We start from the raw sequence: 124,766 nt of genomic DNA on the forward strand, positions 1-124,766 counted from the left end.
GGTGAGATAAGCTTTAGTCACCCCGTCAATAAACTCGACTTCCACACGGCCCCCGGCATCCGACCGCAGCGGCGACTGAGTCACGCTCAGCGACGGGCACGCGCACTCGGGTTGCCAAGTCCGCCGGTTTCGGTGTTTTATGTGCCGGCCCGGTTCGCGGGCCTCCTCCGTCGACAGTTAGGCACTCGAATTTTGGCAGACAAACATAAAGCTGAAAAGCATGTACACAATTGCCTCTATACTGTATACTGCCCGTATTCATTTAGCTGAATTTTTATTATGAGAATTTTGGTAGTTTTTAAGTGTGTGTCTGGCAACAGTGCCACCGAAAAGTTTTAATTGCCTCTGCAAACAGTATTTGTATAATAAGCGTAGCATGTGGTTTACTTTTTTAATTTAAGACGATAATGCAATGTACAGTACAGGCCAAAAGTTTTGACACACATTCTCTTTCAATTAGTTTTCTTTATTTTCATGACCATTTAGATTGGTAGATTCTCTCTGAAGGCATCAAAACTATGAATGAACACATGTGGAGTTATGTACTTAACAAAAAGTGGAGACCTGGCCTCCACAGTCACCGGACCTGAACCCAGTCGAGATGGTTTGGGGTGAGCTGGACCGCAGACTGAAGGCAAAGGGGCCAACAAGTGCTCAACACCTCTGGGAACTCCTTCAAGACTGTTGGAGAACTATTTCAGGTGACGACCTCTTGAAGCTCATTGAGAGAATTCCAAGAGTGTGCAAAGCAGTAATCAGAGCAAAGAAACTAGAATATAAAACATGTTTTCAGTTATTTCACCTTTTTTGTTAAGTACATAACTCCACATGTGTTCATTCATAGTTTTGATGCCTTCAGTGAGAATCTACCAATGTAAATGGTCATGGAAATAAAGAAAACACATTGAATGAGAAGGTGGGTCCTAAATTAAATCCTACATTCAAGTAAATAAACAACCAAACATTTAACTCCATGATTAAAGTCTGGATTAACAGACAATTCCTTGTGCATGTGTAAACCCACCACATACGTGCCCACCACTTCCTAAAATTCTGGCTTTTCCTTTTCTGTGGTTTAATGGCATGACTTTAATAAAATAGAAAAACACACATGCCCCGTTTTTTTTTTTTCTTTAAATTATTTCATCCGTTTTCATCAACATGCGTTAGTGAGTCACGGGAAACAGCGAAAGCGAAAAAGAAATCCTGCAACAACAAAACAGACGCCGGATGAATGGCGCATGACTAACGCGGCGAAGATGACTCGACGCGCGGCGTGACTCGAGTCCCGCTTCGCTCCAAGCTGTCGAACGTGGCGCCGCCCAGCGGTCACCGAGAGCACAGACGCGTTCTTGAGCTCGACCTGGCGGCTGAGACGATCCACTTTCCTGCATCCTCCAGCTACACGTTGCACTCTGACGTTATCGTGACAGGTATCAGAATGAACGGAGTTCTTTTTTATTTTTATTTCTATGGTTGCAGAACGTGGCACGAAAATGCACCCAAGAAAGCACAGGAAAAGAGTAACATAAACGTGCTGTATGGTATAGTCTCAAGAATCAATGTTGGAAGTGACTGTGCATTGTCAGCAAAAACCTTACCTGCTTACGTTAGTAGAGATTGCAATTTCACACTCAGTTTCATATTTTTTTACTAGTTACCTTTAAGGAATCAGGCGGCCTTATCCAGTGACTTACAATCAGTAGTTCACCCACTGAGCTACCACCAAAACACCTTTCCTATAATAAGGTGTAACGCACCACGGCATTACAGTATACACATTTGACATCAAATCAGGGGTCCTGGTCCTTGCAGCTTTTTGAAGGAATAAAAAAAAAAAACGAAACTCTCCATCATTGTTTCAGCTGCAGCGACCTGTTTGCTTCTTGTCCAGTGGCCTAGTGTTTTGACTGAAGCAGGTTGTTACTCACAGGCTCGTTTTGTAATTTAATAATAATAATTTTTTGGTCTGGGCCAATGGTTAATGAAGCGGACTCGTAACCAAAAAGTTGTGAGTTAAAATCCCGAACCATCAAGGCGCCACTGAGCAGGGTACCGTCCCCACATGCTGCTTTCATGGCTGCCCACTGCTCACTCAGGGTGATGGTTAAAAGCACCGTGATATGATAAAAACAATCACTTTTACTTTTGCGTGTATCCGAGGTCTTACCTGATCTTCTTGGTTTGCTCCAGACTGATGAAAAGGTGTCAGTTGATCACAGTCCATTTTATACTTTCAAATGTCAAATGCACTCTGAAAGGTTGCTCCTTTACCAGAATGTTTAGGGTGGGCCGTGCTTGGCCAACAGGACCATTGTGAATGCATGCAAAAAGGGGAAGCATCTCCATGACAACAGGAGTTATCTGCATCCTCCATGTACTTCCTGTTCAGTCGAGTGGGGTGTTCGGGGCTGGTGAGCTTTGGTCAAGACACGGAGCAACCATGACAGCACCCAGACCAGTGTTTGGGCAGCTGAGAGGCTTCCACATGTGGGTGCTGATTGCCCTTCACCACAGGAGATGCCAGGATGACACGGAGCAGTCGTAAAGCACGGGTGCTGAGGACAGCACCAGGGCTGTATGTCTGGGTGCTCAGCTGGGCACTTGTAGAGGTGGCGGCGTCAGCGGATCTAAAGCCGGCACCGGCTTCTCAGGAGAAAGCACAGAGTTTCGGGAGACGATTCGTGGGTCTGGACAAATGCAACGTGTGTGTGGGGACCTCCATGTGCCAGAAGCTTTACAAGGGGGACATTCGGTAAGTGATGCCAGTCTCAGAGAGTCTAAATGATGTGAAGAGGATGCTGGAGTATAATTAGGGAAACGATATCAAAAATAAAATTACAAGACACTGTTCCCAAAACCAACAAGTAGAAACTTGGTAAAATTTACCATTTAAAAATATATTACATTACAAGACACTATTCCTAAAACCAACAAGTAGAAACTTGGTAAAATTTACCATTTAAAAAAATATATTACATTACAAGACACTGTTCCCAAAACCAACAAGTAGAAACTTGGTAAAATTTACCATTTAAAAAAATATATTACATTACAAAACGCTATTCCAAAAACCAACCAGATTCTGTTACACACATAAAGGGTTCCGGCTCCAAAGGGCAGGATGTTTGATGAGCCGGAGTTTATCGTCGGCAGAGTGATATCGAGGCACCTGCTACAGTCTAGCAACACGCCCGTGTAGAGACGTCACATGGAGCATCCGGGCCAGGAGTTGCCTTGACAGATGACAGAAGCCCCCACTGTTGAGTTGGAAGCATGTATTCATACTGCAGAGGTCTTGGGTAAAAGGTGCAAACTTCACTGCAGAGCACCAGCAGGAGAAGGGCAAGTTTTAGCGCCTTAAAAGAAAATGAATCTTATCGGTTACATTTCCGTGCCGACAAGTATTATAATTCAAATAAAAGTTGCAATAATCCTCACTCCGCCTTTGCCCCAGTTTTAGCCCAAGGTTGTCTTCGCATGCGGAGCTGCCGCCAGCCAATCAGAGGTCTTACCTGGGAAACCTGACGGACGATTCGGGGACCTGGAGGCCTGTGGTCCTATCACGGCTACTCTCACCCATGGCGCAGCGTCTCTACGACCGCCACATCTGTACCTCGGCGGGCCATGAGCCCTCTTGCAGCGTTGAGAATGTACTGAGGGCCACGCCCCGCTTCCAGGTCTGGACAAAGTCACACCTGTTGCTCCCTCCCATGGTGAAGGTGAGGTGGTACATTTACCAACACTTGATTGACAGTTTAAAGTTTTTACGAAAACAACATTCTGGATGGCAGACTGGCTACGATGTGACCTCCACCTGTCTCCCTCACTCAGTGTCTGTCTGCCCCGCTGCTGCGCTGCCCATCCCAGAGGCTGTTGGACAGGGTGGTGCAACGCTACACAGAGGTGAGGGACGTGGGCACCGTTCAGATGAAGCACTTCAGCGAAAAGGACAAGCTCCGCCTCCTCTATACTCTGGCTGCCAACCAACATTCCCTAGTGTTGCAGGTGTGATGGGACCCCAGTGCTTAAAAAAAAAGTCTGAATGGTTCAGACGTCCAGAGAAGAACCCTAAATGCACACCGAGATTTCACAAAGAACACTTTGCAGAATATATTAAACTAAAAATTGATGTAACCATGCCTTTATTACACTTCCAAATTTGACAGACCCTTTGAAGTGATCCAAGGCTGACCAGCAGCTAAACTCCGCCCAGCCACTTCCTGTTTTTCACCTCCCCATTTTTGGCTTTGGTCACAGATGTTTCCGGGACCCGAAGGCTGGCCATTTCCGCGGTACCATGGCTCCTGCGGCAGGGTGGTGGTGTGGGCTGGCACCCGACCCCTGAGCAGCCTGTATTCTTCTCCCCTGGAGCGAAGGGCAGATGCCGCCTACCAGCTCCTCCACATTGCCCAAAGCCTGGCCTCCAACAGCCTACAGTTCCAGCTGTACTACACCAGCGTTTCTGCAGAGATGTTTGGATATGCAGAGGACTGTCGGGTCTTCGTGGTGGACACCAGCACCATCGGGGTCATCGACCTCCTGGGTGAGCTGGGAGCATTTGAAATGCCCCGATGCAATGGGTGCAACCATGTGAAAGATCAGGTGGACCATCTGGACCAGTGGACCTGTGTGTCCCAACCCTGTTCTTGCCATATACCTGGTGTTCCTTGGTAGAATTTTTATTGCTTGCCCATTAATAATAGAATATTTTGTGAAATTTTGAATATGAGGGCACTGCAAACACGTTAGGACTTTTGATATCGTGCTGTGCAGGCAGATTTAAAAAACAGTGGTAATGGGTAAGTGGCTTAAAAAAAATTACATTTGACTAGGAAACTATGAGGCCATATATCAAGAAAAGCTTGCACATACACCACTTTTTCCTCACGCATCTACATAAAAAGCTCGCACATACACCACTCCATCAGCTTTTGACGTAGATAGGGGAGGAAAAAGTTGTGTATGTGCAAGCTTTTCTTAATACATGGCCTTGGGGGGCCTCATAGGAAACGCTGAGCTTAATAAGCAAAGCCAAATCCTTTAAATACAAATGTAATTAAAGTATTTCCTTAAAGAAGGGCAATGACTACAGACATTTGAACCGACTAAGGAAAATAAAAATAAAAAATGTAAAAAAAAAACAGTAGAACCTCAGTACAAATACAGGCCAGTTGTTTTTCCTCAATGTTTCTTTACTAGTCAATTTGACATTTCACATGTCATTTTCTCTACAACTAATGCAGTGACTGGGCCCCTTTTAAGCTTTCTGCGACTGGCAACAGTGCACTTCTCTAGCACTGCACCCTAATGGGTGTAAACTTTCATTCCTACTTCTCTTTTTGCTGCAGCATAACAACACAGACTGTCACACGCTGCTGCCATTAGAGGCAATGAGCTCTGCGGACAGTAATAATACTGCCACACACTCCAAGCGGAGGAGGTTCTTATCAAGGCAGACACCCATAAACACAGACGTCGGCTCTCAGCTGGGCTCTTGACATTTAGCCCTAATAACTACCTGCTCCATCCATCCAACATGGCTTCTGTCGCATTCAGAAAACTGCATATCAAATGGGCTTGGGGGGTTTGAGAGGCAGGCTAAAACGTGCACTCGCAATCCCAGAACAACTTGAAAAATGTTTCAGCAGAAAATTGCATCTGACTACAAACATGCTTGGAAATTGTATGCACCTTTGATGAGGCCAAGATACCAATAATACAGGGAATAAATACACCAATGAACTATGACATTATGATCACTCATACCTGGAAGTTGGTGGAAGTGAACATTTTGGTAGAACAAAATGGGCGTCTGAAAGGATTTTAGTGACTTTGTGACGGGGCGAATTGTGATTGCTCGACAGTAGGTGGAAAACGGGCTAAATGATCTGTGTTGTCCGATCCATCAGAAGAGCTTCTGTAGCTCAAATAGCTGATTACAAGGGCTCAGCTTCCAAAAGCACCAAACATAAATGGAATGTATAGCACCTTACACCAGGTGAGGGTGTAAATGGGACACAAATGCTAGCACCAGACAGCACACCTGCTTTTCAATGTGTTAAACTAAACTTAAAATTAAGAGTGTGTATGCATGTTGGGGGGTTTTCTTTTCCACAGGGTACCCCTCTGACCACATCACTCATTGCAATCACACTGATGTCTTCTCCTGCCTCAGCGGCTCATGCACGAGACCTCCTCCCTGCAACGCGGTCCGTTCATCCCAGAGCTTCACCCTCCTGTGTCAAAATGTCCTCCCTCAGCTGCTCCCCTCCGGTGACCTGCGACCTCCTCACCTGCCCAGCAATGTGGCCAGGCACCTGTCTGTCTGCGCAGACGCTGGCCAGTCTGACAGCACCATTCTCCATGCAGCACGTGCTCTGATGGACATCCTCAGACCAATAAGGCCTTGCAGCCTTCCCTATGGATACAGATACCCAGAGTGCCGCTACAGTGACACATTCTGAGATCGGGTCCCCAGCAAAATGGGATAAATGACGGCAGCCCCGAGGGATCAGACCTGTCAAAAACAAAGAGTCGGGCTGCCAAGCAAGAGAACTGACTGTCTAGACCACATTCAAAGGGAACAACTTCAGTCTAAACAGTTCACAGGTATTTATATATGTCGTAACTGCGGTAACAAAATGACTAAATTGTTCATTTTCAGTGCATACCATGATTCCAAAGGAAAGAGCTGCATGCAGGCTTTCTTACATGCTCTCATTACCAAAAAAGGATCAAAATGTTTATGTAGTCCACAACCGTGTTGAGAATAAAACACTGTAAATCCATTTTTCATTCAAAAACATACACTAACAGTCAACAAAACATTTTTCTGACTATTTTTTACATTATAAAACAAAACTTGTGAGGTTATGTAATAAACCAAAAAATAGCAATCTAATTTGAGCATCAGTTTCAGTTTCTCCAAATCAGGGAGATTTTGCTGTGATGGCAGAATTTCACACTCTTGGCTTCAGCACAATAGACCACCCCTCACAAATGTAATGCTTCATTGTTGAAAAAGAAAAAATTAACAGAACTGCAGTTGTAGTCAACATTTGTTTAATAATGCATAAAACATCCTTCAAACAATAAAACAATCTTACTGAGGGTTTTCTGTACAATGCTTGCTAAGCATTTCATTTATATATATATATATATATATATATATATATATAATTACATTTTTCCATAAAATTTAATGGCAGGTACTCTGGGGAAAAATAACAGCATTCCATCAACAAATATTTTCAAGCAATAAATATGCATTTATAAATAGTGTAAATTTACAACAAGATTAGAAAAAAAAAAAAAAAAAAAAAAAGTTAATTCCTTAGTCTATGTGCAATCCATTTGACTTTGCGACGTGGTCGTTTTTTTTTTTTTGTTTTTACTTTCTCCACTTTTTTTCCTAACAAAAAAGCTGTAAAAACTATACCACCTCACTCACATTACAAACATTTTTAATCCTTTTTAAAGTTTTTGTTGCCAAAAGTCTTTATCTACCATACAAAAGACCTGCTAAACTAGTCCTCATTTTGCAGAGAAAATGAGAATTGTTAAGAAAAGATCATGTATCAGCCCATACATGGAACTAATAACACACACACAAAAAAAAATATATACGGGTAGGGAAAAAAAAAAATCAGTAGTCTTTGAGTAGTTTTGTCAGATATGACAATATATACAAAAATTTATTTTCAGTATTTGTACATTTTTATTCTAAGTGAACCAGCTAGGAACAGAAGATAAGGAGAGAAAGAGGGAGAGTGGGAGGGGTGGAGGGCGGGACTCGCCCTCATGCCTCGTGGTGGTGCTGCGCTCTCGCCGTGTTGCATAGACGTGTATCTCTTAGCCAGCAGCCGTAAGGAAGAGGGGAGCTTCGCTACAGAATCCAGTCGTGTGGAACTGGGTCACTTTTCCTGAATATCAGAAATGGCTTTTCACGTTCCTGGTCTTTTTATCGTCCACAGAACTGAAAATGTTAACGTCAAGATGAAGATGAGGGCAGAGGAGGAGCCTGCAGGGGAAAAAAATAAATAAATAAGTAAATAAATGTATTATTATGCAGCAAGCATTTTATAGCAATTGTACTCTTAAGTAATCGATTGAAAATTAGACCTAAACTTTTCATAAATTTCATTTTTACAATTAAACTGTATTGTGTCTTAGGGATCTTTGGATGACTGAAATCAATCTCAAACTCAATACTCAAGTTTGCCAGGTGAGAAAAAAACTAAGGACCACTGCTGCCAAAAGGGGTGAAATATTTGAATGCCTCGCACAAGTTGTGAGAACCTTAAATATTTCACAAAAACTTGCGTGATCATCAAACTGTTGAGATAAGAGATTTGTGGCTGATTCAGAGCACACAAGGGTTCGTGCAGATAGTCACAATGAAGATGGTGTCTCCCAGACAAATACATTGGATTAAGTGACAAATTAATGATAAAATTCCATTACAAAAGCAACAAACTGCCAAGGTGCCACTGAGCAAAGTAACATAACCACACACTGCTCCCTGGGCACCTTCCATGGCTGCCCACTGCTCACCAAGGGTGGTTGTTAAATGCAGAGGATTTTGAATCTTTACAGATATTTGCATAGACTATTTAGAAAAACCAGGAAAAAATCTATAATTTGCATAATAATTTGGAACACGTTGTCTTCACCACCGGCTGTTTTAACAAAAGCTTCCTGTTCAGAAATACAGAACATTTGCAGAAATCTTGCATCATTTTACATCACTTAACTTGTGTCATATGAAAGCAAAACAAGCCTTTTTTGAACCTGTTTTAAAATACAATCTCCCTCTTCAAATGTATTAAAAGGTCCCCTATCATGACATTTTCACTTTGTGAGATTATATGGTCCCGAGAGAGTGAGAGTCTATGGTCCTGCAGTGGCTAGAAATTGGGATAGATGTGTCAAGCATATGTAAGATGGGTCCATGGCATTTTGTGCTTTTGTCTTTTGTGAAGGACCTCCGCTAGTATCGTTATCAGACTGTGACCTCCCCGAAGCAAGGGGTGCCAAAAGCCAGCAAATGGCTTGAGGTACCATGACGAGAAAGTATTGCCAGGGGTGGATGACCACTGTCTCCCTGTATCAGTTTGCACAAGGCAGAGACATCAAAGGACAGTTTGATTGGTCTCTGGCAACCTTTTTAGGAGTCAAATGCAGAGCATTTCACTCTTCCCCCTGTTTTACATGTGCTTTGTCCATTCTGTTTTGCCATTCCGAGAGCGACAGATCAGACCATTTGAGGTTAAAGGTTTCCTCCTTGTGGTGGGTAACATGTGTGGATGATCTGCCAAAGCAGAGAGATCGTATCATCGTCTATATAGACTACACTATCTACAATATCTGGTTTGATTTCACAGAAGTGTGAATGACTTGGTGTTACACTGTGTTGTTTAAGTTTTCCCTTTATTTTTTGAGCAGTGTAGTAAGATGGATCCTCTCAAATGGTTGTGACACGAGGTCAACTTTCCAAGGGTTAGCCAGCAAGCTCAAAAGTATCTCTGCATTCCAGGAACAGTAGTCCAACAGTATTGCATTTTATTTTTGGTCACAGAGATCCATGATTTACATTACGTTTGCATGTATACCCTTTATTTCACCCCTTTAAGAACCTATTCATCATTAAGAAGCTATTTATCATCAACATTTAAATGACTTGAATAATTCTGTAATAGTTTATTGTATTTGTAAAATTGCACAAAGTGAAAGTGAAGTGATTGTCATTGCAAAACACTGCAGCACAGCACACGGCGACACAATAAAATGTGTCCTGTGCTTCTGACCATCACCGTTGGTGAGCAGTGGGCAGCTATGAAAGGTGCCTGGGGAGCAGTGTGTGGGGATGTTATTTGGCCTAAATGCTGTTTTGTTCTTTAGGGCTATATTTTTTACAAAGGAAAAAGAGATCGGCTGTACTGTTCAGTAACTTGTAAATTATTAAAAAAAATTATCTATAGTTCCACATCAATGTAAAAAAATGGGATAAAATCTAAATAGTGATGTCGCCCACCCCTATTACCTCCCCTTTCTCATGCTTTGTCTGCCCAGAGAATTTACCACCCATCTCCTAAAACATTATCTCCACAAACCATCATGGCTTCCAAACGTGCAAAGCACTGCAGTGATTGGATGTAAAAATGAGCACAAATTTATTTCTTTAGCTCAGACATGGAAGAAACAGTGGGTTAATTTTTTTTTGTGGTTGGTGAATGGTGTTGACTTCTGTTCCGCGAATGCCCCCTCAACTTCTACAGGCCAGTCTTCTCCTTATCCCGCCTCAGGAAATATTTGGCTCTCTAAATACTGCCAATAAAATAAAGTAGTATAGTAGTATAGTAATTGACTAGTTTCTTTGTTCTTAACATGAATAGTATTTTTTATTGTCTGTCATCCACTGTCAAACACACATAGCAAGTGAGAATATTTACTGTACTACATTAAGACTAATAACTACACAGAATTTAAACACAGAGCTGCTGTATAAATGAGACCATTAGATGAAGCCGAATCAACCAGTAAACAAAACACATTGCTGTTGCTTCTTAATGGGCCTCATTAATTATGGAGCAACGTAAGGGGCACAATGTTAGCAGTAGGATATGTGAGTGCGGGGTTCACACTTTGTAGGTCACACGCTGTGTTACATGACGCTGCGTTTCTATGTAACCATCTGTTCCCCCACCACCGTGTCAGTCCGCAGACACACACAATCTTGGACAATCTTACTTACTAATGTAAATTGGTCGTAGACTTGCATCAGGTCCTCCATCCTGTACTGCTCTAGCACCACAAAGTTGTCCAGATTTGCGCAGGCCTTGCGGGCGCAGTCTTGGCAGTGCACCACATATGTCTTTCTGGAATTGCTCTCGCTGGTGACAAACAGCAAATCAAATACTTCCACCTATAACATGAAGACAGGAATTGAGAAAAACAAAACAAACTAATAAAATATGTATTCAATACTACAGTGCTTTGTCCTGTAATATAATACTCTACAACATTATGCCAGATATGCAGCATTTAAAATGGAAGATTCTTTCTAATAGCAGGATGCTATTGCTAGAGAGCTGGTGGTGATGTTACCCAAATATTTTATTGGCACAGAAGACTAACAACATTTCTAAAAGGGCCCCAAAATCCAGAAAATCAACAAACCAACCAATCAATAAATATCACGTAACAAATAATGCATATTTGCATAGGGTGGTACAAGACAGCAAGGGTCTGTGAAAGGCAGAGACGCTACCTCGCAGATGCTGCAGTAGTGCACTGGCTCGTCCCTGGTCCTCCCGTGCCAAACCAGTTCTTTGCCAGCAGCTAGAAGAGCCTCCTTCATCAGCTGACACTGCCTCAGTGTCCGAAACAAGCAGTACCTGAAGACAGGCAGACACACACAGACAAAATGTCCAAAGAAGGTAGCGGGGAAAAATTGTGAGATGGGGACTCCATTATTACATGAAAATTATAATAAGGATTTTGGCTTTTGCCAAAAGCAGAAAAAAAAGAAAAGAAAATATTTAAATAAACATTCTCTCTTTGTTTGCATAATGGAGCTAGAGTCGAGTATCCCTCCTGAAGAAAGATCCAATTAAATTCAAAGATTGCTGAGAGGCACAGCTACAATTCCAACTCCCAGCTGCGCAGCACATAACTTCAATAACGGCAAAATAATGCTCAAAAGCATCTTCGAATCAAAGTTTAGCTTCTGAATTCACTGAAAGAGGAAGGAGAAAGCCTGCCGTGCCGAGCAACAGCCTGGAGGACTCACTTGATCATCTCAAAGAGCTTGTGGTCGGACACTTTGATGTTCCTGGCCATGTTCCAAGACAGGTGGATCATGGGTACAATGGATTTTACACTTTGGAGTTTGTTCCATTCGTATCGCTCCACAGCCAACTTATACATGTAAGCTGAGGGAAGAGGTCAAATAAATAAATAAATAAATAAACAAACAAACCAGAAACATATTTATGTTTACTGCCTGTTTTTATAGGAACATAAAGAAGTATGAGGTACCTACCAGTTAGTGGCCCTACATTCCAGGCGATGTTGTTGCACCAGCCAATAGCCTGAACCCAGTGCACGGTACCGGTGTTGAGCCACACAAGGTCACCCGGCCGCTGGATGAATCGGTACACAGGAACATTGGCATCATAGAGGTCCTCCAGGTTAGGCCACCACGAACCCATAAGGAAGTTTATATTGTTCCTGGAGGAAAACAAGAGTGTAAGAAACAGGAGTCCAAGTAGTGTAAGAGACAACTGTATGCAATTATCTGCCTGTAAGAAATGGATGTACAACAATGCTTCGAAGTCTGTCACATAGGGGACATAGTGGCTTACTTTTCACAGAAGTCATTCATGACTCCCCAATAAGGCTCAGGCACAGCAAACCACTCACAGTCCCCCGGACCAATGTTGATGTTCACAGAACAAAAATTGTTGTTTTCTTGGTGACCTATTAAAAAGAAAAAAATTATCAGTGATCATAATAATAATATCCTGAACAGAATTCATGTTCTATTATATTCAAATATGCACAATGTGCATATTAGTGTGAGGATTAGCGGGACTTCTGTAAAACATGTTAAGATGCCATTAAAGAAATTACTTACACTGTATTTCTTGAATATTACTACATTAAAACCAATACCAAACAACTAATAATTGTTTTCTAAAAGGTACTAATTACATTTAATTCAACACAATCCGCCTGAAACCTTAAAAAAGCAACTGTGTATTTATTATTGTGCTGTTGCATGTTGTTCGTCACATCTGTGTCATGACAAATCGGCTGCCAGTACGCAGCAGTGCACCAACCTGGAGTTCTGCTGCCCGGAACCTTCATGTACAGCTGTACGGTGTTCATGCCGAGGATGGTGTGGCCCACGTGACTGAGCAGGTTCCCTGCAGACACCACCCTGGCGAACGCCGGCAGCTTGCTCAGCTCAGCCAGCTGCAGCTTCCACCTACGGGGACAGCATGCAGGGCAAAGGTCAAACTCAGCAATGTCAGTTCCTCACAGCGTGGTGTGAAGGACCCCCCTAAACCAGCTGCATCCGGGCAACCCAAAGCCCCAAAATGGACGGACAGACAGACATGAGTACTTACTTCTTCTCATCGGACAAGTCAATATTGGTGCCAAACTTGATGTGCTTGAACAGACCCCTCCTTCGCCTCACCACACTGTACAGAGGAACATGTACTGGTGAGACATCACTACATATTTGGATAGTATAATATTAGAACTCAACTGTCATCAGTATGGCGATAGTGGCACCCGATTTGTGGAAGAAATTATGCTCATTGGTCAAATTTGCAGGAAGGATGCAGTGATTACACAGCATTGGTTGAAACTGCATTGCAGGGCCACAGTGTCGCCAGGAGGCATAAATGTCACAACCCTGTTTAGGATTAAGTGGTTATTGACACTGAGTGAGTGTTTTGATTGCAACATCACAAAAAAAAGTCCCTGGAGGGACTGTGGAGAACTACAGGATCTTGTGTCAGCGGAGGTGAACTCACTTGTCAGCTGAGGATGACTCTGTGTCTGAATGGTCCTTCTGTCCTCTCTTCTCATTCTCCTCCTGAACAAAAGTATAATCAACACAAATGGCACAATATTTAATATTCTATAAAATAATGAATCTCTCAAAACTGGACTGACAAACATATACACACACACACACACACACACACACACACACACACATCTTCTAAAAGTGACACTGACCCGGAGTGACTCCTGGAAGGACGAGGCCTGGTACTGGGCATACTTGGCAATGGTGGTGTGGGACCTGCTGCTCTCGCAGCGCCACATTTTCCTGGTGCCCATTGGGTCCCAGTTCTCATCCGTTGGCTGGGCCAGCTGTGTGCGCACCTCCACCAGGTGATCTGGGTTGGCTTCCACAAGAGTCTTAGTGGAGAAGAGACCCAGGTCTGAGGAAGCAACCCGCCAAAAAAAAAAAAAAAAAAAAATTAAGCACCACAGAACACATAATAATAATTAAATGTAAACAATTAACAATTAAAACAAGACCACAACAAAAATATACTGTAATTTCCCACTTGTGGGACTAATAAAGGACTTTATTATTTAATGGCTAAGAGAGAAAGGCAGCTAAGTGCAGACACTATATCTAAATTCAAAAAATGAAAACCTGTTTTAAGGAATGAATAAAATATGCGTGTTTGTGTATTCTAGCATTAATGATGAACTGTTAAAACAGTCTGGGTGGCTCTCCTGATGTGCAGCTCACAACAGAGGCTGTAATGACTGCTGCTGCTTGCAGGTGGCGCTGTTGTCACACATCTGAACTTCCTCTCACTAAAACGAGCCAGACTTATAGGTTCTTGCTGCAAGAGGCTTAAATTTTTTGCAAAAGCACTCTGAAGCACCCCGAAGCATCCTCAACCACTGGAACATTCTGAAGCGCTCAGATATAAAGGGAAGCCGGCAGGGCCATTTTCTGCAGCATTTGCAGACACAGAGAACCCTCACCGAGTTTGAGGGCTCCTGCCAAACCCCTGATGACTGATACAGGGTTGCCTGGGTTGGTGCAGAACTGGTGAAGTGGCGGAAAGAAGGCATCCCTCTTGTTCTCCAACTGGGAAAAGGTCATGTTGAGAGAAGACAAAGATTAAACCAAATCACAATCAACTAACAATTTGACATTTCACAAGAAAAGGTGAGTGTGTGACACTAACATAAATACTGGGCGTGGGAGGGTTCAGCTTGTCCTTTGGCAGTGGTGGGTATGGGGCCATGGGGAGGCGAGGAGGAGGACACTTTTCCAGCAAGATGCGGTTGCCTAAAAGGCCGTTCTTGCCCAGGTTTCTGTAGGTGAGAAGGAGAGAGAGCTCCACATGACTATTAATTTTTACTGATACGCACAAAAGTTGATTCTGTATGCTAAATTATGTAGTGCAAGCAATATTGTCCACATCCCAAGACGCATTCAATCAATGAGAACACATAAGACCAAATACCTCACTGTTGACAGTCAGACTTGCTCAGAACACCAGATAAAAAACAAACTAATGTTTTAATGCAGCAATTTACACCTAAAATGTCTTTGCAAAGGTAACTAACAAAGTCACGATAATCTGATCTTTCATTAAATATAATACCATTCGTTTTAATATTAAAAAAAAAAAAAAAAATCACATAAAAAGAGTCATGTCAGTTCATACTTTGCGGAGCTCACAAATCCCCAGAGAGGCAAGTGGAATGTCCTGACAGTGCTCAATACTATAAAAAATATAAAATCATTCAACAACTAGGCAGATGGATCAGATGCACGATTTGGAAGAAAAACAAGGTAACTTCTCAGATCTTTGTGTGTGTTGGCAGGTGAACCCACAGATAGGGGGTATTTTTATTTTCCACACACTGGTTCTATCTCTCCCCATCAACATCAGCTCCTCCACCAGTCAAGACCACTGATGTCTAAACCACTCAGCGTGGCAGAACCAGTCTGGCTAGTGGGTTCACCTGCAGAGCTGACAGGCCAACAAACCCCCAAGCTATTCAATGGCAGATGGATATATGTTTTTTATTCTTAAAAATTAAAACGCGAGTGGCCTATGATACACTATGACAATACTCCTCTACAGTATATTGAGTAGTCAACAATACAGTCATGTTTGTGTACCTACCAAAGACCCTTAACTAAGAGTGCTTATTGCTAATGAACTTCAACAAACTAAAATTGAATGCATAAAATAACCAAAATACAGAGGTTTGATTAACAAACAATCTGTATCCTATTAAATACAATCAGACACTGGAAACCATCCGTAACGTCAGGGATCTTGATTTAAGAACAAGTAAAACTCAACACTGGTCAGAATGCCATGAACATGATACAAAATGTACCACTACAGCAGGACAGACACGTGGCACTGCTGAAACACACCAGTTCATTAGTGACTCATTACTACAGACACACCTACATATTAAATACTGGTCAGGTGATGTCACAGCTCTACCAAACATGCTGAAGGGATTTGTTACACAGTCATGGTGAATTAACGCTGGATTATCAAGATCAGTCAGACTGAAATATGGGCAAAAATAAATAAATGTAGGCTAATTACAGTATAAAGAACCAATAATGCTTTCATAATGATGCACACACAAGGCTGAATTCATCTACAAATCTAGGAGCCTCTGCACTGAAACAAGGAAGAAAAATGAGACCCAGTAAAAGAAATGTCCAGACAGACTGGAATGAAAATGCAGCAAAGTGATGTCCAGACCATGTCCAGTCTTCAGACTTCATTCATTTCGTAAAAAAAGAAAAGAAAAGCTGAAGCTTTTGTAACACTGACTGGTAAACTTGCTACAGTACATATTAAATACCAAACTGTAAGTGAGTGTGAGTATTTATTTAGCTTTGTGCTGGTTAAAAGATAAAACACTACAGATACAACCATACTATGTTAATGCAACAAACATTTAGTCAAATTTAGACCAAGAATGAACATTCAAGCTACAGAGTAAATAAAAAGGCATAAAAGTGCAACTCAATTATAAGAGCTTAAACATTAAGTTAATATTTTGCTCAATCATGTCTTTCAAATTATTACTTAATTAAACTTGACTTGTATACAAGATAAAGTTAAAATAAGCTCTGTTTTTATCCAAAATATGCCGCTCATTTAAGATCCATAGAAGTAAACTCTGTTGTATTTAGTGGGGAAACTATATTAATAATAACAACATGTACTGCATGCACAGACTGAAATAAAAGGCATGTGCTCATAAATATAAAGTACAGTGCTTACCTGCAGGCTTTGAGTACTTCATTTGAACTGGGGTAGATGGACACAGATGACCAGGGGACCAGGGCGGGCCGGTTGACCGGCTTGTGTCTGACCAGTGGCGGCTCAACCTCAATGGGGCTGAGCGAGTCGTCGGGGCTCTTGCCATTGACCTGGGGGCCATTTAGGTTGTTAACACAGTGTTTGGGCGATGACGATGCGCCGGAGCAGGGCGAGGAGTCCAGCGAGTTCTGGTGCTGCGCCGGGTGCACGTTGTTTATTTTGGCCGTCTTGCCGTTGGTGCTGCTATTACTAGTATTGGCTTTTCCCGTTAACAAGGCAGAAAGCTGAGGATTGTCTGGGCTAAGTTCACCTGGTGAGCCGGGCATGGCCGGCGGCCGCTGTTGGACATGATTAGGTAGTCCATCAGCGGTGGCCGTGGAGTTGGGCGTCCCAGCCACGTGCCCGTTTCCTGAAGGAACGCTTTCTTTGGTCTTTGGGCTGGGCCCTGGCTGTCCTCCTGAGGTAGCAGAGTGGGGACGGGGAGGGGACGGTGATGAGGGAAGGTGATTGTGGGTGGCGTCAGGGTCCTGCGTTGATGAATTGCCAGTCACTGCGGCAGAATGTCCGACCTGATTTGGAACACCACTGGCTGCTATCTGAGAAGAATGGGAAGCTCCAGAGGAGGAGAAAGTCTGTTCGCCATTGTGACCAGCCGAATGAGAACCTGGACCCTTATGAAGCCCCTAGAAAACAACCAACACAATAAATATTAAAAATAACAATAATTTTGTAATTACGAAACCATTCTTTCTGATTGGATTTACACTAGTGTTTAATTTAGATTTTTTTGTTAAAATGAAAGGCATATGGATGTCAGCCAAACCAAAATACCCATCTACTATGAATATTTATGCATTAGCATACATTCAAAACAAAGAAATGTTTTTCTCTCACATTGAATACACTTGTCATGAAGTAATGCATTAGAAGAAGACTGTCTGCTCAGTGCACATACTGAGCAGTGGGCAGCCATGACAGGCGTCCGATGAGCAGTGTATGGGGACGGTGCTTTGCTAAGTGGCACCTTGGCGCCCGCTTCCTTACCCACTAGACCACCACTGCCCCCCACTTTTAAGTATAGGACATGTACGCATGTAGAGCATGCTGTGGGGGTTTCAGATGGCATTTCAAATAAACCCGAATGAATCAAATGTTATGTAGACCAATTGACTTCTGCAGCAGTACCTGAGTGGAGTTAACATGCTGCTGTTTCCACGGTTCCTCTGCAGTGCTGGTGGGGGTTGTGCGGTTGTGAGGTAGAGCGTTTTGCTGCAGGTAAGGCACGTTTCCATTGCTGCCTGGTCCCGGTGTGTGATTATTGCCCACAGAGTTACCCAGAGATCCAGCTGTGCTGCAAGGGGTGGGGCTCGCCAGGAAAGGTCCATTGGTCATTGGGTGTGGAGTACAGGGGGGTGGGGGTAGTTGTGTTGTGGACGTGGTCCGGGAGAGGGTGGGGTGTGAAGGATTGGAGGATGAAGATTCTGATGTAGGTCCATTAGTAAACATAGGACAAATCTGTTTTGCCTGAGAAACAACATAGAAGTATATGGAAGAACAAAATGAGGATGTAGTATGGTTGAAAATGATAGAATTTTGTATCATGTTGTTTGTAACAGTTGTCACACTAAGAAATATATATATATATATAAAAAAAAAAAAAAAATCACATACATGTAACTTTTGATATAATATTTATACACTTATGTCCTTAAAAAAAAAAAAAAAAAAAAAAAAAGTCCTAAATTGGGTGGTAGTGGACTAGTGGGTAACACACTTCCATATGAACCAGAAGACCCAGGTTCAAATCCCACTTACTACCATTGTGTCCCTGAGCAAGACACTTAACCCTAAGTTGCTCCAGGGGGGGACTGTCCCTGTAAGTACTGATTGTAAGTCGCTCTGGATCAGGGCGTCTGATAAATGCTGTAAATGTAAATTCATTGTATAATTTACTTTACCAGGTGGGAAACATTCCGGTCCTGGTAGGAACCAGAAAGGGTGCAGTGCCTACCCACCTGTTGGTGCTGCTGCTGCAGAGCAAACTGGCCCTCCAGTTGCTCCAACATCTGCACCTCTGGCAGCTTCAGGCTACCCCGGTTCGCCCGCAACTGTTCCAGGAGCTGCGTCACAAACACACATGGGGAGAGAGACATTAGCCTACAAAGGCCATTTAAGGTCACCAGAGGCTGGACGTGATTCCAACCAAACACAAGGCTGATCTGTTTGACCAAACATATTTATGCAGACTTGGAAAAAATTAAATGAAGTGCTTTCAGGAAAAATATATATTTTTCAATACTGAGAAATTATAGTAGATGTACCTGCATCTTCTGTGGAGTTAAGTACCAGTTGTGGGCTTGTTGTTGTACTGGACTGTTTGCCCAGGAATCTGGAGAATTCTGTGTATATAGAGACAAGGAGAAAACAGATGAGAGAATACGAGTTCAGTCTACACAAGCAAACAGGACAAAACACAAGGCTAAAAGGCAAGAAATTCGTGACTAAACTTCCTTCAGAACTTCCAAACGTTTATCTGAGTACTAAAAAAAACTGATTAAAGCAGAAAGATTTACACTGAACTGGAGAAAATTGGTTGTATTTTAGGCCACGTTCTTAATTTTTTCTACAAAAAAAGATCCCTCACTGTATGTACGCAATATCACAATATTTCATGGATTTGTTTTACTCAAGCGTAGCAAATCAAGTGTTGAATATCCTAAGAGACATTGCTTCAGCAACCCATACCTTGACTGGGCTGGCTGTCCTCTTTCTCTTGGCTGGGCTGTTCAGATCATCTGCCTGGCCAGAGACAGTGGGGTGAGAGTGAGTGGGGCTCCGGGCCTCACTGTTCTGATGGGGTTTACAGGCCTGCTGAGGGCAATAGAACAGTGTGAACAGCTGGGACATCTGTTCATCCACCATAACCCTTTTACTATGCCATGTAGCTCAGATTGAAATGTCTGAATTATAAATCATGTGTTATTTTATTTACAAATTTTCCAACACAACTATACAGCACAGGCTACAAAAGACAACTGGGCCTTCATAAAAAGTAAGCCTAATAAAAACTTATAATAATTTACTTTAAAAAAAGAGCAATAATATTTATATTTGTCCCCCCCCCCCCCCCCATTGCAGGAGTGAAAAAATATTTTGCATTAAAAAAAAATAATTTTGCATAAAAAAAAAAAAAGTTTCAGTGTCAAACCACTGAAACATGACCAAGTTCTGGTAATAAGTACATATAGTGAATTTTAGAGAGCTGTTATAACCAAACTCTCTCAAACCCACAGGAGACCAAGCATTTCCGTTGTCGTTATCTGTGCTTGAATGGTAAACAGCATGCAGAGGGAATGTGTACTGGTGATCATGCTATAATGGGGTGTGATGCTGAAGAAATGCGTCTCACTTGCTTTAAGAAAGCTGATGTCAAAAACACAACAACATGTAGCATAGCTAAGGGGGTTGAAATTATAATAAAAAAAAATTCTACACAAAGTAATGCCACCGCCTAAGTAGGGCTGCACGATTATAGATGAAAGTGTGCCTGAAGTGTGTTTTTTGCACCAATTAAATTTTTTTTCCTATTTACCTACAACTGGAGGGGTGTGTTTTTAGCTTAGCAATGACTTAAAAAGAAGCCCCCTTTTCAAAGATGCTTCACAAAAGGTTTTTATTAACGTAGCAGCATATTTATCTTGCATGAGGTAGTTTGAACGTTGTGGTTCACTTAACTGTGTCCACTAACAGATTAATAGATATCATGTAAACGCATTCCTTTGAAGAACTGGCATATTATGGCACACATCTGAGCAAACGCTGCAGAAGCGTCACACGTTTTATCGCGCAGCCCTGCCTCCTACGTAGTGTGAGCGGTCGTTAGGGAGAGCGGTGGCCATTAACAGTGATACTGTGCTGTCGTGTCAGCCTTCCATTGGTCAGAGCGACGCAGCGGCATGCACAGAGCAGTAAGAGTTTCAAGGTGTGGGTGTGTGTGTGTGTGGTTAGCTGGGGGTCTCTACAGGTGCGGCTAGTCTAGCTCGTCTCACCTGCTGTGCAGTGCTCAGGGTGCCCTGTCTGGAGGTAAGCTCAGCAGGGATTGGCAGGCTCCACGCCTCCTCAATACTAGGAAGCATTTTATTTTTACTCAGGAGACTACCCTGCTGAAGGTTACACAACTGAGCCTAGGAGAAATTGTGTAGAAAACACATTCAGTAATGGTCCGACCGTCTTGAAACCCAGATGCTGTTCAATGTATCAGGCACATTATTATAAATAAAAAAAATAAATGACACAAGATGTGGAGGAAAAAAAAAAAAAAAAAAAAAAAGTATAATAAAACCCAAAGGTTATGATGAATATGCTTTAACTGGTGAAGATGCAGTGCATCCCATCCACATTAATATATTTTCACAATACACAAAAATGTATAAGAAACTCAAAATCGAATTTTTATATATATATATATATAAAAAAAAAAAAAAAACACATGAAACATTCACAACATCCCGGTAACATACAAGGCCACAACATTAGCACAGAAAACAACAAAAGCCACAATTACAACCAGCCAAGCCCACAGGGCCAAGAGACAAAATAAGGGCCCTTACCTGCAGGCATTTGATGCGAGACGCCAGGGCGTTGATGTTGCTGCAAGCTTTGCTGCGAGTGGCATTGATGTAGCACTTGATGGCGTCCTGCAGCTGGTCACATGACTCGTACAGGGTTCCCAGGTCCATCCAGGCGGCAGCATGGCTGTGGTCCAGCTGCACTGCACATATGTAGGCCTGCAGGGCATCCATTGGCTGGTTCTGCTGCTGGTACAACACTCTGACCCCAAAATGAGGACAAACCAATGTCAGCCCAAACCATGTACTGAAATTAATTTACAATTTCAATACAGTTTATCAGTTCAACTAGACAGGAAATTGCTGTGTGTAGCCACACCTCTCACGTACGGGGTGATAAAAGGGGTCAATTGACCTCAAGGGCTTAAGACTACAGTCACCAAGCTCAGATGTTTTAGTCGAACACGCCCCTCAGCTCAGCCTGCAGTGGCAGTCATCACACTGACTCAACCAGGCCAGAACACATGGTCCCTTTACTATTAACCAGTTTATTGCTGCCCCCCAAAAAATAAAGTGAATTTAAAGTGAAGTGATTGTCACATGTGATACACAGCAGCACAGCACACAGTGCACACAGTGAAACTTGTCCTCTGCATTTAACCCATCACCCTGAGTGAGCAGTGGGCAGCCATGACAGGCGCCCGGGGAGCAGTGTGTGGGGACGGTGCTTTGCTCAGTGGCACCTCAGTGGTACCTTGGCAGATCGGGATTCGAACCAGCAACCTTCTGATTATGGGGCCGCTTCCTTAACCACTAGGCCACAGAGTACACATATTATTGGAGGAAAAATCCGCAGCTCACCCTATGGAGCACCACGTGTCCGCACTGGCCTCAGATTTGTCAATGGATTGACGGTAGGAGATGAATGCATCCTGAACCTTCCCAATACTGGAGTAGCACCTGTTCACAAACCAAATCACAAACACGTGTCATCAAAACGGCACATTTTCGTTGTGTGAAGCTGGAACAAATGGTTTGAGGAAAAAATGATTACAACTCAATACATTGTTTCATGGTGTCACATGTCCAGTTGAGGAACAGCAAGATCATAGATGATACATGCTTTTTTTTTATGTAGCAAGGACATCCGTGTTCTGTAGACACATGGCTAGGCAGATGTTGGGCCAGAGCTCCACAAACACTTGACTGTGTCCTGTCTGTTATTTGTAGACCTGTCAAGCTTGGCAATCAGAAGACCAGAAGTGGAATAAACTGGGAGCTTAAGAATAAGAATACAAATGCGCAGACAAAAGCGTACAATTTAAACTACTTTGCTATCTTAAATTAATGGGTCACAGGGCATAATTGATTTCGGCAGAAATTGGCGCCATGAAAACATTGCATACAGCGTTTATTTGATGCCATCCACTCACAGCAGACCGAATGCTGGTGCTGAATGCCTTGATTTACTATGATGAGCAGAAAAACGTCAGGTTCAGACAACCATGTGAACGAGGTCTTAATCCTCATCCCACTGACTATTTGAAAACGCAATGTGAATGTAGAAAAAGTTGATGGGATGCATCGATAATCATAATCAAATAAAATCGTGGGAACAGTGAAGGTTCACACCTCTAGTATTAAGCATGTAGTAACATACAGAGGTGAGCTACACTTACCTGCCAAGAAAGTACCAGGACTGGCCGGAGTTGGGGTCTGCTTCCAGGGACTTCTGCAGACACTGAATGGCATAGCTGCCCTTGTTGGCTCTGTCCCCGAGCTGCTCCACCGTGTGATGCATCCAGCCTACGTTTGGGCCAGGCAGCATATTGAAAATCCAGCAGAGCAGAGCAAAACAGTACCACCCTGCCAGCCCCGTTAGACTTTGTTCACACTAGTGCTTCTGCTGCCCACGAGGCATCAGGCACCGCACTCCACACCACACTCATTAACTTGCCAAGTGGTCTGTCTGATTTCAGAACAGGAAGGAAAGTAGAGGTGTGTGTGTGTGGGGGTGTGTGTGTGTGTGTATCCAGGCCCAAAGCTACCTCCCACCCAAAAGCCAGAGCCAGGGGAAGTGAGACGACCCCAGACATTAATCAACCCTGCAAACAGCCCCAAATAACCCGTGGCAAGTCTGGTGCTCTAGGGACTGTTGTCATGGAGACCTGAATGGCCAGCAATTGTAGGCAAAACGGGGATGGTTTTATGACTAACATTCTAGAGACTTTAAAGGAAGCCTGCGGTGTTTAAAGAGCAGTGTGCATTTGTCTGTGCATAAAGGACAAAGAGGAGAAACCTACACAACGAGGTGTTGCATCAGAAGCCCTCTGTGGTCTCCAGACAACACCACCTCAGGAGAACTGACACTCATGGAGCCAAGTTATTTTGGAATATCACCCTCATAGCATAATGCAAAAAATAAAAATCTCCTTGGAGACTCCCATCATCTACTACACAATATGTCGCAATTTATTATATTCATAGTATATTTACTACATGCATATACAGTGTGTGTGTGTGTACACACACACACATTTTGTGTACAATTAATATTATGCACCACAAGCACATTTTGCACTATAACTTCAATTTAGACTTTAATGACATATTATATATGGTGAACTGTATTGTCCCCAATTAATTTGCGTGATAAGCAGGGTCGCATATTTTTACATATACATGTGTTTTTGTTATTTCCCTTATAATTCCTTAGCCCTCCCCAAACCACCACTGTTTTTCTTTTTCAGTGCTTATGGTTTTGGGGTTTTTGTAATGTGTAAGAGAATATGAAAGGTGCTTAGGATTGTAAATACAAGATGTTTTAGATCTTTTCTTCAAATAAAACAAAATCCTAGAAATAAACTTACTAAGAAAGTGCTTATGTAGCCCACCCTGAACACCACCCATATATATTTTTTCTTTCTCATTGAACCCCTTCTGTGTGTAATTAATGTGATTAAGCAAACACTTCCACTTTCATTCCACCCAGCATTTGAGCAGCTTGCTTAGTCATCATGGCCAAAATAAATTACAGCAAGAGCAGCTTTAATAGCTAAAATTCAGGACTCACCCAGCTGCTGGAGGGTAATCGCCTTCACCTGTGCTGGGAGGTTCTCTGTCTGCAGCAGAGCCTCGTATGCTTCTTTTGCGGCGCTGTACTTCTTCTGCAGAGAGATGAGAGGCATTAGAATTGACAGGCCACTGGTTTTACGGCGTCTTGGTCTGGACATAAAGGAGACCGACCAGCACAATGTGGGACCAAAGTGTGTGTGTGTGTGTGTGTGTGTGGGTGGGTGTGTGTGTTGAGAGAGACAGACAGACAAGGGTCAGTCTGGGCCAAGGCAAACTAGTCTAGACTCAACAGGTTATACAGCTCTTAGTGTGTGTGTGTGTGTGTGTGTGTGTGTGTGTGTGTGTGTGTGTGTGTGTGTGCACATGTGCGGGCGCATTTCACCTGCCTTCCGGCAATGCATTACAGAAACATGAGAAGCGCAGTCAGAATAAGCGGTTGTTTTTCTAAGTGTCTCAGAGACAGGTCCACTCCCCAGAGAGCTGAAGGCCAAGGCTTATCAGAATCCCTCACTCGCGGCCACACACACACACACACACACACACACACACCCCTCTTCCATAAAAATCACTGACATGCCCCCTTCTAAGAGCTATAAACTGATTCCTCACCAATCAAGAACAAAGACAGAAATTAAAACATAGTAATATTTCAACCAGCTGCTCTTTTTCTACTCATTTCATTAGAGAACACTGCAAAATCAGGTTACATTTCCAAAAGATGTATTTATTTATGCATTACTGGATTGCAGCCATGGTCAGCCAGCCTGCAGTGGTGTGTTTAACGGTGCCCCATTAAACCCCAGGCTGTTGTGACAGCAGCTGATTGGTTGGCTGGTTGTGTGTGAACACAGGGTCCATATAGCACTCACAGAAGCGCTTGTTCTTCCGAAATCTTTTAGTAATAACCTCTGTACCATATTTAAATGTGTAACTATCAGCGATTTAACAAAACTAAATAAGGGTTAGAACAGGCCAATATCGCACGAAAAACAATGTACTTTCTCAAATCGATCAATTCGATCTTTCTTGATGGATTGTTAAATCACTATTTTTTCTGATATTGGCAGACTGCAATCAAAGATAATACACCGGAGATTATAAACATTATATTAACGTAACATTTGTTGCCCTCCTCAGCTCAGTTTTCAGCCATTTCACTCTTGGCAAGCTTTACACGGTGAACCGCATGTCATGTGGTACTGTGTTTGTTGCTTTCGTATTTCAGCACTGCAGCAGCCGTGTGTTTCCATGTAAAAGTAATGTAAACCCACACACAAAACACACATTTCTGCCATTTCTAATGCAATCATCAATTGAGATTGTATGATCGCCCAGCCCTAATAATAATAATAATTAAGAGGTTAGGTTTAGGAAGCACAAGAAATAAAACATTTCTGCAAACTTATTCAATAACGCCATAATGCTTTCTGCTCACATATATATTTATTCTCACTATTTCAATCAGAAGCCAATCAACAGCTCAGCATGAACTCAGAACGCTTCAGCAGGGATAGTAGTACAGATAGCATTCACACACACACAAACCTCTGTGACCTCTGAGCTGATAACGATCTAAGTGTTAAATATGTGCCGCTTCCTCTCTGTCTGCCGGGCCACACGTCTCAACAATTCCACTACGGCCACACACACACACACAACTGGTGCAAAAGCAGGAAACTTACCTGAATTTCATACAAGTGAGCGATGTGGAACTGGACTGTGAAAAGAAACAAAAAATAAAAGAAAGTTGCCATCAGCCCACGTCTTCACATAGATTACTGTAATTATAATTCTGGTAGGACCAGATAAATGAATATGATGGGCAGAGATGAAAATGGATGAAGGAGAATACAGAGGACGAATAGAAAGAGCTGAGCATCCCTGTATATTACTGCCAGTGAATAAATGTACCACTCTGGTGGATGCACTAATGCTGTTACCAAGGCAACAAGCATTGTCCGGTGGCAGGGAAATATAGGGGGGGGGGGGGGAGAAGCCAAACGGAAAAAGCAAAAGAGAACAGCGCCTGTGGCACACATGCACACTGTCTAACGGACACTGCGGTCTCGATATTGGTACTTACTTTCAGCTTTGGACAAAGTGCAGGGGTTCGAGTCAATCAAAGCCAGCTGAAAATGCTGCAACACGAGAGGAGAAAAAGAAGAGTAAAAGGTTAATGGTGACCTTCCCTGAGAAACCTGCAGAGATACAAAAAAATAAATAGAGATTGTTTTTTTTGTTTTATTCATCCTACTGAAAGAAGCGTAACAGATCCTGGATTGGAGTCATTTCAGGCTATAGGACAGACCCACACATACAACATCCTAAACTCACACACCAGCTACAGCACAAAAATTGTTAGAAAGCATGAGAAGGAAAGAATTTTGTAAATGGCTAAATAGATTAGATGGCTATAAATTCTTACATAACGCATGAAATATAAAACACACACATTACCATTCCTTCAAAATACAGTACAGGGCACCAATATATACATGTGTGCATATATTTACCAGTGAAAGCAGTTGTAAAAAAGCAAGTAATACACAAACCCTGCCGAATTCTGCAATCCACTCCATTGGTTTCAATCTTCAGCTGATCACGTTTAATAATAAGTATATTTTTATTATTATTTTGCATTTCAGTATTACCAACACTGCCAAAACCCACACAGTAGTGTAGGTTCCATCTTCACAGCCCAGTTTTAGGAACGCTTTAAATTCTCGAATCAATTTTATATAAATGTCAAAAGTCTAGGTATAAATATCACTGCTGTAGGGGCTGTTTTCTTGTTGACAGTCCTCGGAGAAAATCTATAGCGACTAATCCAATAAATCTATTTCTGATTCTACTTCAGCAGACAGATCGTAAAACATCCAGAACACGGAGTTCCTCCTCGCTGGTCTCAGCGTCGTTTCCATTCATCTCCCTCTGACAGCACCGCCCATGTCCTTCAGCACCAGCAAAGACAGCAAGAGACACATTCGGTCCTTTCAGCCACCACGTCCAGGCCGACTCGGAGCAAGACTACTCTGAGGCCGACGGAGACCCACCCCCTGACCCCACAGGCAGGAGCAAAACCACCTGCTGCAGGACAACCCGGGCCTGAACTCAATTTCAGAAGGCCCAGTCACACGGCCGAACATCAACAATGCAGCAGGAACGAAGAGGACTGGCCATCCATAACATGGCAACAACGGTCAGCGACGCAATTCCCAGATGAAGCGCCTCGCCTTGAAACGGCAGTCAATGTCAGCCAGATAAAAATAAAAATAAAGAAATAAACCGAAGCCTCTCACGGATCAGTGTGCGCACACACACACACACACACACAGTCCAAAAATAGCCTGGCCTGCCAGCCAGCGTTCAGACCGAAGCAGCGTACGTTACCGGCCGTAGCTGAGCCTCTCCTCCGCCTCCGTCCGGCGCTGCTGCCCCGCCTGACAAAAGACTGGCGACCAGATAATGCAGCAGGATCACCGGCTTCTGCCTGCCTCGCTCCTGTACTGATTACTATTCAACAGAGCGCTGCAACCAGGACACACACACACACACCTCCAGGCAGAAAGGATATTCTCTCTCTCGCTCGCTCTCTCTTCTCACCCCTCCTCTCAATCACTCCATAATCTTGGGGCTGTAGACCAAAGCACCCACCCCTGCAGGAAATAAGCATAAAGCGCGAAGAGAAGCGGCGAGAGGGAGGGAGGAACCCCGGGGAGAAGCAGCAGCGACTGTAGTAAAGATCTGCAGCTATGAAAACGAGAGGAGCGGGAAAATATAACCCGGCATGTTGATTTCAATTGCACAGCCACTCGGACGGACGGAGCGTGGATCCGGTCACGTGACCATGCAAGACATTGAAACGGGTCACAAATTGGCCTGTGACTGAGCGTCAAACAGCTCAAAAAATAAAAAAATCACATATTTCCTGCCTAGAGTTGACAGACAGACAGAGTGGAGGCAGAGTGCTCTAGTGCCAACAGTGCACAAACAGCAGCATGCTGGCCTCAGCCTGCCTGTTAAAGCCCAGTCACTGGGATGAACACACACACACACACACACACACACACACACACACACACACACACACAGGGTTGGGCATGCAGCCAAGGCTGATTTCACTGAGTTCATACAGAGGAGAGGAAGACAAGCTGCCCACGCCTCCGTGGCAGCAATTCTCTTTCTCTCCTTGGCGCTCTCTCTCTCTCTCTCTCTCACACACACACACACACACACACACACACACACAAACACATTCTCTGAAGTGGTAAAAGCGCGCGCGCGCGCACACACACACACACACACACACACACAGCACATTCACTTGCTGGAGAGGGGAAAAGAAAAAAAAAAAAACCAGTCCTTTCGACACACACGCTGCAGCCTCGGCCGAGTCAGGGCCATCACGGGCACCGCCGGCCCAGAAAGGCTATTTACAGTCGGGCCGGTGTTTACACTGCGCTGCGACCCTGCGGCTAACCCTTCCCCAAACGGGCCACGGCTGCGCCACACCAACACAATATCGGATTGTGTCATCGGCAGGACAAGGAAGCATCAGCTCAAAATACGAGGTCGTAGCAGAGGCGGCCGTACTTGATTACAGAAGGCATGAGATTACAAACCAGAAGAAACTAATGTAACAGGGGACGTGTTTCCTGGCGCTACATACGACGTCGAAGATGTCGCTGCATTGCGCTGCAGGCATCGTGGAGAGTGCAGAAGTACCTTCAGACTTGACTCATAGTCGGTGTTGACTTTAAACATGAGGCCGAGCCGCAGGTGGATCTCCTTGGCTCTGGAGAAGCTGGGGTCGATGTAGAGCACCTCCTGAAATGCCTTTATCGCCCTGAAGGGAGAGAGCACAGAACACACATGGAGGATGAGAGGGGACAGACACAAACACACAAAGACAGCTTGGGGTTCAGGCCTTAACAGTTGCTGTCAGCAGTACTGATCAATTCAAGTGACAGTAATGAACAGATCGTCATGGCAACACTTTCCCACTACAGACAGCATCTACACACTAAGGATAGGGTGATAACATTTGTACTACTGCAGCAGAAACCAGTCAAATGCACTAGAGCAGATTAAAAGAACAGAATTATTTCACAATAATGTTTCATATGCAAAATGTACATACACTCCTATACTCAATTGCATTTTGATTACACTTTTCCATTTACAACATACATGTTGAGTATGTAGGTGGTTACATCAGTAATAGAATCTTTAAAGACAGCGTCTTCCAGGAATAGTCTGATTAGACTATGATTATAACAAACTTGGAAAAGAGCACACTGTACGACATTACGTACGACATTTCCACCCAACAAAGGTCAAAGTATGCTGTTTGACCTCCAGGATTGGGGTCACAATGTACTGCAATGTGCTGAAGGCAGGGTAGCTTACAACACAATATAGTGCATAATGTGGCATCTGTAGGGACACAACCACCATTGAAATGCAAGGCTACAAAAAAAAAAAAAAAAAAAGCCACACTTGTTAAAATAGCAAACTCCTCATACCCTACATCCTCAATATTTTGTGCACAGTGCAGCTAATGTCACACTCACTGGAATATAATGGCCATTAGCAATAACAGAAAAAAGAAGAGGAAAATCGGCGTGCAGAGCGTGCATGGAGTGCTAAATTAAATCCAGAATAAAGAAAAAAAAACATTTAAGTTGCACTTAAACACCATAAAAAAAAGGGCCAAGATACAAATAACTAGCATGCAGTCTGGTCTTAAGATGGGCTTACAACATGCGGTTTTTGAGCCAATTTTTCACGCGCGCGATAATCCCTGGAGTGCAGCCGAATCACTCGAACGTGCGTCGTGTGTAGTACAGTGTACATCAATCACACCTCCCGACCAGGCCATCGGCTGGTTTGAAAATTGTTTTCCCGTCGTGAGGTCTGTCCACACTGCACATGTGCAAACACAGAGCCGAAACGCAATCGGCAGCAAATGGAGGCTCGGTTCAAAACACCGCCCGCCAAATTATCATAAGCAGAACAGGGAGAAAAGTTGACCAAAAACCGCAGTGTCTGCCCAATTTTAATTGTATTTATTTCAGTAAATCTAGAAGGCATGTTTCATGTTACATTAGCAAACACTTCCCATGCACTATGTCGATTACAGTGCTGTGAAAATCAGGCCCCTAGTCTGTATTTGTGCAGTGGGTTGTGTTCGCCAGCTCCCGTTTCTCTGACGCACAGCAGACTGAACCCAATGGCCTCCCCTCCCTCCCGCCGTTCGGTTCCTCCGTTCTCCCCATCAGCTCTGCGAGTTGCGGGTCTCCTCTACCTCCCAGCACCTCGCCGAGCAAGACAGGACAGCTGCCTTTCACCACAGTGAACATTTCAAAAGGAGGATCATGGGAGATTACCCAGTGGTCCTAAACTGCTCATTAACCCAAAGCCATTCTTACAGCGAGAATGGCTGCCAGCCAGACTCATCTGCTGATCACATTGACCTCCATAACCACGATGTCGGGGGGGAAGACACGGTTTCCACGGTTTTGTGTGTGACTGTGTGTGTGTGGATAACCAGTTAACCAGCTAGCAGCAGCCCACCTTGGCTTACATAACTAGTGTGTACCTATTAGAGGTGTAAGAAAATATCAATACAGCAATATATTGTGAGATTTTACATGGTGATATTATATCGACAGGCACATAAAAAAAAAAAAATTATATTTTTTGTATACAAATTTAGTCCAGTTCTGAGTTATGTTGTTTTGGCTGAATATTTAAAAGATTTTTTATTTAGCTTTTATATTAGTCTTGTTGGTCCCGTAATACTGCATCTGAAGTCTCGTTCTGAAATTCAGCCGTGGTGCAGAATTATAGCCACTTTGATCCAGTCACACAATGAGATTTCCCCAGGACGCGCCGTTTCGGTGTCTGTAGCTTTAAATGGGGAAAGGTTACCTCATAAGGGGACAAATTCCAGATCTGAGCTGCTGCTCTCTGAACTGCGAAGCACGCTTTACACTTATCGCCATTTCTAGCCAGGACCATATACAGGCTGGGGGAACTACAATTAATGTTAAATAATCTCACAAAATGAAATTTCATTTATGTAAATTAGAATACAGCTATATATCAGCTTTGTTTGTACATTTTCAGTGAACTGTAGAATTTTGCATTATGTACTGTATCACAATACATCATGATATAAACTTCTATCTTAACGTGACCCCCTAGGAGCAATAGAGGAGCATTTTCTTGTTTAACAAGAGAAGTAGACAACCTTCTGGTTAAATACTGCCACCCCTTTTGATGGAGTTTCCAGGTGGGATCATCTTGCACATTGCGCCTTTAATGGCAAGGATGAGAAAAACTCCACTATCTGCTACTCAGTTCAGACTGATTAATAAAACAATGTTTGTTCTAGGAAGGATATGGGAATATATGAAGATTCTATACACTGCACATACATTCAAAAGAGCAAGTCAAAAATTAAACTATGCTGGAACTAGATTATAACACAAGACACTGCGTTTCAATACAGAGTAGCTAACTAAGAAAATACAAACATTGTAGATAATCCACACTTTAATCTTAAATTTACTTATCCTGTTCCATACCTGGCTACTGGTACAATGTTCAACATTTTTGTAATCCTAATAGGAATAACAACACCGTAATATCCCCCCTCCCCCCATCCAAAATAAAACCAATCCATCCAACTAAATCTACTTATCCAGGTCAGGGCTCAAATCACAGAGGCAAAGTCCAAAGCGATGCATATTTAATAAAGACTAGAGCCACCCTAGACTGTGCAAATATAAAACAGCAGAGCAATACAGTACCTGGCCCAATGTTTTAATCAACAGCCCAGACCACAGATAATCCAGACAAGTCAACAGCTCGCCGACACTGACTAGTACCCAACACTACACACACGTAGAGCTAGCAGTAAACTGCCCCTCCTCAGCTTGTTTACAGAGTGACATAAGCTCTCTATAAGGAAACCCAGCACGGCATGCCTACCTTCTCTGTCCAGCATGGGCCTCTGAGGAGGAAGGCTGCACTGGCCTAGACAGGAAGAGAGGGGACCTCCAGTAGTAAATATCAGGCAGTACTATCTTTGCACAACTTAATAGCTATCTACATACAACATAACATACAAATTAAACAACTTGCTATTTCAATTTCTCCCAAGCCAATCTGTTTGTTTGGCTTAAAACGGCACAGGGGTAATTGTATTTATTAGGATTTCTGAGTGTGCACCTGGCTGTGGATGTTACTTACCTTGACATTACAACGTTCATACATGGCCAATATTCACATTTGTTTCACAGTGAAGACCCAAAAGCATACATGCTTTGGTTGTCTCTACATATATTAAATGGAGCGTATGTTCTGAGACATCACACAATGATGCACAAATGTAACATGAGATAACTACTTCCCATACAACACACTGCCATATCTGACTGATTAAAGACGTTTTAGCACACGTCAATGTCCGTGCAAAGGTTTTAAATGTCTCAAGACAATTGTCTATTCATAATATTATAGTCACAAGTGCATATCTATAAATTAAATCAGCCATACAGTAGGTAACATGGTATACGCACAGTAAATTTAAATGAAAATACTGGTCTACCACGAATGTCAAAAGGGGGTAGCGGGAAGGGAAACTTTTTGAACCCTACTGAAAAAGTGTTTTGCCTCACTGGGTGTGAACAGCACGAGGACAAAACAAAGTTCAGCTAAGAACACCATTCCAGGCCCAATCATCATCAGTGGTGGCAACTCAACTAAAAAAAAAGTTAAAGAACACCCTTCCTCCGTCCCTGATTGGGTGACCTCAATCATATTGGTTCACGCGTTTTTAAGTCCTACTTTTTCATCCTTTGAAGTGCAGATAAGATGGCAGAGGGCCAAGCTTTGTTCAGAGAGAACAGCCTTCAGAAAGTGTTCACACTGCCTGTTTAAAGGTGCAATGTGAAAAGCTGAGAGGATTCAGCCATCTAGAGAAATTACACTCCATCAGAGAGGGGGGCGGTATTTCACCAGAAAGCTACTCGCATCAGTCATTAGTAATGAGAAAATACAGAGAACACCCCACATATGTACACTCACATTAGGTATTAGGTTTCAAATCCTGGTAAAACCATGTTTTTTTATGTATATTTTCTTCAGAAAATAAAGAAAATTCTAAAAAAAAAAAAAAAAAAAAAAAACCCACATTGATGTCTAAGACAAAAACTGACAGTTGTCTCTTGAGGTACACATTGGTATTTCAAGACTGCTGTCACGGTCAGAACTTTTCATAGTTTCCTTGCTGAAAAACAGGCCCATTTCCAAACCATTAACCAATCCATGAACGCACCTACCACTTAATATCACAACATCCATTAGTTCTCCATGTGATTGGCCAGTTTCACAAGAGAGAGAATAAAAAATAAAAAAAGATTTGTAGGGATGAACTCCCTCTCCCCACACAGGACAGGTATTAAGTCCAGCAGGTATACATTTACAATCACGCGCCACACATACAACAGACAGCATTAAATATTCACTGATTCCAGGGACTGTGCTGTTACAGTACTTACCACTGAAACGCGTTGTAATGGAAGTAAACCATCCCGAGGCCATATAAAAAGGCAGCATTCTGAAAGAGACAAGCATGAATAAGAAATGAATCATGAGTACTCATTAAACGAATTAAAACATTTTTTGCAAGGCTTTTCCGATCCATTAACCCTCACATCTACCAGTTTGAGTTCAACCATTGGATAAAAAAAAAAAAAAAAAAAAAAAACAGGATTTTCCAAAGCGCATGGAGCATATGACTATAGGGACGTTTTTTTTTTTAACTGAGGCAATAGCCAGCCTATAGCAGTCACAAAAATCAAGCTTTTAAGAACTGCAGAAAACATTCTTAATAAACCTACATAACAGCATTGAATGGATATTAATTCAGAATCACAAAGGAGTCGCCAGCCACTATAAAATTGTACCTTTCCTGTGTGAAACGAAGTGACTCAGACTGAAAACCATATCAGCCTCCTCCACTACCGTGGCCAAACCACATTCATTAATTAGGATATTACAAACCACTGTACAGTGCATATAGTGCCATTTAAGATGGTAGTGATGTGCAACCCACACAAGTGTGTGATCAGGCAAGCATTTAGGAAATGGAAGAAAAGGAAAAAGAATCAAACTACTGAAAACAGCAAGGCACACAATTATAAATGTAAAAAGACCAACAACAATTTTAAATATGATTACATATCGCATTTGCTTTCATAAAGGGTATAAAATTTAATAACGTTGCGCAATCTGTGGGTGCTTCAAGTTCTTCTGGACAGTTTTCCAGATTTAGAGGAGAAAAGGGCAAAACAGGGGAAGACTGTGTCGTCAAAACCAATAACAAAAATTGCCAGTGTCATACACCATACACTAGAGCCTGGAGACATACAAATCATGCTGTCGCCACCAAGTGCCATCAAATAAGGAAACATATGGACATTCCTGCAGAGGACAATGGTCCTACACTGTTCAAAGTGGGAAAATATTCAGCAGCAACCTCAATCCAGCAAACCATAGTTAAATTCTCTCATAACGTCACTGCACACCCAAAAACATCATTTTAAATCATTCAGTGGTTTAATGACAGATAATACGATGTATAAAATATAATATGAAAGCAAATTGCATTCAGTAATAACGGCAAAAAAAAAAAAAGTGACAAATAATTCTGTATTCAAGGTGGGTTTTGTTTTCTCAGTCACTTTAGTTCAGCCCAGATGGGCACAAGACTAACAGGCTCTCCTCTCCCTCAGGAGAAACTGGGATTACACCCAAGTGTCACCAAAGCCTCTATTGGTTTTCTGCAGTCACACCCTCTGCCAGGAACGAGATAAGCAAAGCAAAGGTGCAATGTGCTTTGCTTCATGAGATGCAAGATTAATACATAATTCTAGCCCAACGGCACATTTTTGAGTTAATGAGTGAATTATTGACAGAGTCGTCATACAGAATTCGGTTTTCTACAAAAAAAAAAAAAAAAAAAAAAATTTGCACCACGTGCTTGTGACACTTTAAACATTTAACTAACTAGGAGATGGCAGCAACTATGACAAGAAAAGACCGAAGGATAAAAGATGCCCAGACAGGCCGAGCAGAAATCGCTGCCCATTTCCATTCCACCAAAAAGGGCTGAAATCACTCGGGCTGGAACGCGGACCACAGGTCAGGATTGGCGGCAGGTCTCCTTTTTCCGACTGAGCGGGTGCACGGACTCAACAAGCTGACAGGCTGACGGCAGAGACTGATCTAGGCGCGATGCCTTAACCGCCCTCTACTTCGCTAGCCGCGTCCGCACGGCCCGCTACACATCGATTTCTCCTCCGGGAAAGCAAGACAGAAAAAGCAAACTGAAATACTGAAAGGAAAGAAGCCAAATAAACTGGAAAGAGTTATTAAAACGTGTCACTGCGGCTCAACTTCGAACCAAACTGAGGACAGGCACAGTCGGTGGTATGTCGGTTTCATAATCGGAAGGTCGTAAGTTCGATCCTCACACAGGGCCATTTTTCGGAGGCGGTGGTGGCCTAGTGGGTAAGGAAACAGAGCCGTAATCGGAACCTTTCCGTGGCTGCCCACTGCTCCCTCAGGTGATGGGTTAAATGCAGAGACCACATTTCACTGTGTGACAAATATCACTTCCATCTCTGATTCATATCAAGACTTAATCAAATAAACTGCACCTGATTGAATGTTGAACTTAAAGGCTACAACCACAATATTTATTTTAAATAGTATTTTTTTAAAAAGACCAGTTCCATGAACACATTGGCCTCATTTTTGATCATTTCTGGGCGACCAATAGTCCCTAGTACTGTTCTACAGTCTTGTCCTGGTTAATTCCTGGCAAAACTTCAGTGTCTCACCACACGACCATTCAACACCACGGTCTAGTGGAAGAAATGACAGGCTCTCGTTAGGGCCTGTTCTGACAGCCCTCTCAGGCGTCGGGGTTCAAGGAAGCAAGCGAATCTTCACAGTTCAGTGTGTCTGCTGGGAACCCAGAACTGTCACGACCTATCATCTGCACACTCACGATTGGAGCTTTTGGCCCGTCAGGCACCTCCATGGATGTCTATGGGGACAAAGCCCCCCCCCCCCCTTCCATGGGGACGAGCGGCAACCTGGTTGGGTGCTAAATAACTGGTATTTTAGGTTCCACCAGACCACGGGAATTACCTCACATATCACAGATAACTCGACACATCTAGAACTTTCGAAGCCTCAATCTCAAATATCCACATCAAGAACATTCAGAGACTCAACGTGATGTCAAGGACCAGACACGCACAACATGCACAACATCAGGAGATTACAGAATAAGAAATTGACAGATTTCCTCACCTTCCAGTAGTCCGACTGTAAACTGTAGTACCTCTGGTATGCAGATAATGCTGGAAAATAAGTAGGTAAGTAAGAGGTTAATTAAGTTTTTATGCAATTGTAACATTGCTTTAAAATTTGTATAGGCTATGGATGCACTGATTCAAGTATTTTATTTTTTTAATCTGTGCGAGTACTCACCTAGTCACAAAACAGTGAGAACAGACATATTTCTTTATCACAAAAATGAAATAATTACTAGGATTGGAGTATTAAACTTGAAAGGGAAAAACTACTGCATTAATGGAATTAATAAAAACACTTCTACAGGTACGTGTTGTCCATATAATAATAACAATGAATATGTATTATGTCATCAAATTATTTATGAAGAATTATACACACAGAAGAATTCACAAATGCATTGTCACCATGGATGGTGCATAAAGAGTTATCCTCATTTGCACTTATAAGTTTAATTAAAAGACACAGACATTTTATTGTCTACAGCTTATGCAGCTCACTAGAAGGCCATTACCGTGAGCAGGCATTCTTTACTGTGGTGAAAACAGACACACAGATACGAGTTGTGTGGAAAGTGCCCCTTTTCCAGACGTTTCTGCACTTGTGATAGCAACCTCTGTAATCTAGTTTTGTGGCTAGAGCTAGCGATGGTGCTGATTTTCCCCTTGCACAGGTTGGGGACTCTGCACGGAAAGGAAAGCTGCACCAGTCAACCCATCAACGGCAATTATTTCTTCTAAGCGTCCCTCGTTTATGTGGGTTTTGCAATTGCATTCAGAGAGACAACAAACATTGCGGCATTACAAGAAAGACAGGGGGGAAGGGGCATTTAGAAATTGCTAGCTAAATGAAAGTATTCAAGAATTGATAATGTTTTCCTCGCCACAAAATCATCAGGACTGTCAAAATGATAAAGCACTCAATACATCAATTTATGACATGCTGTTATTTCACATCTTGGACGAACACCATATATGGGGGTCGTGCCATCTGACAGAGGCTCGGCAGGCAGACAGATTTATTCTCCACTTGACTTAAAATAAGCAGTGAAAAAACGAAACGGGCAAAAAACGGTTAGGTTAAGATGCCAGATGTAGCCAAAAAAAAAAAAAAAAAGAGGTTTATTTGGCGGGCAAAGTTTGCAAAGCCGTCAGCCTTTGAAAATCGGAAATGAAACACTTACCTTTTGGGTAATCCTCTAATAAGAGGTTGAAGTGGCCTAGCTGGCAAAACAGTTCTGGCTCAACTTTTCCCTCGGCTTTTAAGATGAGAGAATCATAGCAGCGAACCGCCTGTAGAGTCACAGAGTAAAAAAATAAATTAAAAATTGGATTATTGCAACAGCGGTGCCAGTCTCATACAAGTAAAGATGCAGCTTCAATAAAAAAAACATTTTATACTATTGGCAAGATGTAATAATTAAGCCGTTATAATGTTTATCTGTAGTACGAGAATGGCTAATATCAAATGTAAGTGTAGACACCATCAGCTTTGTAAAAGATTATGATTACGTTTCTTTCATCAGAATAATGCAGCAAAAACTGATCCATGGAAGACCCACCTAATAACTTTTAAAATAGCTACTGATGTCCAGATATCACAGGCCAGGGGTCATGTGGAGTCCACGCAACAACGGTTCAGGGGTGTTACGCTCACAATATCTTATGTTCATATACAGCTAGAATTATAACATACAACTTCCGGACACAGACACTATTCTCATTGCGATTGTTCTATTCCCATTTCACAGAGCTTATCTTTTTCTCGTATTGAGAAATACTTGCAACGATTATCATTGCGAATTTATAGTTCAGATCATATCTAGTTGTCTTAAAAAAAAAAAAAAAAAAAAGTGTGCTGTGGATGCACGGGTCCAAAAAAAGCAGCCTGCTGCTCGCAACCATACTAGGCTTTAGTGCCACACACTAGTGGTGATGAGCCAAAAACGACAAAACCCCAAGATAACCCATGATTCATTTCACCATGGACTAATGTGGCTCATGGTACTGTTGTGCTGATGTTTATTGTTCACTCTTCATGTTGCGCATCTGAGGTCATTAAACAAGCACAATCATGAAAAATATTCAAACAAAACAAAATTCCTCTGCTTTTGGTGCCAACACAACCAGTCTTGTTTGTAATCAACCTGCACCTTTTATTTATTTTATTTTTTGGCATGTCATATCCTTTTGTGATTGTGTATGTGACTAATTGTATCTGAATCTACAGCCAGTCAACCTATCAATGTAGGTTTTTTTATTATATATATATATATATATATATTTTTTTTTTTTATATTATGTATACCGGACAAGCATTAAGACAGATTATTGGTTCATATGATTCACTCATTTCCTACACGAGCTGACGTTTATGCCGACACTGTCGACGTCCAGTTCAAACATATGGAAGTATCAATAAACTCTGAATTTAGACCCATAATTACAACCATATCTATTTTCTGGTCCATAACTGTGCTGGGTGAGAGCCAAACCAACATTATTGTATGAACTCCCAACCTCCCTTGTTAGTTTGAATTCAAAGCCGAAATGCAAGCGTCTCACATGCTAAAAAAATCTCAACCATAAAAGGGCAATAATTTGGCACTGAACAGTAACGGACTTAACCTGCCGAGGAACGGGAGAACAACCGAGGTGATGATGAGCGAGGACGTGAGTGGGCGAGACACACAGCCAATCAGGCAGAGATGACAGAGGAGCGCCGGGACTCGACAGTCAAATCTTTCACTCCACTGCAAGTTAGGGGACCTGGCAAAGTCAGCTGGAAAATTCTTTCGAGTAGACTTTTTGGTGTCAAGCATGGACTACGTTCCTTCAACCCCGCCCCCCCCCTGGCTGTCTGGCTGATCGGTATAACAGCATGAGCATTTCACTATGTGGTAGCATCTATGAAAATATGGTTTGAGAGAATAGAGCATGCCACAATTTATACAAGTAATAAAATAAATATCTATGTTTTTGTGCAATTAAAGTTTTGTAAAAAAAAAAAAAAAAAAAACTGTATATCAAACTCGCTGTGAAGTTGCCAGCAGCCAGTGTTTTGCAGGCGACAGCCTTTGATGCCAGGCTGATATGGAAGTTGCTGGTCATTACTTCTGAAGTACTCTCGTGCTGTTGGTTTTCATTTGCTTTTCAGGCTGGGAAATTGATGCTTTCAGAGCAGCTTCCCTCCTGTGTGTCTGTGTGTGTGTGTGTTGGTCTGATTTTGTGCAAGTGAAACCCAGTCTTCGCTTCGACAACAGTTATGAGCAAGGTGCGAGGTTAACACTGTTTTCTAACATGCTGCGACACAAATGGCTTCTACACCGTAGAGTGTGCGAAACTAAATCGCAGGACAACAGATCTACCAGTACTTCTATTTTGTTTTGGGCAGCCAATGGCAGCCCTTTACAGGCCAAGCACACACCGGAAAATACGAGGGCAGCAGGAGAGATTCTGGCTGCCCGAGTGACTTTGCACCACCGTACAGCAGAACAGAGAGCGCTCCAAGTATCTACATACATATTTTGGTGGTAGTAGCCTAGTGGCTAACACTACTCTCCTGTGAACCAGAACACCCAGGTTCAAACCCAGGTACTACCATTGTGTCCGTGAGAAAGACACTCCAGGGGGACCGTCCCTGTAACTACTGATTGGAAGGTGCTCTGGATAAGGGAGTCATAAATGTCCTTGCTGTAGAGCCCTGAAAACATCAAACATCATCTTCGCCCAATGGCCCATAAACAACGATAAGCCCAGGCTTTACTACGAAGGCTTAATTACTCATAAGCGCTTTCTACCAACAGTTACACACATAAGCAGACAACTTCAATATGCCACAGGTGGCCAGGTGCAGACTTTCCTTCCATTCTCCTACCACATTTACAGCAATGATCCGAGAACGTTCACCTGAACAACCCAAGCTGTACAGGAAGTGCACCGGTGACTTAATAAATGCATTGCAGGAGCACTCATGCCAAGCACTTCCTTTGGGTTTTCAGTGACTATAAAGATTTCGTGATCTTATCAATAGCTGGATAGACACACACATAAACAGACAGATGATGTTTATAACAATGTAACTTTAACTAATCATGTCGATTTTGAACCTGAACCTACAGTACGGGCCAAAAGTTTGGACACACCTTCTCATTCAATGTGATGTCTTTATTTTCATGACCATTTACGTTGGTAGATTCTCACTGAAGGCATCAAAACTATGAATGAACACATGTGGAGTTATGTACTTAACAAAAAAGATGAAATAAGTGAAAACATGTTTTATATTCTAGTTTCTTTGCTCTGATTACTGCTTTGCACACTCTTGACATTCTATCGATGAGCTTCAAGAGGTCGTCACCTGAAATGGTTCTCCAACAGTCTTGAAGGAGTTCCCAGAGGTGTTTAGCACTTGTTGGCCCCTTTGCCTTCACTCTGTGGTCCAGCTCACCCCAAACCATCTCGACTGGGTTCAGGTCCGGTGACTGTGGAGGCCAGGTCTCCACTTTTTGTTAAGTACATAACTCCACACGTGTTCATTCATAGTTTAATGCCTTCAGTGAGAATCTACCAACGTAAATGGTCATGAAAATAAAGAAAACACATTGAAATGAGAAGGTGTCTCCAAACGTTTGGCCTTAACTGCAGGTTGTAAGGAGTTTATTTATAAAGTCTTCTGAAAGCACATGATTTCTTACTCTTCATTGGCCGTTTCGTGCTGAATGACTGACAGTGCATCACCCACAGGTCGGTGTCACCAGTCTAAGAAAGCAGCGACGGGAGGCTCCGGCAAAGCCACGTAAAAAATAAACGCCATTCCATTCCCACGCGACGCGTCGTAAGCCGTTACTCCGTCTTCACTCCGCGCCGCCGTCCATCGCCATCTTGCTCGGACCCGTCAGACGTCGGCTAGCCCGCGGTGTTAGCCGGCGGCTAACGCGGGCGCCGGCCACGCTCGCCGGGTCCGGTGTCGTCAAAAAAAAAAAAAAAAAAAAAAAAAAGTGACAACACGGGGAGCACAATGCCGTCCGGCGACCCTGCGACGCGTTCGAGCCACGCCAGCCGCTCGCCTGTTGGCGTTCGCCGTCTCACGGCGCCACAAGTGCGGTGCGGCTAGTGCGATGCTCCTGTTTTTTTTTTTTTTTAATTTTATTTTTTATTTAGTCGTTTCACGCACAAACGTCGAAACCAAGACGCGGCCGCTCTTACGAGCGGATGGGACGGCGAACAGCCTCCCCCCCCAACAGCCCAGTAGCGACTCATAAAGACCCAAATCCTGCAGGAGGACGAGACCTTTCGGGGCCTCTCGTCGAGCATCGCGCTCGCTTCCGCGCCGCAACTCTCGCACCGGGTCGTCAGTCCGGCCCGAGATGCACTTTTTTTTTTTTTTTTTTTTTAAACTTAGTCGGGCCGGAGCACGGCCGCCTCCTCGACGTCAGCCGCGACCTTTGTGCGGGACATCGGCCGCGTGGAGCCGAAAAGAAAAGAGCGACTCGGGCTTCCACAGTTTCGCGACAGCGGCGTGGGAATAGGACCGTCAAAACGCCCAGCCCGGCCGTGTCCACAAGCGCCGGTCGAGGCGCCCTTTCAGCCGCGTTTCACGTGTCGCCGGAGACTATTACACCGGCACTTCGCACTTCTGTCGCGTGTGACAACGGGGGAAAAAGTTTTTTTTTTAATCCTTTCCTTCCCAGAGACCATCGACCAGCTGCAATATGGTAGCTAAACGTATTCGGCGGTGTTCGTGGCCACGTTTCAAATCTAGCAGTGAAAGTGATATTCCGAAATTCGGACAGTCCGGACTGCGAACCCCGCCACTGCGCGGCGATGCTAGCCGTGTTAGCAACGCGACCTGCCGTTTCCAAACGTGCTGAATGCCGGACGGTGGTCCGGGTGGGGAGCGCGGGGGGCTAGAGGGCGAAGCCCAGCCGGAACAACGTTACCTTTAACAGCAAGGCCTTCGTTCTGGCGCCATCTTCATGAAGCGTCTGAAATCCAAACAGTGAGCTGCAAGTGGAGGACACAACACAGGCGGCTCCGCGTTACTTGACGGCTTTCTTTTTCCACCCCCGACCGCCCGCCCGCGGCCGAAGCGCCGCGGCAAAAAAAAAAAAAAACGCGAGCAAGCCGCGCTTTCTAACCTGTCGATCCCGGCCAGCGCGTCCCGCTCCTGCGCCGTCAGCGTCGGAAAGTCCTCCTCGGCTTCGCTCGCTTTTCCCGCCGCCATTTTCTTTTCCTCATCACCAGCGGCGCCGCCGAGACTTCGAGCAGGAGCGCAGGCGGCGGCGGCGGCGAGCGACACTCCGCACGACTTCATGGGCGAAGCGACGGGGAAGCGGCGGGGGGGAGAAAAATACAACTCCGCCGAGACGTTCCGAGGGCTGGAGAGCCCCTTCGCCAGATTTAAAAAAATGGTTGAAAAAACGCTGCCAATTCCGCCAGGAAAACAGTATCCCTCCAAAAAAAAGGCTTCTTTTTCACATTGTTCTATGCCAGATGCTTCATGTTAACGAATGCCGTGTGATGCGTGAAGCAACGTGGACGTGGGGTTTACGCACACGGCGTTATTTAGTAATAGCACAAAACTTCCCCTCAAACCGTCAGCTTAAAGTTATTATAATTGTGTCACTCTGGCGAACCCACGCCGCCGCCGTCGGAACGCCCCCATTGGCCGGCCGGCCAATCCCCGCGCGTTTGGCGCACCACGTGACCGGCCCTGCACAGAGGAACCGCCTTCTTATTTTTATTCTGTTTTTTTTTTTGTTTTTTTTTTTTTTCTCCCCTTTTTCTGATATAAACTTTTTTTTATTTTTTTTAACTTCACGCACTTTTTTTTTGTTGCCGTACCCAGTTCAACGTTCATTAAATTACCGCATTCTCGCACTTGTTCTTTAGATCCAATAGCACAAGCAATTTGTAAACTTGTACGGTGCAATTTGTCACACAATATTCGACTTTTCCCCACTTCTGACCTCATAGTGCAGAACTGTGAAGAACGGTGGCTCAAAAAATCACACTGCAAGAAAATACTCATTGAAATATAGTGCACAGTGCATGTTTTTCCTATACATAATAATAATAATTAAAATACACGATAAATATGTTACTTGTACAATTATATGATTTGTGCAAACTTGATACGATGATATGTGCAGACTTCATATGATGATCCAATAACAGGCTGGATAATGTGCGTCCCTTTTGCACAAAACAGTCCCAGTCCAAAAATTGTGTTTTGTGAATAAAAAAAAACATTGTCTGGGCTTCAAACACACACCCACAAAATAAAAATTGTAAGCCCGTGTCAACGACACAGCAATCATTTAACCCGACACTTCCAGATCAGAAGATAAAACAAACGAATCCATATGTACATCTTTAATTATTACAATTGTCTATAATTCTCACACTTTACTCCCCGACTGGAAAACGCATCGCCCTTGTCATGAAACGTGCGATCGCGAAGAGGGTTCGAGCGGACCGGCGTGAGCGCCTGTCAACGTTCGGGCCACGGTAGGAGAAAATGGCGCAGCACGGGGGAGGTGAGCGGAAGTGCGTTTTTTCCTCCACGCGTCGTGCGGTTTTTCGCGAAATTCTTATCATTACTATCTTACTGTTATTATTATTATTATTATTATTTCATTCAGCAGTCCTGACCGGCAGCTGTTCTGCGCGTCGTAACTACGCAGCAACAAAACGTTAGCTAACTAGCATTTAGCTGGCGAGCCAGCACTAACACTAACACTTACAAGCACAGCACTTACAATAAAACAACGACAAGACAACCACGTGATATTAGTTAATAGATCTCGCGTTTGCCGGATCAACTGCTTACAAAGACCCTCGATAACCTGAGCAAACTGTTCATTACGATCGATCAGCCCGGGGGCTGCAAAAACAACATTGACACGTTGGGTTTATTATTGTCATTTGGAGATTAAAAAAAAGGTGATATATTATATATAATGTAATAACGCCATGTATTGTTTTGAATCAGATCAAGATGCCGAGAGCGAAGACGAGTTGTACGGAGTTGTGAACATCGCGGACTACGCCCGGCGCCACCAGTGGTGGAGCCGCGTGTTCGGCAGCAACTCCGGCCCGATCGCCGAGAAGTACTCCGTCGCCACGCAGATCGCGATGGGGGGCGTCGGCGGCTGGTGAGCACGGCCGCTTCGGTGGCGCTAATCGCGTGGAAGAGTTGCGGCGTGCTGACGGTCCCCGCTTCTCGCTAGGTGCGTGGGATACCTCTTCCAGAGGGTCGGGAAGATCGCGGCTACCGCGGTAGGGGGAGGATTTCTGCTGCTACAGGTAAGCGCGACGGGCGCCGCCATCGTATTGACGTTAGTTGGCGGGGACGCCATCTATTTATTTATTGTGGAGTGTCGCGACGCGTCGAGCGCACCCAAGTCACGTGACCCCCTCGCCTCCTCTCCTCCTCCTGCCGCTTGTGAGGTCGCCGCCGTCAGAGTACAACACTGACGCCGCATGGACAGGAGTTTCCTGGAGATACAAACGTCCCATCGTGCATAGGCTGCTAGTAGCCTAGTGGGTAACACAGAAGACCCAGGTTCAAATCCCACTTATTACCATCGTGTCCCTGAGCAAGACACTTAACCCTTAAAAAAAAACCACTGATTGTAAGTGAAGTCATTGTCACATGTGATACACAGCAGCACAGCACACAGTGCACACAGTGAAATTTGCCCTCTGCATTTAACCCATCACTCTGAGTGAGCAGTGGGCAGCCATGACAGGCGCCCGGGGAGCAGTGTGTGGGGACGGTGCTTAGCTCAGTAAAGGCGTCTGATAAATGCTGTAAATAATCCCAACAGTTACACAAATACAGGCATGCAGAAAACAGAAGAACCCCCAGCTTGCCTTAAATAGATTTCATTTGTTAGATCGGCACCAGGTTGCAGATACTCCATCCGGTTATTGGAGTAGTTGTTTTTGACGGATATCTTCTTTTAAATCGGCAAAATATTATGGTACTAGTGAAAGTGAAGTGATTGTCACTGGGAAACACAACACAGCGCACCGGGACACAACAAAATGTGTCCTCTGCTTTTAAACCATCACCCAGGCCCCCGGGGAGCAGGGTGTGGGGACGGTGCTTTGCTCAGCTTTGCTCACCTTGGCGGCTCGGTGTTTGAACCGGCATCCTTCCGATTACACGTCTGTTTCCTTACCTGCTAGGCCACCACTGGCCATTAAAACCTAAAGTTAGTGCATTTCAAAAAAGTGCATTTCATGTCGTGTATTTTTGAAAAATAATTGTCCCCCCCTTTTTTTTTTGTAACACCTCCCCAGATTGCCAACCATAGTGGGTACGTGCAGGTTGATTGGAAGAAAGTTGAAAAAGATGTCAAGAAAGCAAAGAAACATCTTAAAAAGAGGGCTGACAAAGCTGCTCCGGAGCTGAACTCTTTCATAGACGAGGTAGAAATATGGAAGCAAATACTTGCTAGAAGAGAAAAGCATCGTAATGCTGAATGCTGTGGATTGTCTTTATTATAAGATATAAAGATTCCCTTGTGTACATTCTAATTACAACCTCACATGTTAACATCATAATAAACACATATTTATTAAGAAAATTTCTCATAGCGTTTCAACATTATGTGACTAATGCTCTTGTGCTTTAGTCCACAGATTTTGTGAAGAGAAACATCGTAATTTCAAGTGGATTTGTGGGAGGCTTTCTGCTGGGTCTGGCATCCTAGACAGAGCCGACATACCTTCATCCTGACCAGAGACTATGTTTGTGTTGTTACTGTGAACGATGGTCCCCTGTTGCTTCACCGTGACGCTGCTGTGGCAGTATTTACGAAGTAATATGGCCGTCCAACCCAGGCCTGCTGAAGCACCACCCTCTCCATACGCTACCATGGCTCAACAGTGAGCTGGTCAGACGTACTCTTCAACGCAAGCTACGCCGCTCGCTCTCCGCTCTGTCGTTTGTGACCGTGTCAGCGGTGTTAGTTTTATTATCTCATTAGGTTTGTAACTGGTTCACGTGACTCCACCTGAACATGAAATGGGAAGCTTTCTCCTGTACTGTACTGCACTGTAAAGATCATAAAACTGTTGAGGACTAGAATGAAATGTGACATGCCTTTTGGGCTGTGCAATATTTAGTCGAATATCAAGTTGCCAATTTTGGGTGTGATATCGCACAAGTACCAGAATAACCTTTGCTTTTACTCATGTACAATGTTGTATTTTACGCCTACATCCTTATTACACATAAATAAACACATTTTAACTCTGTGGTTTATTCTTTAGTTATAAATAACAAAGCGCCGAATGAGCAAAGATTCGCTTGTGTGAGAGCTAAAATATTTCAAGAATGATTGTCTTTTTCTGGGTATTTTTTATACCAGTAATTGGTCCATAGCAAAAGATTATTTTAAATGTAAGATATAAACAATATCATATAGATTATTGCTGGGGTTTGCGTGAATATTTAATTAGCAATAATTTGTTTTTGTTTTTTTCGAGAAATGCAAAAAAAAAAAAAACGTTTTTATAAACGATTTATTCTCGCAATTTCCGGTACGCGCGTCATTTCCGGTTAAGACGCGTTGTTAAGCAACGGCACAAAACATTTTAGAGAGACAACAGCGGTCGGTGGATGAGAAAACTTGTTTATTTAAAAGGAGCAAAAGTACATGAACCTCCAGCCACAATGACACTGCCTATTCTGCCTGGATATTCTTTTAATAAAAATGTAAGTGGAGAACATTTATATTTATGAAGAGTATTACTGTTATTATGATTGACGATGCTAATTTTTCATCCATGTGGAAAAACATGGAAAAATGGGAAACGTTTTCTGTACCTTATATTCACATAGCACCCTAATTCATGAGTGGTGATTGTGGTGTCTGATTCGTTGATTGACACAATTCACAAATGCATAGTGATGTGGGAAGGAAATATGTTCTTGTTCTAGTTATTGAAAGACAAATTCCACAAGTCCCAGCACTTTGACTATTTCAATGGGCTTCCTATGCTGGTTGGCTCTGAGAAGCCAGGTATCGGAGGAGAACTGCGTCCGGGCCAAAAGGCCCGACCAAAAACCTCAGTGTTTTCAAAGGATGACACCAATGGTGTGCCATTGTGGGTGGCGTTTGACAAACAGGTATGTTAAAAGAGCTAACGTTATTTTTATTTTTACACACCAGCAGTTCATTTTTTATGCTTTACCACACTTTACCACAGGTGTTAAGTTTTGATGCATACTTTGAAGAGGATGTGGCCCAAAATAAAGATGAAAAATACAGGATCCGGAAGTGTAAGATATACTACTATCTGGAGGATGACACAATCCAAGTTATTGAGCCGGAATACAAGAATAGCGGGATCCCGCAGGGTAGATCTGTTTATTTATCGTTTACTTATTACTAATTGGAGAAACTAGCAGAAGGGCAAAAGTAACGAGAAGTGCAGATTCTAAATTTGTATTTTTACCTCTGAAGGAACTCTGATCAGACGGCACCCGATACCGCTTCCTGCTCCGAATGGTGACCAATGCTACAATGTGTACCATTTCAACATCAACCAGAAGATGGTGCTGTACTCTAAGACCTTTAAGATCACAGACTGCGACCCTTTTACACGACAGTTCCTACGGAAAATAGGGGTCCGTCTCAACAGTCCTGCGTCGGTTCCGCAGGATCCCTATAGCAGCCTTCGCCAGAAGGTCAGCATGAGTGCCCTGTGCACAGCAAATGAAATGCACACCTCAAACTCCATCCCAGGCACTAGCTGCCCATGTTTCAGTCTGATAGCTTTCGGTGACAGTATTTCCCATTTGCACCATTAGCAACGTGGAAAATATCATTGTGCTAACCACGTCATGCTTCTGGGCAGATGGAAGAGAGCATGATGCCGCTGCGTCCATACGAAAAACAGGACAAGCTCAAGCAGTTCTTGGATCACGACAGGAACGTCCTGAGGTTCTACTGTCTCTGGGATGACTCTGAGAATGAGTTTGGTGACCCCAGAGAACTCATCCTGCATTACTTTCTGGCTGATGACACCATTGAGATCCGAGAAGTAATTTACCCTAACACAGGCCGGGATGCTGTTCCAAAGTTTCTGAACAGGAGTAAGCTGCCAAAGGTGAGGGCGATGCGCATTCATGCATATAATCTGTGTAGAGCAGGTGCAGACCTAAGCTCCACCAGTCAATTGTTCATTCTTGTTTAATCACCTTTTCTCCGCTCTTGGCTTTTTCACCTGAGGACATACGATTTCAGATGAATTTTTAATTGCAACTTCAACTATTTACTTTGAATTAGCATCACAGTATTGAGACCACAACGTCTGCCATTTTTGGACTGCAGTGTGCAACTTCTAAGACATTCTTGGCTCCAGTGAGCTTTTCTGTGCCTTACATGAACATCATATCTAGGCTGACAGGATTGAAAAAAAGTCTAGCTTGCCTGAAGCATGTTTCCCCCCCTGCTTGCTATCGCAGATCTAATTCTTTCTGATGGAGTTTTACGAGTTCACTCATTCTTTTTTTTTTTGGGTGTGTTTTGTTTTCAGCTGAAGTTGCAATCCAAAATGATTTTGCCTTCCAAAATATGTCACCTTAAAGGTTTATAAAAAAAATCACAGGCAGAAAGATAATTGCATGCCCCGATGCTAACTAGATATGTCCTTCCAGAAACATTATAATCATCCTTTCTGTTAAGCCTGTCCTTTATTTTTTGTTGCTACCATTTCAAACAGCACGCTCCTATTCCCAGACGTCAGCCTGGGGAAGTAACAGATCGCACTGTCCTCAATGTGTTCGGACCAGTGGGACGTGGAGGACGTTACATTTTGGATAGCCTCAAAGTAGGTGAACTTCTCAGTGGAAACCTGTCTCTTTTTCATATGCAAAAATCATTTTGGTTGTTCCCACGCAGGACCCCAAGGAGCTTTGTTTCCACACATTGCCGTGTTCTCTTGTAGACTTTCTGCGTTTGAGGGTCAGTAGAAGTTCAGCCGGGGAGAAGGCATCTCATCTCACTGGCCATTTTTTTCCTTGACAGACTGGCGCTGTCCAGGAGGAGATTTATAAGGACTGTGACCTGACCATAGGAGGGGTTATCAACGTCTGGGGTCGAAAAGTCTTGATTTGTGACTGTGACAACTTCACAAAAGATTACTATCACAGCAGATATGGTGTAGGTAAGGTACCTGAACTGCTTAAGTGTCACACATTCTCCAGAGTCTTTCCTTCTGACTCTACTGGAGATAAAGATACTAAAAAAAAGTGAAGTGATTGTCATTGTGATACACAGCAGCACAGCACATGGTGCACATAGTGAAATTTGTCCTCTGTATTTAACCCATCACCCTGAGTGAGCCATGACAGGCACCCGGGGAGCAGTGTGTGGGGACGGTGCTTTGCTCAATGGCATCTCAGTGGCACCTTGGCTAATCGGGATTCAAATCGCCAACCTTCTGATTACGGGGCCGCTTCCTTAACCGCTAGGTGATGGGTCCTTAACCGCTAGGCCACCACTGCCCCATGGTAGCCGTGGAGAGATACAAAATCGTGGGCCCAAAATTTCCACAGGCGATTGACTGTGTTGAAGCCTGTATATGATTTACATACAATATTTTCAAACTATTCAACTCATTTAGACACTAATGAGTTTATTTGAAGTCACCTTTCAAGTGGACTAAGTGGACAGTGGGAAAAAAAAATGCACCCATAAATGTGTTTGCTTGGCCATTTGTCACCTGTATGTGACAAATTAAAGATGTTACTGAGGACAGTCAAAAAGAGACATTACATCAATACGTACAAAACTGTTTATTTTGTCACACTTAGACAGCTGCATCACTGGCAAATTACCACTTGATGTCAGTAAGGAACTCCTGAAGTTTTGGTTTTCACACGCTGTCTTGCTCATGCGTGGTGCTGCTTCCATTATATGAAAGTGTCTGGTCTGATATTATACCTGATATTATACACACAAAGGGAACTCTTCAAACAAGACTGCACAAAAACAAGAACTTTTTTGCCAATTTCTGTAAACATAATGATTCATATCCTCCTTGATTCTCCTTGTTTATCATTTTTGTGGTTTAGTTTGAACAAAAGATACTCTTTTCTGTGAAAGACAAAAAAGAAAAAAAACATCAAACCTTTCCCACAAATCCCATTCGGGACGAATTGGCTCAAGACATTGTAATCCTGTGGATCCTGATCGCAATGTAAGGCGATGGGTCCGAGAAAGAGACCATAATGGAGTTACTAGCTTGCAGAGCCTGGCCATGTATGTGATCGCATCACATCCTGTGCCTCTTTGTGTTTAAACGGGGGCGGATATGAGAGCCACTCGAGTTCTGTGCCAACTGTAATGCAATACCTGTGCATCCATTACCCCTTGCATTGTACTGATTGAGTTTAGCTTACAGATTAGTCACAGATGATTGTGAAGGCATCTGAGTGACATGCTGCCCCGTGCACTTTTGCGGGGTGAACGGGGTTAAGGGCCACACCACCGAGTCTTTGTTTTCCTTTTGCTTTTCTCGATTGCTCTTTTTGTCCTCCTCTCCATGAAACCATTCCTCTCTTTATTCTCTGTTTATGTGGGTTTACAGAGGACTTCTCCCCTGTACAGTATAAGGAGGACCCCCCTCCAAAGCCAGTTAGACAGGTGCCCCCTTACAATGGATTTGGGTCTGAGGAGGACTCTCTGTGCTCCTGCCAGGGCTTGCTGCCCAAGCCCCCACAGAAGGACTTCAAAAAGATGATGGAGAAAGACAGGTAACCAATGTTTCACCCAGAGAGGCCACTGTGGTTGCGCCCAAGATTTTTACATGAATAATATGAACTCAAACAAAACAACAACCTGTTCTCCTCCCTTTTACTGTATAACCATTGATGGAACCGAATGATCATTTAAAATTGTTCTAAAGAATTTCCTAAGCCAGTTTGTGGTTGCCAGTTTGTTTTGGGGTGTACACATGAGTGAAGCTCTGGACACAGTTTACACAAAAGCATGAACATGTATCTAAAAGTCTTAATTTTTTGGTTTCCTATACTTGTGGCTTGCAGTCTGCTTTCATTTTCTTTGCCACATCATATTTCTTTCCTGAGCCTCTGCAACATTGATTTTTCATTTTTTTTTAGACAAGGTCTAGTGAGCAATGTGCTGAGATTCATGGCCAAAATGGAGACTGACAGTGCCATCGACAGGGAGCGAACATTTATCATCTCTTTCTACCTCTGTGATGACACCATGGGGGTTTTTGAACCTCCTCAGAGGAATTCAGGTAGGCCTCTTATATCATTTCTGTTATATTACACAATAGTTAGTGAATTCGAGTTGAGCATATTCTCTATGTGAATATGCAGGAATAAGTGGGGGTAAGTTTCTGGAGAGAGGGCGGGTGAAGAAGCCAGGCCAGCAGGTTTTTAAAAGCAAGATGTCTGAATACTTCACGGCCCAGGACCTGTATGTGGGAGCCAGGCTGGTGATCAACAACCAGCCCTTCCAGCTGGTTGATGCTGATGAGTACACCTTCAACTACATGGAGGAACATGCGTTGGAGGTCAGATATTTACACCTGGTGTGGAATTGTAAATTCAAAATTAATCTGCTACATTCAGTGACCATACAGTGTCTCGTCTGGCCAGTTCCCTAGGGCCAGCGTTGGCATTATTCTAAGCAAGGTCAAATCCATCAGTGAGGACAAGCAGAAAGAAATTAAGAACTTCTTTGCTATGAGTGACCCTGAAAATTCAGGCTGCCTCAATTATGAGGTCTTCAGGTACTTCTCTATCATATTTTATTGTAATGACTGAACGTGCCAGAGATGCTAAGTGGCAGGTGGTATCTCACACAGGACCCTGTTGGCTGGCCTGGACTGCGGGCTGTCAGAACATGAAATCATGACGCTGGGTCGCCTCTTCTCTGTGCGGGACCGGTCGGAGGTGGACTTGGGGCTGATGCTGGCTGTCGCTCAGGACCAGCTCAAGAGAAAACACTTTGAAGGCTTTGCAGACATGGTCAGAGCCTTCACCCATGAGGACCGCAGCAGGTAGGGAGCTCCTGATCTCTGCTGCACTGCTGTTTTTCTGTGTGGCCACAGAGAAAAGTGAAAGTAAGTTCATCCCAATCTGCCATTCAAACTCAATTACCTCCAACATGGCTTCCTTTTCCAGACGGGACACACTGTGAGGGGCTTTGTGAATTTGCGTTGTCATTACCAGTGAACATCAAATTTGTATACATGTACGTGCTTTATTGTTCGGCACATTTTTATATTCTTCATATCTGACAGCACATCTGACAGTCTGCATTTAAACATTTTACTGATCTACAAACACACATTAATATGCACAAACACACATAATTGTGCCTGATGAAGAACAAACCATCAATCTTCAGCCTATAGGCCCCAGATCGAGGAGCAGCGATTAGTTCCAGCGGTTTGAGTGCAGCATTGGAACCAGATGATCCCTGAAGACTTGTGGCGTGTAGCTGGCAGGGGAAATGGATGACTAAGAGCGCCAAAGGGTCAATGTGCACGTCCTGTTTATGTGGCCATGTGAATTTTCAAAATTTTCAAAAACGTCCCTGCGGTAATGAAGTCGACATGTCTGGGAAGGTTGCACTGGCCAGTTAAACTGTCAAAAATTGTAGCAGACGCCTACAAATACACTCCACCGCCTTCAGAGAACTGCCATTGAAGTAGCACTCATTCTTTGGACTTCTGTCCATTTTGGATCCAACGTGCCATGAGACATGAGGTAATTTAATTAATTGTGCTTTTCTGTCTTCTGCTAGAACTGGACATTTAGCCAGTGTAGACGCCCGGACCATCTGTAAGGCCTTCCATCTACCACTGCATGACGAACTCCTGAGGGCCTTATTCAAAAAGTAAAAACACAATTCAATCTCAAATTAACTTTAGTGTGGTTTGTTTTTTTCATGCAGAATTTGAAATAATACATAAATACTGTAGATTCCTTACAACTGGCTGCCAGTAGAGTAAGTGCATTTGTCAGGTTACATTTTCTTAATGTACCTCAGTAGTCCACTGGTACAAATCCATGCAGACACGGTTACATAATGTCCCTACTTGTATTAAGTTCTGTTACTTAAACACCCACCTTCATGCAGGTATGAAGGGGAGTCCTCAGAGATTGACTACCACGCCTTCCTCTCCGGCATCAACTGGATGGAGAATCCTGCACCTGCTGTTCACCCTGATGTTACACTGAAGGTGAATAAAAGTCTATCTCTCTCTCTCTGCACACACACAATTTGTTTGTGTCTAATGTGGACCAAGAACCAGACAATATAATTGGACATAGTTTTTACAATGTAATGTCAGAGACAGACAATAACAACTTCAAACACTCCATCCTTCCAGTCTTGCATTGTGGTATGTGTCCTGATAACAATAGAAGCCATAATATAGAGAAAGAGGATAGAGACATGAGAGCAGAGCGGATTAGATGGGGAGGAGCGAAGGAGGAAGAATGAATGAAACAATGAGGGAAGCAGGCAAGAAATGCAGTTGGAGGGACCACAAGAGAAGGAGAGAGAGAGGGTGAGAAGGACAAGAGAGAGGAATAAGAATTCGGGGTTAGCGAGGCAGAGAGAGAGAGAGCGCGAAAGAGAGACATCGAAATAAAGGGCGAGAGGGCCAAATGGAAGCGCTCCAGCTCCTGGCCGCATCAGCCGGAATGAAAGGCAATGTGTTCCTCTGTGGCTCACCTCACTCAAATCAGCCTTGAGAACAAGCACTCAAGAGCTGTTCAGATATATCGGCTTTAATATGTAGCCGTAATTTACCACGCCATGCCACATAACAGCCTAAGCAAAACCATCTGCAGAGAACTCACACAATGGGCCAGAAAAAAAAAGTGAAAAAAAAAATAATAAATACCACACACTTCCAGCAGAGGGAGTACGCACATTTTTTTTTGTCTTTCCCTGAATAGTTACTTTTCTACTGTGCTTGGCCTGTCTGCTTGTCACTCCCCTGTTTTCTCATTGTCACTGTGATCGGTTTGCAGCCCTTTTCTGTGGCCAAACAATGCTGGGTTACTATGCTTTTATGATTGGACCCTCGCAATGTCCTGGAGATGACTGATGTCACTTTATCAAACTTCCAGCTGTCCTATCCCTGCCTCATGTCTTGCTTCAATAACCGTCACATTAAACTCTATTCATATTATGACACTGTATCATCACAGTGCACAATAACCGATAGTTTATTGGCAGCTGCTTTGTACTAAGACAAAAAAAAAAAATGTGATAATGGACGATGTAAAATTTTAAACATCACTGTTTTCAGTTTATTGTGGACTGGACTGGAGAGGCTGTTGGCCCAGCAGTAACCAGCATCAACTACTCTCTCTTCCTGGAAGACGCCTTTGGCAGCACAGCACCCAGGGCAGGTGGCGAATGAGACAGGAAGCGGGAGAAAGGGGACATGTGAACTGTTTCTCCGCTCAGCCGAGCCCAGCCACCAACGTGCAGTCCAGTCAACCTGATACTGTTCCTTTTTTTCCCTCAAGTAAAAGCAAATGCAGTACTCTCTGGTGTGTCCGTCCATTTGTGTGTTTGTTGTGCCTTACTGTGCCATAAGTGTAGCTTTAAAACGAGCCGCGCATAAATCAAAACCACGCCAGCTAGGGAGAACTATTAGACGTGACTTATGTGCCTCTGGGCCAAACCAGACATGGTAAAAGATACCAGCAGTTAAAGCAAAACATATTTCACGTGCATGGCAGATTATGGGGGGGGGAAAAATCCCTGCGTAATAACACTACATGTCACATGCACGAGAGAGGAAATTGCCTCGGAAGAGACGACCACCCAACAGATAAGATGAGGCTTTGCACTCCGCATGCACAGCCAGTGTGGCCCTCAGAAGGCTCCAGGCTGGTGGGGACCAGAGACCAGCGTCCGGCGCCTTCGACACTGTCTATTTTTCATCTCCGATGGGCGGCATATTTTGGGGCTTTAATCCGACACGTCACTCAATTGTCAGCAGCTGATGGCACGAAAATATATATTTAAAACAATTGCCTGTGTCCTGCAGGTTGAGCGCGCTGTTATTAGAACTTGTGCAATCAAGGCCCTCCAATGCCTTCGCGGGACGGAAAGAGCGCATTACCTCACGTGCGGCATTATCGCGTCTTCGCTCGTAGCTTTCACACTTACTAAAATATTAGACGTGCTCCTGGTCCCCAACACAAGGGCTGGTGCCGATAGGGCCTGGCCACATTTTTGGCCTTTTATGCTCTCCCAAATTAAGGGTGTGAGAAGTGCGCTGCATGCAACGCTGCACACACCAACACCGTCCACATCAAGGCCCAGGCTGCACCTCCTATACAGCATCGGATCCTGATGGCTTTTGCAGACCGGCCGGGAAGACTTTCTCTGTAGACTGTCACAGCCCGAGCATTTTGTTGTAACTCTTAGCAGCCAAAGCAAGCAACTCTAATTTTTTTTTTTTATATTTCTGATAGTCGCTAAAAAATCCCTTAAATATACATATTTTTCGTGATTGCCTTTTGTTTTTCCATTTCATTCGGTTCTTATTACATCCTGTCTCAGGGGTATTTTAAAGGCCCGAAAACAGGAAAATGTAATAAATGTTTGTGGGCTCATTCCAATCTCCCACGAGTCACGTGAATCTTGGGCTAAATTGCTGCTGGCAGTGCGCGCTTATGGAGGGACACATGGCAGTGCCCCTGCAGTTGGCAGTCGGCTCTGTTTTTTTTTTTGTTCTTGGGGCATTTAAAGGGAACCTGAAATTAATTTATGGGTTCCAGCAGATAAAAAGAAACCAGGCTTGAAGGCAAACGGTTTTAGTGCATTAACGCTCCTTATCCTTCCACATGGGCACGTAGATATTTAGTTTGATCAGAGACATCTTAGGGGTCTTGCTTTTTCCAGAATTTATCCAAAGTCTACGAGGGCGGATGGATGTAACTAGCATGTGTTTAAACCATGTAACCGTTGTGACACGGACAGGTGCTTGAGGATCTGTTGCTGCAGGCAAACCATCTTCACGCTCCAAAATTATTTTTTAAAGCTTTTTAACTTCTTCAGACTACCACCTGCTGGAAAAATACTATTTTTTTCCCCCTCTTTCCCGAACAAAGAAAGAGAAGAAGGGGTGGGTGGGTGGGTGTGGGTGTCGAAGTGAGCAGACACTCACAACAGCCCCCTCTTCTCAGTGACTCCTCAGAAGGACTTGGCGCAGGGTTGAAGGTATGGGGCAGAGTTAAGACTTTCAAGACATTTCTTCACAAGGTCAGCCACAGCCTCGGGTGCACATGGGGAAGCAGTTACTCTCTTCCCCAAACTTGCGCCCCTCGCCGCTGCCAGCAACCGACTCCTATTTACCGAGGAGATACACATCAACTCTCCCTTTCACTCTTTTCCTTTCGTTTTTTTTTTTTTAGCAATTCAAAGAAACCCGAATGAAATTTCGAACCACGCACTTGTCCTAAGTGACACGGTTTTGTACCTCGGAATCGGCGAGCCTGGTTCGGCAATCAGTTTCTGGTAGTTTTTGGCAGAACGTTGTTTTTTGATGGGCGAAATGAAGAAAAGTTATTCTATACTGGCCATAAATTTGAGCTCAGGGACCACTTTCATGCGGTGGTCTTGCTCCCCGTGGAGGCCGTTTTGGAAGCGGGCGAGCCTACTTTTTCTGCGTGCGTCCCCCCTCCCCCATCAATCTTCCCAAATTATGAGCCTTTACACATTTTTTTCACGTAGCTTGAAATGCGGCATCAGTCAAGGCTGGTCGCCCCTGTTTGCCCCTCACCTGGTGTGGAGCCGCAGCAAGGCCCCGAAGGCGTTCTTCTGCAGCGGCTTAGGAGCAAATAAAAGACAGCTCTTTCATCAAACGAAGGGGGGGGGCGCGTGACGCGGGGTTCTTTTTTTTTCTTGCATAACCTCTCCTAACCGCCGTCGCGATTATCCACCGGGGCATGAACTTTCACTCTCCTTCCCCCCGGAGAGGTCAGGCCTCATTAGGCTACCTGTGATGACATGTCCTCCTGTGGCCCACGTATTTTCAGCCCTGCGCCCGTCACTAACGGGAACCGTCGTAACAGGGCCACAGAGCAGGAAGTCCGAGAATCTTCACTTTTAATGTAGGTTGGTAGTAGTGGGTAAGACACTCGTCTGTGAACCAGAAGACCCAGGTTCAAATCCCACTTACTACCATTGTAACTACCGATTGTAAGTCGCTCTGGATACGGGTGTCTGATCAATGCCGTAAATGTAAATGTGATGAGAAAAACAGGACATTTCAGGAGCTGAATGCCACAAGCTCAACCCGATCTCCTCTGACTCACACCACGATAGTTGAAGCGATATTCAGGCAATCCTGTCTCATGTGCTGACAAGCTTGGGATAAGGTTTGCTTGCTGCCTTGAATTTTCGGGTTCCACATGCGGTAATGAGGTGAACTGGGTAATGGAAACCAGATTAAGTTGGTTATTTAAACCGAGGGCATAACAAAGAAGTTGAACATGAGAAAAATATGTTTGGTTTTTTTGGTCAAACCTAGAGGGTGGCTCTACTGGCATTTTTGTAAATCGTTCTGTCGGGAGGGGTGAGGGTCTGGAAGGTGAGAACTTTCGGGGGCGGGTGGCCAGGTCTTGCAAGGCCTGGCAGGTAATTGTGTTTCGTAAACTTTTGACCTCCTAAGCCCCACTTTGGGTGGACTGGCTCACCATTTTATTTCCCTGGAGATTTCAGACTTTACTTTTTACCCATTAGTGTCCATAGCGTATGATCATTTAAGCGTGCGGACTAAAAGAATACCTTCACTGTCCCTTCATCCATTCATCATAGGTTATTGATTTGACCATTTGCCAATGGCGTTTGTTTTACAATGTTGTGCTTCTATATCACCTACACCCATTTCTTTTTTACAATGTGTCCTGACGGAGCATCCTGTTCCCTTGAATGGGACCCATGCCTCAATTAGGAAATTACTCGGCCGCTCCAGAGCCAGTAAATGTGGTAATTTAATCATGTTTCATCATAACAAATTGCATTTAAAGCGAGTGCACATTAACATTCAGACAGCGAGAGGATCAAATGAATTTCCTCCGCAAAGAGATTAGGTCATTTCTGTTTTTGTGCACCCAATTTACTTAAATTCAAGTCCAAGTCCTTGAATACTTGGCATCTTTGAACTCATTTGTACTGAGAAACGATTGCACTTACGGATCCGTACATTTTTTTGCAGCATAAGGGGGCGGATTTGACAGGTCACCCTTCCCCGGCATACAAAATAGCCAGACGAGGCGGGCCGGGCATAAATCCCCATAAAAAAGGATGCCGTGTCTCCGGGGCTCTGACATATGACCATGCACACAGACTCCCACATGTGCCTGAAGAGCTCGGCAACACCCCGACTCCAGCAGAAACCCCCACGGCGCACTTACTGTACGGGAGTCAGGGGGAAGGCCGGTCAGACCAGTTGCTTTTAAATAAACTAATTCCGCTAACCACTTTATTGCTCCGGCCTCATAAAAAGGAGGCCGGGCGTTTGGTCAGGCCTGTAATAGAGCGGCCGTTCCACGACTGGAATCCCCATTTGGCCCTCCAGAGAGAGCGCGTCGATGCGTCAGCTGGTGTGTGCTCATCGCCCAGGTGATATATGGCCGCCGCGTCGCACTCCGCGCCCGGCGGCCGTCCCGAGACGGGCATCGCACCCTCTTTCCCCTTTTCCCCGTCATTCCTCCGCAAAAGAGGGGAGTGTGAATGTCAGGAGAGAGGGGAGGGAGGACGCGAGCGAGAGAGAGGAGAGAAGGAGGGAGGCACGGCTCACGCGCGATCATTCAGGGAGAGAGAGAGCAAGAGGAAAGAGGACGGATAGAGCAAGTGAACCAAGCAGAGAGGGGAGATTCTACATTCTTCCACGTTGGCTTTCGGACTGGCAGCTGCCACTGGACGCAGTGACCCCTCACTTTCCAGCCGAGGAGACGGTAGGACCTGTTAAAGGTGACCCGGGCTGTCTCGTTCTCTGTGTCAGGTTAACCAGTGTACCTCCAGCTCCAGAATTTACATTTCCAGTCTTTAACATCTGCAATGTGGTTCGCGGGACAGGGAACAGCGGTTATCCTTGAGACATTTGATGAACGGGTCCTGTTTTCTGGACCACGTCTCTGGCTGCCGTGCAGGCATATAATTCCATTTTAATTTCATTTTAATTGGCTGTAATGTTTTGATCACTGTTTGTCTGTTCTGCCAGGATATGCAGCTGACTCCTCTTCTTTTTTTTTTTTGTATTATTATTGTGCTTCTTCTTTTTCTCCTCATTCGAACTCCCTGAAAACAGGCTTCAGAGACGAGGTAGACGCATTCGTCAGTGATTTGACAGGCGGCGCAGACGGACTGTAATTTCGTTCGGGGCGACTGGGTAGCGGGGTGAAGCGTGCGCCCAGCCCGGGGCGGGTCCGTGGTATGCGCAGTCTGGTCTGCGGTGGGTCCGGCTCGGAGGCGGCCGACTGAGGTTCACCTAAGCCCACCCATCCCCACGCCTGCGGGCCGCCCCGTCCCAGCGTCCTGCGCTGGCGGCAGACAACGGCAGATGAGGAACGGCAAAATAATGACCTTGCCGGGACTGTTTGGAGAGGAGGAGGTTACAGGAGAGGAAGACGTGTCTCCAGACACGCGGCAGATGTGGTGTCAGGTGTTGCTGAATTTCTGTGCGTGTGAGCCCTCAGACCGCTTGTAATCACCCCGCAAGTTCCAGCATGTATTTATTTCAAACACAATGTGATTGTGATGTAGTGTTTGCCGTGTCTGAAGAGCGCGGCGCAGACGTACAAAAATGTAAATACCACATTCAAATGGACCCTCTGGCAAGACCTTAGATAACAGAAGACTGTCATTAAGCAGCAAGAGCCGGACAATGTAAACCGATCCCTAATTGTCTGCTGGTCCTCCTTCCTGGGGGACCTTTTTGCACCTAGAACCCGCTGGCTTTTGTTCTCAGAGGGCCAAATTAGTCAAGGCTGACGTTACCTAGCCGCCATTGGCCCATGGACGGCGCTGAAGTCCATTGTGTTTGTCTTATCTTTGTCGTGGGGGATATATTTAGTGTGGGGTTCAGACCCGGCGTGGGCCAGGTGGCGTCAGCGCGTCCTGCGGCGGTGCCCCTGCTCCGGATTGGCATGCCGCTGTGGCGCTGGGGGTTTGTCGCAGTGAGCGGCCTCTCCAGGAATCTGCCCTTTGGTTTATTAAAAGCCGCTGAAACTGATGGCGCTAAGCAAACAGACAACAATGATGTAACGCTCGAACGCGGGAGCGGACGGAAGGGTGGGGGGGGGGGGCGTGATGAGCGAGTCTGGGAGACAGCATCTCCGCGGCGGCGATGTGGTGAGAACTGTACCACGGGCCGGGCCAAAACAGCAACTGTACCCCTCAGCTGCCGTGAAGCCGTGATCCTACAGTGGCTTCAAAAGAGCTGCCGTCCCCGAGTCGGCATTCCAGCGATTCTTCCCAGCACCGGGTCCGAAGCAGGCACCACGCTGAATATCTGCAATCTGTGAACCGCCGCTGCCGAGGTCATTTCAAGTGAAACGAGTTGGCAAAGTCACGGACGCCTCCTGTAATACCTTCCTGTGGCCCCCGGGCTCTCGTTAACCTGAAAATCCTTTTTTTTTTTAAAAAACGACAGAGTCTGCACTTCTGCTTAGAGGAGAGGAGGCGAGGGGGAGAAGGGGATAAAAAAAACGTCCCTGGAGCTTCCTCTGTCTGTACGTGCTTTTCTGAGAACCCCGGCGTATCTTCTGAAATAATGCCTGGGCTTTGTGTGGCTCGCTACTCCCACGCATCCACTTCCCAAATCGCACAGGCCCCGTGGTTTGTGAGAATATATGTGTTTGGAGATCAGGTTAATGTGTGTGTGCGTGCGTGCGTGTTTGCGGTGTGTCTTCACGCTGATCAGGGATGGCTAGAATGGCCCCTAACCTGCGGCAGCTATTGAATGTCAGGAATTTCACAGGGCTAATGGCACAAACCGAGGCCCCTCTACTGCACTGGGAGCGTCTGAAGACTCTGTTTCCAGGGCCACCAAGCGTGGCCCCCAAGGCCCTTGTTTTTCTTGGGCTCCCTTCTTACATGGGAACGTTCAGTTATAAGTTAAAAGACATATGAAAGGTCAAAAACTCATTTTTTCACCAGAAAGATGCACCAAAGCAAAAGCTCATTATGATTCACTGGCCCTCACTGGTTGGGTTTGAAAAGTAGACAAAGGATTAATAGCAACAGACTTTTTGACCTGGTTGCAGGTGATGGGAAGAGTGGATTCCCTTTTCTGGTAGGTGGGTGCGAGTGCTGACTGGCCAGGGCATTTTCATTTCTTTTCAGAATTTTTATTATTTTTTTAGCTGCGACTAAAGATGGATTCTCTCTTTTCACCCTTCCTCTGTCCCATATACCTCCCGGAACCCTATTTTTGCCCCATGTTGTTCACTGCTTTCCCTTTTCTTCCAACCACACACCGACAACTGAGTTACAACACATTTAGTCTCTGCTGGGTGCATGACCAGGCAGGATAATGATTTCATAGTTTTCTGACTGGACAGCCAATGTGAAGTGTGTGTGTGTGTGTGTATATATATATATATTTTTTTTTTTACGATTTAAGTATTGTGAGTATTTGGGCTACGTTGTCCAACTTTTATGGACTCACTGAGATGAACTAATTTGAATGTTTTTGGCAGAGAAAAGCTCTAATTAAGCGTGGTGTAGTATTCACCATAATACATCCATCTGCTCAGTCACATGCATTTGAACCCAACCATAAAAAACATCCATAATAAAGCATAATAAATGTCACACATTAATTTTTTCTTCACCATGGATACACACATCCATGGTTAAAAACCACAAAAGATGGTGGGTGTAAAGGGTGACGGAGAGGCTGGATGTTGTTGTCTCAGATGGAGTTGATGGAGGTCCAGCTGCTGTTTGTAGACACACTGGGCTCTATAAATCTGCACAAGCAGCAGGTGTGGAGGGGTGTAGGGGAACGGGGTGCTGCCCTGCCCCACCTTATCAACCCTCTGCCCCGAAACACCTCGTGGTGGGGGCAGGGAGTTGCTGTTGGGAATATGGACTGAGCAGAAACAATCCCCAAACCATACCTCAAGCCCTGGCCGTGGACATCCCCCTGAATTAACTGGTCAGGGTTCCATGCGGTCACGTTTCTCCCCGCCCGGCCCCCATGTTTGGGGCCGTGCGTACAAAATGAAATCAAATCGCCATCCTCCATGAACAGGGATGACGCTCTGCAGCAGCGTTCCGCCTCATTGTTGTGGCTACGCCGCTTTGCAAGGAAATGGCCTGGATGGTTTGCATCGGTTCCGAACGTCAACAGTGAGCTCCATGGTTCTGATTCTGATGTGGAAGTCATGCCCTGTGGCTGAGAAAATACAGATGATGAGGCTGAGGTGTCGCGTGTGCTCAGCATCCTCTGTAGGAAGAGGCCGTGATGGCTGCTTGTGTAAACCCTGCAACACATGCTCCGCAGGCCGCTTAAACATCTCAGGGAGTATTTATTTTAACAGGCCAATTGATTCTAAAACTTCTCACAGGAGGAATGTAAAAGTTAAATGATTCTCTGCACTTAGAAAAACATTCGACGGTGGGAGTTGTACATTAACTTGATGCATTTGTGTGCTTTAGGTGCAAATTAGAAAAGTCCAAGAGCCATTTTACTGTGGTCTCAAGAAAAATGAAGCAAGGCATTTGACACAACGCAGTGTATTGGTTTTTGAAAGGTTGATTTCCTCTTTGTGAAATAAGAGCTTCAGGTCAGAGGAGAAAGGAGTGGTTTGTAATGGCCTTGTTCCACAGTTTTTTTCCACGTTCTTTCAGATTATTTAGTGTATCACCTTTATCAATCACCGAATATCCCATTCACCAACGGCCTGAGAAGGCACCATTGCTAAGCAGGTAAAGGTACTCTGTGTAAAGGCACTCTGTGAATGATCTGGCAACCTGGCGAACTACAGACATTGGTAATATATAAAAATGTCACCACTGTTGTGTTTACTGTCTCGGGCGAGCTGGTGGGATGCTGGTATCTGGTTGGCAAACTAAAATCAGTAAATAGTAACCGTGCAACAGTTTCTGTTGGTAAATTAAGTTTGCATGCATTAAACTAAAAATCCTTCATATTGCATCTTTAAGGGGTACAGCCATTTGTACAGGGACGATCAGAACGTTTCCATCCAGAGTTTAGTGGAGCTATGGTTATGGCATGTTTGGGCCATTCATACTGGATAGTTCCTTAGTCCCGTATACAAGCATGAGAAGGAAATAGATTTAGTGATCAATGTAAGTCAGACTTTGCTACAGTTGCCCATTTGTGGGACTAATAAAGGATCATCTTATCTTATCTTATCATTGCCAGTTACTCTATTAGGACACAGACCAAAAACAAGTTAGCTTGGCATATTTAAGAAATTTGATTTTATATAATTTCAGACAGTTTGCTTGTACTTTAAAGTATAATTTTATATTCTATTAACTGTTAGGGTATAGTAGCATTTTAACGCAAACTGTACATGGCAACAGCTGACCTAGAGTCCAACACACTCAAGATGGACCTACAGGGTAGATGGCTGGTGATCTGAGGTCTGGTTCATTTAATGAAAAACTCATTCCTGGCAAAAGGGTTTGCTCAAGGCTGTTTATTAATGTATTAGGTTTCGTCTCGTTGTAATAAAAACATTGCGTTTTTTTTTCATTGGGATTGTTACACTAAGAGCAGAATGGACTGCCAGCTCTCCTCATACATCACAGCCCAGTTGTTCCTGGCTGAAAATGCACAAGTAGTCACCTCAGCTGACTGGCAGCAACATAGACGCATGTCTCGGGGTCCTCTGTCGCCAACACATTTCTCATACAAGCACACCACGCTTCCATGGGCAGGAAAGAATCCTGCACCTTCACCTGCCCTGGATTTGCACTAACAACTTGTGCAGCTCTCGGTTTCTTGAGCGTCTAACTGGACACGGCAGACAAAACATTTAGTGATATTCTAACCCCAGCCGGGTGCCTGGGGACAGGGCCCGACCAATTCGACTCCTGGTCTATGCTAACAAGGTCTAATTCTCTCTCTCTCTCTCTCTCTCTCCCCCTGTAACAGACAGACAGGCTTTGCGAGAGATGGAGGGACTTGCAGAGAGGACTCACACCACAACCCCGCCATTGGCTGTGACACCAGGGAGGAGGAATCACGGACCTCTCCCTTAAAACAGAAGAGGGTCACACAAACAATTCTATGCTCCAGCCTCTGGGGTCTCAAAGAATATTCTGACGCACTTTACCGTCAGTCCAAGAGGGGCCAAAAATGAGGAACTCGCTGAGTCAGCCAGGACTGGTGCTTTTGCTGGTCACCTGCCCTCTGCTGGCAGTGCTACAGGGAGTGACCAGTAAAGCCGAGAGTGGACACTTCGGGGACACTGACCCAGATCGGTGCATGAGGCATCATTTTGTAGAGACGATCACCCACCCCATCTACAAATGCAACTCCAAGGTAAGTGTCCCTTGGCCACCCAAAGATGGTAGCTCCCCGTGGGTTTGCTTTGGCCGAAACAAATCGTGGTAATTCAGACGAGAACTATGCTGCCTTGTTGAGATGCGGTGGTTGGGTAACCGTTATATTTACGTGTGAACGCTGGCCTCCGCCCGGCCCTTTAAAAACAAACTAACACCAACGGGAAAAAAATGGCTTCAACGTTTGCCTGCTTCATGCCAGTGTGGCGGTGTCTTGAGCCGAAACAGCAATAAAACGTATCCCCAGTCGCTCATTACTTACTGTAATGGTCCTGGAGGTCTGACCCTGTTGTAAAACTATACACTCCCACAGCCATCCAGCTAACAAGCCATTTAAGATAACAAGGCAAGACCTCCAGATGCATAGCAGGCGTCTTTTCTTTACATATCGACCCCTCGATTTACTCCACCATTGAGTCACAAGAAGAATTATTTATCCTCATCGCTCACACTGTTTCTCTTTGGCTCATTCTTTTCTGGTGACCTCTAGCTCCATTGCTAAACGCCATGGCAAAGAGTGCCGTGCACGTGGTCTGCATGCAGGGCCTCCACCTGGCCAAAAAAAAATCAAGCCCCCGCAGAGAGAAGAGAATGTCTGCAAGGTGGCGCGGCTCCAGACCTCCGCGCTTTGCGTCTGAATCACTCCTTTTGTCATTATGATGCACACCATGTGTCAGGCTGACTCACCGGCACCACGCTGACAGAAACATGCAGGGGCCGCACCAGATCAGGTGCCCCAGGTGGGGAAGCAGCGGCGAGGGCTGGTAAGGTCGCCTGTACAGTATTTTTTTTTGGGATATTTTGTCTGCGGGGTGCCGGAGATGGACTCTTCACTTCCTGGTTTGTACGGAGTCTCACAACTGTGCATGGGGATGGCATGCTAATACAGGCTAGTGGGTAACAGACTCGTCTATGAACCAGAGAAACACAGTCACAGGTTCAAACCCGACTTACTACCATTATGTCCCTGAGCAAGACACCCTGAGTGTCTCCAGAGGGACTGTCCCTGTAACTACTGATTGTAAGTCACTATAAATGAGTCTGACAAACGCCATAAAAGGTAAATGTAAAACACCTGGCTGTACTGCAGTCCCGAATCTCTGCGAGGACAGCAAATGATGTCCCATAAATGTTTTCGAGGACTGGCACGGGTTATTTCTTCACTCTACACTGCCCAGGTGGGCCCTGCAAGTGAAGAAGTTAGTGTTCTCCGGGCTAAGAGGCTGCAGTCCCGGCCACCGCCTCCCACCCGGCAACCATTCCCCGAGCATGACACATGCAGCCATGCCATGTCTGCTTCAATTAGGAACAAACAACACCATAACTGCTCCGCAGAGGACAGGCAGGTAATCAGTGCTGACAAACATATGACTTCCTCATGTGTTCAGATGGTGGGCTAGTGTGCTGTTAGGACTCTCTGTGATCCTGACTGTGAGCGGCTGTGACAGTTAGGGTCATAAATGACTTCCATTCATACCCCCTTTTGGCTGCGGTTGAGGCCCTAAAGGGCCTTCTCTGGAGTGGTTTGGGGCTTTACTCTTTATTGCTCAAAAAACGCCCATCAAGCACCAGGGACAACCACGCAGCAATTTAATATTGCCACGGACTATGGACCTAGTCTCCATGGGCTCCTAAAACCTAAAGTCAGTGGCCCAGTGAGGGCACTTCAAAGCACGCAGGTTGAAAGAGGAACATGACGTGCTGAGATCGCTATGGGACTGTCCGCGGTTTCCATTCAAATAGCAGCAGCGCCACACTATCAGATCCACCTGTGTGACGGTCCAGCTATAAATAAAGCGGCTGGAATGGGCCGGTGAAGGAGGGGAGGAGTTGGTTGTGTGGCTGCTGGTGGCTACATGTGCCGCACAGCTGTTGTCACCTACCCGGTTTCCTAAATCCTCGTCGGCTCCTCGCATCCACGAGCCTCTTCGCTGCACCTCTGCGTTGGAGGTTGTCCTTTGGTGACGCATTTTCACCCACCTTGGCAAGGGCCTCCCATGGCCCTGTCACAACCACCTTCACCGCCAAATCAGAAGACCTGCAAAAATCCCCTCCCGTGAGCCTAGGCTATTGTCAGAGCGGTTGGCACCAGGAAATGGAGGGGCAAGTGGGCAGCCGACGGGCAGCATGTCAGAAGACCTCATTTCTTCGGAAGGGTGGCAGGAATGTGGGCAGCCTGCCGTCTGACCGGCACCCTTTATTCCGGCTCACCAGACTGCTGAAGCGAGTTGTGTTCGCGTCCATTTATCCAAACAGGCCAGTTGTCTCCACGCTCTTCAGAGCCACGAGACATGAGGTGCTACGGCATGGCCTGGCATCACTCAGTAGACCTTAATTTAGGAAGTACGAGAGACGGGCACAATGATTGTGCAAAGAGGCCCATTCCAAGGTCTGCGCGCAGCACAGGTGGAGGCTCGGGAACGGGAGTCTGCCACAGCAGATAAGGTCTGCAGGTGTGTGTGGGGCGTAGCCACAGCAGACATCAGTCGGGCATTCCGCTATCTCACGACAGGTGCAAGGTCACGGAGCGCTCTGCGGCGGTCTACGCTCCCTGCAAACATTTTTCTTTAGCGCCCTTCTAATTATTCGAATGGAATCCATGTGTTTGCAGTTAAGGTGTATTGCATGAGGTCAGATTAAATACACCGGTTAGCACAAACGAAGAATGGCTCTCAGCCATTGCGAAATGCACTCAAACACTGAGAGGATTGGGAAGCTTGCCTTGAGGCTTTCAAGTGTTAAGTGTGCATTCAGGTATTAATCACGGAAGTAACCAAGAGAACTGGGGCACAATTAAAGGAGTTTCAGCCTTTCATGTGTTAGGCGGGGGATGTGTCTGGCCCAGTCCAGCAATAGATCAGACATTCAACAAACCTGAACCTCACGGGAGGAAGGGAGAAAGGAAAGCCATTGTTGAAAACTTGCTCAAATCTGGCTTCAATTTGGCTAGAAGATATGCAGGAGATTCCGAAGCCAAATGAAGGAAAAATTCTCTGGTCTAATTAGACCACATTTGAGTGTTTTGGACCAAGACACCAGACTCTGTTTGGGCAAAAGGCTATAGACATTCATTATTCAGAGCAATGACCCCATTGTGTAGTCTGATGGCAGTTCTGGAGGTAATTTCAGGTATGGCTAAGAAACAAAGTGCATGTGTTGGTACTGGAATATCTTAATCAGGCAAGAAATCAAATAATCAGTCAACTTGTTAAATGACTGTCCCTGGTTTCGAGTTGGAAATACAAATCTCCAGTCCTTATGGAGATTTGTGGGACTTATGACTTGACTTGTTGTTCCCAACTTCAGCATATAATTAGTTAAAATTTGCAGGAATGCAATACATTCATATTATTAATAAATCCTGAAATCACAAGTTTTATTTCAGATGTCGTAGAAATTTCCAATACAGTTAATTTCCCATCCGGAAAAAATATGTCTGGAAGGCCTAGAAGTTAATGATCCAGAAAACTATGTATTCTATGTATTCTTAATCATTGATCAGATGATGACAGGTCTACCTGAAACATGTTCTGAATGTCTGAATGACTACACTTCATACTAATACGGCGAAATATGAAATGCACAACCTGGAATGTTCTGAAACTCACATCTAATGAACTCACCCTAATTCTGGTCTCTCCCTGCACCCCACAGATGGTCCTTCTGGCGCGGTGTGAGGGCCACTGCAGCCACACGTCTCGTGCGGACCCCCTGATCTCCTTCAGCTCCGTGCTCAAGCAGCCGTTCAAGAGCACCTGCTTCTGCTGCCGGCCGCACACCTCCAAACTGAAAGCCGTGCGGCTGCGCTGCTCCGGTGGAACGCGCATCACCGCCACCTACCGCTACATCCTGGCCTGCAGCTGCGAGGAGTGCAGCTGAACCCGCCAGCCACTCCAGCAGAAATAAAAAGGTGGAAGGAAAAGAATCGGCCCAGGCTTTGTTCATCTGCTTTGTTACTGCTGCTCACTTTAAAGTGAGTTCAACTCTTTTCACGACTCATTAGAGGTACAAACATGTACGGAGACGCTGCCAGCGTCATAAAAAAAAAAAAAAAAAAAAACCAGATGAGTATTAAAATAAAACAAGGATGCCAGCATGCGAACCCATATGGAAATCCTCACCTGCACCTGGACTGTCGGTGTTCAAAGGCCGCGAAAGCTGGGCAACTCGGTTCTGCAGCTCGCCCATCCAAAAACTACGAACGCCATGCCATCACGGCATTGAGGAACCTGTCCATGGACCTCAGCATCAAACCCTGCTAACCGCCACAGTTACTGTGTTGACTGGCGTCATCGTGTATGTTGATATAATTATTTACTTTTAATAAGAGTAATTACTATTATCTGTGTCTTTTTTTTTTTGTTATTATTGTAATTATTGTTATCTAATGCGTCGGTACTGTAGCCTAGGAACTTTGCGAATCCCAGCCTGTATAGCTAAACATGTTACTTTTTTTTAGCTGCCAAAATCGTTTTTGGTCTTCATCGTGACAGGAAAAAAGACCCCAAAAAAAAAAAAAACGGATGGATTTGTCAAAAAAAAAGCAAGAAAAAAAAAAGCCTCTGTCCGCATGTGTGAACTTAACTCGCGGGAATGTGGCGCAGCTTTGAGATTGCATCGAAAATTCCTACGCTTTAAGATAGCAGACGCCGTTCCCTCGTGAACGTCTTTGTTCTCCCTGACTGAAACTCTACCCTTTTTTTTTTTTTTTTTTTTTTTGTGATATTGCACAATTTGCTTGTCTGACAAAATTTTAATCCATAACACCACTGACAGCTCTCTGGTCTCCACATTTGAATCTAATAAACAGTCCCCCTTTGTTTCTGAAGATTGACTGCCTTGTGCGAGCTGTCTCGCTACACGTAGGGCACTCTGGCTCCCCAATACAATGTGACTTTCAGGGCTATAATTAACTTAATGGCTAATTTGACAGACAGTTCACATAATGCCTGTCAGGGTAGCGCTCTGGGATTTTTTTTACGACTGCCCCGAGACATTTCCACAATGACACACACACACACACACACACACAGGCTACAAGCCACAGACGGAGTGTAGTCGCAACAAGCCGAACTCCATTTCCACCGGTCGAACGGCGCAAAAAGGCGGCATTCCCTTCCAACACATTCCTGGTGCGAGGGCACATGTGGTCTTTTTAATATGGCAACACGTCGTCCGCAACCCCGGCGCACAGAAAGTGATAATCGTTACCATTCAACCTGCCATAAAGATGTGAAGGAAAATGTCTACATCGTATAACGCTTCGCGCCACATGCCGGAACGCTGCGAAGGACTCACATCTTCAGCCATGGGGGCCCTGACAAAAAAAGAATTTCCATTCCGTGACAGGAGGGTGTGAAATAAAGTCATTATTGAAAGCAGAGAGGTGATGGGAGCTTGGCTGCAACGCGTTGCCGGACGTCTAAGGCGCTAATTCGGCTGGGCCGAGGAGCCCAGCCAACAGAAAAGGGGCGATAATGGGAAGGGGCAGTCGCTGCAACATCCTTCCCCTCCGCAGAGAGGTAACGGACAGACGCCTCCCCTCTTTATTAAACCGCCGCCATGTTTGATCCTCCACGTCCGCAGGGCCGAGCGGAATGCATCTGGCGCGGCCCGGTCGCGAAAAATGTCCCCCGCGAAACGCGCGGCTATTTATACGCCGCTGCTGCGTTGGAAGCTCCATCGCGCAAAGCGTCCATCCCGCCGCGAGACAGCCAATCGGGCCGTTTGCAGGGCCGCTCGGCTCAAAGCCACTCGGCCTGCCAGGCCGCGGTGCAGCAAGCGATGCGGCGGCGCCATCTACTGGGGACAAAAAGCTGAATTTCCCCCCCGGACCAGTCCAACCACTGCACACCTGCCCCCGACGCCAATAAACATTACGAGAGGCTTTCGGCGTAATAAGATGACTTCCTCCCGGCCGTCGTTTGATGGGCCCCGTCTGACCGTCTGGGCCGAAATAGACACCTCTGTGGAAATATGTGGCATTGTGACATTGCACCGGAGGGCCAAACGAAGGGACGCCGCACCCCCCTTCCCTTTCGTGCTATTCTTGTCTCTGTCTCTGGGCGAAGGCCCTCTTCCCGGTCCAGGGGGGGAAGAAAGAGAAGTCCCCAGCCTGGGACAGGGCAGGGAGATATGCTAGCATGGACTTTTACTGGCTTACTTGTGTAAATGAGATCAATGCCGGATTTGGATTATATGCAGCATGCTCCTCATGGTAGAACGGCACACCGCCATGGCGACAAGCGGCCTGACATTTATGCCTCGGCATGCCGGCCCAGGCGAAATCAAAATCGGGTTACCGTTGCCATTCTACGTGTTTGGAAACCGAGACAGATCACCGAAAATTGTTCAGATATTTGCATGGCCTCATGCCGTTAGTGATGGTTTGGGCCGGTGGAGATGGGTGACCTGCATTTTCCAGCCAGGTACATTTGATCATCTGCATGATGTGTGGGTCTCTGGGTGGGTAAACACCCCTCCCCCCCATAATCAGAAGGTTGCCGGTTCGAATCCCAAGCCGCCAAGGTGCTACTGAGCAAAGCACCGTCCCCACACACTGCTCCCCGGGCGCCTGTCATGGCTGCCCACTGCTCACCAAGGGTGATGGTTTCAAAGCAGAGGACACATTTCGTTGTGTCACCGTGTGCTGTGCTGCAGTGTTTCACAATGACAATCTCGTCACTTTCACTTTTCACCCCATGCCATGTTTGGGCACCGTACTGTGGACGCTGGTGACCACCAAAACCAGGAATGACAGCGATGCCGAGATTACTAAACGTCACGTATGTCGGTTTAGTTGCGAGCGCGAATCTTTTTTTGCACCACAAGGGGGCAGCGCGCGTCTCCATCAGACGCGGTGTCTCGACAGCGCGCGGGCCAGCTACGGTGGCCTCGCGTCGCCGCCGCCGCCGCCACCAGAGCCGCGAGACGTGATGCGCGACACACGCGCCGGTCCCCGGGGCTCGAATTACTACTAACAGACACGCTGCACGCAATGCATGACGATCGCCGTCGTTTCTGTGACTTTCGCTAAACAGGTCTTAGTGAATTAACCAACTGCAGGAAAACGCAACAAAACAAATCGCTCGAAACAAATGGCGAGAGTTTTTTTTTTTTGTTTTTTTTAAATCATCATCGCACGGCGAAAGCAGCCAGCGAGGCCACGCGTACGCACCGGCTTACGGATAATAACGCGCAGCGGTCGCGCGTTCTTCCGAAAAGGTCAGAGTTGAAACCGCGCTCGCGAGGACCGTGGGCGGGGCCGGCGGGTGGGCCTGTCCCCCGTCCCCCGTCTCCCCCCTCCCGTCCCGCCGTGCCCTTATACAGATGCGACGGCGGCGGAGCGAGCGAGCCAGGCAGCGGCAGCGGGAGCGGGCACCATGTCGGACGCCGTCTGCGACGTGATAGTGGTCGGCGGGGGCATTTCAGGTCGGTGTCGGCGGTACTGTGGCGGGGCTGAGATGCGCGCTAATTACAATAATCATATTCTTTTTTTTTAATTAATATTAATAATAATATAAAAATAATATAAATGTATAAAAAACAAAAAAAAAAAACGACACGGTCGTGGGCGCCCGGAACCCGCGTTTTGCTCTCTTTGTTAATCTCGCCTCTTCCGCATCCCGTAAATCCGCGTCTGCTCCCCGCGCACAGGTTGCAATGATCGTCGTGCACGTTTTTTATTTTATTTTTTTTAAATCGCACATTTAATGTCAGGTCTGCACACGACAAAAAGTAGAAGTGGAGTGTTCGGCACCGGAGTAATAAAGAGCAATAAAAGTGCACGCTGAACGAAACCAGGAATACATTTACATTTTAAAGCATTTACCAGGCGCCCTTATCCAGAGCGACTTACAGTCAGTAGTTACAGGGACAGTCCCCCCCCTGGAGACACTCGGGGTTAAGTGTCTTGCTCAGAGACACAATGGTAGTAAGTGGGATTTGAACCTGGGTCTTCTGGTTCATAGGCGAGTGTGTTACCCACTAGGCTACTACCACCCTATTTATTGGTGGTATAATTACAAGCGGGTTCATTTGTCTGTCTTGTAGTTTACATTTAAGGCATTTGGCAGACACCCTTTATCCAAAGCGACTTGCGTGTTTTCATGTTACCATCAGTGAAGTGATCAATTCTGGTTCACTAGGACCCCCAACTATGAATACAATCTTTTTATTCACTGTGTTGTAGTTTACCAGATTGTGTGTGAGTGTGTCCCGGGTGTTTCCATCCATGTGTTCATCATCGTTCCACCGAGTTACAGTAAAATCCCTCGTTTGTTAGTTGTGGGTTCGCATCCTTCTCCTGCTGCCCAGACGGGTCCCCGCTAAATGTAAGTTTGCTCCACGATGATCTGGAGTCCCGACACGGACCTTGTATGTGCAGAGATTGCATGGTCCACCTGTGTCGGTTTCCTCTGGGTTCCTCTGGGTTGGGTTTCCTACCTCCACCCAAAAGGCATGCACATTTGGCGAAACTATTATTTTTTTAAATAATTAATAATGAGCTTCCTTCTCTCTAAACGTTTCTTCATTTGTAGACGGCCCCTTATCCATCTTAATGTTTTTCCAATTACGAAATTTGAGGCGTGGCCCTTGGCAAGTGCCAGACAGGCTTTCCGCTCGTCTTATCTCTTGTAGGTATCTCCTTGTCGTCTCCCGGGCTCTTAGTAGTTGGAGGCCCTGGCAGTTTAAAGCTTCTTTACATCTCCCTCGGCTTCTGATAAGGAAATGTGTGGACGGCAGGGCCGATCTGGTAATAAGAAGGACTTGTAACATCCAGGGGATCTTTGTGAGGTGGTGACATTAGTTCCACTGATGTGCCACATTCTCCAGAACTGGCTGCGGTCCCTGTCCCAAGGGTGCACGTGAACTGATACTGAGCAAAGCGCCTTTTATGTCTATCTGACGTGCAGTTCTGTTCCGTAACTCGGATTCAAAGGTCGGCAAAGGTCGGATGGAGTTTATCCCACTCTCCCACTAGCTGCAGCTGAAAGCTCGTAACATCTTAACAGGCGCGGAGGAGGAAGCAGTAAACACGGTCTTCTGAGCCAGCGCGGCCTTAAGCCTGCTCCAGGGGCGGGAGTCTTCAGACTGCTGATTTTATGGGAATTGGCCGCGCGTGCAAAGACAACACAGCAGCGAGAGAGAGAGAGAGAGAGAGAGTATCACATGTAGACTGGTCTCATGGACATCTAACATAACTTTAGCATGAATACATAATTAGTAAGCAAACTATGTGAACTTCATTCATTCTTAAACCTCAGAATGTTGCGTTATGTCCCAAATCCCCCCTAATGTCAAACGTCGCGTTTGGATATTGGAGGCAAAACCAGGACGTGGTCCAAACAGTAGGAACCCATAAATACTCTGACTGCTTTACTTGGAAATTTGTTCCAAGTAAAGGACAACTGAATGGGAGCGTAATTTAAAGAGGGCTGTGGGAACATCATGAACATGCTAAAAACAGAGACCAGAACAGGAAAGCGGGGAGTGAAAAGTCAAACGTTTTTCACTTCGGCTCATTCTTAAACATAAATCAGGTGTGTTAAATTAAGGATACTTTATTTTTCATAATTGCAACCAAAACAGATCGTATTGATCAAATTGATATCGTGTTGATATATCAACATTACAAAAAAAGGACAATTTTTCTCTAGGCTTTGTACCTTAGAAACAAGGCAGATCCACTTGGTAGTTATCTGTACCTCAGAGAAGAATTGTTGTTTTGTGGTTATTATTGTCAACCAGATCAGAAGCTTCCAATGTGGGGAGCCCATGGCGAAGACCGACGGCTTCCTTGTTCTGGGTGTCACATGCGCAATGAAGCGCAAGCATTGTAGCCAGATTCCTGAAACCGCCCAAACACGGGCTACGAAATCTTGTCTGTCTGTCAAAATATTGAATAGAAACTTATCTTCTCTCCTCAGATCATGTCCACTACCAAACCGAACAAATCTTGCGAATTCGACATTCCTCAACAGATACAATGCGCTGTGTTTTAAATGACGTCTTGATAAAATTCGGCTTTACTCGTGTCACTGCCGTTTGAAATACGGGAGGGGGTAGTTCTTGTAGCAGGTCGAAATTGCTCAATCACTTTATGTGAGATGGCGCGTTCACACCGTGCGTCACTTGAGCTTGTATTAAAAGTCCCCACCCCGAAATTTCAGTCACAAATTGACACTTGGTTTTTTCATTGTTGTCGCACTTGCCCTTTAAATTGGAATCACGGCAATTCGTTGCAATCAAAGCCCGCTCTGGGGAGGCTTTCTTCACTAATGAGCCGACAGCTCTCTGGAAATTCAATTGTTAGCTGCAAACCCAAAGGTTCCAGCGCCCAGGGGAGGCAGCGCTTTAGAAGAAGCACAAAACGGTTCTGACAGCATCTCTGGACAAATAACGGGTGGAGGTGGAAAACCACATCCATCCCTCTTTCTGCACGAGTTGCCATGACAGGCTCCGCGGGGGGGGGGGGGGGAGGGTCGAAGGAGCATCTCCGGGCTTTCCTCCGGTGTCTCGCACACAGACACACAACAGGTTCCTGTTGCTGGGGAGTAGACTGCACTTACGGATACTGGGCAAAAGTCATGGGTACAATACAAACCAGTGGAAACAAAAGCAACGTTAAATCAGCATTATTTGCACATTTGTGGCATTTGGCACAGGCCCTGACAGCATGCTCTCAAGTGGCTCTGAGGTAGGATGGTGCTACCCCACGTTTGACCTTGTAGGCCAGCATTGGTATTTTGAATCTGATGCAGGGGCAGCTACTGGGAGCCAGTGGAAAATTTGAGGTTTAAAGCCAGTCATGCTGCTGCGATCTGTATAAGTTGTAGAGGCTGAATGGCATTCAAATGTAGACCTGCAAGGAGGGAGTTACAGCAATCCATTTGCGAGATAACTAGGGACTGAATGAGTATCTGGGTGGCCAGTGTTGATAGATGAGCACGGACCTGTCTGGTATTGTAGAGAAGGAATCTACACTAGCAGGAAAGATTGGTGATGTGAGTCGAGGAGGAGAGTTGGTTGTCCATAATTGAGTGCAGTTGCAGGAGAGATCTTCGAGTTGTCCAGCAAGATCCTAATGTGGTGAAGAATCTAAGTGTAGTGATTGTCACATGTGATACACAGCAGCACAGCACTTGGTGCACACAGGGAAATTTGTCCTCTGCATTTAACCCATCACCCTGAGTGAGCAGTGGGCAGCCATGACAGGTGCCCGGGGAGCAGTGTGTGGGGACGGTGCTTTGCTCAGTGGCACCTTGACTGATCGGGATTCGAACCGGCAACCTTCTGATTACTGGGCCGCTTCCTTAACCGCTAGGCCACCACTACTGATATTCATTCTGCTGGAATGAATTATCAGTTTGTTTTGGTGGGATTGTGTGTCATCAGCATAGCAGTGGTAGGATAACCCATGAGAGGAAATGACCTCACCAAGTGATCTTGTGTAGAGGAAGAAAAGGAGAGGACCGGGTAACGAGCCCTGAGGGATGCCAGTAGAGAGTCTGTGTGAAGCAGTCACCTCTTAAGACCCCTCATCAAGGTAGGCATGCCGAGCCTTGAATTCCAAGTCTCTTGAAGATTGACAGGAGAGTCTTGTGGTCAACAGTGTCAAATGTTGGATAACCCAGGATATTTGATTTAAAGGTATTATTACATCATTCTGAGCGCAAGTGATTGACATTCTTACTACTACAATTCAACTGCCATCCAGGTATGCCAATTGGGTCATTGTTAAGCAGCCGCATCGTGAATTGTTTAATACGTTGAATAAAATGTTAAAGAAAATAAAATTTCCTGCTTCTGCTAAAAAAAAAAAAGAGCACTGGCATTCTTGGCCTGGACTAAACCCAGGAAAAATAATCCAGCACAGAGCTGGATTCTGGTGTTTCTTATGCCAATAAAAATCCTCAGTCTAGGGAGATCCTGTTCATTCGTCTTTTCCTTTTTTAATGAAATTATAAGTACTTGAGAAAATATAAAAGGAATTTTTCTGCTGGTTTAGAGCCTTAACCTCTTGCAGACTGGTGGTGTTGCCAGGCAGTTTATGCCAGAATGCAGTATTTTGTGTGAAAATCTCCTGGCGTCTTCTCTCCCCGCTGAGTGCCGATCCTCTAATTGCAGCCTTCAATGCGTCGTGTGTTTTCAGCTGAACAAACACGGGTCCGGCCCGCGCTCCATGTCTCCCAGGAGCGCTTGGTGTTCCGGACTGACCCCTCGCTATATATTATAGTCATGAAAAGACGCACCTGCAAAATTTCACACGATCCGTGTCATGGCCAGCGCTGATTCATATGTTCAAACACAGTCTGCTCGGAAAGAATCATAAAAATTCATCGGACAATGGCTCTGTGAATCAGAGGCCTCTGTGGCGTTGAACACCTGTAGGCCTGCTCTGTCCAGCTCTGCAACGTTAGATTAACGTTGGCCCTTTCGCCTCCGAAATTACACAGTCTTTGTCTGTTTGTTTAAGAAAACAGTCACTGTCACCGGATTGCACATCATGGAGCAGGGAAATGCAATTTGCAGTCTTGTATATGTCCTTCAGTCTGATCAATACGGAGACATGGGAAAGCCTCTTCTCGAACTGGTGGTGTTTGAGTGGCAAAGGATCGGTCGTTATTACAAATTCCAGACATTATTCCATGCGAACATATTTATATTTTACAGTGCATTCGTATGAAGATATCATTATAAGTGTCGTGGGTTAATGGAATTCTGTAAATCGGTTTAGGGGAATCGGGCTGCCACATTAGCATTTGCTCTCGTAAAGCCCTCAGGGGGGTTCGGTCCCCACTATTTGAAAGGTGGCCTGTGTCACCTGCAGTCAGAGTCCAGGAGACTGACAGCGCTGGTGATTAATAGATGTTTTTTTTTTTTTATTATTATCTTGGCTCTGGCAGAGGACATCTTATAACCTTGATTAGAGCTGAACTTTAGTAGAACGCTCCAGGATTTTTAGGGTGTGATGACAGCGATTTGTGTATCTAATCATGGTCCATTTTCTGAAGCCAATCACGCCACTCATGGCTGACCTCATTAGGAAAAGTGTGTTTGATGTACCCCTCATCCGCTCTCATAATGACATATGGACCTTGTTTGTTAAGTTCCAGTTGACCGGTATGGCGATATTACTGTACACTTAGTACACCGTAGTGTAACAATTGATTTACACTCAGATTTTCACTCAGTCCTAACTCGTTCTCATCACACAAATGAGTGAGATAATTGTTAATCAGGCTTGTTAGTGTATAGAAGAAAATATCAATGCAATCATATGAGAAGTATTGTCATTTCCATTAGGACAGGCCATAAGCATTGCACATTTTGCATAACAGAATATTGCTGATTATTCTATTGGTTTAAATTAGCCCATGTTATGTCAGCCTCATTCCTGACCAAGTCGATATTCAGCCTCTGTAAATGCAGGGAGGTAATTGGCCAACAATTGTTCCTTGTGTGCCTGCTAAGTGGTCGCGTCTTTACATTTGCGGTTGCCACGGAAACCCTCGCTGTCCCTACAATCCCATTTTCCCATCAATTGGCTGGGTGTTGTGACATTAGTGGAGATAAAGGGAATAAAGCTGGAGATGTCTTAATTACTCCATCAGATGTCCTTATGCAGAGTGCCTTACAATCAGTAGACACAGGGACAGTCCCCCTGGAGACACTCAGGGTTAAGTGTGATGCTCAGGGACACAATGGCAGTAAGTGGGTTTTGTATGTGTGTGTTTTTCATAGATATACCATAATATATAAATATTTTATGTCAGCTCCTTAAATGCAGTAATATGGTGTTAATTTTATACAGTATGTCCATAGATTATTAAAACAGTCTCATAACCTAATTGATGTAGATTGTTATTTTTAGGGAAATATTTTAAAGTTTTTGCTTGTGGTTTCAAATTAGGTCAGCTTCTGCATGTAGGTCTTTGAGGAAACTGGAGATGGGGGAGGGTGGGGCACGGGAGGCCGAGTAGCAGAGACATTTCTACTCCGGTGGTGGCACTTTGATCTTGAATGGTTCTCATCAGAAGGATCTTTTTCTTCGCTGGAAGAAAAAATGTGGGAACGATTCTCCACGGCTTCCAGCAGGATTCTGAAAGTCACCCCCATCTTTCTTAATATTTCCCCGCTCGGCTGAGGAGGCTTATGTTACTTGTAGTGAATCCTTGGAGGACCATCAATGGGTGTAGCCTGAACCTCAGAAGGCTTCCTGTAGCCCTTTAGTCGGTGATTTATGCGGGTTGTCCAGAGTTTACAGGGCTTAAGCTGAATCGGCCCACAGATTTCTACGTGTGTTTAATATGTAAACCGAGAAATGAACTAAAGATTGATTTTGTTTGAATTACTGAGGTCCTCTCTGCCGAACTGGTTCGCCATGAAATGCCTATGTGGAGCACGTCATGTGAAGTCCGAGAGGCATGGTGATATATGGCTCAGTGTGCATTTGTATTGTTCAGATGAATCCATATTTAGTAGCTTTTTGGAGGAGAAAAACAAATGAACTTTGTTCCCATCCCTGCACACAGATAGAAAGTAGAAATATTTCAAATGAGCGTCATTACAGCTGTTATTATGTTCTATTTAGCAGTCTTTTTCCATCAGAATGGCTCTGACATCAAAAAGCTCCGCTGGAGCGGTGCCTTTTAAAGTTAGAAAGCAAGTGATGTGAATTATTTAGTCTTTCAGAGGTTTATTTATTTATTTATTTATTTTAAAAAGGAAGCATTTGTTGACCTGATTTAAAAAAAAAAAAAAAAAAAAAAAAAAGTCTCTTTCTTTCTGTTCTCCTTTTCCCGGCCACATTTTCCCCCGGGAAAGTTGCAACCGTGCTCTCAGATCCTGCGCCTCGCTTCTGCACGCTGTTACGAAATCGTGGCGGCTGCGGCGCTGGACTGCAGTTGCTTAAACGAACGCATGTTCCAGGGTTTGGTGAACAGGTCTGCACAGGTTTTATACATCTTCTGCACGAGGAGATTTATTAACCCTAACGATTAAACAATCATGCACTTTAAAAGGCAGTAAAAGGTGTAATTTTATACCACATAACATTAAAATATACATATGCGAGTGTGTGCGTGTCTCAGGGGGCTTGTTCTGATTGCATTTCTGTATCCGTTGCGCGAAGCTTACATAAGTTTACATAAGCCGCCACATCGGATCTCCAGGGTGTCCTTTCCTGCCACGCTCGGAGTCGTGCTATTGAATGTCGAGGAGTAAATCTGTCGGATTCTTGGCTGGCTGCTCGACCTCCTGAGTGACGGAGTGCCGCACTGCCGTAAGCGCCGTTCCTCACTTGCGCGAACGCTTCTGATCGTTCAGAACGCTTCGCCGCTCTGTCCTTTGGCAGCTTTATGCCGGAGGGGAGTGCTGGGCACAACCCAGACTGAAGCACAGTGTGACACCGACCAGGTTACAACTAGTAGATGGACAGATTCGGTTACCCACGAATACGCCACATCCTCATAAATACTACTGTATCTGAAAACATTTTGTTTTATGGTGATTATTAGAATAACTTGCATATGAACCAGAGGACCACAAAGTTGCCTGTTCAAACCCCACTTACTACCATTGTGTCCCTGAGCAAGACACTTAACCTTGAGAGTCTCCAGGGGGGGGGACTGTCCCTGTAACTACTGATTTTTAAGTCGCTCTGTCTCAATATAAGAGGCAGCTGACGCGCATAGGAAATATTAATGGAGGCATGGAATCTGTTTGGACGTTTAACAGCAGCCTGTCTAGTATTTGTTTGGCGGCAGTAGCCTGACAGTGCACCAACGCCTCATGCAAGTCACAAGGTTTGCTTGTGAGCGAGGCGGTTGCTGCTCCAGGGGGGAATGCCTCTATAATTAATGAATGTAAGTCGCTCTGGAGAACAACACAATGAATGCAGGACGCTGCAGGACTTTCACCCACTGAGCGAACTGCAACTGCCCTGATAAATGAAACCGAGCCACTGAACCAGTTTGGTGTACTCGTATTTTAATACAACGTGTGCAATTCTTGATTAAAAATTTAAATGTTGCCGTTTCACTGCCGCTGTATACAGTGGCTTGTCTGGTGATATGTTTCCTTCACGTGGGTTTGTCTTATTTAATTACTTAAATGCAGAAAACAGTCTATCTCCAAAGAAAAGAACTTCCTTACTTCCTTCCTTCCATTGGGCTTAGTCATTTTAAATGAAAAGTGGCATAGCAAAGAATTTGTTAGGCATATGATGCAAAGTGCACTGACAACATACTGAAAGGCATGAACAAAGTTGCAGCCGATCTGGTCAGTAGTGTACCTCCGTATAGCTCGATCCCGTGACTGCTTTGATCTGGAGAATCCCCACCGACCTTTAATTGTGCTCACATGCCATGTCAGAATGCCCACATAGGTGTGTGTGTGTGGCGTCAGGCTCTGTGCTTCTGATACTTTTGTGGTCTCTTTACATGAAGAAAAGTTATGTGTTACATGTGATGCATATTTATGCATTGTATATTATAGTTTGTCTGATCTTGTGATTTACATTTACAGCATTTATCAGACACCCTTATCCAGAGCGACTTACAATCAGTAGTTACAGGGACAGTCACCCCCCGGAGCAGCTTAGAGTTAAGTGTCTTGCTCAGGGACAGAATGGTAGTAAGTGGGATTTGAACCTGGGTTTCCTGGTTCACAGGCAAGTGTCTTACCCACTAGGCTACTACCACTGTGATCTCAACTCATCTTCTCTGTATTGTTTACTGGAGGACAAGAGATGATAATGCACCATCTATCTGAATATGGCTGTTTTTGGAAGAAGCTTTTTGCAGGAGTAGGCTATAAGACATGAGTAAGACATAAGTTGGGCTGTCACAGAAGATAGGGTCACTAATCAGCATGTCCTGTCAGACGATTTTTTTCTTGGTCCTAGTGGACTCTGACCCAACCAAGGTTTCATGCTATTATTCATTAATATTTAGTTTAATTAGTGTTTTATGACAACAAGTTCATATGGCTGAGGTGCTTGTTCTCTCCCTCTGTTGCTCCAGGCCTCTCTGCTGCCAAGCTGCTGGTGGAAGAGGGCCTAAATGCGGTGGTCCTGGAGGCCAGGGACCGTGTGGGTGGAAGGACCTTCACCGCACGGGTAAAGCAAACAACCCCGAGAACCAGATGCGGAATCTCGAGATTCCAGTGAGAACGTACACAAACACGAGCCGTGGCGTGACTTTATAAACACTGTCTGTCATCTTTCGAAGCCGGATTCTGAGAACTGAATTCTTGGAGTTGAACGCCACTGAAAAACATGCAAAGTTTTGGAATGATTCGACTTTAACAGTTTTAATAACTCTCCACCTAGCTGAACATTTGGTGGTCGTCATATTAGTTATAGATCATAGAGGCAATACTTGTTGCTCGCATAGGCAACTCTTGTTTGTTTATTGCCATGAATCGATCCCGTCATGATTTGATTACTTCTCTGCAGTATTTGTGAGCATTATACGCTACATTTTCAGGTCATCTTGAAACCACGTGTTTGAAGATGTAGCCTGCGGTCATCAAAAGAAACATTTGCATATGACACCTTTTACTGTAACCTAACCAGATTAGTTTCTGTGTTCTACAGAACAAGGAGACCAAATGGGTTGACCTGGGAGGGGCCTACATTGGCCCCACCCAGAACCGTATCCTGAGGTTGGCGAAGGAATACGGAATCAAGACCTACAAAGTCAATGAGCAGGAGTCCCTGGTTCATTATGTTAAGGTGAGGGATTTGGTTTTGGTCACAGATATTTTCTCACCAACACACAATGCAGTAGTGTTAATATTTGTTTACATTTGCTCATACTTTTGAGTGCCCAACAGACTGTTATAACACAAATTAAGGTATCAGGACTCGGGGTGGCCTTATAAGGTCTATATTTTAATTTAAAATCTTTTTAAAGACTGAGGTTAAATAAGATAGTGCCAGCATGGTTTCAAAAAACCCGTAGGCAGATCAGCAATTCTTGAGTTTAAAAAATAGTTTGAAAGGCTTTTCAGTATTCACTGAGATATAAGGATCAAACCTTTCTGAAGGTGTGAATGAATTTTCAGGCAATTTTAGTCCAAAATACTTAAAGCCTGTATTTGCTATATCGCCCCCTTGTGGTCTCCATAAGCTTTTAGTCCAGGTAACAATAAACAGAGACCAACTAAATTAAACATAATGCACACATATTTGGAATTTAATAAAAATATTGAATACGCATCCATGTAATAGCCATTAAAGTTAATGTGCTGAGTAATAATTCTGGTTTTATGGTAGGTCTTTTTTCAGTACCTGAAGCTACGCTTTTGGATTATAGAGGTAATGTTCTTGGTGCAGTTTTTACTGTTCACCCCCACCCGTTCCCCGGAGATAAGAGTTCTTTGCCCCAGTGTGCTCTTTGGCTAATGTACAGGAAGTCCTGCCTGCGCTGTGCAGAAGCGCACGCTAGCTCGCTCTCCAGCATTAGTGTGTAGCAGCGGGGCCTGGAGATGCTAATCTCTGCCCAGAGGAAAACTCTAATATGGTTTCTTCGTCTCTGAGTGGTCCAGCAAGGAGGAAAACCATGACAGCAACCTTCTCCCTGCATGCCCATATCCGATTTGAGCAGTAGCTTCATTGCCCTTAACGCACACATGTTACTGGTTCTGATTAGATTTAGCAGTGGATTGGCAGTCCTGCGCTCTGTATTGCAAATCATGGACAAAATCACACTTTACTGTTTCTGCATATGGTTGCAACTGCACTATGACCCATAAGATACAGACTCCAAACTTTTACCCTCAAGTTTCATTTGGATCATGTCTTCTTCCCATACATACCTACACACAGACCAACAGTTGAGTGGGCATTCTGGTTATTAAGTTATTGGAGAAGGGTTATGAAACCGGGGACAGTGGTGGATTACGGTAGTTACGGAAGCAGCCCTGTAATCAGAAGGCTGCCGGTTCGATTCCCAATCCGCTAAGGTGCCACTTAGCAAAGCACCTTCCCCACACACTGCTCACCAAGGGTGATGGTTAAAAGCAGATGTCACCATGTACTGTGCTGAGGTGTTTCACAATGACAATCACTTCTCTTTCACATAAAAAATGAGATAAATGACTCTTAGTCACGACATCTGAACCCAGTTGAACACCTATGGGACATTTTGGAGTGACGTAATGTAAGCACTTACTAACACTATATTGTAGCTTTAATTTAATTTACACATGCAGATGACTGTCATGCATAGAGGGCAGTGACGTCAGGAGATTCTATAAAATGATGGAGAAGTCCCTATGCGCAACCCCCCCCCCCCACACACACACACACACACACACACCCCTGCTCTCTCATTCATTTTCATACTTTCAATCAGACAACAACTCAGAGACAGATGCTGCCTTCTTAGATGAGTTCCGGTTCTTCCTTATTGTTGTATTTTATTTCAGATTGTGTTCAACTTCAGCATCACTGCACAAAGTACAAACACCAGACACAAAAACTATGTTCAAAAGTATTATGCTAGGTTATCATTAGGATTTTGCATGTAGCGGTTAATGTCTTATTTTTCTTTTTAAGTACACATGAAATATGCACAGGTTAAAGCGATGGTATGATTATAAATTCACAGCATTGCAGAACTAAGACAGACAGTGAATGATCCTAAACATGAGAACATGGGTCCCTGAGGCAATTTGCTGGCACAGAACAGCAGCAGAAGGCTTTTCAAGCTCCATGAGGAGCCCCATAAAGGGCCATCTGAAGTTTGAGGAGGAACTCCCTGGTCAGCAGGGGGAGGATTTCTATAAACAGGAAGCGGCTGTTTGGAGGCGTGTATCATTGCTGCACCAGAGACACAATCTCAAAGTCTGCAAAAACAAATGAAATGAAGCATTTCAATAAATTCAAGTGTTATTTGTCCCAACCCAGTAACTTTTGTATCACCTGCCTTAGTGTTTGTGTGTGTGTGTGTGTGTGTGTGTGTGTGTGTATTTTTACAAGCTCTTGTGCAGTTCTGTCATCTCTCCGCCCGCCGTCACTACTCTCCCACTCTCCATTTTTTACCCTTTGTCTGCCCCTCTGGATTACCATGGCAGCACATCAAAAGGTGCTCCGTACCTTGCCTGTCTGTGTTTTTCTGATGTTTTGTGTGTGTGTGTGTGTGTGTGTGTGTGTGTGTCTGGGATTGCAGCTTCATCGGTGTCAATGAACACAGTGTCACGGCAGGGTGATTGAGCAAACAAACATGCTCATCATAGCCCGCCACCAGCTAAGTGGTGTTAATGCTCTTGATGCATAATTTTCTTGCCGGAATTTTATTTTAACGTTATGGGTCCGCGGCGTTCCATACGGTAAATATGTCGTGCTCACTGTACACAGCCACTTAAACGCGTTTGCAGCGCACGGCGGCCTAATTTGCTGTGTGCCAGCAGCGTATTTATGGAAATCTCCAGTTCACGGTGCACTAATGAAGTGACATCGTCCGTGTGAGGAGGCTCGGTTGCCAGGCGCACATTAAAAACAAATTAGAGGGAAAGCCGAGAGGCGGCACTGCCAAGACAAACGGGCAAAAGAGCCGAAGCTGCTGTTATCTTAAACCAGCAGAGAGGAAGAGGGATGCCGTGCATCGCCGCATGCATCTGTTGCTCCATATGGATTTGTAAAGGACAGTGCGTCTGTCTGGACATACACCGCCTCGACCCCATCATAACTCAAAACATCATATTTGCCGGCTTGACCGATTACTGAATATCGGGACGTGATTCATTTCTTTAATATGCATTGGCCGCAATTGTAATGAGACTCTTTGGGCACCTCGGGGGACTTGGTGTGTTGTTGAGGTGTTCTTCAGATGTGGTGCAAGTGTGGAGTAGAGCCCTATGTGTTTTGTCCAGTGTAAAACAATAAACCTTTTTGCATTCCGCGTGCGACTGGGTTCGTTGGTGGTGTGACAGCCATCGGATGTTTGATAATGAAATGTCCCCTTTACCTTTGCAACTTCAAAAATCACATTATACTGGATACCGTCCAGATTTAGCACATGACGTTCTGTATACTGGCAGCCCATAATTAGGGTTAGCATCTCAGCAAAGCGATACTCATAATCCGCTTTGCTGTAGCGCTAATCCTGAAAGGCCAGACCCAGTTTCCTCTATCAGCTAGGAAACAATAATTGACTGCGGCCTCAGCTTAACCATATTAATTAAGTCTTAATTAGACCTTGTGGAAAGAGCCTGCCTTTCTTATCAATACCAACGGTTGACACAAATATGGCTGGCCGAGCGTGTGAGTGCGACTGGCTATGAGTCTTGTTTAGCCCCGGCTGAGAAGACATGATAACAGATGCTCGCTGTGCATTGGCCGAGCCTCTGTCGCCGTGGCAACCGACCTGTTGCTGCAGGATGGCAGGCGATCCAACATCCTCTAATGTGCATCTGCGTCCCTTCCCATTTTTTTTTTTTTTTTTTTTTTTTTTACATTTTCCACACATGGAATAATCAAAATATGTCTTTGTAAGTAAGAATTTTTATTAACCAGTCATACCAATAATTCTGAACATAAGCAGTAGAGTGATTGGCCTGTGGCTTATAGTGATGCCATGAACCATAGGAATCTTTGCTGTTGTACACACTGATAGGGTGTACAAGTGCTCGTCTGCAGTTATGCAAGATGGTCAATTATTATAATTTTTTTTTGCTTGCTGCTTAACCTTACAGCCACATTCATGTGTGATTAGACAGGATAATGGAGCTTCTCGAGACTGAGAGTGGCTCATCATGCAGAAGACTCAGCAATAATTTTTGCAATAGTCACAGTTTAAATCATCCAGTACATCCGTGAATTAACTACTTTCATGACCACATCACTACAGCTGCATGGGCAAGTTTGGATCGACATGTTCTACACGTTTTCCCAGCACGTTCATCAGTGATGCACTGCACAAGAAATGTTTCCTAAGCGCGATTAGGGACCTGGGAATAGTAGAGAATGCAAAATACTTCACTTTACATGTCAAAAGAAGGGAAGGAATGTTCGTATCTAGCACGGATAAGCTTTTGCCAAGATGTGTTGAAATCTTCTTGGACTGTGTTCTGACATAACTTTAATTTCCAGGGGAACTTCAGTGGGAAGCGCCTGATAAAGTTTATTGGACTTACAACTACTTTATGGCTTTTGTGGACATGAGAAGGATTTTTATCAGATTCAGAAATAAATGATTAGTCAGTCGGCCGCAATCTGCTTTGGGACAGGTTGCCCCAGAGGGCAGATCGGTGTAGGTGAGAATCAAACTACGCTTGCGTTGGCGGCCTAGAGTCATCCTGACTAAGCGTTCTGGGATATCTTTGCCCAGGTGGTGCAGTTTGAATGGGGAGGCGGTGCCCTTGCAGTGCTGAGCCACACGCAGAGTTCTGCATGCAACCTCACTAAAATGCAAAGGTCACTGTTGAGCAAGTGCAGCCCATCAGCTCGACCCACCGATAATCCTTAAAAATGATGTAACAGGGAAACTGGCCCGTATCTATGCTACATTTACCCAGTCATACACTACAAGTCAAAGGTTTGGACGCGCCTACTCATTTATAAGTCTTTCATTTTTTACATCATAATACAAAACTGAGGACACAGGAGGATGAAATAACATGTGAGGTTATGCAAACAAGGCAAGAAGGTTAGCATTTTCCTCTCTCCAAATCAGGGAGCTTTTGCTGTGATGGGAGAATTTCACACTCTCCACCACCTCAAGTTAGACAACGGGGACGGTTTGCAACAGTCCTGAAGGTTTATGCTGAAAGTGAAGTGTAAGTGAAGTGATTGTCACTGCAGCACAGCACATGGTGACACAGCGAAATGTGTCCTCTTTATTTAACCATCACCCTTGGTAAGCAGTGGGCAGCCATGACAGGCGCCCTGGGGAGCAGTGTGTGGGGACGGTGCTTTGCTCCGTCGAACCAGGGATTCGAACCAGCAATCTTCTGATTGCGGGGGCCGCTTCCTCCCACTTTCTTATCATTCGCTCATGTTAATGAGCATCTCGTGAAGCAGCTTTTGGATGATGACAATGATGAAAGCAGCCATGTAGGTAAAAACAGATTCATCAAGCATAACTCATTTTCTCCTTATACAAAAATACTAAATATATTTATTGCATTGAATTTGTGTAATGGGTTCCATTTTATTCTCTATAATAGCCACAGAATAGGTGCGTCCAAACTTTTGTAGTGTAGTTGCATTGGATTATGCTTTATGCAGGTTTGTGACTGTGTTTGGTCCACAGGGCAAGTCGTATCCATTCAAAGGCCCCTTCCCACCAATGTGGAACCCGCTGGCTGTGCTGGACTACAACAACCTGTGGAGAACCCTGGATGATATGGGGAAGGAGGTGAGTTGTCTTTCATTTCTGTCATGAGCATAAGCGGTAGCAACTCGCCTATAAACCAGACAACCACAAATTCACAGGTTCAAACCCCACTAAATACCTTTGTGTCCCTGAGCAAGACACTGAACCCTGAGTGTCCTTGTACCTACTGACTGGAGGTCACTCTGAATAAGGGCGTCTGATAAATGCTGTAAATGCAATGTTGAAGCAGAAACACTGTGCTGAGTGTGTCAATGACCGTGTGTAACAGATTCCCAGGGAGGCACCATGGAGGGCGCCACATGCACAAGAGTGGGACAGCATGACCATGCAGCAGCTGTTCGATAAGATCCTCTGGACAAGGTTACTGAGCGCACATAAAAAAACAGGAACCATGTACACACATGGCTGCACATTGAAATACACATTTCGAAATTCATTTGTGAAGCATGAATAGAAAAATTTAAAAAGAATAATAAATCTGCTGATGACTCGATACTCTACTAGTGTGAATTTGGCCAGTTTGCACCAAGATCAGTAAGTTTTCAAGACCAATTGTTGCTGATTAGGTTCCTCTCTACATTCATTCATACATATTTATTAACAGCCATTTCCAGCTAACAGAGTCATTTACAACACAAACCATTTGGTCTATTTAATGAACCAAAAAAGGACATTTCTAAATGTCCCTAAACTTTTGAATAATAGTGTAGTTCAAATTACACAGTAACCCTGTTTTCTTTGCATGAGCATGTATAGCAGCTCATCTTGTACATCTGCAGCCTGCAATGTACAAATGTTTCGTGCCCCAGCAAGAATTGGCACAGAATTGGAGAAATTGGAGATGTTTGTAAAATGTAATGTAATGAGTAAATAAAAAGTGACATACACATTTATACAATAATTTCTTATTTCAGGAATTTTTTTTGTAGCTCCATAGAGAGTTGGTATGCAGATTTGGTGACATCCTTACAATTGTTGTCTCCAAATTTTCTGACTGTGTACACTTTTATTACTGACGTCATCCCAAGAACATGGGTCATATTCCCCACCCCAGCCATAAAAAAGCAGCCTTGTCAGGGGAGCTGAGCTCCCCCTGTAGCTTAAACTTATGTAACACACATACATTGACAAATACTTTATACATACACATAGTAACCACATGCTGTCATAAAAACACATGACACACAGGTTTGGATCATATTGAACCATTAAATACAGTAAACTCCACATAAACACCATTCTACTGTGTGGTTTTGTATATTCTTGTATTAGTATTATGTTATTTTTGTTATATTTGTTAATGCGTTTGGAGTGTAGTTTTGTTGTTAAGAGAATATCTAGAGACCAATCAGCATGCTCTCATTCTGTTTGCAGTGCGGCCCGTCATTTTGCCACCCTGTTTGTAAATGTGAATGTGACCTCTGAGCCGCACGAGGTGTCCGCTCTCTGGTTCCTGTGGTACGTTAAACAGTGTGGTGGAACCATGCGGATCTTCTCCACCACCAACGGAGGACAGGTAAGGCGCCAGTCTGTCCCCAGCCGGAGAGGATAGGCCAGCGGGTCAATAAAACCAGCTCGGGTCGTTACAGTAAATGGAGCAGTGACGCTAAAGCTTCAGAGCGGATTCATCTGAATTGCGTTGCCAGGTTGTGTCAGTGACGGCAGGGTCGTTGGAGACACGGGGGATCTGCGTCAGCCCCAGCATGTCGGAGGCCTGTATGTCTTTCTCAAATTTTTCGCGTGAGACTCCCTGACCTTGAGGCCTGGTGTGTTTGCGTGTCCGTTTACTTAGGAGGCAGCGCCGGGAGGAGGATGGTGGAGCCAGTCGTGGGGTTTGGCAGGCGCCGTTTCCTCAGAAATGAAAAAACTAAACAGACAGACAGGCATGCAGGTGGTGAGGGATGAGCGCGCAGGGGGCAGCCAGGCTTAAAGTTCCTGCCAAGAGCAAATCGCTCCCCTTTACCCCCCTCTTCTTCCTCTTTCAGTATTTCTTTTTCTGCTACTGTCCCTTTCTCACTTTCCTGTCTGTCTCTCATTCCGTATTTTTCTCTGTTTTCTTCCACTTGTCTCTATAACTATTTCTATCTCTAACTGCCTCCTATGCACCTTATTTTCATGGTTCTTTATAACACATATACCTGTATGTTTAATTAGTCACTAACTAATACGCCCATCAGAATGCCTGAAGTAAAGAAAGATGGATTGATAGATAGATAGATAGATAGATATCAGTCCCTTTTCATAGTTAAAAATATTATTAAAGTTCTGAGTGTCAGAAATAATTTCGAACCAGTTAACCAGCAAAAAGGCCTGGGTGGGTAGTTTGTCCCTCCTCTCAAGTCCTTTAATGTTCACATCTGTAACACTAATGAACATGCCCCATCCACCACACCTTGTGTCCTACCCAGTCACCACTGGATCTTGTTTTTTCTGTTGGTAACTCTCAGTCACCCTTGCTCTGGTCTTTAGCCCCTGCTTCAGTTAATCGTGGACAATGAGTGCTTTTTTGGCAACGGAGGACGAGACCCTTTCTCCGGGCTTATTCGAAAGTCTGAATGCCTGGCTGCCATGGAGACGGCAGAAAGGGACGCGCTCCCTTTCTTAATTAGAGCATTTTGTTATGAGGTTCCCAGGTCATTTCCTGTTCGCTCTGACAGGATGGGGATGGGCGTGCCTTGAAGGCATGTGTGACCGTTGAGGATAAGGCTTGCGCTGGAGCTGAGCTGATTAGCACATGCACAATATTGCACAAAAAGGAACCCCACCTACTTGAACGCTACCTCATCAAAGTCTATAATCAGGCCCATAAATGTTGTGTGGTGAATTTGAAGTTAGAATGGCAAGGGGAAAATATTTTTGGATGGAGAGTATAGTGACCTGGGTGAGTGTTGCATGCAGTTGTTTTTAGTCCAGATTCTTATGCCCTTTTGCAATCTATGACACCTCTACCGAGACTGGAGCATCTTTGGAGGGAGACTGAGAAGGAGGTCAGGGCAGCTTTTTGTGGGACAGAGACCTCTGTTGGTGGACATGGGAACCGCATCTGCTTTCATTTCAATCCCAAGCCTGCTGTTGGAGGACCACCACCCAGAAACTTTTCATTTCATCCCACACTGCTTTCAACCTTTCATTATACCATGGAAGAAAATGTTGGAGCCTAGCTAAGTAAGGTCTGGTGAACTGTTGTAAGATAGAGGCTTACTGTTTACCACACCCACAGAAAACTAAAAAAACAAATGGAACAATTTGGATTTAATTAACATCGTATAATAAAATTCTGCATTTATGATGCAATTTGGAGTAGACTTATTTGCAGTATGTGAAATATTAATGGCAATCAGTGATTGGCCAGCATTACTTATTTATTTTATTATATTACCATATTCCTTTATCAGGCCCATACAAGCAGTTTGGAAAGATTAAAGTACCGTCAGTGCCAGCATTTTCTTTGCTTTAATTAATATTAATATAAAAGCATTTTGCTGTTACTTGTCTACCGCTCTGATCTGCCACATGTGCATTTTTGTGACAGGAGCGTAAGTTTTTGGGTGGTTCAAGTCAGATCAGTGAGTGCATGGCAAAGGAACTGGGCGATCGGGTGAAGATGAAGAGAGCAGTGTACAGCATTGACCAGTCCAAGGACTTGGTGGAGGTCAAGACTCTCAATGACGAAGTGTACAAGGTGAGCAAAATGTCTTTTAACACCTGCACAGCCCCACGGCCCCAATCCTTCCAGGCAACCCCTACGCCCGGCTCCTCAGAGGTCGCCATGGATCATCATCCCCAACGCCAGATAAGATTCTTCAGAACCACCTGTTGTGTGCTGGGTCTGTACGTCATCTAAAATGAGACACATCTCAGGTCTTTCTTGAAAAAGAATATGGTCAATGTTTTAAGATTTAAGAGTGTGTGTGGGTGTGTGTGTAAGCCAAGCTAGGATTGGGATCAGTAAGCTGGGCCTCATCCCCCTGCACTGACCACATCCTCTTTCCCAGCTAAAGCTCATTAAATGCTGCTGCAGAGCTCCTTATCCCTGGAGGAGGTGTGGGACGAGGGACCCCATAGTTCTAGGAATCTGAATAAAGCATTATGACAAAATTGTTAACATTTTGAAAAATTAACTAAATAAAGACATTGGGGCTGGATAATCAAGATTATCTCAATGCATATTATATCCCATGCAGACATAGTTTTATTGAAATATCTTTGTAACTATACTAAGTATGGTTTATTTTTGGTCTCGCACTGAAAAGGGATGGAAATATAAGTGTTAATTTAGCATTAAAAGCATTTTGTGAATGTGTGATGATGATTGTCTCTTTTTTTTCCTCAGGCCAAATATGTGATAGTTGCCATACCTCCAAGCCTGAACCTCAAGATACACTTTAACCCCGAGATGCCGCCCTTGAGGAACCAGCTGATCCACAGAGTACCGATGGGCTCTGTCATCAAGTGCATGATGTACTACAGAGAGAACTTCTGGAGAAAGAAAGGTACCATCTGCCCTGACAGCAGACTAAATATCGCCCACCAAAGTGACCTTGGCCTATCCGTTACCCGAAATAAGACAATGGGATTACTACAATAGAGTTGCATTAAGGGATAAAGACTTATAAAGCTGGCCTTTGCATTAGCTATTCCCATTTTAATTTGTAAATGACAGGAGACCCAAAATATTCTATTATACATTTTGCATTAAGCCATTGGCGTGTGTGTCTATATATAATTCTGAAGGCAATAATCCTCAATCAGTGGCACCCACTTCAGTCAATATTTTGGATCTCATTGGATCCTCCAGCGTTTAAAAAAAACAAAAAACATGTGAAGCAACATCGGTGGTCAGTGTGTTCTATGCCTATTAACTACCATCAAATGGTACCATCAAAATCAGTTTAAAAGTAACACTACTAAACTACAGAAACTCACTATCACTCCTTGAGGTATGCCACGGTATTACAAGACAGGACTGTTTAATTCAATGAGCTAAATTCAAGATTAGTTATAGTAGTGGTTTTGCATCCTTTGATATAAGTTGATAAGTTGATTTATTTTAAAGTATTAGTTTCATGCAAATGAAACTGGTTAAATTTGTCAGGGTTCTGTGGCACCATGGTGATTGAGGACGAAGAGGCGCCCATCGGTCTAACCCTGGATGACACTAAGCCTGATGAGAGTGTGCCATGCATCATGGGGTACAGACCAGGACTGCCATAGGCCATCACATTTTGAACTTTGGACTGAAAGATTGGTTTCTGAGACGTGCTTTATCTCTTGCAGGTTCATCCTGTCCCGCAAATGCAGGAAGCTGTGTGAACTGACTAAAGAAGAGAGGTGAAGGCTCTTTAATCGTTTTTTTTTTTTCTCCAGCAGATACAAGATGGGAATGTTGAAATATGTGTTGGTGTTAAAGTGAATATGCATGTGCATAAGGCTGTAAACTGAGCACCTTTGTCTCTTACAGGAAGAGAAGGATCTGTGAAATCTACTCCAGAGTTCTAGGCTCACAGGAGGCCTTGCATGTGAGTTTTTTTTTTTTTTGTTGTTAACCCAGCCCAGAAATCCTACATTTTTAAGAATTCTGGGGAAAAAAACAAGGTGTCCTACGCAATTGTACTTGGTTAAAGGTGGTTCTCCACTAGATGTTACATAAAAAAGTGAAGTTATACGCAGCACACATAATGAAATGTGTCCTCTGCTTTTAACCTTAGTGGGCAGCCATGACAGGCACCCGGGGAGCAGTGTGTGGGGACGGTGCTTTGTTCAGTGGCACCTTGGGGGATCTGGATTTGAACCGGCACCTTCTGATTACGGGGGCCGCTTCCTTAACCGCTAGGCCACCACTGCCCCAAGTGTTTCTGCTCGGTTAGTCGATGCAGTGGTTAGTGCTGCTGACTCAAAAGGAGGTCTGGTGGTGTTCTCTGGTCTGCATGGAGATATAGTCCTGTACTGGACATCGAGGGGTTGTTCTGACATGTTCCAGAGGATGATGAAGAGGGTACACCAAACCTCCTACTCCCAAAGTACACAGAAATTTGGTATAAATATAGGATGTAATTATACATATCAGCGTCCATTGTGCTCAAGCAGCCTTGATGCCAAATGGAAAAAAAATGAAATGATCTTAATGAAATGATCCGTTGTCAGCTCCTGCTTAACCGTTGGTATGTTTGTTTGTGTGTGTGTTGATCTGTGTCCTACAGCCTGTTCACTATGAAGAGAAGAACTGGTGTGAAGAGGAATATTCCGGTGGCTGCTATACAGCTTATTTCCCTCCCGGCATCCTTACACAGTTCGGCAAGTGAGTGGGCAAATTTCTTACAACAATATAGCCAATTTCTCCGTAGGGGTGTGTTTTTGTGCGCAAGTGTGCCATGAAAATGCTTTTAGTCATGCAGTTGTGACAATCATCCTGTTCTTGTGAATAGAACTCTAAATTGTGATGATTTAATTCAGTGAAACCTTTAATGTGAATGCATTGCACAATATTGCCTTATCTGAGCCTGATCTTGGGCTGCAGGGTTCTGCGGGAGCCCGTGAGCAGGTTGTTCTTTGCCGGCACAGAAACGGCCACCGAGTGGAGCGGCTACATGGAGGGTGCAGTCCAGGCTGGTGAGAGAGCATCGCGAGAGGTGAGCTCTTATGACACAACGGTCTGAGATCAGGCTCATTTGCAACCGACCTGTTAATCAACCATCATGCTAGAGGTTTTTCAAGACTGCATTTAGTGCTTTTATTGGCACTTTAATTTGTTCTGTGTTCTTTCAGATTTTGTGCGCGATGGGTAAAATTAGCAGAAGTGAAATCTGGCAATCTGAAGCAGAGTCTATAGTAAGTGTTTCAAGCAGATATTACTACATACTGGTGAATGAATTGTTCTTTAAATGTCAAGATTGTTACACACTCTGCATTTTTTTTATTCAAGCCACACACGCTGTTGACGTTGTCTGGGAACGCATATACAGTTTTATGAATAAGACACATTTTTGCTCCAGGATGTCCCTGCGTTGCCATTCGCCACCACCTTCTGGGAGAGAAACCTGCCGTCAGTGGGCGGACTTCTGAAGTTCATGGGCGTGTCCACCTTCCTGTCAGCTGTCACAGCTGCAGGCTTGGTGGCTTGCAAGAAGGGGCTTCTCCCAAGATGGTGAAAGCCCTCACTGGCAGCGTCTACATCGGCGGTCAGGACTGTTTGGCAGTGATCCTCCATTAAACCTTCTCTGAGGGACTGGAAGGAAGCACACAGTCTCAGTCTAGGAGGCCTAATTTCCAATGCATCATTTACTTCGCTAGGCATGTGATGCTAAGCCTGTTCTAATGATAAAGGGTAATTAAAGGTAAAAGAATATCTGTTAATTCTATCGTACAGTCTGAAGGTTTGCACTGTGTCGAGAGCTTTTGTTGTGTGGTTTTTTTCCAACACTAAAATGAAATGTAATGATGCTCAGCACTCACATTCCACACCATTTTATTTTGCAAATTTGAATTTGATAAACACCCATTAAGTGTGTTTTGTGTATGTATTCGCTGTGTTAATAGTCTAATGAATTACCTCTGATTATTTAGGTGCTGTGTTTCATGAGGGAGACAGTCAGTTGTGTCTGCTTATAAAACTGAATCGCTCTCAGAAGAAGTGCGCTAATCTCTGAAGCTGCTCTTGGTGTGTGTTGTGGTGTCCCATGTGACAGAAAATTCGAGCATTTGAATGTATTTTTATGTTGCAAAATAGATGTTGAATAATTTATATTGAATCAATCAAGACTCAGATTTAAAACTTATTAATGCTAACAGCTATATATAGAAGATGAAGCTGGATGTCAGCAGAACCATTTATAACCAACACTGACAAACAGCAATATTTACAGCATTTTTTTTTACCGCAATGTGACATTTACTGCACTCAAGCTGTAAACCTACGGAGCCTAAAAAATACATGTATGCTTAAGCCAAAGGCTGGAATAAGTGAGCATTCTCCAATATTCATTAGCTTTAATTCTGTTTTATAATTTCTTTTAAGGACTCATTGACCTGTAGGGAAGAGCGACTGAAATAAAATATGTGTACAGTTATCAAATGCTGGCACAAGGATTAAAAAAAAACTTTTATAGTACTTTCTAAAGCCCTGTGTAATTGGAATGTAAGTTTGCCGTGTTATTGTTCCCAAAGACACGTTGTGAGTGTAGTCTGTGGTGCCTTAATCTGGTTGTGGTGTTCATCTCTCAAGTGCCTCTGTGATCGTGACTTTACCTGTTCTACCTGTGTTCCTGTCTCCCAAGGGAGTGGGCCAATGAATAGATCTGTAGATAGTATCACTATGCTGACAAATTGTCTTTTGACATCATAGTCCTCAGTCGTTATTGGCACAAAGAAAAAAAAATCACACTACTTTAATGTGCCTGTAAGTACAAACATTAATATTAGCGAAGACCCAGAGCTTTAGAAATCTATAATTAATAATGTTAATTCCATGTTTGCAAACACGCTCTGTTAGTGCCCCCTGTAGGTAGAGGAGGTACATTGCAGACAATGTGTTCACCCACTGCCTACATCCATAGCAAGACTGGTGTGCATTTGTGTGCTGTTTGTTAGTCGTTTCTGTTTGGGTCTCTTGGGAACATCGTTTTCAGCTTTGATGTCCACCTTTTGTAGATAAAGAGAACACAGCATAACATCTGCATGCAAAATATTCTCACAATTTGGGATCTCTAAAGTGAGGACCCACTTCATGGGTCTGGCCTTCATGCATCCCTTGAAGGTTTTCCTATTTGTTGTGTGTTCTTAGCAGACCATGTGACATGAATCTTCAACATCAGACACAGTCCCCGAAACGAGGCACAGCTTTAACACAGTCAATCCATGAAGCACTGGTGTCCCATAACACCCCTCTGACTCCTAAATCGACATGCTAGCACAAACCCACGTCAGAATCTGTCTGGTGTTCAAATTTGTGACTATGGGTGACGGTGGTGTGGAAGATGCCGCCCCACACTTCTTCCCACTCTAGTGTCTTGACTGAGCCCCGAAGCTTCCATGTGTTTGCACAAGGCACCTCAACCCCTATGTCTGAGAAAGAGTGGCCCATCCCTTTTGTCATGGTTGTGCGATGTTAACCGTCTGATGTTAACTAATGGTGTAATTGCGCTGTTTGATCTCTTTGTAATGAATTTGACAAGCTGGTAATAAAAATGTGAAAACTACTCCCCTCTCGGCTCTGCTGCCTTCTCTGCCTTCACCTGCAGTGCACAGCGGGAGGCTGGATGGCCGGCCTCTCCGCTCCCAGGATTAGAGGTGCGGCGTGTACCTCAAGGGTGGTTGCTGGGAAAGGCCAGTTCATCTGCAGGAGGCAATCTCATTCCCATCCCAGCAGGGCCATTTCTGCTTACAGTCGACCTCCGACCACCCTGGGCTTAGAGATTAGTCTCATCAGTCATCAAACCTATTAATCCTCAGATTCATTCCTTCATGCATGAGGCCATTATTAACATTAAAAGGTTTGCAGGGCTCTGAGCCCTACCTGTACAAGAATTATATTGTACATAAATCATAATGATCCATTATTGTGCTGTCACCAGGGTTCCTTCTTGTAGAAGTTGTTATGTTAATGATACATGGCACTGACTTTAAGGTCTAGCACCCCTGCTGGCTGGCTGCAGTACAGTTTTTTTTCATCATCCATCCGTCACCCAAGTCTCAGTGACAATTTTCATTCTGCTACGTAGTTAAAAGTTATACACTTGAGAATGAATATTCTTCAGCAGCATCTCCAAAAACAGGATGTGACATAAGTCGGGTTTCTACCTTCATATTGTGCAAATTGAAACTACAATGTAACTCTCACTTATGCTTTAACCCTACTAACCCTACTAACATTAAGAAGGTTCGGAGGACCCATCCCTGTGACATAATGTTACTGGATGAAGCTCAATCATATTGTGTTTTAATGACATTTCGAAAATGCTTGGACTCTATCTTCAGATTTGACAACACGGTGATAACATTTTGGCTTGATGTTAATAGAACAGATGGCAAAGGATCCATGGCATTCTATTTTTGCAGTTGATGATATGTGATAAGTCCACTTTTGATCCAGAAATGGTTTCCCTGACGGCACACTTGATGCAGTACAAATAGAAGAGGAGCTGTGAGGAGTCTCCCTTTTGCTTAGGTTACACTCTAAAAACTGCTGGGTTAAAAACAACCCAATTTGGGTTATTTTGGTAACCCAGCGCTGGGTCGAAAAGGGACCAACCCAACGCTGGGTTATTTTGACCCAACAAGTTGGGTTACACGTTTAACCCAGCATGCTGGGTTGCGATTTTTAACCCAACTATTGGTTAAAAATGACTACGCTGCTGGGTTGAAGGCAACCCAAAATGGGTCAGAAATGTAATCTAGAAACTTGTGATTAAAATGACTAAAATAAAAACAATTCTACAGCAACATATTTCAATAATGGAATTTTATTCATGACAAAACATATAAAAAATGTGTCCATATTAATTTAAGATATTTTTTCCATCTCCACCTCAGCATTAAGACAATTTTTATGAAAATGTATCAAACTGTATCACAGAAACACTGTGACTGAAGTCAGAAACAACGCATCACAATTTGACATAAACATCAATACACTCTAAAAACTGCTGGGTTAAAAACAACCCAATTTGGGTTATTTTGGTAACCCAGCGCTGGGTCAAAAAGGGACCAACCCAACGCTGGGTTATTTTGACCCAACAAGTTGGGTTACACGTTTAACCCAGCATGCTGGGTTGTGATTATTAACCCAACTATTAGTTAAAAATGACTACGCTGCTGGGTTGAATGGAACCCAAAATGGGTCAGAAATTTAATATAGAAACTTGTGATTAAAATTACTAAAATAAAAACAATTATACAGCAATACATATTTCAATAATGGAATTTTATTAATGACAAAACATGTAAAAAATGTGTCCATATGAATTTAAGACTTTTTTTTCCATCTCCACCTCAACATTAAGACAATTTTTATGAGAATGTATCAAACTGTAGTCACAGTGTTTCTGGAATAAAGTCAGTAACAATGAATCAGATTGAAGCCAAATTAACTTTAGAAAAACACAATTTGACATGTAAATGTAATGAAAAAAAGTTTTCTTATCATGCATAAACTAAGATATAAGAGTCATCTGTAAGAAACACACAACAAAGCAGGCATTAAGAACATCTATGCAGTAAGGATCAGATTTGGTCAAAATAAACTTGCAACTTTCCTAAAATGTGCCCTCTGTAAAAAAAACAATAACACAATACTAGACACATCAAGCACAAGAAGAATCAGATACAAAATGAACAACTGCAAGCCTATTTGCTCTAATCACTGCAAAGTAATTGTACAACAATCAGGCATGAAGAGCTGTGCTATAAGCATAATTGGGTCTTACCCTGCTAGCTCATTCTTCAGCTTCTGAACCTTTGGAGGTAGCTCACTTCTACCTTAATTTCACATTGCCTGCTGAATGAAGGTAAACGTGTTTTCAAGCACTTTGGGTGCTGCAGGTGAAGTGCGTAGGTTAAGCCAAACAAGAGGCACATTGCTTGAGGTAGGTTGGTGAGTGCTTCCCTTGCCCTCTCGGTTGATGCCCAGTCTTGAGGGGTTGAGTTATGGCAATGCTGGGCTTGCTGAACTGTTGTCCTCATAATAGAGGATTCCCACTGGGATGTCCATGGAGTCTCCATAGACTCTACATAGTGCAAGAAACATGACAAAAAGAGAATATGCAGGTTAACAGCAATTTGTCTACAATCAACTGTATAGAATTATCTAATATTATAGATTTTGTATTTCAATGTGATTTTATTTTAGGCACTGTAAACAATCTATTTTGTGTGTTTATATATAGGCGTCTTTCATGTTGTGACAGTAGGTGGTATATTACACAATTTGATATTTGAATGGTACAAATGGAGAAAGGGTTTACTCACTGAACTGCTCTTGAAGAACATAGATGCATGATCTCCAAGAATTATTGGAAGTCCTCTCAGGACAAGGCATCTAATGGCTGTTGGCTCTGTGCTCTGCAAAGTGGTATAAAACACACTTGAATGTAGAACAAAGGAAATAAATCTTATATCAGTTTATTTGTCCATATAGAGAAATACCACAAGAGAACAGTTTATGTATTGAACTAACCATCAATATCATTATGAGAAGAAAAGAGAAATATCAACCCACCGTTGTGTTGTAGCAGGTGAGCTAATTGCTTTTCTATCCGACCTGTCTTCCTCTTGAAATTTCCATCAAAATTGGACACAACCCATCAAGAACACCAAAGAACTATTCTTTAAAATTTCTACCAACAATCCTGTTAAACTCCAGGTAAACCTGAAAAATATTAAATATGCTCAGTTTTGATATTCAGGCAGAGTTATTTATAACACAAATAAACCTCTCTGAACATCATGTATGTAAAACAAATAAGAAAAAAAAACATTAAAGGACACATCCACAAACCTGGTTTTCAGTCAAAAAAGCACTGGCCAGCTTTGGATCATCTGGTTGATGTCAGGCTCATCCTTTACAACCTCCTCTCGTCTAAGAACAAACATGATTCCTGATGCAAGCAAGGAAAGGGCTTAGTTCCTTCTTGCATAAGTTCCATATTTTAGCCTGTAACGTTTAAAAAACTGTGCTCTTCTCGCAGATAGTACTTGCATTTCCAAAGCATATTAAAGTGGCTTTAAACAAAACTAGTAGTGCAAAAAATGGCATATGTTGAAAGTGGGTGTTTACTTTTTCAAACCTACATTGAAATAATTTGAATTCTACAAAACTGTATGTAGATAAGTAGAGAGCTACTCTAAAAACACATTGCTGCAAGTATCAAATGCTCACTGTTCCCTTAAGATGACCTCATAATTAAATGCATGTTTCAAACTACAAATGTTCCAGCAGTTTCTAATTTGAATAGAGAAAACAACTCACCTTGTTCATCCACAAAATGGTTCTCGTTGCAGCAAGCAAAACTCCTTTAAAAAAAAAAGTCCAAACTTGAGGGAAACAGACAAATGTAGACAGAAAGGTATACTTCTAAAATACAACATTAAACCCCAAAACCCCCTTTCACATTGTATATGCAAAATAAAGCTTACCTATCTCCGTGTGAGTGAGTACACACAAATTGCTGGCCCCAATGCAGTCGCAAGATATTAAGCATTGTTAGCATAGCAAGTGTTAGTTAGCAAGAAAAAAATTCTCCTCTGTCCTTCTACCCGCAGCTTTTGCCTCAGAATTTTTTTTCCGCCCGTTTCCTAACCCCGCGGCTTTCGCTCATAAAATAATTTTTTCGCCCTTCAGAAAAAATTTTTTTTCGCCCCTCAGAAACTAAAGACGGTGCAAAGACAATGGCGGCTCCTCTCGCTGATGTCCCAGGTAGTTGACGTGACGTGCGTGCTCTCTTTCAGGTCCGCGTTCCCAACCCAGCACCGCTGGGTTACAGATCGAGACCGATTTTCAACCCAAATTGGGTTAAATCAACCCAACAACAGACTCAACCCAGCATTTGGGTTGAAAAAACAACCCAGCGTTTTTTAGAGTGTACCCAAATGTCTCATGAATTTAATGACATTAAAACGTCTCAGCTGTCCCAATTCTCTCTTCCAAAGGAATTACATGCTCGGACTCAGCATATCTGCATTTTGCCAAAAAATCCGGAGGGGATAATCCATCTCTGGTACTAATAATCTATCTCCAGGGCTGGGACAGGGTCCAATCTAAGAAGAAGTTAATTAGGGGAGTGAGAATACCCTATTTGTTGTAATGACAGCAGGTCTGTGCAGAACTGATGACATTTTGAAGATGTTGCTGAAATAGCACTTGAGAAAAACTCATAATGACAAACCAGATCCTTGTGATTATATGGGGCCTGTTTAACAGCTAATTTGGTGGCGAGGCTTTTGAGTTCTTCTACTGTGGTTTTATCTATGGTGAGAACAGCACGACAGGACACAACGTTCTCTAGATGTGAGAATTCTGCTTTGGTCCATTTCACACAAGGCCACTTGACCTAGATGAAGTAATTGCTGCATTGAAACCACATAAGCAAGTGATTGCAACACCGTAAAACCAGTGAAAGTGGTTTCAAATTCATACGGCATTACAGGTACGTTTGGTCGATTAATGGACCGTGTGTGCTTTATGGATGTAGGATGGAAAAGTACAAAGCCAAGTCAAGAGCACAGATTCTTCAAAAAAGACCATTAAAGGCATTACACTTGTCCAGCTTTCATCTGCAAGAGCTTGAGCCTCACAGCAGCCAGCAGTTCAGCCTGTTCCCGCAGCTGCATTGATTTCTGCTGGCATCACGTTGAGAGGCAGCAGGGTTTATCTATCACGTGCCAGCAGCTCCCCCTGCAAAAGTCTACAGCCCACCCGAACAAGTTAAATAGATAAATGAATCAATCAATCTAGGCAGAACGTAGATAAGGGGCACATGGATAACGGCTCTCCGTTTTTCGCCTCTGAAGTGTCAAAAATTAAAAGGGATTTAAGGAGTGTTTTGTGATAAGCTTGGGGGGAAACACTGCATTTCAGAGGGAGTCGAGCAGAGCAGCACACAAATCCAAAATGAAATCAAAGGGGCAAGAAAATAGCACATGAAAGGAAACTAAAGTACGTCTATTCTTTATTCTATAACAGAAAATCCCTGGCCTGTAACACAACAGTAATTGATAATGTAATAGAATTTTTTTTGGAAATTCCACGTTTTAAGCTTTCAATAAGGCCTTGTGGGAGTTTTTTTTTTTTTTGACACAGACCCTGTAGTTTCAGTTGATGAGATGAAAAAACAGAAGCAGCAGGGGGCGCCACAGGCCGCAAGCAACAGTCATCCCTCTCAGCAGCACAACTGGGTCTGACCGGCCAGGTTTTATAAAAGCAGCAGTGGGATAATGTCAGGCTCTCTTCAAAAAACACTTCTCACTTACCGAACCCTATTTCTCGCCTCAAGGGCCACTTTACGAACCCACCAAGTGGCAACCACCCCATTCATTACTACTTTATTCCTGAGGTTCTCAATTCCTCCTGACATCTCATGTGTTTCGTTGTACTCCAACAGATGGCTGATTCCTGATTTGGACAATTTGTTCTCTAGGGGATTTTTGCATGCCTGTCTTTACTTGTTATGGCAAATACAGTACACTGGGCAAAATTAGTGGTGGCGATGAACACTTTTTCTAATATTTACAATACTGATCCCACCAAAACTGAACTAATATTCATTCCAGCAGATTCTTCACCACATCAAGATCTTGCTATTTACCTGGACAACTCACAGCTCTCTCCTTTTACAACAGCCTGCAACCTTGGAGTAACAATAGACAACCAACCCTCCTTCTCGACTCACATCAACAATCTTTCCCACTCATGTAGATTCCTTCTCTACAATATCAGACGAGTCCGTCCTTACCTGTCAACCCAGGCCTCCCGGATACTGGTTCAGTCCTTAGTAATCTAACGACTGGATTACTGCAACTCCCTTCTAGCTGGTCAACCTCTATGTACCATCCAACTCATACAAAATGCAGCAGCACGACTGATCTTCAACATTCCCAAATTCCACCCCTCTGCTACGTCCCCTCCACTGGCTCCCAGTAGCTGCATGCATCAGGTTCAAAATACTGATGCTGGCCTACAAAGCCAAACATGGAGTAGCACCATCCTACCTCACAGCCCTTATTATAACCTCGTATACTCCGAGCCTCCAATACTGCGAGCACATGTAGGTCCAGATGAAAACCCAGTTGTGGAGTAGCGCAAAGAGGCAGGATAAGAGGTAACAGGAACAGTTCTAATTGGTTTTGATGAGAGCCGAGTGACGACTGAGCAAACAGAGGTGGACACCATTTTATAGGAGTCGCATCACCCAGCTTCCCGTGATGCACAGCACAGCACATGGTGCACACAGCGAACTGTTTCCACTGCTTTTAACCATCACCCTTGGTGAGCAGTGGTGGGGACGGTACTTTGCCTAAATAGCACCTCGGCAACGTTCTGATTATGGGGCCGCTTCCTTGCCAGTGGCCTTGTGTCTCCCCTGAATTCATTAGTGATGACATGATCAGCCTAAATTACCACTTTTTTTGTCTGTAACATGACAATTCTCCATTAATAGGCTCATTCCTTCTGTGTTTCAGGTCTTAGAGTTTCAAATCACAAAAAAAAAACATTCTGCTACCCTGCTACTCTTACCCTGTCTCTTGCAGTGCTGGGTAAACACCCCCAGGTACCTATTGTCACAGAGAGGAGACTACCGATGTCTGTATTTGCATATGCAGTTATGTAACATGTCTAAGTAAAACTACTTAGACAGGCTGAAATGCTCCATTTGTCAGATGAACAAAGATATGCACACATAACCCAGGACAATGACCATGGAGAAAAGCTGATATGATTCACAAAAATTAACAGAACTGATCAAATGGAACGTAATAGTAGAAACGAATACTAATATTCACCCATATTATTTAGAGCCGGGTCGGCACACAGAGAAGCTGGAATTAATCCCAGCAATCTATAAAACCAAAGCACTCCAAAAAAAACACAACCTTGGGCACTGCATGAGACCAGGGTGAATGCACCACCAACAATCCATATAACCAATCGTATTGAACTGTGGGAGGAACGTGTCAACTTGTTTCCATGTTGCAGACAGCTAATTATATGTTGTTTTATTCTCTTTTCTCTTCTGATTGAGATATTTGGAATGTTCTGCAACTGCTGATGTATTATTTGTTGACCTTCTCTACTCTCTCTAAATCAGTAATCAGTACCACACATTGTCCATTGTCTCTTTAGCAGACAAATAAGAGGCAAGTGTCATTCAGTGAAACCTATTAATCTTATGAAAAGACACTTGACACCAATTGGCATCACTCACACTCCAGCATCTTGTCGCTTTTCTTTAATACATTCTAATGTTTAGGGATGATTGGACCATGTGATGGCCAGAGAGAAATTGTACTGAAATTACTACAAGTGCTGTTAGTCAAGCGTAAAATGAGGAACATTGTGTGAAAGCCAAAAGAACGAAGTAGAAGATTTATCTTCTATCTGAGCACAGAACCTTCCAGAAAATTTATTTCTGCCTAATTTGTTTTTTTTTTTTACACAACACATCTTGCACTTTTAAATTGCCATGTTTGGCAATTTAGTGAGAAACTGCTCAGTCCCCCTTCAGTCACTCCGGAAAGACTGCAGTTACAGTATCACTTTTGAGTTGAAGTGAGAAATATACAGAATCCTTAAAATATCCTGTGTCCTGTGACCAAATTAAAATGTGTGAAAGCGAAAGTGTTAAGCTATAAATGACCAACACGGGGATAAATCCATTGGAATTTATTTTCCTATTTCTCAACATGACGTCTGCATTTGTAATTACACCTGATACATCATTACCAAAATCTATTATTTATGCATTCAGTGTTAAAATGCTAAATATAACACACTATACATAAGTATGTAGTAGATGTTATTATAATAAAAAATCTAAATCTAAAATTATATAAAATAGACATGCGGCGTGTACAGCAAACCAACTGGGAAGTGCACAAGTATGACAAAGACATTAAGGAAATTAAGAAATTGCACACATGCTGACATACACGTGCACACACACACACACACACACTCTTTTCAGCATGCCTTTCCAGCTGCAGGCCGGCAGGAGTTAATTAGAAACAGGCACACTCTGCCTCAGCACAACGTGAACGATTTCCTACAAATGGAGTCAATTAGTTTATTGTGTCGTTAAAGGCCATCGTGTTTTTTTTTTTTTTTTTAAATCAATTGAACAATTAAGTCAAATAATTCAGTTTTCTATTAAATCCAGTCCAATAATCGATACAGAAAAGGCCAGAAACATTGTGATCCTGGAGTGGTCCTGAAATATTCTTAAAGCGGTGTGAACTGACCGAGGACATTGGTCAGTTCAATTGGTCTGCTACCACCGACTCGTCTACGTGCACTAGTTAGTGTGTGTGTCTGTGTGTGTATGTATGATGGCGAAAGATGTAATAAAAGTGTATGGTGGAACAATCCCCCATCATGCTGGGGGTCTAATGATGAGCTAAATAAGGAGAGCGGGCTTAGCCTGCAGAAATGTTTTGTCTGCTCATTAGTCCCTCATTAATGCAGTGAATCACCCTGGCTCTGCGGTCCCAGCAGGAGCAATAAGCACAGGGCTTTACGCACGCACACGCCAAAGCACAGCGCCTGACTCAGCGGCCATCGCTGGCACGGCTCACGCACATTTGCGCTCCGTCTCTGACCTGCCGGACTTATTAATCGCGTGTTTAAGGGCGGCTAAGAGATTTGACAGCCTGGGTCCAAATGCAATTACGAGACACAAGAATCTGTACGTCATAGAATCTCCTGTACTGAAAATCCATTTCCCATAATCATAAATGTCAAATAGTACAGCGCCAGGGCTGAGCAAAAACTATGGAATTATGGTTGAATACTGAATATATTACCATGAGTGTATTGATTTATGTATTTAAAATACATTGCAAAATGTACACAGAATATATTTAGAATATTTGGAAATAAATACATTTTGCAATAAATACACTCCTCAAAAAAATAACAACACAATGTAACTCCAAGTCAATCACACTTCCGTGAAATCAAACTGTCCAACAGTGATTGACACATGCTGTTGTGCAAATGGAATAGACAACATGTGGAAATTATAGACAATTAGCAAGATATCCCCAATAAAGGCAGGTGGTGACCGCAGACCACTTCTCACTTCCTTTGCTTTCTGGCTGATGCTGGCGGTGTTTTCACTCTAGTCGTACCATGAGACGGAGTCTAGAACCCACACAAGTGGCTCAGGTAGTGCTGCTCATCCAGGATGGCACATCAGTGTCAGCTTGTGGCAAGAAGGTTCGCTGTGTCTGTCAGCGTAGTGTCCAGAGCAAGGAGGCACTACCAGGAGATAGACCAGTACATCAGGAGTTGTGGAGGAGGCCGTAGGAGGGCAAAAAACCAATAGCAGGACCGCTACCTCCGCCTTTGTGCGAGGAGGAACAGGAGGAGCGCTATGCAAAATGACCTCCGCAGGCAACAAACGTGCATGTGTCTGCATAAACGGTCAGAAACAGACTCCATGAGGACTCCACGGTATGAGGGCCCGACGTCCACAGGTGAGTTGTGTAACAACTCTGTGCAGCACATTTGCCAGAGAACACCAAGATTGGTAAATTCACCATTGTGGCAAAGAAATAAAGGTACACAGGGTACAATATTAAACCTCGAGGTAAAAAAATGTTCCTTTCAGTTGATTGTACCTCAAAAAGTACAGGACAGATCCTTTGTGATAGCAGCATATTATATCATTAAATGTACATGATTTGGGAAAGTACATATTCGTACCCATGAACCTGTTCCACATGGAAATGAACCCGATTAACTCAATGTGCCATCAAAAATGCATGTAAATTGGTGGGTTTCAGCTGCACAACAGTGATAGAATGGCTAGTGGAATTGACCAATTTTTTTTTAAGTGGCTGAACACAACAAAGGACAAGAGGAATGTACATGAAAATACATACATGAGAAAAACAAAAATCACAGACAGACAGCGTATAGTTTCTGTGCTTGTGATTGGTTGGTTGAGGGTTCAAGCCCAGCCTCCCCACATCTGGGGCTCCTTATGCAACCACCTTTAACCCCCAGCTCCCTTTGCAGACCACTACATCATACATATACGTAAATATAATTTTAAATTCCAGTCACGACAGGTACACAATTGTGCCTTAAAGGGTACAGATGACAAATGTACAAAAAAGTACATGCGAGGATAGGTAAATAATTTTTCTTCAGAAGGGTACTGCCACAGCGACAAGCATTTGTACCCACTGTGGTACTTCCACTGTGTACCTATGGTGTGTATGGACTGGCCCGCCTGTTCCCCAGACCTGAATACAATTGTTCTACGAATTTGGGACATCATGTCTCGCTCAATCAACTGTCCAGGCGTTTAGTCCAGGTGCTTTAGTCCAAGTCTGGGAGGAGATACCTCAGGAGACCATCCGCCACCTCATCAGGAGCATGCCCAGGCATTGTACGGAGGTCATACAGGCACATGGAGGCCACACACACTACTGAGCATCATTCTGACATGTTTTAAGGACATTACATTAAAGTTGGGTCAGCCTGTAGTGTGTTTTTCCACAACAAATATAGACCTCCGTGTGTTGATCAATTTTTTGTAATTTTATTGTCAGCACATTCAACTATGTAAAGAACAAAGTATTTCATAAGAATATTTCATTCATTCAGCTCTTGGATGTCTTTATTTTTTGAGCAGCATTCATACTTGATTATGATTATTTGAAAATTGACATTGGAGCATGCAAAGCCCTCATAAGTGATTGCAACACCTTGGGGGTTTTATGACTATTTAATAAAAGAGTAATGGTGAGGGGCTGGTGGTGCAGCGGTTAAAGTTATGGCCTCACAGCTCCAAGGTCGAGGAGTTTAATGGTGGCAAAGAGATTTCTGCATGGGATCATTACGAGACGTACAAAGCTTTTAGTATAGCAACTCCTAAACTGAAAATCATCCTCTCATCAAGAGCATGATTCACTCAACGGCAACATCACAGGGTTCACCTTTAACAGCCAGACAATTGTAGTGATGATAAACATGGTCTGCAAACCCTCTATTTTCTTCCAGCTGAGGCCTTTAGCACAGTCAGAACGACCACAATCCTGCAGGAAATGCCAGCCTACGTGCAGGCTTTGACAATAAAGGAAACATCATTTTAAACAGTGTTTACAAAATCACTTACATAGAGAGTTCCTCTATCTCTGCAATGTGTTTTTTTTTTTGCAAATTTCCATTGCAAAGCAGTCTGAATTTGTGCTTGGAGCAACAGAACCATTTAAGCAGTTCACTCATAGTTTAACAGATGCCATGCATGTCTGAAAAATGTTCACTTTTCACTCACACGGTCTTACCAAGACAGCACATGAAACTGTACCCACGCCACTGCCAGACGTTATGACCTCTGAACTCTGTGTCTGCTGTGTAGGCCTCATTATAAAATTGCTGCTGCTCACCACTCAACTTTTATAAGACGTGGCTCAAGACCGCCAGAGTCGCATCACGCATTGAAAATATGATGCTGCCAATTTGACTCCGTGTTGCTCATGCTGGAGTCTTAAGCTGCTGTAGCTATTTGACCTGCGGGGCTTCTGGCCGAGGCTGCCGCTCAATACTTTGTCACGCAGTCCGGGAGCTCATCTAAATCTTGAACTTTTTAATTCATTAATTAAAAAAATGTTTCATAAGTTTCAGGCTGCAGAACCATTTGAATTTCTTGATGAATTCCACACTGCAAAAAATTAATAAAAGCCTAATAAAAGACATCTATGCATCTATGGATTGTATGCATATGCATCTATGGATGCCTATTCATAAGGACCTGTATTTGTAATGCTGCTGTGAAGTAATAATATATATTGGTCTGCTGTAGTGCATTAGTCAGGATATATTTCAGACTTAATTGCTCCCAAACAGAACTACCGTTGTGGAATATTTTGACCTTTAACTGCTGCATTGAATTAGTAACAAAACTCATTTGCCTAATAATAACAAAAGGTTTCAGGGTGCCTCCAACCCCTGCCGCTGCATGCCCCTTCTGCCGCCTTGACCCCTTCTCCATGCACCGTGCAGGGAGATGGCCCTGGACCGCCTGGAGAGCGATGACCATACCGCAGGGAGGTGCCCTCTGAGCACGTGCAGGCCCTGCCGCTGCATGTCTCTGTTGGAGTCTCCAGCTCTCCTCCCTGTCGTGCAGGCAGGTGGTCCTAGACCAGTCCTAGACTGATAAACCACCCGCAGGGCTGTGCCGTCAGGCGACATGCAGTCCCTGGCACTGCACACCCCTATGGCCAGTGTGGGGGCTTTGCCAGACCCCTCCCTGCTCAGCTCCTCTTTCATCCTGCCTGTCCCGGCCGGAACCTGTTGCCTACCTGGGGACTCTTCAATGCTCCGCCCTCTTGAGGTGGACCCAGGCCCTCCCCACTGGCTACCTGAGGTTTCAGCCCTGCCCACCCTCACTACAGGAGCAGCCTTGGCCCCAGGAACTAGCCAAACCATACTCCAGGTAAGGGCCAGTGTCCACTTCAATGTGACAGCAATGTCTGAGTGCTGCTTCTTGGGTTTTATGGAGTCCTGATTCATTAAAGCCAAATTGGTGTTTGCTGGGGTGGATCAGGACTCCGTAATCAGGTTTGCTTGTATGCTGACAGAATTTTTTTTTAAATTACTTTTTTTTTTTACATGTCAATGAAGCATAAAGGTAATATTTCAGACATTTATGAGAATGCAGTTTAGCTACTACATAGATTTTTCAAATATTTTTTAGGGTTTTTGGCCTTTTAGCAATCCAGACCTTCCTCATTTAGAAATGTTGTTGCATCAATATCGCATAATGTCCAGGTCCACGCTTCTCAATGGACTTCAAAAGAGAGGAAATTGTCTTTGTGAGTTTACTGTCAATAGGAAAGCCTATCAGACATCCTTTACAACTGAATGATCTGTGGGCGCCCATACTGGCTTTGTTCCCTGAATGGTGGACTATGTACTGGAGTCCTTTTCCTCTCAAACAGGAAGTTCATCTCTGATAAATCAATTAGCTGCTTTGCAGAAAAGAAACCGCTGGGTACTGGACGGGGACCACCTGCTGAGGGTTTAAGACAAGCCATCAGCACTTTGATTAACATAAATCATGTCTACTGAATGAAAATGTATGGTATAGCTTAATATAGTGCTCCATAGCAAATTATTTAAGATAAAACACAGAAGGAATTCTATATCGTTAATTCAGAATCATAATCACATTAATTTGCCAAGCATGTTAACACGCACAGAATTTGGTTCTAATTATTGTCTCATAACACATTATATTTACATACAATCAAAAAGCAATACACTAAACAATATAATATCCAAAAAGGTCTTATTTACTTACAACACCTGTTATGCTGCATACAACACAACACAATACATAGATGGTTCCATTTGTAGTTCCCAGGATCTTGAAGGATCACAGTTGACACAAAGCTGCCAGGTGTGGTAAAGAGGAGCAGTGCTGATGGGTGTCTCATGAAGCCCACTGTCATCTCCACAGTCTTGTTCAGTTCCGGGTTGTTATGCCTGCACCAAAGCACCAGTTGGAATGCAGCCTTGTCACCATGTTGAATGTGTCCGATGACGGTGGTGTCATCTGTGAATATTCGGTGGTATAGAGGGAGAAGAGTAGTGGGTAGAAGTTATGCTTAGTTATTCTGAGATTTGACAAAATTTGTAGATCTGGTAATTATGCTATTGATATGAACAAACAATGCACAAACAATGCAATGAACACGTGTAACATATTTAGTTAGGACTATCAATTTTCTTTTCTGTATAGTTGCTTTTGGTGGCCTGTCTTAATTTTTGTTTTGTCTTTGCATTTTGCAAATTCTATTTAAACCAGTCAATATAGGACAATTACCCAGTAGAACAGATTTTCTTTTATTCAAACCCAGTTCGTAATTAAGGTCATATTATTAATAAATTATTGTTATCTTATGGACTCAATGGATGCACTACATCCATTCCGGACACGTAAGTTCCATGTTTGTTCCATGTTTTTGACCACACATTCTGTCTTCTTTTCCACTTCATTGTAAAGAAATTGTGTCTAAAGATCACTGCTGCTGAAGTGAAGTCATCTGTGTAACCGGATAGGAGACACACAAGAGAAACACAGGAAACAGAAATCGTGACATATATGATGTGTCTTCTTGTTTTCATCGAACAAAAGTGAAAATACATTTTGTCTAGGTTTTACAGGGAGTGCAGAATTATTAGGTAAATGAGTATTTTGTCCACATCATCCTCTTCATGCATGTTGACTTACTCCAAGCTGTATAGGCTCGAAAGCCTACTACCAATTAAGCATATTAGGTGATGTTCATCTACATTTACATTTACAGTAGTCAGTAGTTACAGGGACAGTTCCCCCTGGAGCAACTTAGGGTTAAGTGTCTTGCTCAGGGACACAATGGTAGTAAGTGGGATAATGAGAAGGGGTGTGGTCTAATGACATCAACATCCTATATCAGGTGTGCATAATTATTAGGCAACTTCCTTTCCTTTGGCAAAATGGGTCAAAAGAAGGACTTGACAGGCTCAGAAAAGTCAAAAATAGTGAGATATCTTGCAGATGGATGCAGCACTCTTAAATTGCAAAGCTTCTGAAGCGTGATCATGGAACAATCAAGCATTTCATTCAAAATAGTCGCAAGAAGCGTGTGGAAAAACCAAGGTGCAAAAAAACTGCCCATGAACTGAGAAAAGTCAAGCGTGCAGCTGCCAAGATGCCACTTGCCACCACTGGAGTGCCCAAAAGCACAAGGTGTGCAATACTCAGAGACATGGCCAAGGTAAGAAAGGCTGAAAGACGACCACCACTGAACAAGACACACAAGCTGAAATGTCAAGACTGGGCCAAGAAATATCTCAAGACTGATTTTTCTAAGGTTTTACGGACTGATGAAATGAGAGTGAGTCTTGATGGGCCTGATGGATGGGCTCGTGACTGGATTGGTAAAGGGCAGAGAGCTCCAGTCCGACTCAGACGCCAGCAAGGTGGAGGTGGAGTACTGGTTTGGGCTGGTATCATCAAAGATGAGCTTGTGGGGCCTTTTCGGGTTGAGGATGGAGTCAAGCTCAACTCCCAGTCCTACTGCCAGTTTCTGGAAGACACCTTCTTCAAGCAGTGGTACAGGAAGAAGTCTGCATCCATCAAGAAAAACATAATTTTCATGCAGGACAATGCTCCATCACACGCGTCCAAGTACTCCACTGCGTGGCTGGCAAGAAAGGGTATAAAAGAATAAAAACTAATGACATGGCCTCCTTGTTCACCTGATCTGAACCCCATTGAGAACCTGTGGTCCATCATCAAATGTGAGATTTACAAGGAGGGAAAACAGTACACCTCTCTGAACAGTGTCTGGGAGGCTGTGGTTGCTGCTGCATGCAATGTTGATGGTGAACAGATCAAAACACTGACAGAATCCATGGATGGCTGGCTTTTGAGTGTCCTTGCAAAGAAAGGTGTCTATATTGGTTGCTGATTTGTTTTTTGTTTTTTTTTTGAATGTCAGAAATGTATATTTGTGAATGGGTATATATTTGTTTTTTGTTAAGTTGCCTAATAATTATGCACAGTCATAGTCACCTGCACACACAGATATCCCCCTAAAATTGCTAAAAATAAAAACAAACTAAAAACTACTTCCAAAAACATTCAGCTTTGATATTAATGAGTTTTTTGGGTTCATTGAGAACATGGTTGTTGTTCAATAATAAAATTATTCCTCAAACATACAACTTGCCTAATAATTCTGCACTCCCTGTATATGTAAAATCATATTAGTCTTGTTTTTATTAGTCAACAATATTACATATATTTCATTATAGTTGTTGTCACATGACCAGCAGTTACGTTTCGTCTCATCCTTATCACATCAAAAAGATGGGTTGATGAATATTTTTTGTCATAATTTTGTTGACGAAACACTGCTTCTCAGAGAATCAATTATAAGACTAAATGGAGCATACAAAAATAAATATTTCATCATTGTATTCTGAATATAAATTGCTTTTCCATGTATTACGTCCAATCCTACACATTATATACACATTTCACATTACATTTGTACACTCAACAACAGGTGTGCACAGTCAAAGAATTAGGGACACACAGTCAACATCAAATCCCAGACCGGAATATGGAACCGGAGCACCCCGCAAAGTCAAGTCACTACAGGAATCATTAAAACCATCAAATTTTGTCCATGCTCACAGTTGTACATAGCTCAGCCCATTAAGCAGATCCTCGCATAATGACACTAACAAATCGCAGTGAGGTGCCTACATGATCAGCTCACATCAGAGCAGATTAATTAAAAGCATTACTCAACGTGATTGATGTGTCAGCGAACTTCCCCTTTACACTTCAATCATTAGAGCTGGCTTCTCGGTCAGTGCTGGTAATTGGTCCCTTTGCTTTGACTTTTTTTTTTTTTTGTTTAAATTCCAGATGGTATCGTGGCCCGTGGAGAATCTTACTCTGTAAGCTTTTGATTGCATGTACCTTGCTTTAGGACCTACACTCCTACACCCCATGCAAGAAATGAAGATGCTGATTCCTGAAGTTCTAAGATGTTTACATGTGTTACATCTGCTTCTGAGGCACACAGTGAACCGGGCATAAATCTGAGTGAGCCAGACTGTCCTCAGAGTCCTCACAGCAACATTCAAGAGGGAAAACCAAACTGTCAGCTGACATAACATGTACAGGAGATGTGATTGTTTCTCATCAGCCCTTTCTATTTCTTCCAATTAAGTAAAAGCAATGCACATGCTACAGAACTGATCATATTCAATATGAGTCAAAATAAGAAATTTGGAATGATATGATCGTGCAAAAATGGACAGTGATCTTCTTCTCCTGGCAACGATAAGTACACTGCCTCCCCAGTGGCTGTTTTTTGGACATCATTGATATTCTATTTAAATGCACTGGGAAAGAACTTGGAAGGTGAGTGTGGTCCTTCAAATCTGATATTTGCTACAGGAGGATCATTTAATTTTTTTAAGTCACCAAACATTTATACGCTAACGTGGTTTTCTGTGGTTTTGCCCATTATTAGTTTGTGAAGGAAAATAATAAGGAGCAATGAAGTGGACTCAAGCATTCTCCTCAAATGTCTACAGATGATCCCAGAGCTCAATTTAAACATCAGAGATTAACACATTAAAGAGCAAGGGAGTGCCAATGAAGGGTCAAGTGATTAAGTGAGAGTGGAATGAAACATTCCCGTGACGTCAGTGTGATATGTTAATGCCAGCGAATGAGAATAGTACCGCCGTCTGGGGTGCATATAGTGTACAGATTACCATTTAAACCCTCTCAACACTGAACTTCAGTCATTTCAGACTGAGGATTAAAAATATGGCCTCTGCTCCAGAAGGACATACTGAAGCCCACTCAGTCATTATAATGAGATGCATTCTCATAATAAATAGATGTATAAAAGTCTTATAAAATGCTTATATGTTGTCACATCTCATGCAATCTGCACTGTTAAATGTAAATCGTGAAACAGGAGTGTGAAAGGGTTAAGTTCGTATTTGCTGCTGCATCTGAAGGTAATCACTGTGCCAGGGCCGCTGGTATAAAAAAAAAAGCCGATGGAACGATGGACCGTGATTGCGCTGGAAAGTAATTATTTCTCTGCTCTACTTTACTGTACTCCATGTCTGAGGGCTGCCTGCCCTCCCCGCGTCGCTTCCAGTGCCAGCGCTGAAGTAATGATGCGATGCGCTCCATATCAGTCACCAAGTGACATTTCAAAATCAGCTTCCCCATAGGACATAACTGATGGGTAAACATCGGAAGGAACAAGAAAAGGCAGGTCCGACTAACAGCAGCGACTGAATTGCAGAGGAAGGAGGGATGGACAGCCATCTTTTTAATGTGGGCGGGCTTACTGGGCTTCGGAATTATGCATTTAAAAATGCAAATTTTGATATTATAATTCCACTCGTGCCTCAATATTCTAATCAAAAACATTAGAAAATGCTTTTTCAAAAAGTTGATGGCCCTTTTTATAGACCTTACTGGTATAAGTGTTATTAAACTGCAAAAAATAATATTATGGATTTTGCCTGGTCCTGAAGTCTGATTGCCCATTAGCCTTGATATACTTTTATATAATGAATCACCTCATTTTAATTCTGTAGTGATTTTTAGCTTCTGATAAATGCCTCATAATTCACTGTTATATAAATAATGAATGATCAAAGAATGAAAAGCAAAATCTTCTAATGAAGCAATTTTGAAGACAGGCTGGCGTGTGAAATAATAGAAAGCAGCGATTAAGAGGGAAACCATCTGCAGCCGTTTTGTACGTTGATCAGGTTAAACCCAGTACACCTTATGGGTCGCGTGTAGACGGCAGAGTTAATCACTGCTCATTTAAGGCGCCCCCTTTGATTGGAAAGGTGCCATAATTACCTCTGAAAGTTAACCTAGCAAGAGTTATTCAATTATTCCGCCTTTGCCACAAGCCTTGCGCGTGTGTGATTCTCGCCAGATGGCATTTCAGAGCCATCGCACAACATGGAGCTGGGTGCGCTCAGTGTGAAATCACCGCTCAGCAGAGAGTCAGATAAAATATGAAGCTGAAAGTGAGCAAGTGTTTTCACTGTGTGCCTTTTCTTTATCATGCCGTAGTTGGGTTTCCAGAAGAAGCTTGTGATGGCTCAGCCGTCACAACCACTGACAGCAACGCACTGCAAGTACTAACCACCTTCAATACTGCAACTGGCCATATCAAAAATTGTCATTTAAAAATATTTTATCACTTATATTCATCTAATGAGATTAATATAATTCATTGGATAATAATTAATTGATAGTAATTGTTTTAGCTAATAGCAAGTACCCTTAATTCTCCTTTGATAACCTTATAACTTCAGATCTATTGATTTGGATAGTAGATTCCACCGCATAAACATGAAGGGTACATTTTTGCTTCAGAACACCTCAATATATTGAGCCGTTTAAGGAAGCGGCCCGTAATCAGAAGGTTGCCGGTTCGGATCCCGATCCGCCAAGGTGCCACTGAGGTGCCACTGAGCAAAGCACCGACCCCACACGCTGCTCCCCGGGCGCCTGTCATGGCCGCCCACTACTCACTCAGGGTGATGGGTTAAATGCAGAGGACACCATGTGCTGTGCTGCTGTGTATCACATGTCCAGGAACCATTCCACTCAAACCAGTATAATCTTGGGAAACTAGTTTTATGAACCTCATGCACATTATCAATCAATAAATAATGTGAATTATATATAAATAATTCACAGTGAACATTAAATCAACATTACTTTTTGCTGGTGAACAGCTGGTGACTGCACACTAAGCTCGGAGGCATAAGTCTCACGTTAACATGGCTCTATGATTGACAGAATGTCTGCAGCGACAGCAAATGTCTCTTCCCAACAAACCTGAGCCGGTCATAAGGACTGCGTTGCAGTGGATCATTCTGGATTGATGGTGCAGTAAGAAAATAACCATTTAAATTGTATAGCTAGTAGAGAATTAGAAATATGTTATCACTTATACTCATGTAATGAGATTAATATAATGGATGGTAGTAGCCTAGTGGGTAACACACTCGCCTATGAACCATTAGACCCAGGTTCTAATCCCACTTACTACCATTGTGTCCCTGAGCAAGACACTTAACCCTAAGTGTCTCCAGGGGGGGACTGTCCCTGTAACTACTGACTGTAAGTCGCTCTGGATAAGGGTGTCTGATAAATGCTGTAAATGTAAATGTAAATGTAGTGGCGCTTTCATTTGTGGTTGTCAGCATCGGGTCTCAAAAAGAGGAAATGGGCGTAAATCGGCGACGCTTTTTCTCCTCTGGCTCATCCTGTAGGTTGGCATCATTTGATGGACTCTTCCGAAAGAAAGAATCCAGACTTTTTTGCTTTAAATGTGACATGATTTATTGACAGCTGTTGTATCGCATGTGTGTGTGTGTGTGTGTGTGGAGTTTGGAGTGAAACAAAAGAATGCTAACAATCTAGAATTCTGAAACAAGGGGCGGGCCGTGATCTCAAGCAACGTTTGAGAAACGCCGTTCTATATCATAATTTGTCTTTTTGCTTATATTTATTGATCAACCAGCATTTGCTCTCTCTTTATATTTACATGAAACCATGAGGTGTATACCATATGTACCATACCACACCTTTTGTTTTACATTAACAAGTCAAGATTAAGTTGAAGGGTGCAGGCAATTAAAAAGACGTCACATCTTTCCGTCTCCCCGAGGCAAACTGAATCAAGCGCCCAGATGACCTTTAGAGTACAATGATGAGACCACCGGAGAGGTACAGGTATGGCCATGAACTGCTGGCCACTCCACGACCCCAGGTCCCGGTGACCCAAAATGGAATCTGAGCATCATCGGCATGGACAACCTTGGAAAGAATGGACTTCCTATACTCATGACTCTTGTTAAGCCAGTGTTAACAATAACACTGCAGCGATGATCATTGCATGCTGTTTCTACCCTGGAAGGGGATCCCTTCCCAAGGTTTCCTCCATTTTTTTTCCATGTGAGTTTTCTAGAGAGTTGTTCCTTGTGTCCAGAGATGGTCCAGGTTTGAGGAGTCTCGTTTCTAGTGGCTGTAAAGCCAATCAAGACATACTGCTTTTGATTTTTGTTTATTGTTGTTCTCTTTCTGTGTGTGTGCGTGTGTGTGTGTGCGTGCATATGCATGCTTCCATGCTCACCAAGATATTGTTGCTTTGCTAGTTGCCATGGAAACTGTTCTCTTTCAGATCAGTTTCACTCCGCATCCGTACTTCTTGCTTTCTTTTTATGCCTATGTTCTCTAAAAAATTCCTACCACTCTATTTTCCTCTCTTCGACTCACTCCCATTTTATTTCAATCACACATGGACACACACACACAGGCACACACAGTGCTTCCAGCACAAAACCCAAATGTCAAGTCTGAGAGAGAGTGCGATGGCGAGATAGTACTGGTCAGAGCTGCACCGTGCGTCAGAGTCCAGAGGCTTCCTCCCAGCGTCGATAACCCACTCCTGCTCCTCTCTCTCATTCTGGGGTAAGCTGACATTTTTGCAAACAATTAACAGCACACTGGAGGAAATCTCCCACTGACACACAGACACACACACACACACACACACACACACATAAGGAGAATGCCTGACATTTCTTCAGTGTTTCCACTGATCCATGCTCCTCTCCGAGAACGAACCGCCCTTCTCTCCCAGAGCAAAGCCAGCAGAGATGTTCTCATTACACGGCTTTGAAAAATGTGGCAGAGGAACTAACCCAGTCTATTATGTACTGTAGAATAAACGTAATAAGACACCTTAGTGTTCTCCAAATCACAACATAATGCAAAAAAATTGACAAAACTTTTTCTTCTATACTGCACTGCAGTGGCTAAAGCTATGGTTATGTCATAAAATATTTATATACTGATTATGAATAGGTGACGGATGATCTCCTGGATGGAAGTAAATGGTCACTTGAAAAGGATGTAAATGCGGATCTGGCATTGCACAAAAATGTATTTTTTTTTTTAATTAATGCTGAATGCTGAAATCTGAGTATGAAGTATGAAGTAACCAGTATGAAGATTTTTTGCATTTCAATGTGTCCAGGATTTAGCTAGTATACTGTCTGTCTGCAACAAACAATATGAGCCCAATTAATTCTCTAAAACATTCATTTTTACAGTACGAGTACAGTACGGTGCAAGGGAGGGGAGTGTTGAAGACAGCCAGGCCATAGATGCCCTTTTATCATAATTCATTTCCTATTACTATAATATTATTGGGTGTGTCACAGTCTACTTTGTAATTTTTAGGCAGTGTGGAAAGTCCAGATTTATTAGTCTTTCTCAAATTGTTTTTTTATTGTATTTGAAGAAACACAATAAAATTTAAAATGAGACCACGATTGAACATTGCTTCACTTTTTTAAACAAACACCCCCCTTGTTCATCTTCTCTACATAATAAACAGTAATCATGGAGTAATAATAACTAAAAAATAATAAGTTATTATATTAGAATTAGTTTGTCTCTAGAGTTCACATTAGAGCCATGTCTTATAGATTTTCTCAGGGCAACTCCAGATGCTGTGTTTCATTTGTTCCAGCTAGAGAAAGGACACTGTATCTGTAAACCAAGACTTTGGAGGTGGGGTTTTTTTGGTCTTTCCAATGCAAGTTAAAATGTCCAGTTCTCTGGTTAAAAAAAAGTGTCATGATCCGGTCCGGCAGGGGTTACTCCGGTTAAAACCCCTGTCCTGTGACGTTGTGCGTATGTGTCCTGCTTCCTCGCCATGTCCAGCCATCGTGACAATGATCTGCTGAAACACCAAAAATGGATATCAAGGGATCAGGGACTAATGGCTTGTAAAGGGCTTTGAAGAGAGTGTAATAAAGCGCAGAATTCTTAAAGTCATATTGCATTTGTTAATTGGACAACGGAGATCTTGACCTGGGGTTCAAGCACAGCATGTTCCTTTCAATGACAGAGCTGTAGCCCAGAGTCCCAGGTTTTTGCCTTCCATCTACCAATTTAGGTCAGTTTCCCACAGGTCAGTCCAGACTTGGAGATAACGGGTAATAATCATAGTGTTTTCACACTGCTTTCTTTACGCTGGAACACACATCAAATGTCATTTTTATCCCACAAACTATGTGTTAATAAGCTTTATATTGAGTGTTTTAACTGTTTACTGAAGGCGTGTGCCTCAGAAGGGGAAGGTGGCGGTGCTTTTGTGACCGACTGCCTAATTACATCTATTAGCACGCAGCCTCTTCAAGCTTCTCCAGGCTGGCTTTGTTGAACCAATCGATCGGGGTGATGAGTCAACTGTCGGTGGAAATACAGAATTCCTTGAGAATTTCTTCCTTTCTTTCTTTATGTATTTGCTTCATTCAGAAAATAAATGAATTGTTACGTCCCTGGACATACGCTCCCACGTGTTCTGTGTGGCTGTCTGTGTTTTTGTGTCCTGCGTCTTTTAGGTTGACTTTGTGGGAGGAGTTGAAGCCTACCAGCTCCACCTACCATCTGCCTATTAGTCACCTCCACCAATATAAAGAGACTTTGGATGGTGTTTCGGGAGGTCCCCAGGGTCTGCTAGGCCCTTACTCTTTTGGGAGGTCCCCAGGGTCCACGGAGATCTGAAAGGAGCTCCGTTGAGGATCTCATTTGTGTGTCTTGTTGCTTTGTGTGATTGACCCTTTGTTGTTAGCCTGTGTTAACCTGTTAGCTTCATGTGCCCTTTTTGTGAACTTTTGTGCGTGTTTGAGTTATCCCTGCTGGACCAGCCCTTCCTTTAGGCTGTACTGATGTTGGTTGGCTGTGCTGCGTCCGCTATTTTATTGTACCTCTTAGCTCACTGTAAATAAAAGCACTGTTTGCGTGCTTTGTTTGGTTGTGTGTGTAACAGTGGACGTTCTCCTCTCCACACCCATGTCGCATTTCTTAGACCCCTAGACTTAGGAACGTGACAGAATATCTGTTCATATTGGCGGTAGGAGGTCTTATTCCAGGCTTCTGTTGGACAGCAGCTGTAACACCTCAGGACTGGAGCATGAGTGGAAAACCCCCTACAGACATTACTCCTGCCCAAAGGCTGTTCTGCTGCAGTGAAGTATGTGTGTATGTGGGGGGGTTACAGACTGGCAGTTCTGTGAAAACACACTCATGAATTTGCTCACTAGACCAAATGCCCCTTCTACTGACCTTTGAGTGCCGGGCTTGTGAATGGAAGGAAAAGCAGACACTGTCTTTGACTGTGTCCTCAGCTGGCTGAAAAAGGACAGAGTGAAAACCGAGAAATGCTCTCAGCTCCTGTACGACACTGCTCATGGATTCATTCTCATCTGAATTCAGATTCTGCCACTCTAACAAATAAATTTAACAAAGGGTTGTAAAGAAAAAAAGAAAGGTCTTTTATATTTGAGACATTTTACACTCTTGGTTTCTCTCCTTCCCCTTGAAGCTTCATTATATATATATATACCTCTGGGAACTCCTTCAAGACTGTTGGAAAACCATTTCACGTGACGACCTCTTGAAGTTCATCAAGAGAGAGTGTGCAAAGCAGTAATCAGACCAATGAAACTAGAATATAAAACATGTTTTCAGTTTTTTTTATCTTTTTTTGTTAAGTACATAACGCCACATGTGTTCATTCATAGTTTTGATGCCTTCAGTGAGAATCTATCAATGTAAATGGTCATGAAAATAAAGAAAACACATTGAATGAGAAGGTGTGTCCAAACTCTTGGCCTGTACTGTGTGTGTGTGTGTGTGTGTGTATATATGTATGTATATATATATACACACACACACACAGTACAGGCCAAGAGTGTGTGTGTGTGTGTGTATATATATATATATATATATATATATATATATATGTTTGTGTGTGTGTGTGTGTGTGTGTGTGTGTGTGAAGCAGTCATGAATGTAAAGAGTTAATAAAATCTGTTTCGTGTATTAGATTCTGTATTAGTATTTTATCATTTCATATTTTTTTTTGCGACATGATTGGGTATAAATTCAGTAATTCACAATTAACACATGTAATAAGTTGACTTTCAAACCCTTTTTACTTTGATTGCCTAACAACTTAATTTGCATATTTTCAATCAGGAAGCTCCATGTGGTGCTTCTTTAAATGACACTGAACCAACACTCACTTTGCTGTACACCCTGTTTCATTCATCAGTGACCAGTTTCTCACCAAAAATATTTTACATTTACATTTATGGCATTTACCAGAAAGCCCTTATCCAGAATCAGTAGTTACAGGGACAGTCCCCCTGGAGACTTGCTCAGGGACACAATGGTAGTAGGTGGTGTTTGAACCTGGGTCTTCTGGTTCATAGGCCAGTGTCTTACCGACTAGGCTACTACCCAAAGTGTGGAATGGGTGATCAAAGTAAAATGCTTATTACACATGTTAATTGTGAATTTGCAGAAATGATACCCAATTTCTTCGTATGTCACAAAAACAATTGATGAAAAGATAAAATACTATACTTCCAGTGAAAAGATTTCATGGAGACAATGGTGGAAATTATTTTATCACCACTGGCCAGATGTCATTTAGCTGTGGGGCCCTTAGGAATGTCTCTACCCTTATCAGTGTCTAACTTAAACTCTAGAGGGAATGTAAATCTTAGATGAGAATATAATTGATAGGGGAACATAGGAAAATACACACTCACACAGATGACGCCTTATTACTTCCCTGCTTAGATTTTGTTGTGACCATATGTTTTTAGGCAAGTGTTAAACACATATTAAGTAGAATTAGATTTACAATGAGATTGCACACACATTTGCAACTTAGCACACATACGTGTGTCTCCCACACGGGCCAGGTGGGTTGATGACGAAATAAAACTGTATTAAAAGGATGACCCCTTGTGGATCAGGGCAGATCTCTGCATTATTGCATGTTGCAATAAAACTTTATAATTTCTTGTTGTGTAAAATTCTAGCCCAAATTTTGAGCAAAATCCTCCACTACACGTGAATAATAATAATAATATTAATGTTAATAATACATTCAGGTTAAATAGGCTGAAAATGCTTTACATGGTGATTGGGAAGAACCCTCTCCCCACAACTCTCACCAGAAATAAAGTGGAGTTGAGAACCACTGATCTGCATTCAAGTCATGATGCGGGAAGTCATTATGCATCTCCTGACAGAGCTTCCGCAACCTTTCATGCACATCAGCCATGTCTCTGGATTTGCTTTATCAGAATACGCCTGCCTTTAAGGACTAATTACTTTTTATTTGTTTGTTCAGGACCCTGGGACCCTCTGAACGTATAACATTAAAATGATTTAAATCAGTTGTTTCAAAGAACAGCAGTGACTGAAATGCCTAAGCAGCCAATAGAGCATTGCTCTGGGTTTTAACTTTATCATGTGCAAACATATTTCAGATAATTGAAAGCATTTCATATGCTTTTAAAGTTGCATTTTGATTTGTAGCAAAATGTGATCAGTTTGCAGTAGTGTTGTTTTTGTCAATAAAAATTGTGGTGAAATCTGACGTACATGCTGGCCATGTGAAGATAACTATAATGAAATATATTATGTAATATTGATTTCCAAAAATAAAACAAGACTAAATATGGTTTACAAGATAAAATCTAGACTAAAATGTCTGTCACGGGGGCTGGAGGGTTTAATGCATACGTACAACGTCACGAGACAGGGAATTTAATACAAAAGAATGTTTAAATGAG

General features: G+C 43.7%; 6 protein-coding genes across 25 annotated transcripts; 5 read left to right on the top strand and 1 right to left on the bottom strand.

Annotated features, from left to right (window-relative positions):
• Window positions 1-2,406: 2,406 nt before the first annotated feature.
• Window positions 2,407-6,682, top strand: dipk2b (divergent protein kinase domain 2B). Of its 3 annotated transcripts, none has more exons than XM_028991626.1 (5): window positions 2,407-2,755; window positions 3,458-3,722; window positions 3,835-4,008; window positions 4,261-4,546; window positions 6,121-6,682. In XM_028991626.1, exons 1-5 carry the CDS (start codon window positions 2,529-2,531, stop codon window positions 6,465-6,467), a joined length of 1,299 nt encoding a protein of 432 aa, XP_028847459.1. In that variant the 5' UTR covers window positions 2,407-2,528; the 3' UTR covers window positions 6,468-6,682. The 3 variants fall into 3 exon arrangements, with proteins under 3 accessions (XP_028847459.1, XP_028847461.1, XP_028847460.1); XM_028991628.1 differs by having other exon boundaries at window positions 6,179-6,682; XM_028991627.1 differs by having other exon boundaries at window positions 3,835-3,906.
• A 366-nt stretch (window positions 6,683-7,048) lies between these two features.
• kdm6a (lysine (K)-specific demethylase 6A) lies at window positions 7,049-43,617 on the bottom strand. Of its 13 annotated transcripts, none has more exons than XM_028990279.1 (31): window positions 43,032-43,207; window positions 42,834-42,897; window positions 38,076-38,184; window positions 36,890-36,939; window positions 34,066-34,124; window positions 32,495-32,539; window positions 29,222-29,342; window positions 26,580-26,634; window positions 26,179-26,213; window positions 24,495-24,588; window positions 23,101-23,227; window positions 22,283-22,381; window positions 21,464-21,683; window positions 20,903-21,037; window positions 19,599-19,724; window positions 19,175-19,252; window positions 18,869-18,973; window positions 18,039-18,377; window positions 16,815-17,536; window positions 14,733-14,862; window positions 14,527-14,632; window positions 13,759-13,964; window positions 13,551-13,612; window positions 13,137-13,211; window positions 12,846-12,994; window positions 12,369-12,483; window positions 12,047-12,234; window positions 11,795-11,936; window positions 11,273-11,399; window positions 10,757-10,927; window positions 7,049-8,023 (listed from the first exon to the last, which is right to left on the bottom strand). In XM_028990279.1, the coding sequence occupies exons 1-31, from the start codon at window positions 43,205-43,207 to the stop codon at window positions 7,994-7,996; spliced, it is 4,260 nt and encodes a 1,419-aa protein (XP_028846112.1). In that variant the 3' UTR covers window positions 7,049-7,993. The 13 variants fall into 13 exon arrangements, with proteins under 13 accessions (XP_028846112.1, XP_028846120.1, XP_028846121.1 ...); XM_028990278.1 differs by lacking the exon at window positions 7,049-8,023 and adding an exon at window positions 9,443-10,329 and having other exon boundaries at window positions 19,599-19,721; window positions 43,032-43,617; XM_028990277.1 differs by lacking the exon at window positions 7,049-8,023 and adding an exon at window positions 9,443-10,329 and having other exon boundaries at window positions 43,032-43,616.
• Window positions 43,618-44,195: 578 nt separating this feature from the next.
• Window positions 44,196-47,163, top strand: fundc1 (FUN14 domain containing 1). Its single transcript, XM_028990291.1, has 5 exons — window positions 44,196-44,432; window positions 44,888-45,050; window positions 45,126-45,201; window positions 46,204-46,332; window positions 46,539-47,163. The coding sequence occupies exons 1-5, from the start codon at window positions 44,414-44,416 to the stop codon at window positions 46,614-46,616; spliced, it is 465 nt and encodes a 154-aa protein (XP_028846124.1). The 5' UTR covers window positions 44,196-44,413; the 3' UTR covers window positions 46,617-47,163.
• Window positions 47,164-47,409: 246 nt separating this feature from the next.
• On the top strand, window positions 47,410-55,456 carry efhc2 (EF-hand domain (C-terminal) containing 2). The gene is made up of 15 exons (XM_028991560.1): window positions 47,410-47,623; window positions 47,849-48,037; window positions 48,118-48,268; window positions 48,375-48,598; window positions 48,769-49,020; window positions 49,636-49,743; window positions 49,941-50,079; window positions 51,505-51,670; window positions 52,037-52,179; window positions 52,262-52,458; window positions 52,544-52,677; window positions 52,753-52,947; window positions 53,697-53,789; window positions 54,033-54,135; window positions 55,216-55,456. The coding sequence occupies exons 1-15, from the start codon at window positions 47,528-47,530 to the stop codon at window positions 55,327-55,329; spliced, it is 2,304 nt and encodes a 767-aa protein (XP_028847393.1). The 5' UTR covers window positions 47,410-47,527; the 3' UTR covers window positions 55,330-55,456.
• A 4,116-nt stretch (window positions 55,457-59,572) lies between these two features.
• ndp (norrin cystine knot growth factor NDP) lies at window positions 59,573-70,299 on the top strand. Of its 4 annotated transcripts, none has more exons than XM_028990243.1 (3): window positions 59,573-59,931; window positions 65,066-65,451; window positions 69,126-70,299. In XM_028990243.1, the coding sequence occupies exons 2-3, from the start codon at window positions 65,266-65,268 to the stop codon at window positions 69,348-69,350; spliced, it is 411 nt and encodes a 136-aa protein (XP_028846076.1). In that variant the 5' UTR covers window positions 59,573-59,931; window positions 65,066-65,265; the 3' UTR covers window positions 69,351-70,299. The 4 variants fall into 4 exon arrangements, with proteins under 4 accessions (XP_028846076.1, XP_028846074.1, XP_028846073.1 ...); XM_028990241.1 differs by having other exon boundaries at window positions 59,573-59,900; window positions 65,062-65,451; XM_028990240.1 differs by having other exon boundaries at window positions 59,573-59,884; window positions 65,062-65,451.
• Window positions 70,300-72,638: 2,339 nt separating this feature from the next.
• Window positions 72,639-98,013, top strand: mao (monoamine oxidase). Of its 3 annotated transcripts, none has more exons than XM_028990825.1 (15): window positions 72,639-72,902; window positions 82,499-82,593; window positions 83,074-83,211; window positions 88,736-88,840; window positions 89,088-89,179; window positions 90,194-90,335; window positions 92,352-92,501; window positions 93,153-93,312; window positions 93,915-94,011; window positions 94,097-94,150; window positions 94,281-94,338; window positions 95,020-95,117; window positions 95,337-95,448; window positions 95,585-95,647; window positions 95,812-98,013. In XM_028990825.1, exons 1-15 carry the CDS (start codon window positions 72,854-72,856, stop codon window positions 95,965-95,967), a joined length of 1,569 nt encoding a protein of 522 aa, XP_028846658.1. In that variant the 5' UTR covers window positions 72,639-72,853; the 3' UTR covers window positions 95,968-98,013. The 3 variants fall into 3 exon arrangements, with proteins under 3 accessions (XP_028846658.1, XP_028846659.1, XP_028846660.1); XM_028990826.1 differs by lacking the exon at window positions 72,639-72,902 and adding an exon at window positions 80,786-82,400 and having other exon boundaries at window positions 82,499-82,640; XM_028990827.1 differs by lacking the exon at window positions 72,639-72,902 and adding an exon at window positions 80,786-82,400.
• The last annotated feature ends 26,753 nt before the right edge of the window (window positions 98,014-124,766 follow it).

The sequence above is a fragment of the Denticeps clupeoides genome, chromosome 9, assembly GCF_900700375.1.
Source record: "Denticeps clupeoides chromosome 9, fDenClu1.1, whole genome shotgun sequence".
NCBI lineage: Eukaryota > Metazoa > Chordata > Actinopteri > Clupeiformes > Denticipitidae > Denticeps > Denticeps clupeoides.

What these genes read in the sequence shown, in the direction of transcription:
- dipk2b (XM_028991626.1), top strand. Translation starts at nt 2,529, where the DNA reads ATGACACGGAGCAGTCGTAAAGCACGGGTGCTGAGGACAGCACCAGGG. An exon ending in AACATTCCCTAGTGTTGCAG is followed by an intron (nt 4,009 to 4,260) that starts GTGTGATGGGAC and finishes CTTTGGTCACAG; the next exon opens with ATGTTTCCGGGACCCGAAGG. An exon ending in CGGGGTCATCGACCTCCTGG is followed by an intron (nt 4,547 to 6,120) that starts GTGAGCTGGGAG and finishes TCTTTTCCACAG; the next exon opens with GGTACCCCTCTGACCACATC.
- kdm6a (XM_028990277.1), bottom strand. Translation starts at nt 43,207, where the DNA reads ATGAAGTCGTGCGGAGTGTCGCTCGCCGCCGCCGCCGCCTGCGCTCCT. An exon ending in CATTACAACGCGTTTCAGTG is followed by an intron (nt 32,540 to 34,065) that starts GTAAGTACTGTA and finishes CTTCCTGTCTAG; the next exon opens with GCCAGTGCAGCCTTCCTCCT. An exon ending in GACACGTGGTGCTCCATAGG is followed by an intron (nt 21,684 to 22,282) that starts GTGAGCTGCGGA and finishes TTTTGGGGTCAG; the next exon opens with AGTGTTGTACCAGCAGCAGA.
- fundc1 (XM_028990291.1), top strand. An exon ending in ATGGGGGGCGTCGGCGGCTG is followed by an intron (nt 45,051 to 45,125) that starts GTGAGCACGGCC and finishes GCTTCTCGCTAG; the next exon opens with GTGCGTGGGATACCTCTTCC. An exon ending in TGAACTCTTTCATAGACGAG is followed by an intron (nt 46,333 to 46,538) that starts GTAGAAATATGG and finishes CTTGTGCTTTAG; the next exon opens with TCCACAGATTTTGTGAAGAG.
- efhc2 (XM_028991560.1), top strand. Translation starts at nt 47,528, where the DNA reads ATGAGAAAACTTGTTTATTTAAAAGGAGCAAAAGTACATGAACCTCCA. An exon ending in ATAGCAGCCTTCGCCAGAAG is followed by an intron (nt 48,599 to 48,768) that starts GTCAGCATGAGT and finishes GCTTCTGGGCAG; the next exon opens with ATGGAAGAGAGCATGATGCC. An exon ending in CTGAGGGCCTTATTCAAAAA is followed by an intron (nt 53,790 to 54,032) that starts GTAAAAACACAA and finishes ACCTTCATGCAG; the next exon opens with GTATGAAGGGGAGTCCTCAG.
- ndp (XM_028990243.1), top strand. Translation starts at nt 65,266, where the DNA reads ATGAGGAACTCGCTGAGTCAGCCAGGACTGGTGCTTTTGCTGGTCACC. An exon ending in TCTACAAATGCAACTCCAAG is followed by an intron (nt 65,452 to 69,125) that starts GTAAGTGTCCCT and finishes TGCACCCCACAG; the next exon opens with ATGGTCCTTCTGGCGCGGTG.
- mao (XM_028990825.1), top strand. Translation starts at nt 72,854, where the DNA reads ATGTCGGACGCCGTCTGCGACGTGATAGTGGTCGGCGGGGGCATTTCA. An exon ending in TGGATGATATGGGGAAGGAG is followed by an intron (nt 88,841 to 89,087) that starts GTGAGTTGTCTT and finishes CGTGTGTAACAG; the next exon opens with ATTCCCAGGGAGGCACCATG. An exon ending in GAACTGACTAAAGAAGAGAG is followed by an intron (nt 94,151 to 94,280) that starts GTGAAGGCTCTT and finishes TGTCTCTTACAG; the next exon opens with GAAGAGAAGGATCTGTGAAA.